This window comes from Sporothrix brasiliensis (assembly GCF_000820605.1).
Source record: "Sporothrix brasiliensis 5110 chromosome Unknown Cont20, whole genome shotgun sequence".
In the NCBI taxonomy this organism is placed as follows: domain Eukaryota; kingdom Fungi; phylum Ascomycota; class Sordariomycetes; order Ophiostomatales; family Ophiostomataceae; genus Sporothrix; species Sporothrix brasiliensis.
The window spans coordinates 1,727,899-1,836,546 of NW_024467139.1; the positions used below are offsets into that span (position 1 = coordinate 1,727,899).

The window sequence follows — 108,648 nt, forward strand, 5'->3', positions numbered from 1 at the left end:
GGCGAGCCGTAAGATACGTGTCGGGGAGTGCTGCTCTAAAATAAATGTCGACTTGAACAGATTTGTTGTGTTTTTTTTTCTTTCTTTTCTTTCCTTTGACTTCGCGCGAGCTTGTTTATGTATCTCGGTTGCTCTTGCTGGTTATTGCTCAGAATGCACTGTTCAAGACAGGAGCGACGCCAGCGTATATCAGTTCCTGCCATGTTTGTCGTATCTTCCAAAGTCCACCAGCACATCCAGCTATGAGCTAAAGGGAAGTCGCTGCCAAACCGTTTCTCGCTTAGGTAATCGCGACTAGGCCCGGCCGTACTTTGCGTGACGGTGTCTCTGTTTGGGGGCGCGCCAGTGCTCGTAATTTCCTTTTTTTTTTTGTTCTGGCTTGTCAGGCAGGTTGGAAGGTGGGTGTCTGTTACTCTCTCCAGTCTTTGCTCCGGTGTCCACCTTCCCAACCTTGCCACTGGGGCCGAACACTCCTTCCTCCTCTGGGATACTTCGAAATACGTCGTGTATTTTGACGTCTGCCTTTTCAGCCTCCTTGATGCCTCAAATCTTTTCTCTGCCACATCACGACCAGCCCTAATTACCACGCAGCGGCCACACTCTGGTGCCGCCCATATACCAACGCACGATACTCCCACCGCACTACCGCCTGGTCATCGATTCTTTTGCTTGGCTGGCGCGAAGTGGTGCATAGCCAATACCCCAGCCGAGCCAATCCGGCAGTCTGTAAGCCGGCGGTTCCACGTCCTTTGACCAATTTTCGGGGGCGATTTTTCTTAACCTGATCTGGCCTGCCTTGTCGTTTGTCCAGTCAATTTGTCAATTGCTCCGACTCAAAAACTTTATGTTCTTGTCACTTGGCCCGCTTTGCACGGCCTTACCGTTCACAAGAATCCTCGCGCCGCATCCCCCCCCCCGTCAATTATTGCAGCAATACCTTCGCTGCTACCGCCTGCCGTCCCACTGCTACTGAGTACTGAGTATATGCGACGTCAATCAGGGTTATCCAGGCATCTCGAAACCTCCTGTGAGGCTGCCCTGTGGTTCGCCGAGCACTGACCCTCGCTGGGTCCACGATTGTCGCCCACTGCCCTGGCTTTGTTTCTTGTCTCGCACAGTGGCTACCCTGTTACTCCTCACACCCCGTCCTCTTGTCCTCAGTCCTCTTTCTCTCTCGTCGTTTCGCCCATTGGCTGTCACTCGACGTCTCCCGCCCGCTTCCATCCCAACCCGACCTTTCCCTCCCACTCCTCCCACGCCTCCCACCTCGTGGTGAAGACACCCCTTCCGGCCTCCAGTCTCTGACTGGGTTGTTCTCCTGCATCGTCTCAGGCCGCCTCTCTGCCCGCGTGCGCTTTGGAAACCATGTCGCAGTTTCCACCCGACAATGGCCCTGGGCCGATAGGTTCTGCAGACTACCACGAGCACCAGTATGAGTATCAACAACGGCAGCCACAGCAGCCGTCACTCCAACAGCAGAAGCAACACCAATATCAGCGCCAGCATCAACAGCCACCGCACATATTGCCTACCCTCCAGTCTCCAGTCCAGCGACAGGATCGTTCATACTATCCGCAACATCAACATCAACAGCACTACGGCAGCCTGCCCGCCTCGCCCTCCTCGCCGACGCTCTCTTCCTCCTCGTCGTTCCCTGTCTCTGTGTCCCCTTCTCCGTCGCCCTCTTTTACATCCTCGCCCACCTCCTACTCGCGACCTTCCTCGGATAACAACAACAGCAACAGCTCACCTGGCTCGAGCAGAGCGCAGACACAACGCCCCTCCTCTTCCGGTGCCGGGCGTTCGGCTCTCCTTCAGACGAGCGTCAATGCCAACTCCTCTATCTCGTCGAGGTAAGTTGGTTCACACATTCTGGTTTCCGCCCCTGCCATTTCTCCTCCCTTCACTCTTCCCCCCTTATTCTCCTCCTGTCGCCGGCACAACCCTGTCCGTGTCTGCGTATCTATGTGACTGCTTTTCTTTTTCGGGTCTGCTTTACCTTTGCTTCTGCGACAGGCCTGTGCTCTCTGTTGTTTCTGTGGATGGCACAAATCTTCCGCTCGCGTGCCCTTGATTCCTCTCCGCCTGTTCTGCCCGCGTGCCTCAACCACTCGAAGGACTCTTTAGGCACTACTTGATGCTTGCTACTTTGTGATTGGGAATTGTTCTCGAAGGAAGATAAGTCTGGCGGTCCATATACTTCTCTGTGCGGAAGGCTGTGCAACCCCAGGCGCAACGTCTCACAGAGAAACCATTGGAGAGCCCTGGCACTGTTTCCACCACCCCCTGCCCATTTCTCTACGTCTCTTGCCAGGCCATCCTGCCGCGGCTGCCCCCATCTGCCACACTGTAGCACCACTGGACAACTCAATTGCTAATTAATCATCCATCTCTACTTTCTTGTTCTTCATCTTCATCGAATACAGGTCTCAAAGAAAACCAGCTCCAAGCCCGCTCCATACGAGCACTGCTATATCGCCCCCGATCACATCGACGCCGTCGGGCTTCAGCTTTCCTTTCCCCGATTCACAGCAGCCGAACGGCAGTCCGCGAGACACCACCAGTACCAGCTCACAAGAGCCCCTCGACATTCCTCAGATCGTGACTACCGGCCCAGAATCCCCTCAACTTCAACGTGATCAGAGTTTGGGTGCCGAGAAAACGTATTTCAACAGCGACTCCTCCGGAGCGTCTACGCCCGTGGAAGAGATATCAAATCCCATGTTCGTACAGTGCGCATCCGAGTCGCTCCCCTTCGTTCTTTCCCTCTATATCTCTTTATTTTTACCTTGCGAAAATAACCCATCTGCATTCGCTCCTTAACTTGGACCAATGAGACGAACTGCTAGATAGATGTTGTGCTCACGTTGGGCAATCAATCTGCCAGTCTCTCGTCTTCACTGTGTTGCTCTTTTGGTCTTTGTTTGTTCTTATAATTACAAGCGTTTTCTTTTTTTTTTTTCGATTCCAATTTCTAACAGCCATACTTCTAGACCTGCGGTTTCTCCCCGTTTCCCGAATGACAATCGAAGCGTTTCTGACTCCGCTGTGACCCCAAAGCCTCTCGCAGGTGGAACAATCTCATCACGGGCAGTCATGGCAGGCCCTTCCACAGCGACTCGTGCCGAGGCAAATGGAGCGCCCCGAAACGCTTCAATCGACTCCGGCGTGTCAGCATTATCGACTGGTTCGTCCGCGCGGAAAAACTCAACCGACAGCGTCACGACACACGACATTCCCTCCATCATCAAGGCTGCCGGCAGCGCAGAGGCTGTGATTGAGCACCTACTTAAAGAGAAGCAAGCCCAGTCTCAGCAGAATGCACAGCTATGGCGTCTGGTCGATAAACAGCGGGCTATGATTCTTGGCCTCAACAAGGATCTGGAGCGAGCTCTCAAGGACAAGGAAAAGTACCGAAAGAAAGTCAAAGAGATTTTGCCAGATCATGTCCGCCCGTCAGTTCTCTCTGCCCCGGAAAGCTCTTCATCTAAGCTGCCGCAGCAACAACAGCAGAACGACAGGCAGGATGGTAGCGCACCGACTGCAACCCTCCCCGCGTTGAGTGCCGGGGCAATCAATAGAGTAACGTCGGAAGATGTCCCCTCATCGCCCGTGAGCGTCAAGGACTCGCCGCTGCAATCTCCTCTGCACTCGCCGGTGGATATGGCCTTGGCTCCTTACCCAATAACACCACCAGCTGACCAACCATCCGTCGCGGCTGCGTCTGTTGTCGGTGACATTTTGGACCCCGTTGAGTCGATGCCCCGGCCGCAAGATCATGCATTGGACAATTATGACCACGATGCTGAGGAGCGTGCAGCCGATAATGCTCGTCACACGGCCAATGCTGCCAACGACATTCCCATCAACCTCTCTATTCCGCCATCGCGTAGCCTACCTAGCAAACCGCCACAAGTTCCACCCCCCCAAATTCCTGCTGCCTCGTCCGACGAAAGCGTCTCGCAGTTCCCACCGCCGCCGGCGCCACCACCGCGCAAGCCTCCACCGGCTCCATTAATGCTACGGGACCCCCGCCCTAACCCCACCATTCCCATCGACGACGAGGTCCTCGAGTCGGACTCTGACTACGACTCGCTGCTGGAAGTGACCGAGACTTCCGAGAAGGAGAAGAGAGGTCGGCGGAGAACTAGAGAGGAAGACGACCGTGAGCGGGAGATTCTTGCAATTCAAGAGGCTGAGGTGCGGAGTTTGTCCAAGAAGAGTAAAAAGAGCAACAGCGCTCACAACACACCCAAGTCGGCTGGTCAACCGACTGCTGCCCCTGATACTGTACCGCCAAGCTTGATGCTCTCCCAGGCCGCCCTCCAGCAGCCAAACTCTCTGGATGGCATGTTGAGCGATGATGGCGACATCACCAACAATATCGTCACTGTGCAGAGAAGCTTAGCAGCTCCTTTGCTCAGCCCCGGCTTGCCGTCGAGCCCCCGGCCTATGGCGGGCAACGCCATACCCCGCTCGCCAATGCATTCCCCTCCTCTTTCACCGAGAATGGTTGGTAACTTTGGTACGGCTGCTGGCGCAGCTCCGTTATCGCCCCGTCCTCCTCGTCAGCCGATCCCTCTGCCGCCGAACACTCCACTTCAGACGCCCTCTCCTGCGCCCGGAGAACCTCTGACGCTTTCGTCCCCGAAACCTCTCAATATCATTAAGAAGTCGAGTGACACTGCATCTTCAGGAGCACCATCGAGCCCGTCAGTCAAGTCGGTCAACAGCCATGAGGGCCCGACAGAGCGTACTCGTATCTTCAAGGGTTTTGTGACCGAGCAATTCCCCGATTTGCTGCTCCCGCCAAACGCTCTGCCTTCGATCGATATCAAGGTGGCCTCGTCCCGTATGAAGCCGTCTCGGGCTAGCCTGATTTCGCTCACACAGCTGGAGGAAGACCCGGTCTTCACCTTGGCCGTCTTCTCTCGCGCAGATGGTGGAGAGCTGTGGCGTGTTGAAAAGGACTCTGCTTCCCTTGCAAAACTGGACCAACGCCTAAAGCAGTGCCCAGCTTTCACAGCTAGAACACCGGACCGCTCTCTCTTCAGTGGCCATGCGCCAGCTAAGCTCGACGCCCGTCGTCAAGCACTGGACCACTACCTGGACGAGCTTCTCAACACTCAGCTGGACAACAGCACGGCAATGGATCTTTGCCGCTACTTGTCAACCAATACGCTACCTCCCAACGCAGATGAGACAGGCTCGACATCGGCTGAGGTCCGGAAGGAGGCACAAGCTAACAAGGCCAAAATCAAATTTGGTGATCGGCCGATCAAGACCGGCTATCTGACGAAGCGGGGCAAGAACTTTGGCGGCTGGAAGGCGCGCTTCTTTGTCCTTGACGGCCCGCATCTGAAGTACTACGAGACACCCGGTGGCGCCCACTTGGGTACCATCAAGCTGCAGAACGCACAGATTGGAAAGCAATCCCAACACGGCGACGCCTCATCGCCTGCTCGTGGCGGTGTGAGCAGTAATGCTTCCGACGAACTTGACAACCAGTACCGCCATGCCTTTTTGATCCTGGAACCCAAGAAGAAGGACCCTACAGCACTCACGAAGCACGTTCTTTGCGCCGAAAGTGACCACGAGCGTGATATATGGGTGGACTCTCTTCTTCGTTGGATCGACTATCGCGATGAAGGCGATGAGGACGATGCACCGTCTGTCTCAGGCGTCCCTGGTACTCTTGACCCGGACCGGCCACAATCCTCCAACGACTCAAGCCGGCCGAATGGCTCATCCGCGACGAAGAAAAAGCTTACCCAGAACAAGAAGCAGCTGCAAAAGCAGCAGCAAGCGTCGGCTCAGCAGTCACAACCGCAGCAATCCTTTGGAAAAGATGGTCTTATCGGTGTCAGTTACGACGCGACGCAAGCGGGCGAGATTCCCCACGGCGTGCCCGGGGGCCGGCAGCGGCGCAATTCGCAAGACTCGGACGCTCCTCAGACCATGTCGTCCCAGTCTCCGTACGCAATCTCTGCACCTCGGGACCCCCAGGTCATTTCGGACTCATCTGCTTGGGTTGGCCGCTCGATGCTCGGCACGGGCCTGGCGCCACCGACTGTGGACGAGAAGAAAGCGAGGAAGCGGAGTTTCTTCGGGTTTGGAGCGAAGAACCGGACATCTACTGACGGACCATCTGACTCTCTCTTCGGTGACGGCAACTCTGGCGGTCCTGCAGGTTCTGGTAGTGGTGGCGGCAACAGCCCCCACCGCCAGGTCTTCGGTGCTCCGTTGGCGGAGGCTGTTCGCTACAATTCACCTGTCGATGTCAATGTGCCTCTTCCTGCTGTTGTGTACCGCTGCATTCAGTACTTGGAAGCTCGCAATGCAGTGTACGAGGAGGGTATTTTCCGTCTCAGCGGATCGAACGTGCTGATCAAGCAGCTTCGCGAACGGTTCAACAATGAAAGCGACGTTGACTTGCTCAACGACAAGACCTACCACGACATCCACGCTGTTGCTTCGCTGCTGAAGATGTATCTACGTGAACTGCCGACGACCATCTTGACGCGGGACCTGCACATGCAGTTCTTGTCTGTGACAGAAATGCCCAACCATGAAGAGAAGCTTTCGGCTCTGGCCGAGCTTGCCACGCATTTGCCACAGCCCAATGCCACGCTTCTCAAGTATCTCATTGCTTTCTTGATCCGGATCATCAACAACTCGGACCGCAACAAGATGACGGTGCGCAACGTGGGCATTGTCTTCTCACCGACGCTGAACATCCCGGCGCCCGTCTTTGCTTTACTACTGCAGAACTACGAGGCTATTTTCGGCATCGAGCCCGAGGAATACGAGCTGCCATCGCCTGTATCAGATGAGCCCCACGACCGGCGCCCGTCTTTGTCATCAATGTCAACCGGGACAACGATCGACCCGCTCCCCCAGCGACCGTCGACCTCTCATGCCGGTGAATCTCCCCACCGACAGCGTCTGCTGGATGCCATTAAGAACGGCGGCAACGGCGGCCGGAACACGCAAACGCCGCCTCCAGTCTTGATGAGCTCCGCTGGATCACAGGTGCAGTTGCGGTCGACGCCCACGCCACCGCCGATGCAGCCGCCTCCGAGTTTTCCGCTTCCAAAATCGGCGCAACAGCAGCAGCAGCGCATGACAACCTACGAGCCTCAGTACCTGTCTCAGCAACAGGGCAACTCTCAAGTGTCTCTTCGGCCGGCGTACGAAAGTGGCTTCGTGGTACCGGCTGGGTATGACCCGATGCAAGTTCCGGCGCCCAACCCAGTTCGCAACAATCCTGGTTACGACCGGCCGCTGTATGAAGGGAATAACAATGGTGGACTAGCTGCGTATGAGCGCAACAGCCGGCGCGAGAGTGCGATCCTTCCCAGCAGTCCGGCGATGAACCTCAACCAGCAGCAGGGTACCAGGCGCCCTGGGCCAGGCAACCGGTATTAGAGATACTGGCCTTCGGCATTGCGACCCAGCTACACGACCCCTCGCTTTTGACAAGCCAAACCTGATACTTCAGTGTGTTGCACAAATGCCAGCCATTTGCACCTACCGAGCCTACTCCACCCCACCAATGCAATGATACCAGGCGTGGGTATGGGAGTGTGTGCATGTGTGCGTGAATCGCCGGGCCCGCCCTAACTGTTTTGCTGCCGGGATACCCCTGGGCGGCCCGGCGCATGTTGCTTTTTTCTGGTTTTCTTTCTCATTTTTTGTCGTGCTGCATTTTACGTTCTCATTTTGTGTTCTTATATTTCTTTTGGGGCTCTATACCGGATTGATTTTGTACTCCTACGCCATTCAGTTTGCGGAAAAGAGTCACGTTTCTGCAACTCTTATCAAAGTGTATATTATCTAATATGACGAGTGGACGAGAGAGCTCGGCATTGCGCGGCCAGGTGGACGGGCAGCATGCTGCCACGGGTTGTTTGTCCACCCATCCTTTTCAGCATGGCGTTAAACGGAACGATCCGAGTTCACATTTGGGTGGCAGAAGATGTGTTTGCAATTTCTTTATGTCTTTGTTTTGTATTTCGAAGTCGCCCATACAGATTGGACACGATGAGGTGGCACGGCGCCTTTGAAGCAGATGCATATAACCAATAAAAGACGATTGACAGATGATTGACCCGAATTGTGTAGAAACTCAAGTATCCCAGAATCGATGGCCGCGCGTGAGGATAATGGAGCACCCAAGGGCGTGAAAGCGAGAGCAAATAGAGTATTCTGTACTCTGTGTCCTTATGGATGGAGCGTCATACATTATGAATACTCTGCCCGTCGTACCTCGTGGTCAAAGAGTGGCGCTTTCCATATTAAACACAACATGGCTGTTTCTCATATGACTCTGTTCTCCGTTGGAGGCATTGTCCCTGGGAAAGTGCGCTTGGCCTTGTCCGTTTTCATTCTTCGCCGGCTCTTGCCTACAGGCGCACCTGCCATGCTGGAAAGTTCCGACACTGCCCTGCTCCACTTGCAAAAAATAACCAATCACGATCCCATGGCAGGTGGACTATTCGTTGTAAATCTGACTCTTAGTGGACTTGTCCATTGCCCGAAGAGTCAGCTAGTCCTCTTCTGGGTCTAGGTCCTTCCTGGACTTCTCTTCCGGGTCCGCCCTTTCCATTCGTAAGATACATGTACATTTGGCCCAGCGCCGGCCTATTTGGCATTCCTGGTCGCTCTTTCTCCGTGCTATGTTACTCGCGCGTAAAAAGGTCCTTCCCTCTCTGTAATCACACAACAGGGGACAATTTGGAAAGTGCCGCCCAGCGTACCTTCCGTAGTTCTCCACGCTGACCCAACTGTCCGCAGCCACACTGTCCTCACCACCAGCCAGTAGCCCCATCTCTCCACCCGCATAATACATCGGCACTTCGGACGCTGTCACCTCCGCCAAAACACCATCGCAAGTCGAGGCAGATTATGCTACACGATGCCAACCCACTTTGAACCTCACACAAACGTTACTGACACCACACCATTCTGATGACCTACCTCTGTGCCCGACGACATCACACAACAAGGCACGTGTGACAGCATCCCTTGACGACGCATTTTGTTTTGCGCATGCGCTTCTGCCCGCGGCTGGGAACCCCTTAATTCAACCCAATTTGAGCTTAATTTGAGTCCGGGACGTCTTGCGTACATACCGTCCTCGCTGCTCAGGCTGCCACGCGGCGACCAGTTCATTGGGCCTCTTTCCGATCTTCGCGTTGCTTGGTAGTGGGCGGCCGTTGCTCGTCCAGGGCGGTCCTCGCTTTACCCATTTTTGCCGACGAACGCCTCGTCTGTTTTCGACCATCTTGCCTTTGATTAACGAACTTCCCGCGGCGACAGGACTTGTCGTATTCGACTCGCTCTCTCGACTCTCTTCCGCATCTTTCCCCTCCCTCCTCCTGCTCTTGATCCCGTATGGTGGGTGGCGCTGCCTCCGCCCTGGGCAGTCTCCGGCCACAGGCGCCGGGTGCATCAACAACCTCGCCAACAACAGGCAACAACGGCAGCCAAGCCAGCCCCTCCTCCACCTCCACCTCAATCCTCCCTCCTTTGTCTTCGATGGATTCATCGGAAGCGGCAGCGGCGCCAAGCACGGCGTCACGACTGCAGCAACCCTCGTATCCGAATCCGGCCGAGGGCTACTCTCCCGCGACAACCGATTCACCAAGCCTGTCGCCCTCCGATGAGGACGGAGAGGATGGTGATGGCGACGGCGACGAAGACGCCGATGCGCAGGCAGAAGGGGACCGCAATGCCAACGGCAGCGGTGGTACACAGGCTGCCAAAGGGACCTCGCACTTGCCCGCCGTCTCCCGCCCTGGCTATGCACAGCAGAGCCAAAGCCGTGCTGCTGGTACTAGTGCCGGCGGTGCTGGCGGCGGCAATGCAGCTGATGCCAAGAAACCCCGTGCCTGTGAAGCCTGCCGCGGCCTCAAGGTCCGCTGTGATATGGATCCGAACGCTCCGCCCGAGACACCGTGTCGCCGGTGCGCGAAGGCGGGTCGCCAGTGCATCGTAACGCAACCGACACGCCGACGACAAAAGAAGACAGACAGCCGCGTTGCCGAGCTGGAGAAGAAGATTGACGCGTTGACCGCCAGTCTGCAGATGACAAGGCAGACAGGTCCTGGGCCGGCCGGGAGCGGCACCTCTGGTCCTGGCCGTGACGATGGCGGCAACAGCGGCAACGGCCGGATGTCGATCAGCGCCAGCGGTGGCAACGGCATCCTGCGCGAATGGCCACCGCACCTGGACCCTCCACAACTACCGCCAGTCGGCCCACGAAGCACGTCGACGACATCGATCGGAGGTGTCAGCGGCCGCGACCTGCCACCTATACATGGGCTGTCAGGGCCGGCACCACCCCACAGCCCCTATTCGACGAGCACAGTGGGACGGAGCCCGTTCTCCAATGGACCACCTCCCATGGTTATGGCCGGGCAGAAGCGCAAGTTCTCCGAGATCCGCGAGGCGACTGGTGTTGTTGGTGCCGGGGGCAATGGCCCGGGTTCGCGGGGTGGCTCGGGCTCTCGAGCAGGATCAACCGCCAGCGATGAGTCGCCGTCGATGCGTGAGAATCCCTACCAGAGCTACCACACCCACCACAGCCTCGGCCACAACCCGCCGCACGGCCACGCATCCCAGCATGCGCGGCCATCCCAACGGCATAACGTGCAAGAACCACGGCACCCGCCGCCACAGCCGCAGGCCTCGCCAGCATATGGCATGGCACGCAGCCCGGCTGGTGGCGTGGGCGGCACATCCCGGTTTGGCACCGAGTACGCGGACATCATCGACCGCGGCCTGCTGACGATGGAAAAGGCGGTGGAGCTGTTCCAGCGGTATACCGATCAGATGACACGTCATATGCCAGCCGTTGTATTTCCGCCCGGCACGACCGCCGCCGACATTCGCAAGACGAAGCCCGTCCTGTTCCTGTCCATCATGGCCGCGTCGACAACCGAGATGTCGGACATCCAGCGCGCCATTGTCAAGGAGCTGATGCAGATCTTTGCCGAGAAGGTTTTCGTCGTGGGCGAGAAGAGCCTGGAACTCGTACAGGCGCTGCAGGTGGCCGTCATCTGGTACTGGCCCCCTGAACACTTTGAAGAGCTCAAGTTCTACCAGCTGGTCCACACTGCTGCCGTCATGGCCATCGAAATTGGCCTTGGCAAGCGGCGACAGGGTAACGGGCCAGGCGGTGCTGGTGGCGGGCGTGGCGCGGGGGGCGCCGTTGTGGGCGGCCCTGGCTCGGGGTTCGCCAGCTCGAGCATACTCCGCGGCGGCTTTCGTGCCGCTCCAGGTGCACGTATTGGCCCTCCTTTTGGTGGCTGGCGCGACAATCCGTTCAAAAAGTACCCGCTGCCCGACCCGTGCAGCATCGAAGGCCGGCGGACGTGGCTGGCGTGCTACTTTATGACGTCCAACACGGCCATGGCTCTGCACCGACCAAACCTGGTTCGCTGGACCTCGTTTATGACCGAGTGCGTCGAAGTGCTCGAGTCGTCGCCCGACGCCGCCCCGTCGGACAAGTACCTGTGCCACCTCGTCTGGACACACCGCATGGCCGAAGAGGTAGGACAGCAGTTTTCCATGGACGACCCGGCCACCGTGATCAATATTGCGGATCCACGAACACAGTACGCCTTGCGTGGCTTTGAGCGCGAGCTGGAGCGGTACAAATCGACCATCCCGCGCAACCTGCTACAACGTACGTCGAGCGAATACACTGCGCTCAATATTCTTTGTGGTCTGTCTGTAATGCCCAATGCTGACGTTTGACTCTAGCCTCCCTGCGACTGAGTTTCGAGGTGCTGAGCCTCTACATGCATGAAATTGCACTTCAGACCGAGAACGGCAACGACGACTTCAAGACGCCGTACACGGCCGAGTCGACGAAAGAGGCGCTCATTGGCGATGCGACGCTGACACCTGCGCACATCCGTGCGCTGACGGCATGTCTCCTTGCTATCGACGGTATCTTTGACGCATTTCTTGGCATGGACATCCAGTCCCTGCGGTGCATCCCCATCTTCAATTTTGTGCGCGTGGCCTACGCCACCGTGGTCATGATCAAGCTCTATCTCTTTGCATCGTCCCCCAACTCGGAGCTCGGCAAGGTGATCAACAAGGAGCACATGAAGGTCGAGCAGCACCTCAATGCTCTGCTTGACAAGTTCCGCGCGACAGCCGCCGGCAACCGGTCGCGGCCAGCGGGCAAGTTTATGATTGTTCTGGCCATGATCCGGTCGTGGTTCCTCAAGCAGCAGGCCCACAATCCCTTCGAGGCTCGTGAAGGCGGCGCCGGCCAGCAGGAGAACGGCGAGTCCTCGAGCAGCCAAGGGGCGGCGGACCAGGAGCAGTCTCAACCGCCGCAGCAGCCGCAGCCGCAGCCGCAGCAAGACCGTGTTGCTTCACCCGCTGCGGCCGGGACGCCAGGCGGTTCTGCGTCGCAATCCTATGTGCCCTCGTCGGCGTTCTTGTCGACCATTAATAATAACACGAACAGCAGCACTGGCACCTCCAACGGTAACCACCCTCGAGCAGCCTCCACATCATCGGCAACAGCCACGCCTTCCCCGTCAGTGACGTCGGGCACCACCCCCAATGCGAACAACATCGGTATCAACAACAACAGCAGCAGCAGCAGCCAGGTCCAGCAACAACCGCAACCGCAGACCCAGCACCAGATGCAGGCCCCATCGGGCATCTACTCTTCGGCGAACACGCCACTCCAGCTACTTTCCGAGATTGCCGCCAACGACTACGCCGCCAATGCAGCGACAACAGCAGCTGCGTCAGGCATGCCGCAGCACCAGCAGCAACAGCAAGGGGTTGGCCCCGCTGCCGCCGTCAACACCATCCCGCCCTGGCCACCATTCTATAGCAGTCTCAGCAATGGCGCCCACAACGGCAATGCCGCTACCACTGGCGCCGGCACTGGCAACAGCGGCCAGACGTCCGATCCACAGCAGCAGCAACAAGTGTCCTCACTCATGCCGCCACCGCCGTCCACGGCCGACTACATGGCCCAGTACCCGGACCTCAATCTGGGTGACAACTTCGAGTACGCCGTGGACCTGACGCTCGTGGGCCTGTCCGACGGCGCCGACAACATGAACTTGAGTGATGGCCTCAACTACATTCTGGCCGACCCGTGGTTTGGTGGTGGCGAAGCCTTTCAATTTTAGTCCCGGATAAGCCGAATGTTGGCTTCTGTATACGCCTTTTTATGACACTATTTGCTGGGTTTTTGATTTTATTTGTTTTGACACAATACCCTGGCGTTTATTGTATTATTGGCATGTTTACGACTTTAGCGGACAACTTGGGTCGATATCTAATGACAGGCTTCACAACTCTACATCGAACGGTCCAGTGATATAATGTTGTCACATTTTTATTCGTTGAAGAAAATAAAGTGCCCAAAGGTCAACAAAAGTTATTAATAAGGACAAGCCTCACTTGGTCCATTTGTTATCATACAATGAGCCTTCGGTGCATAAACCCTAGTCTTCCATCCTGTACATGGTTCCAATTTAGTGCCGATACCGTCCATTCCATCTCTTGAAACAAGGGAAATCAAATGACATAAATGGCAAGAAGAAAATATCGAAAAACGGAGCACCTCCGTTTTCGGTCAGCTATTTTTGGCATTTTCTTTCCAGCTCGAACGCCACAGCGGCGGAGAACCCAGGAAAACAATACATAACAATTTGCGTCAAAGTTGAATAAACGGCGGAGAAGTCGTGCCCCAGAAGAAATGGAATGAAGGTTTGAAACAAGCCAAAAAAAAGAAATAAAATGTCAACAAGAAGGCACCTCGAGACATACCGCCATAAGAAACAATGAAGAATACGAAAACATGGTTTCCTGCCAGGGCTGCTTTGCCCAGGACCAAATAAAGGGTTCATTTAAAATGAGACAGGTTGCAGAAGTGAAGAGCAGAGAAACAAAAGACAAAATGAAAAAAAAAAAAACAATAACGCCGTGCAACGAAATAAAAATCATCCTATGTGGTCCACACATTTCTCGTTTCGTTTAATGCGTTGCATCCCATGTCCTCGTCGCCGGGCCAGCTACACAACTCTTAAATGTTCCCCGAGGAGCGTGTAAGCTTGACTAAACGCCTGGTGAGTATAAACACCCAAAAAATCCGTTCTCGCATAACTTGAAATTTGGGTTGAGCTCGAAAGTTCGACAGGTAAAATGAAACAAAGTCGAAAACAGTAGGAGTAAAAAGCCAGGCGCCATATAATATATCCCGCGCTGCTGCTCAGTCGGCGTAGGATTTTTCGTTCGGTTGTGATGCAGCTGGTCGTAATAAAAAAACAAAAACAGGTAAAAAGAGTCGTGAAAGAGAGGGATAGAGATCGCTGCTCCCTTGTCTAATCCATATAGAAGTCACCCTTGAGGATTCTCTCTTGGAAGTGATCTGGCTTCGGCCGAGCCTGGCGGGGCTGCTGCGGAGCAGGACGCTGTGCGGGTGCCGGTGTGGGTATGTCCGATACAGACTTGGCACGGTCGTGGCGCAGGCCGACACCGCCGCCGCTGCCGACGCCTCCGCTGATACCACCCGGAAGGCCAGAGCTGCCACCTGGGGCATAGCTCGACATAGAGCCAAAGCCGCTTCCGCGCGGCGGGGAATTGCCCATTCCCGAGGCAAAGGAGAACGAGGGCCGGGCGCCGGACGCCACACTGCTCTCGGCACGAGACCTAAGCTGCTCAGGCCAGTTGTATCCTTGGTCTGCACGAGCAGCGGGGAAAAACATTTTGTCAGAAGCAGTTCTAGGACTGAGTACTGGTGCATGGGAATTTGCTTGGCTCGCCGCCGTATAGGAAAAAGAAGCCCCTCGGGGTGCATTCCGTTGTGTTGGTATCGTGATGGGAGGACGGGGTGAGACATAAGAAGAGGACAATGAAGGGGAGCGAGGTGAGGAAGAACCAGGCGAGAGCGAACCAGAGGCAGAGGACTGCTGCTGCTGCTGCTGCTGTGATTGCCTCCCTCCACCAGATGCAACAGTAGTAGCGGTGCTGGAAAAGTTGGAGCGCAGCCTACCGTTAGAGGAGGCGCCGCCAGGACTGGTACCACCGGGGCCACGGAGGTTACGCATGGCCTGGGCACCAAAACTCATGCGGCGTGCAAAGGGAGAATTGGGCGAGTTGCGCGACCCGCTACCCGGAGGCGCGTCGTCGTCTTCAATGGCGTTCTCGTCAAAGGCCGTGTCCGATGTCGACGAGTTGGTGGACATGCTTGCGCGGCGCGCTGCAAACGATGACGCACCAATCCCGCCGTTGGGGCCCGCACTGACGCTACCGCTGCCTGCTGTAGCGCCGGATAGGCCAAGGGCGGCCGTTGTGGACACAGAGAGGCGCCGCCGCCGTGTCTGGTCAAGGGCAGCCGAGCCAACGGGGCCCGGGAAGGCAGGGGTGCCATTGTTGGCGTTCGAGGTCGAGTTGCTGCGAAAGATGCTGGAGAGGGCCGCCGAAGTAACGGAGCTACGTCGGTTACGAGACGTGTTGTCGGTCGAGTTTGGTGGGTAGCTGCTGTCGTTATTTGAGGCCATTGTGAAAGGAAAAGCAGGGCAGAAAGAGGCGCCCGATATAAACAGCGTCGAGGGAAAACCGGGAATATAAGAAACGAAAGATCGAGATGGAGATGTATCGGAAACTGAGGGCTGAAATGTCGTAGATGGTTGAGTGACAGGGGTGCTGTGACGGGTTCGAGAGTAAACGAAAGCGAAGAGGGCGTGGCTCGTGGGCTATCTTGGTCGGGAGTGGCGCAAAAGAGTAGTTCGAGGCGGGAGCTGGCTATGCACGGGAATGATGTATGATGCTGCTTGGGTTTCGAAACCCTTGAGATGGTGGCCTGCAGAACGAGTCTGCAGCCGGATCGAAATGGGAGCTTTCTTTGCCCAGGCTGCGAGACAGAGACACCGGAAGCTGAGGGATGAATGGTCTGAAAGTGGTATGTGTTCTTATCTGTGTTTTGTGACAGGAGGAGAGGAGAAGCGATCAGGGTGTGACAGAAATAAGGCAAGGGATGGCAGAGGGCGGCGACGGAGGAGGATATATAACAGGCCAGGTTCCTGGGTCAGGCCAGTGAACAGCCAGTACTTACAGGGTGCCAGCAAGCAAACGGATTTGGAAGACAGGGAGGACAAGGAAGCGGGGAGTGAAAGGAGAGCTGGTTCTCTCTTCGTCTTGCCACTGTCTTTGCAATGACAGGGCCAGAGGGCCAAAGAGAAGAGGGCAGAGAGGGGACGTGAGGAGGTGAGCTGGTGAGGTCGTTTCTGGACTAATTTAGTGTTGCCGATCCAAGGGAAAGGCCCTTGTAATAATATGCCGTAAGTACGCTGGCAGGCTGGCTGCTGGTACGTCGTAAAGGAGCTGGTCTATTCTGTGGGGTGCTAGCGCTGCATCAGATCAGGCAATTGGAGTCCAAGTCCACAAGGATAATTTGGGGGCCGGTGCTATCGGAGAGACGGTACGGAGTGCAGTGTGACACTATGCGCTGCGTTTGTGTTTTGAGGAGATGAATGTGTTTCTGGTGATATGAAGCAATTGTACGGTTGATTTGGGGGCAGTGACGTCGTTTTTTGTCAGATGCGGTGGCGAAACAAGGGCCTCAGGGGAAAGAGCTGGTAGCCTGGAGATCAGGTCAAGCCAAGAAATGCAGCTACGTGCTATTGCAAAACGGTCAACAGCCGGTACAGGAAAGAACGAAGCGTCTTTGAAGGCAAGCAATAAAAGGAAAGAGCGAGGGTTGATGTCCACAAAGAAGACTCGCCATCGGGCCATCTGAGGAAGGAAAGAGCGACCCGTAGTACGAATCCCGTATCTCGCTAGTATCTCTACGGTGGGGAATCGCCTGCTGTATCACACCCAGAAGCGGCCGCGGGACAGCTGCGACACCAGACAGGGTGCGAGGGTCAAACGCCACCTTGCAAAAGGACTCGGGATACAATCACAATCCTGTGTCGGGTGATTTTTGAGGGACAATCCCCAGCAACTCTGGCGCTAGCTAAAATATTCGCTCGAGATTCCACTGGCATCGACGATGGTGGAAGGAGCGAATGAACGTGGCTCTCCAGCATATGGCCTCCCCTTTCTAAGAACTCCGTAACACCATTTGTATTAGTGTCAGACACCAGTGCATCGCAGGAAACAAATGAAAGAAAGTAACAGGACGAGAAAAAGAAAGGACAGACTTGACAAGAGCCAATAGGAGAAGAGACCGGTACATCCTGGTCAAGCATGCTCGAAGCTTCACTGGGGGCTATTGCGGGTGCTGCTCCTTCCAGGGCAGGGCCACTGAGGGAGGTGCGCAGGTGCGCGACGCTGATGGTGGGTGGGGGTTGCTGTTCCGTGTCGGGGGCCATTTCCACAAGGTTCAAAAGGGAAAGCGCGGCGCGAAAGCCAAAGAGGAAGCAAGCAGGCAAGAGGCAAGCCAAGGTCTTGACTGGGTGGAAGAACAGCGGGAAAGAAGACAATAGGACGAACTTCGCCACATTTTTTCCCCTTTTTGTCGCTGTCTCGACAGGAAAGGGCGCTAGCATGAGCTTGCCGACGTCACCGGCGACAGGGTTGCAGAATTGCACATGCCCAGCAAGTCCAGTAAGTCTCCACCTCGACGCGATCAACCAGTTAGGCGGTTTGCGGGGTAAATATTGCTGATTGACGTGGGCCTGGCCTGGCCAGGTCTGCCTGAGCCTGGTTCAACCAGCGGCAGAGCGGGAGGTTTCTTTTATCGTGGGCCTTGGTTTGCATGTAGAGCTTGGCTGCACCTTCCCTGTCTCACTACGCATGTTCTAACTCTGTTTTTCTTTGTTTTGCATCAGTCGTGTTCGCTCTTTCCCCGTGAACGGCATGATTGCGACGTAGCCGTCGGGGTTTTTGTACAGGGTAGGAGCGTTGTACTCTCGTATATACTCCTGCCTTTGATCTCAGCACGCTTCATCAGCATCCGACGAGGTCAAACCATGAAATGCCGTTTCAAAATGTATCGCTACCCTGGTCGGGCCTCGCTCCCGCCATCCCCTCCGTCTACATCGTCAACGCACCATAGGAAATGCGCACTGGAGAGTCCTCGATTTGATCCATACCCAACAGCGGGTTTCGACCCGACGTTTTCGCTTCATTTGGTCCTTCGTCCTCGGCTCCTTTCATTCCCTTCGATGTCGCTTTGATGTCCTTTCACGCGTGCCCTCTTCCTCTTCTCCTCTTTCCACCCTCCATTACAAGCACACCGCGTGCCATTAACGCTGTGGTACCTCATTGATATCCTCATTGCCATTGGCTGGCCATCTCTCGCCGTCTCGTCAATATACACCCAACCATCCAGAAGAGTGCTGAAGCATGCGACTGGCCCGCAGTTGCAATGCAGCTCGAATGCAGCTCGAATGCAGCTCGAATGCAGCTTTCCTGCACTTGCTGCATGCTGACCGCGCACACATTGTTTCGACTAGACAGAAAACACCGTTTTGAGCTGTGGCAGCCACGAAGATACGACCAGATGGCCTGTTCCATGGCTAGAGCATGCAATGCGACGCGGATAATCCTCATTGCCTGCCCGCTGCCCGCTAAGGACGGAGATTGGCGAGATAAGAAGTGCCTTTTATCCCCAGCCTTTCTCAGATCCCTAAAGGAGCGGATCTTGGCCCAAAAGTCTATATATTGCTCAACCGCTTTTGTTGTCAATACCTCCCTGCCATATACACTGGAGACGCGAATTAATATGCACAGATTGATGGTGTATTGGCGATGGAGGGGGGATACAAGTAACGCAGAAGCGACACATCCGGGGAAGTCTACTTTGAAGATGGGCTGTTGACAACTCATACTTGCAGTATCCCCTCTCCCTTAACAGTCTTTTTTTCCTCCCCACATAGCCCAGTGTGTGAGGGTAGGAAAAGGTATCTTTCTCTAGTCATCGTCTTACTTGACAAGACGAGAGACGGACTGAGCTCGAGACTTAGTTGACTTTCAACTACCTTGCCACCTTCCCCAGACACTCCAAGAAAACTAGCGCCAACACCCATCGCAACATGTGTCTTTGAACCTGCTCGGACTAGATGGTCGATAAATTACGTGCCGTGCGCCGAGCTTTCTTGCCCAGGGATAAGATCAGGGTACAAAGAGGAGAAAGTGAATAAATACGAAGCAAAGTGCCTGCTCCCCCGCAGTTTCGAAAGTTTGCGCTGCCGGCTTTGGATGGTCCCGGTTTGTGACCCCCAACAGCATTCTCCCAAAAAGTATCCAAAAGAAATACCAGCTTGAACGCCGTCGTCCACTGGCACCACCAAAGAGGGCATGTGGCCAGGGCGCTGACTTGGGGCATCGCACACGAAAGTCTGGCCTTTCATGGCCTTTTACGGCCGGAATTCGCTTCCACGTCCGCAAGTCGAAGGCCTAGCTCCAGGGATTTACCCCAGATTGCCCAGATCCACTCAGTTTAAGCCCACTCTTCGGTCCTTGTGGATCACGAGTACGTCGGTTTTATGTTTAGTCCAAGAGTCGTTATACTCTAAAAATCATCGACACCCAGGTAAGCACGCCCTGGTTGTCATTGCCATGGAGGGCCATTAGAAGGCCAAGATCTTCATCGCAGAGATAAACTCAAGTGATGGATGAGGTAGAAGCTCGCGGTTTCTACGTTCTTCGTATGTCTTTGTGATCGACCAGTCGGTTTTCTAATCTGGGGCCAAGCATGAAAAGTAACGACTTGAAGGGGCATCATAGATAACCCAACCTTTGTTGCCACAGCAGCAATTCTTCATATCTGCGCTATCAAGAGAGTGCCTTGTCCAACGAGATTCGTATCAGAGCCATCGTCGTTAATCAGAAAGACAGCCCATGTTTCTGATCGAGATTGCGCAATGGCCAATCGTATGGTCTTTTAACTTCGTTTTGGCCAGTATCTGCTCCCACACCAGGTCTAAAGTCTGCGATTGTTTGCTCATATGACTACTCAACAAAGAATGATAACCTTCGATTTAGAGAAGACCGAAAGATAACGCTTGTCTCGCGATTTTATATATGTTCTTTATCCCTCATCTCACATATCGATGCTCCGGTTATCACACACCCCTGCCATCCATGAGCATGCCCGCAATGTTGGCGCTGGTCAGGGTGGCGACGATGCCCGTGATAAGCGCTGATAGGGCTACACGTGCCACATCGCCAGATCGACTCGGTGCAAGCTGCGTCAAGGCACCAATCTGGATGCCCACAGCGCTGAAGTTGCCAAAGCCACACAGCGCATACATGGCGATGATGCGCGATCGCAACGACAGCGTGCTGTACTGCGGGTCCGACGTCAGGTCGCCGTAGGCGACAAACTCGTTGGCCACAATCTTGATGCCCAGCAACTCGGCGACTTTGCGCAGGTCGCTGCCGCCATCGTTGTTGCGGTCAACACCGAGCAGGAATGCCACAGGATACAGCACGTAGCCCAAGATTAGCTGGATGCTCAGCTGTGGAACGTTGACGTAGCTTCCCCACCAGCCGAGCAGACCATCGGCAAGACCGATCAGTGCCATAATGCAGAGCACACTGGCAACGATCATGCCCGCGATTTTGAGTCCCAGCCAAGAACCACGGCCGACAGCATGCAGTGAATTGTAGGTCCGCTCTTCCTCGACAACCTGCTCCCCTGCATAAGAGCCCTCCCGTTGACGGAACTCTGGGTGTCCTTCCTCCATATTGACCTGTACTTGTTCGTCGTGTGTCTCATTTCGCGACGGTGCCTGTCCCCGTGTGACAGGCTCTTCCGTCTCCGGATAGCGTAGCTTTGACAGTGCAATCGATGCGGGGATGCTCATGACGCAGGACGACACAATAGCCACAGGACTGATGCCCATCTGCATGTAGGCTGACATGACGCTGCCGGCAATTGTGGCGAATCCAGAGGTCATGATCTGGTGGAGCTCGGCGTCCGTCAGGCGCGGCATAAATTGGCGGATCAGGACGGCAGACTCGCCTTGGCCGATAAAAGGCGAAGCGGCTGCCACGACAGCTTCTACTCCCGAGATGCCAAGCAGGTAGGTAAATACCGTGGCAAAATGACCGACCAGCCAACCAATCCAGCCCCAGTACTGCAGGAGCTGTACAAAGGCCACGAAGAAGATGACTGCGGGCGCGACGGCGACCAAGAACCAGCCCGCCGACAAGACCGACTTGCTTGTCAAGAAGACGGTACCTTCTGCCGAGTATCCCAGCAGCTTCTTGGCCATCTCTCCAATAAAGTCAAAGACATCGTACCCGACCTTTGTCTTTAAAACCAGTAGACCAAGGATAAACTGCGCTGCTACGCCACCAAATACGGCGAGGTAGTTGATCTCTCCACGGTTCCGCGATGTGAGATAGAATGCACCGAGGAACACAATCATTCCCAATAAGCTGATGGTCCTGTCAGCACGCGTATTGTTGTCCGATGCAGCTGGCACATAGGTGCCGAGAATAACAATGACCACCGTTGCAATGGCAAGTGGGACGTTCGGGTATCGTTGTGAGAATTGCCGAATGCGTTCCGGCTCGGCTTCGTGTACAACAGATTGGCATGCGGATAACTGTGATCCCATATACTGGAACATCCCTGCCACGCGTCGACTTGTCCCATGATGCAAGGCAACTATTCGTGAGACGATTGCAAGCCACACCAAGAATGGGACCACCCATCCGAGATCGTGGCGGTGGAGAATAAGGCCAGCAATCCACCAGCCGGTCATGACAAGGACAACAGTGACAAGTACGAAAACCCGGATAAACTCGGGGGTGCAGTAAACTCGCCATGTCCAGCGTTTGTTCTCGTCTTCCGTCGGAGGGTCGGCCGCCGACGGCAGCATCGCGGCCTCGCATGTGGTATTGACTCCCACCTCTCGAAACTCCTTCGCTTCGCCTGCAGTCGATGGCACTCCAGTAGCACTGCAGTCTTGAGATCGGGCTCGTGTTTCTATGACCGACGTGTCCTTCGCATACCGATTTTCTGAATCGTCCGACGATGCCGTGTTTGAGCCCATTTCGGGGCATGCCTTAGCTTTGTCCATTGGTTGTTCGACGGTGGATATCTAGGATGGACGACGAACTTGGGATTTATTTGGTTATCTTCTAACATTGATGTCGATAATGCCGTGGATGCCGAGGAGGAAGAGCAACAGTGCCCGATGGATGAAAATAAAGACTGTGAAGATGAGAAGCCTGCGAAAAATGCATACCAGAACACTGTTGTGTGCGTTATCGTACAAGACACTGCCACTCAACACACAGAAAATAGCATCCAGAAGAAAGCAGCAAGTCCACATCTTTTACCGCTTTCTGGAGGCTCATTGTTGTGTGCGAATGGCGGTAGGCCAATAGTAATGTGTGGCCGGGCCTGTGGACGGTTGCTGACCGCTCGTCTCGCTCATCGATACTTGTACATTGATACCTGGGATGAGTATACTGTGTGGCCTATTTTGGGCGTTGTTGATGGGCTATCTATTAGTTTTCGCTAGTCGTACGAGGTATTTCGAGTACGTACGTTTTACCCTCGCCGTCGTCACGCGTATCGTGTCTTAGGTAATTACCCGATTTGGCAGTTTCCCGTACAACATCACGACCAGGGCAGCCGCTGACTAACCAGGTCGCAGTCGGCATCAAGAAAGAAGAGAAACACAGCCCTTAGTTACTGCCTCTCTTATTCGCCCGACCGCTATCGTCGCCACTATAAGCAGGCCTGGTGTCGTACACAGAGGGCCAGAGCGTGGTAATTGATAACCGCATGTGCGGCGCCTTGTCCAACAAGTAAAAACCTAACTGTCCTATTGAATTTTCCAATTGCCTGTACTGTCTTATCTAGACGTAATAAAAAGGGCGCTGAGATGGCCCCATTCATATTGTGTCTTGTATCGGTCACTTGTGGAAGGTGAGGCAAGCACGGGGGTCATGACAATAATAGGCAGGAGCAAATATACCTCGTTACACCATCGCAGTTTCCCTTGGTAGCAAGTAAATTTAAACAATTGTAAAAGGAAGGAGCTCTGCATGCCTGGCGAGGCAAGTGCGATACAGAGAAGGCTGTCGCGACTGCAGACGTCACATTGTGTCATCTCTAGATTCGGCCGAGTACATCAATCTTCACAATGGCACAGGAGTGACATCTATAGATGACAGCTATTTTGATGATACTATACATGTCATTTCAGGTCAGTGTACTTCAACATGCCGCTGTTGTTGACTGACGTTGACTGACTTCGTTGTTTGATACGTGAATACACAAACACGTCGGTTGCCACATCCTCCGGCCAGCAAAACGAAACAAACAGTCACTACAAGCACCGTCTCTCAACAACTGTGACTATGCCGACTACTCGGATAAGAAAGATTGCCTCTCAAAGCAACACGCCCTGTGGGTGGGCTGCAACAACAAACGGGGTCGGTCATCCATCCACCACGGCTCCCGTTTTCACTGCAGGTCTGGTTGTGAAAGGAAAGTCAGAGGAAAGTGAAATCAGAACACACTGGACCGAAAAAGCCAACACGTGAACTACCAGACACAATCAGACACGAAAAATAGATGGCCCGCTTTGCCCTACACTACAAGCCTTTACAAACGCACGATGCACAAAGGTGTTAGCTAAAAAGTCGGCATAGCGACGAGGACTCCCACCGACATGGGAAATGCAGGAAATTACAAGCAGAGGCTCGAGAAAAGGACCTTCCGGTCGCAACTTTTGGAACTCACGAGGACGAGGCCGAAAATCCAATACTTGGCGGGAGGCACAAGGCGATGGTGTTGCTGGAACGGGTGTCACGAGCGACCCAAACAAGGTTGACAAGGCCAACGATGAATGGACACCGAACCCGAATCCTTCTCCATTGCGCCAACCTCAGCCAGTCCAACAACGACCTGACGCGCAAGCTGTGGATTCAGAGTTTGAGTCAACTGAAGGGGTGCTCGCCAATGACGATCAAAGTCAAGAGCGGCCCGTTGACGACGAAAGGACACGTGCAGGCACCCAACTCGTGTACAATGAAATGCGACGCAACGAAAAGTTGAATCCCCGGTGAGTTGACCAATCTTGTTTCGCGGTCACCCTTTGGAAATGTCGCGCTGACTGACAAAACGTCTAGACGTCAATACACAGCCGATGGCTGGAACGTCAAGATTGTCTGCAACTCAGTCGAGTGGTACCTCCACAAATATATCCTGCGAAAGTGCCAGTACTTCTCGGCTTTTCTTCCCGTTTCGGAGCTGGACGACGGCTCGGTGAGCGTGATAGAGCTGCACAATCATTGTGCGGGCCAGCTAGCCAACGTTCTCCGATTCATGTACTTTTTTGAATACCCCGGCGCCGAATACGATCCCCGCCAACCACTCTATGCCGATAGTCTCCTTACCAACACGGCCATGTACGTGGCTGGTGCGTCAGTCGGTCACCAGGGAATGATGCAGTACGCCAAAAAGCATATTATAAAGTGGTCCAATGCGGTTCTTCCAGGCTCAACGTCGATGGACGAGTCAGATGGAGATGACCGCATGTCCGCTTCCATACCCAGCCGGTCGGAGTCGCCTTTGGGTTTGGCTGTTCGAAGCTCGGGCCAGATGGACTACGCCATCCTACGCCTGGCTGACCCGCTACTCCGCTCGCTGACAATTGTCTACGAGCAGCCTCTGACAGTCCGCGCAGGCCACTTGTATAATCTCCGCTTAGTCCTCGTTCGCTTTGTTGCGGCTGCGTTGTCGTTTCTCGCCATTAACGCCGCGTTCCGGGCGCACTTTCGAAACGAATGGGAGCGGCCACTGTCCCTGCCACCCTCAGACGATCGGCCCCAAGGAAGGACGGTCATCGACGACATCATTGTGGACTATGCTATGTTTTCTGATCTAGGCCGGATCGGTTGGCAGAAAGTCACCCTAGGAGGTGGAGTGACTGCCCACGTGAAGAAACGATGGCAGCCTTCTCTGGCTCGAACGTTTGCCCTCCTCAAGAGGCTATCCAGGAATGAGAGATCGTGGACGAACAATGGCCTAGGCCCCTACAGGGATGACGTTAATGACTATGACGACGATGACGACGATGGCGACGATGACAACGACGACAGTAAGCCCGAAGAGCAGACCGTTATGCCTGAAACGAATACAAAACCAGAGTCTGGATCCGAACTGTGGTGCGAGTCCGAGGCCGTTCAAAAAGGCCAGGAAAAGTACTTGGAGGCGAGTATGCTAGACCACGAAAAAACCATGCGAGAGCTCTTACAGGGGCTCGACAGTCTTCTGGCAAGTGAAATGTTCACATCATGATGCGAGGTAGAGGAGGTCCATTTAGTGTTTGATCCAATGCCATGTCAATGATATGCCGGCAATACATGCGGCATTGGCAGGTGCTAAAACTTTGCAATATACCGTCCAAAAATTAAACCAAAAGAAGCCATGCTAAATTGCCAGAGAAAATTGAAAGAAAAGATATGCCAGTAAACGCCGTTTTCCTATCGCTTGTAGCCGTTTATGCTTTTATCATAAAAATCTGGACACACGTTAGTTTCCTGTCCTCGGATCCCTGTCCATTGAGCATGGTGTAATGGTTTGCTTACCTGCTTCAGTGCTTGGGGGTCAGCCACGGCTGCCCGCTTCTGGTTGATGTACCGCCTCCGTGCAAGGTTACGGCTAGACACCGTAAATGTTGATGGCACACCGCCAGCCGTTTTCTCCGACTCAGACGGCGTGGCAGTCCCGGTGTCCATCTCCTCGCCCGTCTCCGTCGTAGCCGGGGTTGATTCACCAGACTCCTCGCCGCGCCTCCGCTTCTTCTCCTTCTTCTCCTTCGTATCACTCTTATCCTTCTTTACCTTCATGTCTTTCTTCTCCTTTTTCTCCTTTTTCTCCTTCTTTTCTTTCTTCTCCTTCTTGGTCTTCTTCGTCTTCGCGGCTTTCTCGACCTCATCGACGTCATCCTTGCTCCGCTTTCGTTTCTTGTCCTTCCGGCCACTGTCGTCTGCCTCAAGTGTCTGATTGCTGCTGTCGGCCTCGTCAGAATCGCTGGTCGCTTTCCGTTTTCGTGACTTTTCCTTCTTCTCCACTTTGCGCCCCGTCTTTGCCTTTCTCCGCGCTTCCTTGGAATCATCGGTATCAGCCTCGGATTCGGACGAGAAAGGAGTTGCTTCGGACGTGGAAGCGGTCTCTTCTGTCGCAGCTGCTGGCTCTTTTTTGTTTTCGGACGTTTCGTCGTCACCGATCAAAAAGCCGCCGCGCACGAACCGCATCGGGCCAAACCGGCGCTCAATGTAGAGCGTCATCTTGACGTTCTCGCGCGCCTGGCGCTGCTGTTCAATCACAGCCTCTGATTTTCCGTTGAGTCGCCCCAGAAGGTCTTTGAAGATGTCGAGACCCGTACATTCGTTGGCCGTGTTCGCACCAGGGCCGGATGCGCCGATGCCCAAGTTGTCTTCACGCAGAATGGCCCGGATGTGCGATGAGCTGGCAGCAGTGTACGACATGGTATGTGCGGCATCCTTCTGGCCGAGGTATTGGCCCGGCTCCCATCCATGCGAACGAAGGATCTTATGGCCGTAGTTTTGGGTGTTGCGAGCCCATTTCGTGTTGTTCGGATCGTCGCCAATCTTGCGTTTGCTGCAAAGATAAGAGAAAATGTCAGTCATGTTGGGGAAAGATTAATCAATAGTAACCATACAACCCACTTCTTTACTCCTGCGAGCCCCATGGTGACTGTGCGGAACAGAGAGCGAGGTCCCTGGTTGTCCCGGTCGGTGTTGATAAGTATGTTGACAGAGGCCGAGTACAAAGGAGGGTCGAGAAATTCGAACAAAGCCGCCCTATTGAACTTTTTTCTGCCTGAGATAATTTTAAGTGGGGCCTATCAGAACTTTAGAACACTGATAAGTCGCAACCCCAGACCGCTTCCATAGACGTGACTTATCACGTGATAATCATTATATGTGCTTGAACGTTGGTACATATTTCGTGATGTATTCCACTGAGGAATCATTCATGCGATGGTGCTTAGGAATTGTACCGTCAAATAAGGCAGCGTCTATATGGTTGGTGCTGATGATTGACATAGAACGGAATTCATCATGCTTGGCTTATACTGAGGCAGAGGCAACCGAATTTTAAGTAACTAATTCACAATTGCATAGAACCAAAACAAAATCATTGTGACTTACAAAATAGGAAGGTCAGATAAGAATTGCTTGGAAATGCGATGGGTGTTGTAGATGTAAGGAAGTCGTGAGCGGCAGAGCCGGGTCGCTCCTTCCATTGTCAACAACGATGAAGATATTTGGCATCCATCTAGGGAAGGGGCCTCATGGTTCCCTGAGCGGCTCCTGAAACTCTCGTTTTTTCTTCTCCTTCTTTCAAATAACTCAAAAGTGATTATTCAACATTACGCACATTTCGAATATCAAAAACACCACGATGCCTCCCAGAAAATTGAGCACATCGCGCCGCCAACCCAGCGTTGACCTGACCGGCTTGAGCTCAGACCTGGGCGTCGATAGTGATGCCGACGTCGATTTCGACCCTGTTCTAGCTGCTACAGAGCTGAAGAAAGTCATTGACGAGGTAGAGTCTGACCTTCCAAGGAGAGGCGGAGAGAGTATCAAATACTGAAGTAGTACAGCACAAAAAACATCGGTTTGCGGCCCGCAAGAAGATTGAGAAAAAGTACCAGAACAAGGTGGCCGAGATCGTCAAGAGAACAGAGGCACGCATGGCCGAGCGTGACATGGCTAAGTAGGTCAACCAACAGCAATTTTGACTTATGCTGAAGACATGCTGACAGTGCAGAGCACGCACGCGGCAGGAGAAAATGGGCCGGCTGGTGGCTGCCATGGAAGCCCGCGATGTCAAGCAGCGCACCGTGGCCGACAAGGTGGGCCGGTTCTACAACAGCTGCATGAACCTGACGAGCGTGTTGCAGATGGTGTATAGCGGACTGGCCGAGGACGCGCAGAAGGCAGTCCTTGACGACGGGACCATGGGGATTGATACGATTCAAGGTTGAGAGTCGAGGTCGAGAGCTGGCCCGGATCACAGGACAGCATGTTCAACATAGACAGCGGCAATAACACTCGGTGTGGCTGAGAAGAGGCAACTGAACTGGGAGGATCCGAGAGAAACTGGGAAGAACTGACGGTAATCAAAGGTGTATAAAATCGTGGGGAATCTGTTATTCGTCATGGTGAATCTAAAACGTAGGCCATGGCCTTTTTCTAACCGTTATAGTGCCTTTCAATGAACATGATATCGTACAATTAGGCTGACCGCCGCGTTCGTGCGCTGCAGGTACACCGCCTCTCTGTTTCACTCCGTTTCTTTTTTCTTCATATCTTTTTGTCTCCACTTTCGTTTCTGTTGTCGATTCTGCCCGTTTATACCTTAAAGCCAAAGCCAGCCATGCAGGTGCGGTATTGGTCGATGGTGGATTTGCAGTCGACGGACGGGTTCGCGGCGTTGGAGAAGAGCATGCACTCGTCGCGCTTGGACTTTTCCTGTGTGCAAACGCAGCAGGGCTGGCGAGTGTTAGTTGGCCAATTCGATCTGGTTGGGGACGGTTCGCAAATTGGAATCGGTACGAACCTTGGGCTTCGAGGCAGCTTCGCTGGTCGCAATGGAGGGTGCCGGGCACGATTCGGCCGCTGGTGAGGAGAGAAGATGTTAGCATGGGTTCCGAGTCGTAATCTTTGCCATGACGTAGGAGCCGGATGGGTCTCGTACCAATTGATGATTTCTGTTGTGAAGACGACATTGTGTGTGGTACGGGGAGATTTGAGAGGCGTAGGATAAGGCCGAAAGACTGCGAGAAGGGACGGTATACGAAGTCGTCGTTTGAGAAGAAGAAAACTTCGTGAGACTTGTCGGAGAGGAAATAAACTTGAGCAGGTTTTTTTTTGGAGTTTGGTTGCTTTGCATTTGTCAGTCCAGAATTGCGACAGCCTTCTGGTGGAGCGATGCATTTCCGGCGTCAGCCGAAGGGGGTCACGTGCGGCACAGGCGATAGTGGCGATGGGCAGCACGCCTGAAGCATAGCGCATTGTAGACCGTTGCCACCTGAAAATAGACCGCTGGATAACTGCCCCGTTTTCATGATCCTATTTACTTTTCCGGCGCATCGTTTTCTTATTCAGCCAATCATCTCGCCCAGGAGCAGATTTTTGTAGCTCTCCATGCCCTCGGTCAGCTTGATGTAGGCGCCGGCGGCCAGCATTTGTATTTCGCTTTCTTGACTGCTACCACTGGCATCAGTACCTCCGCCGCCGCTACTGCGGATATTGTCCAGTACTTGCAGCGCCCACTCCCGGGTTTGGACAACCTCGCGCGGCAGATCGCGACATAGTTCGCGGACGCGGTTTTCGTTGACGTCAAGCAGTGCCATGAGGGCAAAGAGCACAGCATGCGTCACAAGCACGTCGCCGGCGCAGCGGGCCTGCACACTACTGCTAAGCAGAAGGCGCCACAGCTCGGCTGTCATGTCGGGCAGAGCGAGCAAACCAGGACCAGCGGCATGCAGGATTACAGCGAGTGTCTTGAGGTAGAGCGAGAGCAGCGAAGGGTCAAAGAGGACGCGGCGCATACGCGTCGAAGACGACGTCTGGAGCGCGAGCCGGAACCGAGCAGCGAGTGGGAAGAAGAATGCCGACGAGAGGAGCGGTCCAGACGTGTTGACGGCGGCTGCTGGTTGTGCGGCCGTGCGTTTTCCTTTTGCTGTGTTTACAGCCTTGTTATCGCCGGCGCTCTTCGACAAGCGTGACTTGAACGAGGTCAGCTTGAGAGCGTCTGGGCCTGTCGCATCGTCTGCCGCCTGAGCAGCGATTGGACGGAGGAATGTGGCTGTGAGCGAGTCTGTAATGGAGTCGAGAACGCCCGGGCCGAGCGCCTTGAGAGCCGAGGCGCTGCCCGGCCCAATTCCTGGTTGGGACGCTTCTGGGGCCACGTAGAGGCGCTCCATGCGGTTGGGCAGCTGCTTCGAGGGAAACGCGGCCGCCGATGCGTATTCCGAGATGTCAAAGCCGGCCAGTTCGCGGGCTCCCAGACCCATCGCCGTCAAGACGGATGCCCGCTGAGCGAGAGAGTAGTCACCATCGAAGAAAGTGTGGGCGTACCACGGCCCGACGAGCTGGGGCTGGGCCACAACGAGGGCCACCATACCCTGCAGTCGTAGCTGGTCAAAATCGGCCATCTCGAAGGCGTCCTGGAGGCCGACGAGAATCGAGGCGAGGTCTTGAGCATGCTGCTGCACCTCTGTGCCGAACGTGGCTTTGCGACGGATGAGGACAGGCGCAGTGGCCAGAGCCAGTTTCTGCTTGTCGTAGTTCTCAATGTCACGAAAGTAAGAAATCAGGTCGCGGATGTACACGGGCGCCTTGGGCTTGTCGCGGCGAATCATGGTCGGGTCGTCGTCCGAGTCTTCGGCATCCGAGTCTGGTTTGCCGTACGCAACAATATCGTCCTCCACAGCGCCTGTTATGCCCTCATCGTAGTCCGAATCGAGCTCCTCAATGACAAAGCCTGATTTTCTTGGTTGGACTGGTGGCCGGTGGACCGGCTTCGCAGCTGTTTTGGATGGCTGCAGTTTATCTGTTTTGGCTGCTTTGGTTGTCTTTGCCGCGGCTGACGTGCCCTTTGTTTCTGGTGTCCGTTTCCTCAGCAACTCAAGCGAGCCCATCGTGTCAGAGACCTGCACAAGGCCCTTATACCAAATGGCCTCGTCCGACTTTGTCTCGTCCATGTGGAAGTCGAGTTTCTTGTTATTGTCGTCAATGAGCCCGGACAGAGCCTCGCCGACTACCATGCCTAAAAACCTGGCCCGGTTTTGTGACGCACCCAAACGATTCGACACCGTCTGGAGATACGTTCGAGACCGTAGCAGAGAAGTGAGCGCTCGTTGTGATCCCCGGCTAACGTACCCAGCGCAGAGAAGTATCACCTGTGCCTTGGCTGTATTTGTCAGTGTTTGTTCTTTCATTTCCTTTTTTGCCTTCAATAATACCATGTGCTCACCTTCTTGCTGTATTATCGGGGCATGCTTGATAAACAATTGGTCTCCGAACTCGGCTATCGACTTCTCCAAAATCTCGGTCAGGCTCTTCGGTGTTTCAGCAACCACAGCAACGACTGCCCGCCGAATGCCGATACCGTTGATAAGTCCCACGGCGGCATTTGTCAAGAGCCACGAAATGAGCTGCTCTCGGAGAGTGGTGCTGCTGTCGGCCACACTCTTTATGAGACTGGCTACGGCAGCCACAGTTGCTGTGTCAACAACCGTAGAATCTGGAGAAGGTGAAAGGAAGGTCTCCGCCGCATATTTCAGTACGCCAAACAGTATCTTCTTTTGTTCGTGAGTTGGAAGATGATCCAGAATATGGCTCAAAGTGCTGTTGTCCAACCCAGCATTGATCAGGATGAGATCAGAGACGAGAGATGAGACCACAGTGTCTGAGAATGTCAGTAGTGCTCCAATCAACGCAGCAAAAATAATTAAATAACAAGATATTAAAAACGTACCAGGATATCCAAGCCGAAGAGCTTTCGCAAGAAGAGAACCCTGCACTTTCTTGTGCTCTGGGTCCGCGTCTTTTACGGCCCACCTCATAATGCCCTTTGCCAGCCACAAACTGTATTCTCTACCATTGGCAACCCAGGTCGCAGGGAGCTTCTCGGCACTGAACTCGGAACGAACAGCCATCTCAGATTCGGCCGCGAGCGAGACAATCCGCCCACCACCAATGATACTCAAGTACTCTTGTGCGAGCGGCCGCCGTTTGGCATCATCATCGGATGCGGCCGTGCTGACGGTCCAGACCTGGCAAACGACCTCGTCGCCGGCCAAGAGCTCAGACAGCAAATCGACCAGGATCCGGAGCTGCCATGCCGGGTTTCCTGGCTGATCGTTTGTGGCAGAGGCAACGCTGCCTGCCGCCGTCTTTGTTTTCGTTTTTACTTCTGCTAAGAGAGCACGGAGTCTCACGACCAAAGCACTTAGGCCGGTCACGCTCCGGAGGCACGCGAGCAACGACGCAAGAGCAGATTGCCCTTTATGATCCTTGGTACCCTCGGCTCGGAGGAGCGGCCAGTAGTTGGGCACAATGGCCGTCACCAGCACCTGGACCACCTGGGCAGACATTGGCGTAGGCTGGCGGACGTCGACTTCGGACTTGCCAGAGAGAAGGTACTGCAGCACTGATACAAGTGAATCGTAGTCGGGTTCGTTCCGCAAAATATCCAGCGCCTCGTCGGCCGATACGGCCGCAAAGTGCAGTCTTTTTGGCGTTGACGTTGGAGCTGTCGTTGGCGACAAAGATGTCGTAGTCTTTTTCACCTCTTGAAGCAACGGCTCGTCGTGTGCAGCCACCATGTTGTAGGATGTGCTGACGGGCGAGAGTAGTGCATCCATGTTTAGCCCACGTGTGCACCAAGACACTGACGATTCGGCTTGTCAACGGAGCGGCATGTGTTTGTTGTTTGATTTGTCGCATGAAGTGAAGGCGGCGGTGCGCAGGTTGGATGAAGCTTTGCTCCACTGGGCGCAAACTTGGCCGTGACCGCTGACGTTATAGCGGAGCGAATGCGCTGTAAAGCTTATCGATAAGTTCCTGCCCTGTTGCAATCGCCTAAAGCTCAGGTAATACAGGCAGCTGTCGAACGCCCCGCGATTTGTAACAGGCCGACACCTTCAATCCAACCTCATCTCGACGACAGACTACGCCGGGAAAGGGCCGCGTTTTGTTCCTTCGCCATGGCTGACACTGTGGTAGAAACACGTTCTGAGCGATGGTATGTCCCGGTCGGCTTTCCGAACGGTTGCGCCAACGGTCCCAACTGTCCCTACCGCCACGGCTTCCTCCGACACTTGCTCGCCTGACCAGTCTTTATGATGCTGACGGATGTTTCTACAGGAAATACCTGGACCGGGTCCGGGCAACCGCTGGGCCGTTCACGCCCGTGGAGGCCGGATACGAGGCGGAGAATGTAATCCCGAGTGTCGATAGAATGAAGATCCTGGTAATCGGCGCGGGCGGCCTCGGCTGCGAGATCCTCAAAGACCTGGCCCTGTCGGGGTTCAAGGACATTCACGTCATCGACATGGACACCATCGACATCTCGAACCTCAACCGACAGTTCTTGTTCCGCAAGTCCGATGTTGGCAAATACAAGGCCGAGGTAGCAGCGCAGTTTGTCATGCGGCGCGTGCGCGGCGTCACCATCACGCCGCACAACAAGCGCATCCAGGACTTTGACGAAGACTTTTACATGCAGTTTCAGATCGTCGTGTGCGGCCTGGACAGCATCGAGGCGCGGCGCTGGATCAACGCGACGCTCGTCAGCATGGCCGAGTCGGACGAGACAAACGACGGCATCAAGCCGCTGATCGACGGCGGCACCGAAGGTTTCAAGGGCCAGGCCCGCGTCATCATCCCGTCCATCACGTCGTGCATCGAGTGCCAGCTCGATATGCATGCGCCCCGTGCTGCTGTGCCGCTGTGCACGATTGCCAGCATTCCGCGGCAGCCCGAACACTGCATCGAATGGGCCCACGTCATCGCCTGGGACAAGGAGAAGCCGTTCCCGGCGCTCGACAAGGACGACCCAGAGCACATTTCGTGGCTCTACCAGAAGGCGCTGATCCGCGCCAGCGAGTTTAACATTGCAGGCGTCACGTACGCGCTGACGCAGGGCGTCGTCAAGAACATTATCCCGGCCATTGCGTCGACCAACGCCGTCATCGCCGCCAGCTGCTGCAACGAGGTCCTCAAATTCGCCACAAGCGTCGTGCCCCCATTCGGCGACGAGGCCAACTACATGATGTACTCGGGCAACGAGAGCATCTACACGTACACATTCAAGCACGAGCGCAAAGAGGACTGCCCCGTGTGCTCCGAGGACCAGAAGGCGCGGCCGTTGCCGACGGATCTCAACATGACGCTCGGCGAGTTCCTCGACTCATTTAGCGACCGCCCCGAGGCGCAGTTGAAGAAGCCGTCGATTCGCGCCGAGGGCAAGACTCTCTACATGCGCAGCCCGCCGAGTTTGGAGCAGCAGACGCGGCCCAACCTCGACAAGACCCTCACAGATCTAAAACTAGAGCACGGCTTTGAAGTGGTCATCACAGACCCAGCGTTCCCCAGCCTGGTTTTTAGTTTTATTTTGACGCCCAAGGCGTGAACTAAAGTCAGACGGCAATTTAATGATGCACGAACGAAGAGTAAATGATACTACACACAGTACATAACAAACCACAGTCTTTCAGCAAAAAGAAAGAGGGACCTTTTGTTTCATCAAACTTTGATTCCATTTCGATATTTGATATGCCAAACGCCATGTTTCCACCCCGTGGGTACTTAGATACAACCTGTCTATGTACGATGCAGCAAACAAATGACACCAGAGAAAGAAGCCCGAACGCATTCCAGGGACTGAATAACGACAAAAATGACACAAAAAAGAAACATGCCGTAAATGCTATGCAAAGCCGCTCCACAATACACACCTTGGGCCACCTCTCAGCGGATCATGTTCTTGACCTGCTTCTCCAGCTTCTGGCACTTGGCCTTGAGCATCTTGACCGACTCCAGGAACAGCTCGTCGCTGTCCCACTGGCCCGTGCTCTCCACCGAGTAGATAAAGTGGTCCTTGCGCCGACCCAGTTTTACCTTGCCCTGGAACTCGGGGTGCCGTAGGCACTCGCGGCTGACCGTGTCGCGCATTGGGTCGACGACAGTCGCGCGCGTCTCGCCCACGTGCTCCGCGTATGCCTTGTCCTGCTCGGCCATCTTTTTTGTGACCTTTTCGAGGCCAATCACACCCTCGGGGAAGCACTTTGCGAATTTGATGGCGTCGGCACCCACAATGGGCTGCGTGATGTGGATGATGGGCAGCAGGCGGTACGACGCCGTGCACACGGGCGAGAACTTGGCGTGGTCGCCGCCGACACCCTTGTGCATGTGCATCTCAATGTCAATGACCTGGCCGGGCCGCAGCTTCGCCACCAGAATGTCCGGGTTGACGGGCACAATGGCGTCGTCGCCCGAAAAGTACTCAGGCTGCCGGCCCTCCGGCACAAACACAATGTCCTTGGCGTAGACGTGCGCGTGGTGGTAGAGCTTCGTGGGGTCGGTCTCGCCGGGCGCGGCGGCGGTGTTGCGCGTGCACTCGACACGCAGGTCCAGCTTGAGTGTGTTGTAGTCAAACGACGTCGGGAACTCGCTCGGGTCGGCGTCGGCCGCCGGGCGCTTCCAGAACTTGATAAAGTTGCGCAGGCCGTCCTTGCCGCCACGGAACGGGATCAGGCCCAGGCGGTGTGCGAGCACCTCGTCCTGGATCACAGAGGTGTTGTTGTCGATGAATGCCGTCTCGATGGCGACCGTCGGGATCTCGGCGATCATGATGCGGCGGAAGGCGTTGGCGATGCTGGCGTCGATGCCTACGATCGAGAATGCCGCATCGTACGGCTCATTTTTGTGGAACACGACCTTCAGACTGTCACGGAACTCGTCGACGTCCCACGCTAGGTCCTCACCGGGGTAGTTGCCGGGGAAATCGGTGGCCGAGACATTTGTGACCGTCTCGAGGTTGACTCCGATCGTCTGCACGAGGTTGATGTTAGTGGGCAAGAAAAAAATGCAAACAAAAATGCCTTCCTGCAAGGATCAGCTCACCCTCCGTCGGTCGACCTCTTCTTGACTAGGTTTCGTTAGCGGTGCCATTGTGTTTGCATGGCGATGCGGTTGTGGTGGTGTCGTCGAAGAGAGAAGGCTGTCGCGCCAAATGCAGGCAAAACTTTTTTTCTTTATCGCCCAAAGCAATGGGCCTTATCGCTCGCCTGCTCTCGCCGGGAAGGAACTCTAGGTGGGGGACGGCTGGCCAGACTGCCCCACTAAATGGACGATTGTCCAATGAAACCTACCAATGTAATTGAAGCTCTGTGACTCGCTCGAAGCGGAAAATAAGCGGGTCTGAACGGATGGCCAGTTGTTCCGGTCGTAGTTTCTTCCTTCCTGGGTGAAGAGCTCGGGTCTTGACGGCGCGAGACATTTTGAGGCACTGAACGGGCGTCTGTTTTCGCACGTACGGCTGTCCCCTCCCTCTCCCCGACCGATCTCCGCAATCCTACACCGGCTCCGAACGTGCAATTCGCATCGGGGACGCGAATTGTCTACCTCGTCAATCTTTTCCGGGACGCGTGCGCTGCATTCGCCCCTCGACGGCTGTCGATCCAATCTCCCCTCCTCAAATATCTCGACTCGTTTTTCTGTGATTGCGATCCTTCGCCAACTTGTCACCCATCAGTAGTCATATAACCCGTCTGTTCGACCTAGGCAGGCCATCACAGCCATGTCGAGCCTCTACCGGTTAGCCGGCCGTGGCACCGCTAAGCGGCTGTGCCTGCGGCCAATCACCTCCACCTCCCCTAAAGTCCAGGCCGCCGCCGCCCTGGCACGACGGACACCAGCTCTCCGGGCTGCGTTCTCGACCGCCACGCAACGCCGGTATGCGTCGCCGTACGAGGGCCAGGGCACGCGCATTGTGCCCGTCGGCGAAGACTTCCAGGTGCCGAGCCCCGAGGACCTGCTGGGGCGCCAGGTGCCGAGTGAGGAGTACAGCAAGGCGCCTGTGACGGACAACACGGTCGAGGGCCGCAAGATGCGGCACTACACAGTCAACTTTGGTCCGCAGCATCCGGCTGCTCACGGTGTGTTGCGGCTGATTTTGGAGATCAACGGCGAGGAGATTATCCGTGCGGACCCGCACATTGGCCTGCTGCACCGTGGCACGGAGAAGCTGTGCGAGTACAAGACGTACCTGCAGGCATTGCCGTACTTTGACCGGCTCGACTACGTGTCCATGATGACGAACGAGCAGTGCTTCTCGTTGGCCGTGGAGAAGCTGCTGAACATTGAGATCCCGCAGCGGGCCAAGTTCATCCGCACGTTGTTTGGCGAGATTACGCGCGTGCTGAACCACCTGATGTCTGTGCTGTCGCACGCCATGGATGTCGGTGCCCTAACACCCTTCCTGTGGGGTTTCGAGGAGCGCGAAAAGCTGATGGTACGCCCTCTTTTTTAAGTTTCGTCGGGTTGAGGGTCGATGGGGCCGAGACTGAAAACTGACGACGCTGACGGCATATAGGAATTTTACGAGCGTGTTTCTGGTGCGCGTATGCACGCCGCCTATGTCCGCCCTGGCGGTGTCCACCAGGACATCCCGATTGGCCTACTTGACGACATTTACCAGTGGGCGACGCAGTTTGGCGATCGCATTGACGAGACGGAGGAGATGCTGACGGACAACCGCATCTGGATCAACCGTCTGCAGGGCGTCGGCGTTGTGTCCGCCGAGGAGGCGCTGAACCTGTCGTTCACGGGTGTCATGCTGCGCGGCTCGGGTGTTCCCTTTGACGTGCGCAAAAACCAGCCGTACGACGCGTACGACCAGGTCGAGTTTGATGTTCCTGTGGGCATCAACGGCGACTGCTACGACCGGTACCTGTGCCGCATGGAGGAGTTCCGCCAGTCGCTGCGCATCATCCACCAGTGCCTGAACAAGATGCCCGCGGGTCCCGTACGCGTCGAGGACTACAAGGTGTCGCCGCCGCCGCGTGCGGCCATGAAGGAGAACATGGAGGCGCTGATCCACCATTTCCTGCTGTACACCAAGGGCTATGCGGTGCCGCCCGGTGACACCTACAGCGCGATCGAGGCGCCCAAGGGCGAGATGGCTGTGTACGTGGTCAGCGACGGCAGCGAACGGCCGTACCGGGTACACATCCGTGCGCCTGGCTTTGCCCATCTGGCGGGCTTCGACCATGTGTCCCGTGGCCATCTGCTGGCTGATGCTGTGGCCGTGATTGGCACAATGGATTTGGTGTTTGGTAAGTCTTGCCAGTTTTCCTGTTGACCAGCGTCTCTTATTTTCTAGCTCCCCCTACTAATTCGTGTTCTCTTCAAGGTGAGGTCGATCGGTAATATGAGAAATGAATCGTTTGGAGAGCGTTGGACCAGCGCGCAGTGGAGGAATCGTGTGTATATATGCAAAGCAATTATCATCATTTACTTTTTCATTTTTTTATGTTTCATTTTGTTTTACTTTTTTCACTTTTACTACGTTCTTATCATGCTCTTTTCTGGGGAGAGACGGGCAAGACGAGCGACAACGAGGCTCACAAAACTGCTTGTTCCCGGTTATGAAGAAGCCCACAACAACAGCAGAAACAATACAAAACAAAAGAATGCCCCCAATTCGTATTCTCTTGAGCTAATCATAAATCATTTTCGTCTAGGTCGTTTGTCATCAACATAAAATAAATCATCGCTTAAATCCCGGAAACAGCATCAAACCAACCAAACCAAACGTCTTTACTAAGGTTTTCAAGCCCCTTGGGCAACATTCTGCAACAACAGCACCCCCAGGTCTGCAGCGTTTGCCAACCCATCAATAATCTAATCGGGTCATAGCATGTCGTCTTCGCCCCCCCTAATTTCCCCGCCCCAACTTCGTTCTTGCTTCAGGAGCGTCTCCAACACGAAGGTCGATTGCGCCACGGGATTCCGTGGGAGACACCTTCCGGGCCTGCTCCAATGGGAAAACCGACAAGTGGAACTCTCATGCGGGCTTGCTGCTCGTGGTGCTCTTTCATATTGGCCATCGTCCGGGCCCGGGGCCGTCCGCTTGACTGTCTGGACTGGTTCTGGACGAGGTCGGCTCCCCTGCTAAATCCTTCATTCCTGTGCCCTTCGACCAGGGTCAACTCCCCACCAGTCTCGTCGAGAACACAATCGAGCATCATCGCCTGGTCGCTGCTACCGGGGGCGTATGGAGATGGCTGGGATAAGAAAGGCCCCATAAGCCGGAGATACTCGGGCACCTCGGCAAAGACAGCGCCTCCGTAGCGCACGCTCTTGCTGGGGAGTGGTGTAATTGGTGTGTGGGCTACGACAAATCCGTCCTCCTGCACGACGTGGTCCTGGCTGCCCTGGGCGTCGTACAGTGCATCTTGCAATGCGCCCGCAGCGGTCACAAGGCCCTTGGAGGCATTGGCCTGCTGACCGTCTCCAGCCAAGAAGTACGAAAAGTCGTCGTGCGAGCTGCTGCGTGTGAGTTGCCGCACCGGGGTTGTGATTTCTTCGCTGCCGCTGCTGGAAGATATCACCGACATGGAGACTGCTCGACGGAGAGATCGTGACGCTCCAGTGTCGTTCTCGGCTTGGGTCTCGCCTGTCCCGACCTCGGACCGTTCGATCTCATCACATTTGGCCTCCTTATAGGTTCGAAAGTCGACGCGACACTGACAGAGACCGGTATCATGGCGCGCGCGGTGGTCAGCGACCCACTCGGCCGCGTACAAGCTGGAGAGACGGACGGACACAGTCGTGCGCCCACCGGGATCTATGGCCTCGCAAAGTAACGGCGGCAACTGAATCTCGGTGGTCTCCGGGATTTCGGACGTTTCGGAGGTACTGTCGGCGCCATCGCCCGCCCAGACATCTGTTCTGCCATGAGAGTCGCCGGCATGGTAGCTAGTGACTGCGTGCTCGTTGCCACCACCGTCACAGCTGCCAATCACGCGGGGCCGGATCAGGTACGGGAAGACCGTCTCGCAGCCACAGACGCCGCGCTCGTGCATGAACCGATGTTCATACTCTTCAATTTGTGTCGCGCGGCTGTGGACGATCTTCTGGCAGGCGGAACACATCTCGCCAGCAAAGAAAGTCTTGTCACCACGGCGTGAGCAGGCCGGGAAGGTGTGGCTTGCCGTGGTCAGTGGGCACGGCCGCAGGACAGGCAATGACGTGTGCCCGCACGTGTAGCCAACAAACTCAATGAAACACATGCTTTCGGTATGTGTTTGCCCTGTATTGTTTCGGATTGTGATCCAGCGGGTATGGTCTCTAGAGCAGTCGTTTCCCTGAGTCTGGTCTCGGTTGCTCGTCGGCGCTCTTGGGCGGCAAGGGAAGACAACTGGGTTTTAACTTTCGGTTGTTAAAAACTGATAAATACAAAACAAAATGGGGGCGAAACAGGTGACATACGTCAGTCTTCGCACAGAAAGCAGTGGTATAGTGACTTTGGTCGCTAGAGACACAGACTGAACGCGTGGTTGGCTGCTGGCTGACTAGTAGGCGGCAGGGGTTTGAAAGATGGACGGTTGGCTCAGGCGGCGGCTCGCACGCTCGGATGTTGAATGCCGCTCGATGAGAGCAAGTGAGCTCATCGTACAGAAGAGCAAGGTATGCAGCAGACGAAAGAAGAAAAGAGGAAGAGGTAGACTGGAGGCGACAGACGATACGAGCAAATTTTTTTCCTTAAATAGGCAGACCATCCAAAAATATTCGACCTGGACGTCATAGCGGGACCCAGACGACTTACAGAGGGTGCATTCTGAGAACATACTGACAAGAGAGGCCAGACTTTGAAAGTACCGATTGAAGAGATGAAGCCAACTTTTGAACAACATTAAAGTTGACGTTTTATTTTATTTTTGGCTATTCTAATGCTACATATACAACGTACGGCCTTCTCCAAGTAGTTGGAAGCCGATGCAGCCCGAGGAGAGGCAAAATAAAACGTGCGAACACGACTCTTCCAGGACTCAAAGGGACACAATTTGCGATTTTGATCATCGTATCTTGTCACATACAAACTTTCAAGGCTTAATACCTCCATATCTGAACCCCATTCTCTTTTTTTCTATACAGTTCATCTTCCTATCGTCAAGTGGTTGTTCGTGGATGCGCAGCCTTGCGGGTCTGGCACAAGGCTGAGAGTGGGTCCAAAATGAGGTGCACGTGATGGGCTGCTTTAAATGGCTTATATAATACAGCAATGGCCTGGGACCCACAATAACCATTGGCTGGGCGCGACTTCGATTCTAGAAGCAGCTGTCTTAACTCTCCTCGCTTCTCCAGACTGCTGGACGTGCACCTCTTTCTTCACTACTACGAACCACGACCGAATAGACAATTCGGGCTCGTGTGCGGCACTTTGATCCAGGGTTCTATTTCCTGTGTTCTTGAACGTTTTCCGCCAGCGCATATCTTGGCACGTGGCCACCCGCACGAGCTCCAATTTCTTGTCTTTTTGTCTTTTTATTTTCTTTGTTGTTCCTTTCGACGACCACACTCCTCCAGCCTCGCTGCGTTCAGACGTTCCCTACCCTGTGTCGATCTCCCGTTGCCACGCCCTTGTTTCGCGTGGTACTGTCCGACCTCCAACCTTCTTCTCATAGCATTGTGCGACCGTCGACCTGCACTGGTCGCTCTTCACCTCTTCTTGAGCGTCCTCCGTCCTCGGCTGTTCCCCCGTCCTCTACGCCACAGACCCCTGTTATCGCCACCCGCCTGCTCAACAGCCTTTTCCATATCACGCCCAGCCGGCAGCCAGCCTTGCGACGATCTATCCTTCCGTCTTTATATTCTTTCGAAATTTCTCGAAAACGCCTCAACCTCAACCTTAACCCAACTCTCTTCGCAATACATCGCCCAATATGTCCGACAAATCGATTGAGCGCGAGCTCACCACGCGCATCAAAGCGCTCAACAAGGCCGTGACCTCAAACGAGCCGGTGCCGGGTATCCTAGCCATCATGGAGACGCTAAAGAAGGGCGCCGCGCCTTCGGAGGAGGTGCTGCGGGTACGTGAGGATTTGGCGATTGCACTCCCTGGTTTTGTCTACTGCCTTCGTCCTGAAACTAACGCGCCCTCTCCCTCCACTCTAGTCGACAAAAGCCGGTCATATCGTCGGAAAGCTGCGGACGCACGCCAACGCCGAGGTCAAGTCGATGGCTGCTGAAATCGTGAGCAAATGGCGCAAGGCCGTCGAGGCCAGCAAGAAGAAGGGCAGCATCGGAACCGGCAGCACTGCCGGCAGCACAACAGCGAGCAAGACCGCCTCGCCCTCGGCCAGCACGCCCCAGAGCAAGACAGCGTCGCCTGCGCCTGCCGCGTCCGGCCGCTACAAGGGCGACCCGGAGAAGCGCAAGTTCGACGTGGACGGCGTCGACGTCAACCGCACCGGCATCCAGAGCCGCGACAACTGTATTGGCCTCATGTACAACGGCCTGGCCTACCGCTCGGTCGAGGCCGCCGACGCCATCTTGGTCAAGGCCATCGAGGTCGAAAAGGCCGCCTTTGTCGCCTACAAGGGCGAGACCACCGAGTACCGCGCCAAGCTGCGGTCGCTCTTCCAGAACCTCAAGAACCGGTCGAACCCCGCGCTGGCACGGCGGGTCGTGTCCGGCGAGATTTCCCCCGACGTATTTGTGGTGATGACATCGGACGAGCTCAAGTCTGCGCACCTCAAGCAGCTGGAGTCGGACCTGGCTAAGGAGAACATGAAGAAGGCGCAGGTGCCGATGACGGAGAAGTCCATCAGCGACGCGTTGACGTGCGGCAAGTGCAAGCAAAAGAAGGTCAGCTACACGCAGGCCCAGACGCGGAGTGCTGATGAACCGATGACGACGTTTTGCGAGTGTATGGTGTGCGGACACCGGTGGAAGGTAGGCAACAACGGCTGCGGTCCTTACTATCATCGCAATAAGTCACGTTATGGATTTCATACTAACATTGACCATAGTTCTCGTGACCGCATTGACTACTGTGCGTTTATGTTGGCGTGTACTGATTTATATGTTTTTAATTGTTGGGGCGGCAATGGGTGTAACGGGCCTGGTTTTCGGCTTCTGTTTCTGTTTCTTTTTTTTTCTTCCTTTTTTTTGGAATTGCCTTCTTCTTTTCATCATTTTCTCCATCACTTATCTTCCCTTATGTGTGTCTATCCACTGTCTAATGTCTAAATGCATTACCAGCCGTTGGCATATGTTCCGGGTGGAGAGAATACAGGAGACCGAAAAGCGCATACGGTAGATATTAAGAGATAAAAGTTTTGAGGTTGTGGCAAGACAGCGGCGGTGATGGTAGCACTTTTTGAAGGGGTGTTTTTCTCTTTTTTTCTGCTTCATATATCTAACCCATTTTATTCCCACTGGGCCTATTTAGGCATGTATCAAGAAATCGCCAGTGTAATGTCGTCATGTCTCTTTGCCTTTTTCTCATTTCCATTGTATCGTACATAGACTCATTCTTCGCACATTAACTCACTATTCACCCCCCTGAACTACTCGCTCTTCCGAGATGGTAACCCTAACAGACCCAGCAGGTCATCACCATGTAAGTCTGGCTGCACGGTGCCTGTTTTGTCGTTGGCCTCGTCCCGTGCGCTCATCTCACCCACTTTCTTGTAGAACTTGCTCAGATGGCGGAGTCCGGTGTCGCACAGCACCGTCACAACACGGCTGCCGGGCGGAAGCGTGAGAGCTACAGCCACGGCCGCGACGCAGTTGACCGCGGTTGAGCTGCCTGCAAAAATACCGTCATGTTCGACGAGCCAACGTGCCATCAGACAGGCCTGTGTGTCTGTCACCGACACCGCATCGTCAATCAGGTGCAGACCGGCGTCCAGCGTGGCCGTCATGCGGTTCATGCCGATGCCCTCGACAATGGTGTCCACTTGCGATCGCCGGCGTGTTCCCTCCTTTTCGGTCGCCGCGTATAGCACACCGTTGCGGACAAGGTTGGCGAGACCCGACCCCTGTGGGTCGGCAGCAACGATGCGAATGCCTCTGCGCAGGCCGGCATCCTCTTTGAGGTACCGTGCAACGCCTGTCAGCGTACCGGCTGTGCCAGCACCACAGACAAAAGCAGCCAGTGGGGAATGGACGTGTAAGGGTTGGTTTTGGTGCGGCCCGTGATTCGGGTTTTGCTGAAGCTGGCGGACGTGGAGCTGGTGTTCCCGTGTACCAGAGTAGGCGGCCACTTGACGAAGGATCTCTGGCCCTGTGGCCCGGCGGTGGGACTCGGCATTCGCAGGTGTCTCAAACTGGTCCGAAAAGAAGCCCTTGCTACCGTCGTCGTGCTGGCGTTCGTGCTCGTCTGCCAGTCGCCGCGCCCGGTTGACAAAGTGGCCCGGGTCGACAATGGGCGCAACCGGCACACGCTCCACCACGGCGCCCATCTCGGTCAGCAGCTGCGACTTCTCGAGGCCCATATCGTCGGGCATGCAGATATGCGCCCGGTAGCCCAGTGCGCGGGCCAGAGTCGCAATCGAGATGCCCGTGCTGCCGGATGTGCCCTCGTAGATTGTGTCGCCACGGTATGGGACCAGCAGTCCACGCGCCTCGGCTGCCCGGATGACACCGAGAGCCACACGGTCTTTCGGGCTGCCTCCTGGGTTGAACATCTCGCCCTTGGCCAGGATCTCGCATCCTGTCACCTCGGACAAACTGCGAATGCGGATCAACGGCGTGTTGCCGATGCAGCCAGCAATGCCGTCGGCCACGGGCGGTGTGCCCTGGTGCAGCTCACTGGACGCAGCTAGAAGAGACCAGTCGTCGGCCTCATCGTCAGAGGAGACGGGATGCGACTCGTGGTCCTCGAGAACGACACCGGCCTCGGTGGTGCTACTTTGCCGTCTCTTGGACCGCCTGCTGTTGCCAGTCGTCAGGGTCGACGATGCGGTGTCCGATCGGCGCAGCCAGCCTCCACTGTCGCTCTTTCTGCTCATGCCACGCCGCAGAGCTGCTGCCCGCCGCTGGCTCCTCTTCTCCGCGAGGCTGTCTTGAAACCGGTGCTCCAGATCGGGGTACAGGTCTTTGAAGCCCAGCGTGACGAGAATGCCCGCTGCAAACGCCACCGTGAGAGCGGCCGCGCCGTAGGCCCTCGGGTGGTCTTGCAGAGACATTCTGTGCCGGACACTGCACCTATCGAGTAGCGCTGTTTGTTATTTTGTCTGCCGTGTGCTGTTTGTTGTTGTTCAGTGTAGAGTTGCCCTTTTTATGGCACTCGCTTTCGCCTTTCCATGACGACATATGGTCGCTACTTCCCCTCCCAAAAATAGTGACAGCCTGCTGTACTTCTGGCTTAGGCTAGCCTGAGTCGTGCCTGCCACAAGCTCGGCCAGGCCCGCCGAAACTGGCAGGAAGCTCGAGCCAACCAGCAGTTGCGCTTTCCAGAACCAGAATCCACAGCGGAAGACGACCAAAAAACGAAAGGGAGAAAATCGCCAATCCGCACCTGAATCCGCCTCTGATATTTCCCCTGTTACAAAAGCAAATGTAAACAGCAATTGGGCTCTCCACGTCTGTCTACCGACCGCCTATGGACTCTCCACTCGTCTCGCGCCTGTTCCGACAGCTGTTCCGCCATCCAGCGTGTCAGCCGCGGCGCAACTTTGCCCGTCTCGCATCGTCTCTCCAGGCGGCGAGATCTTCCCAAGCTTCACGACCGCCTTCACGGCCAAGACCTCACGCCCCAAAGCATGACCATTGCCAGATTCGGGGCTATGCAGCTGCACCACGCAGCGGCCGGATCAGCCGCTCCAACGAGAGTGACTGGCAGCAGCGCACGGACATGTACCCGGAAGACATGTCCGCCGAGTACGCAGAGTACCCGATGGTGACGGCACAAGAGCTGCGGCAACGTCGAGAACGTCCAAGGCGTGTCAAGATGCTGATGCGCGACTTTATTGAGGGTGCGCGCGTCCGGTTCATTTGAGACTTGGGAAGGCCATCCACCGACTAACGTTCGTCTAGACAGTCTTTACAACCCACACTACGGCTACTTCTCCAAACAAGTTGTCATTTTCTCGCCCGGCCAGGAGCCCTTCCCTTTCCGCGAAATGCGCGATGAGCCTGCCTTCCATGACATCCTGGGTCAGCGATACACAGACTTTGAGGACAGGCTGGACGCCGAGGCCGTAGCACAGGGTGGCGAGCCGTCCGATACGCGCCAGCTGTGGTACACGCCAACCGAGCTGTTCCGTCCGTACTACGGCGAGGCCGTTGCGCGCTATCTCGTCGCTAACTATATGCTGACGAGCTTCCCGTACCACGACCTGATTATCTACGAGATGGGTGCCGGCCGCGGCACGCTGATGCTCAACATCCTCGACTACCTGCGCGCCAATGAGCCGGCCATCTACGAGCGCACACGCTACAAGATCATTGAGATCTCGTCCAACCTGGCCGCGCTGCAGAAGCGGCAGCTGTATATTGGCAGCGGCGGTAGCGCCAGCAGCCAACAGAAAAGCAGCAGCGCCACCGCAGCCGCAGCCGCAGCCGATGGCTCCTCCGAGGCGGCGTCGGCGGCTGCCGCGCGGGGCCACGCCGGCCGCGTCGAGATCATCAACCAGTCCATCTTTGACTGGACTGCCCGCGAGCCGTCGCCGTGCTTCTTCCTGGCCTTTGAGGTGTTTGACAACTTTGCGCACGACTGCCTGCGCTACAACGTCACGACCGAGCAACCGCTGCAGGGCGTCGTGCTGCTCGCGGCCAATGGCGACATGTACGAGTTTTACGAACCGCAGCTCGACCCAGAGGTGGCGCGGTTCCTGCGCGTGCGCAACGCCGCCACCGAGGGCCGCTTCCCGCTGCCGTACTCGTCGAGCCGCCTGCTGCGCTCGCTGAAGCACAACTTCATGCCCTTTGCGCCCAATCTGAGTCCGCCCGAGTACGTGCCGACGAGGCTGCTGGCCTTTTTCGATGTGCTCGAAAAGTACTTCCCTGCACACCGCCTGGTGACGAGTGATTTCCACTCGCTACCGGACACGATTGCCGGGCTCAACGCACCCATTGTGCAGACGCGCTTCCAGCGGCGGCCCGTGCCCGTGTCGACGCCGCTTGTGCACCAGGGCTACTTTGACATCATGTTTCCCACCGACTTCCGCGTCGTCGAGGCCATATACCGCGCCATCACTGGCAAGCTGTCACGTGTCCAGTCGCACGAGCAGTTTATGCGTCACTGGGCACAGATCGAGAACACCACGACCCGCAGTGGCGAGAACCCTCTGCTCAGCTGGTACGCAAACGCCAGTGTGCTGTCGACGGTGTGAAGAACGCAAAACGAACATATATAATGCAGCCATGAAACTTTAATATATTCCATATATTTGGTACATGAGAAGTTAACTACATATTCTCTCCCAATTGCAACCTATGTCCCACGATCCAAAAAAAAAAAGTCAAAAACAATATGACAAAGATGAAGACAAATGAAAAGGCGATATGATAGACGAGGGCAGACCCTTATTCGCTAAGAAAATAGAAATGATTTTTATTTGATTTTCACTTCCACCACTCACAGCTTCAGTTCCTTGAGCTTCTCCGACAGCCACTCCTCCGCGCGCGAAACTGCGTTGGTGAGATTCTCGGGCTTCGTCCCTGAACCCTGGCGTGCAGGCTCCTTGCCGCCAGCCTTGCCGCCAATAACGTCGCTGACAGCAGTCGACCACTGCTCGGCAGTGACACCCTTGGATGCGAGGTCCTACTTCTTGTCAGTAAAGAAACACAGTCAACTAAATATGGGGGTGACAGGAGCCGCGTGGTGATAAGACATACCGTGCCAACATAGACACCATGAACGACACCGTCATCCGGGCTGCCGCCAAAGACGTACACGGACCGCTCCTTGTCCTTGTTGCGGAAGTGGTTCATGACCTCCGAAATGGCCTTGGCATTGGCCGAGATGGGCAGGTGGCCGACGTACCACTTGGCGTCCTTGTTCTCTGGCTTTGCAAAGTGGTCTGTGACCGTCGTGACGGCCGTCTTGAGCTCCACCTTCTGGCGCTTCTTCTGCTCGTCAACCACAGACTTCTGCACCTTGGCGAACCGCGTGCGCAGCTCGTCCTTGGTCAAGGCCGAGATTGCCAGCTGGTTCAGCTCCAGGGCGAACGTCTTGACGCCCGCCTCCTTCTCAGAGCCAAACGGCAGCGCCTCGAGTGCGTCCAGACGCTCTCCAATCTGCGCGGCCTCGCGCTGGGCCTGGTGTGCAGCGTCACCCGTGTAGGCCACGATGCGCCGGATGCCCTTAGCAATGCCACTCTCCTCAACAATGATTAAGTCCTTGATCTGGCCCGTCTGCTCGACGTGCGTGCCACCGCAGAACTCGACGCTGTACTTGCGCCACTCCGGGTTCTTGGGCGTCTTCAGCATCTCATCAATATCCTTGCCGACCGACACAACGCGCACAGGGTCGGGGTAGGTCTCGCCAAAGACGGCGCGCAGGCCCTCAATCTCGCGCGCGCTGGCCAGGTCCACATCCTTGTAGTAGACCTTGAGGTTGCTGCGGATGTCGTCGTTCGACATGTCCTCAATCTTCTTGATCTCGGCGAGCGACACGGCGGCTTTGTGCGAGAAATCGAAGCGCAACTTGTCCTGGTCGACGAGCGAGCCCTTCTGGTTGATCTCGTCGCCGAGGACTTCACGCAGCGCATGGTTCAGCACGTGCGTGCCCGTGTGGTTGTTACGGATGGGTTGCCGCCGCAGCTCGTCGAACTCGCAGATGACACTGTCACCCGCGCTCAGCGCGCCGTACTCGACGTAGCCGTTGTGCACAATGTAGCCACCAAATTCCTGCACATCCAACACCTTGAACTCAGCAACATCGTCAATGACAATACGGCCGGTATCGGCAACCTGGCCACCAGACTCAGCGTAGAAGTTGGTCTTGTCGAGCAGGATACCAATGGGCGTGTTGAGAGGGATGTCCTTGGTACTCTTGGCGAAACCCGTGCCCGTGTAGATGAGTTCAATCTTGCTGACAAGGTCGCCACGGAGGTACTTGGCATCGGAGTTGGGGCGCTCCAGGTTATGCTCGCTCTCGAGCTCGGCAATCTGGTGCACGTTGAGCTTGGCAAATGTCTGGACGGCCTCCTTGACCGACTTGCTAGCCTCGCGGGCCTTTTCCCGCGCCACGTCGACCTCCTCCTTGTTGATGGTGAGGCCGCGCTCTTCGGCCATCAGCTGTGTCAGATCCTCGGGGAAACCAAAGGTGTCATACAGGCGCCAGACGTCGGCGCCAGAGAGCGCACCGCCGCCGTTCTTAACCGCGACAGAGGCGTACTTCTCAAACTGGCGCTCGCCGCGGTCCAGCGTCCGCGAAAAGGCTTCTTCCTCCTCGTCCAGGATCTCCTTGATGTCCTCCTGCTTCTTGATTATCTCCGGGAACTGGTGGCCCATCTGCTCAACTAGCGCAGGCAGGATCTTGGAGAAGAAGGAGCCGATCTCGGCGTTGAAATACTTGCGGGCGTAGCGAGAGCCTCTCCGAAGCACACGGCGCACGACATAGCCACGGCCCTCATTGTTGGGCACGGCGCCGTCGGCCATGGAAAAGGTCAGTAGACGGATGTGGTCGGCGACGACACGGTACGCGGTATCAATGCCGTCAACGTCGTCCTTGCCGTACTTGTCAGTGTACGGCCGGGCACCCGTGACCTCCTGGATGCGGTCGAAAAGCGGGGTGAAGATATCCGTGGCGTAATTAGAGCTCTTATTCTGCAGAGCCGAGACGAGACGCTCGTAGCCCATGCCGGTGTCGACGTGCTTTGCCGGCAGCGGCTTCAGCGACTTGTCGGCCTGGCGATCAAATTGGATAAACACGTTGTTCCAGATCTCGACGACGAGCGGGTCGTCCATGTTGACGAGATCGGCGGCGTTACGGCCGCCAACCTTGTCGTAGTGGACTTCACTGCAAGGGCCGCACGGGCCCTGGTCGCCCATCTCCCAGAAGTTGTCCTTCATGTTGCCAGGCAGGATGTGGTCGTCAGGAACACCAACAGACTTCCAAAGATCTCTGGCCTCCAAATCGGGCTCGAGGCCCATGTCCGGGTTGCCCTCGAAGTAGGTGACATAGAGGCGGCTGGGGTCGAGGCCGAAGACCTTTGTGAGCAGGTCCCAGGACATCTCGATGGCGTCCTTCTTAAAGTAGTCGCCGAAAGACCAGTTTCCCAGCATCTCGAAGAAGGTGTGGTGGTAGCTGTCCTTGCCGACGTCATCGAGATCGTTGTGCTTGCCGCCTGCGCGGATGCACTGGTTGAGAATAGTTTAGTCATAGTTCGAGGGTGCGGCACGAAGCGACGAGAATAAGATATTCCACTCACCTTCTGGCTGTCCACAGCACGCTTCAGTCCCGCAAGAGGGTCCGTCTTGGCCACTGTGCCGAGGAAGATGGGCTTGAACTGGTTCATGCCGGCATTGGTGAAAAGAAGGGTTGGGTCATTGTGCGGCACGACAGACGATGAGGGGACTGTCAAGGAGTCAGGTCAGCAAATACGTCCAGAGAACGCATACCATGTGGTCCACAGCCACCACGCACCAATTGTGTGTCCGCGCTTCTCGAAATACTCCAGAAACGTCTGGCGGACCTTGGTGCCCGTCCACTTCTGCGTCTCGGCCATGGCTGCGGCGGGGGCGGACGAGAGAAAGCGTCTGGGGCGCGCGGCGGGGCGAGAGGCAGTCGAGAGGGTCGCAAACAGCGTTCCGAGACGGGGACGCAAAGAAAACGTGGTGGCGGTGGTCGGGAAGTGTTCGTGGGAGTGGTGGTCTGGGGTAGAGATTTGCAAAGAGGTGCCGTGGTAGAGCGCAAAGGTTTTGCTGTGGTTTTAACTCCTGCCGGTTTTGTAGTTTTCGTAGTCTTAAAAAAAAAAACGAAGAATCGCAAGTGCAACTTGTAGTGTGTGGTTGCTAGTCGCCGATAGGGAAGGAGTGCCACTTGTACCTTCTCGAGCTTCTCCACCAGCGTTCTGGCCATTGGAGAGGGAAGGAACATTCTCGATAGCAGGTCGCGGGGCAAAATGGCCTGAGGGGCAACTACCGTCGCAGAACCGTTGTGCAGGTGGATGAGTCAACGCCAATACCGAACTAGGGCGCACCTGCCGCACTGCCAGCCATGCCATGAGCCCTGGAAAGCAGTGCCTTGTTGCCCATACAAAAGGAAAGCGCGACCACCATGTCCATCGCTTGCCATCTGACAACCAATTCGACCAAACGAGTAACCGCGACCGTCGCATCTCAGGCCAAGAAGATAAGAAGCTGCAACACAACGAATGCAGCCTTCAATCCAAACATCTTCAAAACACCAGCACCTGTGACTCATCCACAGCAATCGCCCGCACGACCGTGCAGCGACCCGTTCCGACGCCTGCTTGAAACACCTACCTCATCCCTCAGCCACGCGACCTCCAGGTCCAGCCGCCTCGTCTCGTCTCCTCACCAACCCGGATGCAATCTAGGACATTTGCTTGCCTGCTATCCGATTGTGCGCCGAGAAACCAGGTCCAGTGGCGCCTATTGGCAGTACACGTTGTTCGAGATAAGGGCTCGGCCTGCAGGCGGTTCTAGAGCTCAGATAAACAAGCGGCTCAAGTGGCCCGATAGATAAATCAGAGCTGCGAGGCACCAAGGGAGCAAGCTGAGACAGTTACGGACGGGGACCTCAAAGGCCGCTAGAAGTCGGCAACATAGACGCAAATACGGCGGTGGGGAAGGGCGACAGGACGCGATTTGTGCAATGAGGAGGAGCGAGTGAAAAGGACGAGACCGGAGGAACAACGACGCACCCAATTGACTGGTCTGGCAGCTGCAAGCTGTCCCCGCGATACTGATACTCTCCAGCATTTCAGCAGCCCCTGCCAGCTTCCCTATCAAAGGAACGATGATGCTGCATCCAAACAGCAACGGCACCCGTCGCAATAATACCACCAATGGGTCGACTCCGGTCGGCGCCGGCTTAGCCCGGCACGGTAAACGGAAGGCTGTGGAAACACCAGAGAGTAACGAGCGACTGTCCAAGCGGCTGAGTCTTCTTAACTTGGGTGAGTAGTCTTGCAGTACTTTGTGGATCGAAGCCGCAACTGCTCGGAACCGATGCTGACGGAACCAGAAGCCTCGGGCCCGAAGCTATACGTTCCCGTTGAGAGCTCGCGGGAAGCACCTGCCGTTCAGCCACCGCCCGTGGTGGCCCTTCAAGATGCGCCCAATGTGCCGCCATCAATCCCAGAAGAGGTGGCCCTGACCGATGCCTCTATGTCTCCAGTACACAGTGCACCGCCGTCTCCTCCGTTACCGCTTTTATCTAGCGCCAGACGACGTTCACAACGATCTTCTGTCCGAAGCTTTAACGGCGTTGGCGCAGACGATGACATGCGGGTTGATGACACAAAGTACAAGGTCTACATCTATAATATTGACGACGAGTTGGCCGACGATGAGCGCTCGGCGTCGGATACGGATACGGCAGCCGGTGAGGACGATGTAGACGGTGACGGCAAACTCGTGCTCCTCCCCGATATTGACAAGCATCTTCGCTTGGCAGCACGGACGGCCGCGTTGTCGGGCAGCTCCACCAAGGGGAAGCTGGCCGTCCCACGTCCCATCCTGCCCAACAAAGATGGCGAACTAGCCGGCATGCAGCTGGTTTTGTATAACGATCCAAGCTCGCTGTCTGTGCCGCGGGAGAGCGACAGCGTACGCAAAGCCATCCTAGACGCACGCGCACGAATTCGCGAGCGGCAGCAGGAGGACAAGGCGGAGCAGGAGCTGCCACTGCAACCCGAGACGGACGCCTCCATGGCGAGCACACCTGCAGACACGCCGCGGCCGTTCGAAGCCGACGGTGACTCGGACGCCATGGACATTGACTAGAGAACAGCCACGACTGTTGTGTATTCTTCCACAATCTCGGAGCCCATATTCCTTTGCATCTTCCTACTTTTTTCCAGCGTCTGCAAGCGGTTTTTTTTGTTGTTATACCCGGCTTTATTATTCTTTTACTTTCTTTCTACACCTATCTTGCCAACGTCAAGAGACGACGACGGCTGCTTCACAAGCAGACATTCTACATGGGCCTGCTCACTTGCTCATAGATTCAATGTAAATATGACGTTTTATTTTTATAAGTCGTGATATATGCTACAAGTCAGCATAATATACCATACCGGTTATCTAGCGTTTAAGTTACCGCCTTCCCCCCCATCTATCTGTCCATCACGCCTCAATCTTGTAGTAGCCGCTCGAGCTATCAAGTTTTCCTTCGTATTGACCATGTCGTCTGTTTGTTGGCGACGGCCTTTGTTAGCGGCCGATCGTGCATCTTCAATCATTGTGTCGCTGGCGTCCAGATCAACACAGACTTGGTCCATAAGATTGTCTATTGTAAACTTAAAAGGATCTATGCGCCTTTGAAAACCATAATTAACGACACCACACCCTGGGTATTGATATTGTCCTTTCCGTTCGCCTATCCGATAAGAAAAATAAAGAGAAAGCAAGAAGATATTAAAGTTGTTTTCGAAACAAGACCAAAAAGAAAAAAAGGAAAGGAAAAGTGAACAAATACCAAATAACAAGGAACGTAAATAAAACATCACCAACGTTATCATAATGTTCTATCCAGGACACCTGTAAAAGTTGGAATCAAAACGACAAAAAGGAGACAAAAGAAAACAAAGGAATGAGAACAGAAGAATACAAAAAATAACAAAATGATCATGTGCATAGAAACCACTACGCAATTTCGACCTCTGAAGCGACAAGACCAAAAACCCAGCTGGCCACGGCGGCGCTGGAGAACTGGAAGCACCACTTGCGGACACGCCCACTGACGGCGCCCGTAGATGGTACAGAGCCCACGCGGTTCTGTTCGTCGCGGATCTCCTCCCACACATTGAGGACGATGCCTCTTGCAGCCAGTCTCGAGAAACACGCGCTGCCGACGACAACGTCGACCACCACTAGCGGCTTTTCGTTTGCCTTTTTGGGAATCGACACGACCAATACACGCTTCTCGAGGCCGTGGTAAATGGTCAACTCTTGACGCACGCCGGGAGGCGGTCTTGCAATTGTCAAGAAACAGTTTCCGCGGTCTTCCCATTTGTTTGCAGATGTTTGCAAGTGGCAGCGCATCTTGATGTTTGATGACCCAAGCGCTTGGATACCACGGCTGCTGCTCTCTGCAAGGCTGACAGACGGCGACCGAGGGGCCGTGAACGAGAAGCCTCCACCGCCAGCGGAAGAGGATCCCGATGAGGTGTAGAAGCTGGCTCCGCCACTGCCAGCCCGGCTTTGCCGGTCTACTGAAGAGCCGTTGATATTGAAGGCCGTGTTGCCACCGCCTGTCAGTCTCCGCAAGAAGCTGGTCGCCGAGACACTGGACGAGCTACCCTGAGACTGCGACGGTGCTCGTGTCGATGCGCGGTAGCTGTTCTTGCGGCCAAACCAACTCCGGCGACGGTGGCTGCTTGTATCGTCGCCTGCGTCGCCCGTCGGCTGGGGCTGGCCGAAGGAGCGGAAACGCGCTTCCTCTTCGAGGGCCTTGAATTTGGCGTTGTTCATCCGCGATTCATGCACTGCTGCATAAAGGTTGCCAAGTTCGGCAGGCGACTGTGTTCGGAATCGGAAAATGTTTGCGTCCAGGTGGCAGTACTTTGCAAATGACCGAACGGGGGACCGAATCTCTAGATCTACGACTGTGCTTTGTCTGATCATGACGAGGGGAGTGAGATCCAGGGCGATGAGCGGCCGTGGCGCTCCAGCCTCCAGCTCTAGTGTGGCTTGACTGCCGAACCCGGGGCTATGCTTGGTGCTTGTCATATGTGTCCCGGGTACGTAGGCTTCGATCAGGCCGGGCGAAATAACAATGGCGCTGAAAGGCTCGCCGAGATCCTTCCACTGGCCCTTTCTGTTGGACCAGTAGGAAATAGAGGCCATAAGTTGCAGATTGGACTCGGATGGGTACGATGCTTGGAGTCCAGGAAGGCCAGCTTGCGAGGCAGAATTGGAGGGTGTGATACTACTCTCCGAAACAACCGACTCTGCGGCGCTGAGGTCCGGTTGCTTAATGCTGATGCCAGGAAGTGTGTCGGGCACATCGTCCTCCTCAAGCTCGTCCGATGACGAGTCAGACTCAGAGCCAGAGCTGTCAGATGTCGAATCGCTCCCTGACGAAATGTCAGACGGGTGGTATTCGTGCTTTAGGGGCGATGATGTGCGACGGCGGACTCGTGCTGCCGGGGGATTGAGGTCGACTGGAGGTTCGATGATCGGGGTCGCTTTTGTAACCGGCTCACGGTGAGCAGGCGGGGGAGGGGCGCCATCATCACGGATAGACGGCGCACTTGCCGAAGTCTTTAGCTGTGATGGATCCGGGCGCATGTCCTCACGCAGCGGGTGGCTCGATGAGCCGCTGCGAGCAGGATGCCCCGGGGCAGACGGTCTTCGTTTGTGGTACCGAGTAGGCGTCGTCGGAGATCTTAGGCTGTCAACTTGCGCCTCATCCTCGAGGACACCCTTGAACTTGCGTTCGCCGACAGGTACATCTGCTTCCTCGGTGTTTCGGGGAGTCAGGGACATGCGGTTTGATGCTGGCGGTGGTATGGGGCTCGTTCCTAGTATGTCCAGCCAGTCTGCAGCTGTCTCATCGAGCTCAGCGACGACGGTAATGAGCTCGTACCACTCACGCCCCTTGTAGGTATCACGGATCATCACCGTGAGCGAAAGATTATCCTGGCCCTTACATGCTGAGATTTGCGACCGGGGAATCGGAGGGAAGAGGAGCCAAGACTGGCCGCCACCACCAGTCTCCCGGATCAGGACATCGCCGTGATCCGTCGCGTCACTGATCTTGTCACGGAAAATAAGTTCGACTTGGCAGTCAAGTCTCTGGCCATTGGAGTGCGAGAGGCTCAAGTCAAACCAATCCTTGGCGCTCACTTGCCGTGTTTGGTCGATGTTGACATTGTCTAGGACGGCAAGGGTGCGGAGGTCGCGCACCCGTGTCGTATCGGTACTGCTTGCATCTTCGTCCACTTTGCGAGCAATTTCTTCCCGGTTGCGTCGTCTTGCCTTTTCAAGAAGGTTTTCGAGCTTGTAGACAATATCGCCAGCCACGCCTCTGCCGAGGATAATGTTGACTCCCTGTACAGACATGTTAGCGAAACGAGAATAAAACAAAAACTCAAGACTATTTTGTTGGAAGTTACCTTTGCAAATTTTAACATCCATTTGATTCGCACAAGAGGGCGTCTCAGCAAATATGCGACGTCCACCCTCTCGCCATTTTCGTCGAGGACATCGCCCTCCTCGTTGCGCTCCATGCCGTTGACCATCGAGTCTTCTTCGACCGACTTGCCAGCCGCTGGTGCTAGGTTGACAATGACACCCTGGAAACCCAGTCGCCAGACATCGAGGTAGTTGTCATAGAAGGGATAGACTTTCTCAAGCCAGTCCACCATGCGGGGCGCATCAGTGACGGGAACGAACTGGTGCAGCAGACTTAGTTTCTCAAGTATTACGCCCATGTTCACGACAGCTCGAGACATAATGTCGGCCTTATGATCGGAGAGGTCGACACGGAAAACGTCTGCGGCCCTGCCGTCGCCCTTTTCGTCGACAAACTGCGTCAACAGAACGGGAATCACTCCACTGGCAAGCGTCTTGAGTTCTCGTCGGTAAATGTTCTCGTCTTCTTGGAACTCCAACAGCAGGTCGTCCAGGTTCGCGTTGTCGAGCTTGCTTGTTTTTCTGTGTAGGCTGCGAGCGAGGCGAATGCTTCTTGTACGTGCCGGCAGCTGGGAGTCTTCTGGCAGTGACAAGACGGATACAAGGTCGGAGTGCTTGGTTAGGCGCCTTTTGAGGCCCGTGGACGACTTTTGGCTCTTTTGTCGCGAAAGATCCCCGGAACCCTTCGTAAGGATGGTATCTTGCGTCACAGTGGATTCAGAGATTGTGGACATTGTGTCGGATGGCTGTGTGCTATACGACTCGACCGAGACAATCGTTGACAACTCATGATCACCGCTTGTTGGCGGGGGCCGACGCTTGGGTAGGCCCGATGAAGGCGTGGCAGAGCTGACAAAGCTGCTGCTTCCATCACTGCTCTCAGTGATTCCAGAATCAACAGCCGATTCTGTAAAAGCAGTGAGCGTGCCGCTCTTGGAGGATGCACCAGATGAGCGACGGCGCGGCTTACGCTCGTCAGTGGTGCCTTCATAGCTATCCTCAGATTCCGTTCCCAAGTACCGGTTGCGGTCTCGTACGGTCTCGTAGCTGGGGATTGGCGTTGTTGGCTTGTATACCACACCAGACTCGCCTCGGAAGGCGTCGCGGAGGAGTTCTCTGAAAGGTTTCTTGGCGCTTCCCGACTTCAGAGGAGACGATGCACTTCTAGTAGCTCCGCTCCGCTTGAGACCGCTCACAGGCTCCGTTTTCGATTTCGGGGTTTCTGGAACTGGTTCCGGCGTCGTTGCGGGGGAGTAGCGGGTTTTAACAGGCGTCGTTTTTGTCGCAGTTGTCACAGTGTCCGTGGCAGTAAGCTCCGTCTCGGACTGAATCGTGGACTTGAACTCCGAGTCCTTCTGGCTGCTCACTCTGCGGGTTTCATTTGGTGAATGTGTGGGGGACCGCCCGATGTCGCGTTTCCGAGTCTCTGAGGTCGACCTTCTCTGTACATCCTTCTTCCACTGCGTCTCGGTCGACTGGCGGGCCTGCGCTGATGAGACCTTACGTGCCGGAGTCGGCTCAACAAAAGGATCGACTGTGCCGTGCAGCCAGTTTTCGATGCTCGGAGGCTGGTTCACCACAGGTTTGGGTGGGTCAACTTTGTCGTGGAGAATCTTTTTGCCCTCGCTGACGACCTTCTTCAGGACACTGGGAACACCCTTGAAGCTCTCTTTCCGTACGGTTCGGGGCCTTCCTCTGCCGCCTCCTCCGCGAATAGGTAAATCAAGTTCGCTAAAGGCGGAGTATCCCACGGGAATGTCAGCCAGGGACTTTGGCGGTACGGTGGACGGTCCGTAGGAGTCAGCAATTGAGTTGCTGTCATCGTCATTGTCAGACCAGGATCCCACTGAGCCTTCGTGGAAAGACCCATTCCTTGTCGTCGTTTCGTCACCTCGAGTCTCAGTCAGACTTGGTCTGCGCCTCCGCTGCAATGGCTCTTTCACCTTTGGCCTTGGGCGAGGTCTTGGAACGGGCTTCTTTGTCGGGGTACGGAGGACCGACTCGGGCTCTTCGGTGATGGATTCAACCGAAATTAGGGACGATTCTTCAAATTGTGTGCTCTCTGTCGGTGCACTATGTGTAGTGGATGTGCCAAGAGATCCGGTCCTGGCACGTTCTTGCGAGGATGCTGGAACAGGCGCGTTCTTTTTTGTTGCCGAGACTCTGCGCTTGGTGATGTTCTCTTTTGCATCGCCGTTTGGAGTCGTAGCCCTGCCGGGATGGACTCGGATGCCGTCGTTGGGCATAAATTTCTTTTTGCGGGGGGTGACCTGTTCTTCCTCAGAGAGAATCACCTCGATGATGTCCTCAGTCGACTCATTGGGAAGCATTGGCCTGATGCGGATGCCATCATCGTTTTGCGTCTTCTTCCATCGAGTGGTATTGTCTTTCACTGCACGCTGTTGTTCCTGAGCCCGGCTGTCTTCTGCAGATCTCGTGGAGCGGATAGGCCGAACGCGGATCCCGTCGTCAGGCGCACTACGCCAGCTCGTCGGTCCCGGTCCTTTGGTCACATCGCTCTCGTCGCCTTCGCCGACGGGACTTTCTTTCCGGTAGTCGTGGCGTGGCGATTTCGGGGGACTGTGCGGCTCGACCCTATTTGCCCAGTCTTTGATCTTGTTTTTGACGGTCGGATTTTGTGCTGTCCGCTGAAGAAAATCTTTCGGGATTGGCATCGAGGATCCAATTCCAGCGGCAGCTCCTGCTTTTGTTTTAGGGCGCGTCTTCGGCGAGGTTCGGGTTCTCCGCTTCATCCAGTGTTCGTCACTAACAATCCTCTTTTTCGGCGGACTACCTTCCCCAGCATTGATCACCCCGTTTAGACCCTTTCTTCCTTTCGGAGTCTTCACCGTGTGGAACTTGGGTCCAGGATCTTCAAAAATGTCATAGCCAGGATCACTTTCGTTGTCGCCTTCTGATTTGCCAGACCGGTCATTGAGACCGGCCTTGCCTTGTTTTCTCAACCCGCTGCCAGGACCGTTATCCTCGCCGTCGGTTTTGGGATACTCCTTCTTAATCGTCGGTTGTTTGGGGGCTCGTAGTTTCTGGCGGGCGCGTATGCGAATGCGGTCTTCTTCCGTGACGCTTTGTTCGTCAGTACCGGCTGCGACATCCGTGGGCTCACTTGGTTCGGCTTCGGGGTTGCCTCCGGCCATGGCAGAAGCGTTTGCTTTCTGCCAGTTCTTGACGCGGTCCCGGACACCGCCAGGTTGCTGCAGTCTCATGACAGATGACTGGCGCATAGCTGTGCGCATTTCTGCCTTAACTGCGGCGACATCGTTCATCTTCTTACGTTGCGCTTGGACACGAGCTTGGGACGGGCGGCCGAGAAAGAAGTCAGTAAGGAGAGTAGGCTGGACTTTTTGGGACTGTGAGAGGCGGCGTGGCCGGTTGGTACCGGCGGCCACGGCACCAAGTCCTGCGGCAGCAGCGGCAGGCGCACTCCTAGGAGTCTGACCAGCAGAGGCATTTCGATGTTTCGGAGTGGTAGGCGCGTCATTGCCAGGTTTCTGTTTCTGTTTCTGTGGCGTGGCAGCCCGGTATGTCGATGTGGAAGGATTTGAGGAAGGCGACGAGGAGGACGAAGCGTCGTCGTCGTCGCTGGCGACTTGACTAGCAGAAGGCATGGTCTACTAGCTGTGGAGGAATGCTGGACTAGAAAGCGAAAAAGAGCCCGGGGAAATTGACAAAAAGGTTAGTTGCATTCCTTAGTTGGTTACGCGAAGATTCATGACAGCCCTCCTCGTTCTGGGCATGAGGCTTTCTTTCTCGAGTACTGGAATGGACGCGCACATGGGGTACACAGAGAGGGCGGAGAGATGGAACGCGGAAGAGAAAACAAGGGTGATGAGCGACGGCAGATCAGCGCAGCCGTTAAAGGGCAGTGATCCAGATCGATCCGAACCATCAGTTCGCGCAACGTCTATGCTCGTGCTCTTGTTATACTGTCCTCGTGCCTCTGCTTCCTTCCTTCTCCGTGACCGATTTGCACCGCTTTCCGACTAGGCCTGAACAAAACAACAGATGGAGGAAACGGGGTGAAACGAGGGAACAAGAGGCAATGGGAGCTATGGGAGGACAGCAGGTAACACATACCGGAGTGCTGCAGGGCATACTTGTTCTACTGTTGTGATCCAGAGTACATCGACAGCAAAAGAGCTACACAACAGAACGGGCCAAGTTGGTCAGAGCTGAGCCCGGGACTCTGAGCACATGGTAGCCAGTGACGTCGAGAAGTTGTAGTCTCCAAGAAACTGCCGCGAAAACTAATCTGCAGAAACCCGTGTGGAGGTGTTGGTGGAAAGATTGTATTTGGAGATGGTTGAGGCCAGAGTCGAGTTCGCGGGGACAGAAATGCGGATGGAGGAAGATGGGTAAATAATCGGCAGAGCGGGAGTCGAGCAAGAAGGAAACCGAAGATGATTGTCTGTAGGAGGTCGTCGAAGTCGATAACAGAGGCCGTATATCGTGTGCGGAAGTTTTTTATTCTTAAAAAAATGAAGGTTTGCTGACGCAGATGGCAGGGAAGGGACGATGGGATGAAAATGACGAAAGAGGTCACAGATGGGAAGAAAAGCTTCAATCCGGAAAGGCAGGCGTGTTGGAATCCTGTCAAATGTGGCGGCAAGAGCGACCGGCTAGCCTTACAAGGTAGCTTGTGCCCTCATTCTCTTCGTGATTGCTCGGTTGTCGTATTTCTCTCTCTATTTTGCAACAGGGACGAAAACAAAACAAAATCTACAAGAGACAAACAATGGAGTGTTGACTCGACAAGATACGGCCAATCTGGTAGGGGGCCCTCAGTCCTCGACAAGGTGAGTGTGCCAAAGGGGTGGTCCGGACCAATGACGTGCCGAGGAGCAGCCAGGAGTAAACATTGAGCGCTGGTGGCGTTTTCGGCATGGGCTGGCCCCTCCCAAGACAGAAGGTACGATGGAGCAGGTTTGTCGATGGCGCTAACGCAGCAGCTGCGACTCTGGAAATTGACCAAAGTACGGAATAAAACCAGAATATCAAACAGGCAGGAGCAAGGTCCTATTCATTTAGCAAAACAGTAATAATACGTCGTCATTATCCTGTAGCCGTAATATGGCCTGTCTTGCAAGAGTCAGCTGCGATCTTCAAGGCGCATTGGCATGTTCCACTCGGCTGTTGCGAAAGTAGTCTACTGCAGCATAATAAATACGAGGTTGCCATACATGCATTTCGGCGAGGGATACAACATACGTGCCCACTCTTTCGAGAGAGCTTTGGGTCTAGCTTCATGAGCCTCTCCGAAAGCCCGATCCTTTTACGACGTGCGCCAATACAGGAAGGCAAGGGGTGGGTCCAGCCCATAATACTACATGCAGGTGAGGAAAGATCGAAAGGGCCCCGCAGCTCAAGTGCGGCTGCCCAGCAACGGACAATTTTGACAGGCCTGAAACAGACCACTGTTGGGTGACAGGCTGAGAGGATGGTCGTTTGCGCTGATGAACATGTCCCGCCAAGTCGGAATCGAGTCCTGTCGAGGTCTGTCGTTGGCTGGAATCAGGCCAAGCCTTTTCGAATTACTTCTGCGCTTCCGCTTCAGCTGGTCATAGGCTACCCGCATCATCGGCCTTGATGCATTCCATTTCTCACTCGTGGACAGTACCATCGCAAGGCCACTCACTGTTTCAAGCGATGCTCCTTGTATATTTTGGAGTGGTCTGATCAGGCGCTTCAAGTGCCATGGAACGAATATATTAAGACGTCTTGGCCCGTGGCGAGCGACTGACATGGCAAACACGACAAAAATTAACTGTCCAAGCGGATAAGTCGGGAGTTGCCCTGTTTTCGACACACCCAGACACTGCCTGCAGCTCCCACATGATTTCCCGGTATTTGACGGGTGCCAATCTGTCCCCTGTCACTATCACATTGTGCACAAATATGTAGTCCCATAGTTATCCGCGTCATTGTGGATGTGCACAAAGCGATCGTCGATGGCCCGTTGTATCCTGATGAGATTCGGTGTGTGTAAGATATTCGATTATTACGATGTACTTCGTACAAGATCTAGATTTCGTCATGGCAAACCCGCGGGTATCACAGTAAGTTTTTAGTTTTTTTTTTAGAATTTAGAATTTAGAATTTAGAATTTAGAAAAATAGATTGAGAGACTGAAGTGTGCTAATATTTATTGTCTGCGCAAAGGGTATAAACGTACAATGGTATTACTCAAATGAACTATGAAGAAACGCAAGTGTGACGCAGTCCAAGGAACAGAAACCCAAAAGCTTATGACAAGGAACTGGAGCAGAAACAGCGAGGAAGAAAAATGAAGCCAAAATAGCAGCAAAATAAAACACGGTACCCTAGCCAGAGGAACCTCCAACACCGCCGGATGCAGATACAAGACAAACATGCCACAAGCTAAATGCGTGTAGAGCTTGGGTAACGAAAATAAAAGAACAAAAAAAAAAAAAAAAAAAAAAAAAAAAAAAACAAACGACGGTAGATAAAGGTCGGGCTTCTGGTGTGAAAGAGATTTAAGATCCTTGTGCAACCTCCTCGCCGGGCAGCACGAAACGAACCCGCTTCTTCAAGGGCGGCTTTGCAGCCTCTACGTGTAGATGTCTTTCAGAGGTGTGGCGGTCGTGATGAGGACGCCCTGGGCGGCCATGTGAGGCGGCGACACCAGACGATAGCTCCTCTGCCGTCTCTTCCTCAATGGAAAACACGTCTGGGCTCGGCACGCGCCAGGACCGCGGCGACCTGCGCCGAACAATCATGGCACCAGCGACAGTGAGGTGTGTTTGGGAGTTGTTGAGGCGGTGGTGTGTGTATAGGTCGTGGATGTCCGGTAGCGACCGCGGTTCGCCCGGTGACGATGATAAGGGTGGAGGCGACAGGGCGTGGCTCGAGGAGCGAGGAGACGTGCGGTCATTGGTCGGCGAGGACGACGAGCTGTGATGGGCTGAGTAGTCTCCGTCACCAAAGTGGATGTAGTGCTCCCCGTCTTCGTAGACAACGGCGGTGTCAATGTTATCAAACATTGAGGGATCGGCTCCAGTAAGGTTGGTGTTGCCGGATTGACGGCTGGGATGGCGAGCTGTCGCCGAGTACGGAGGCGTGGGCGGCCGCATGGCTGTGTGGGAAGTGCGCCCGCCGCTGCCAAGGGTCCCGCTCAGGGACGACGGGCTGACGCTGCGGATAATGGGCTGCGGGTGCGTGTCATCCTCGATGCCGGCATCAAACTCGAGGTCCATGCTGGTGCCGGCATAGAAACCGGTGTCGTCATCGCGCTCGTTGTCATAAAAAATGGAAGACGAATCTGAGTCGTCTACAAAGTAGCTTTCGCCGTCATCGTCGACGGAGAGCAGAGGTGTCGGGGTGAGAAAGTACACAAGCGGGTTGTCGTCGGTGAGCTGCATGTCATCGTTGTGGAGGTCGCCTCCGGTCTCCTCCTTAATCGTGGCGGTGTCGTCCCCTCTGCGGTCGCCAGTCGTCGCGGCTGGCTGTAGATGTATCTGCGCAGGCGGCCACGACTCGCGCCATCCATACGCGGCTGACGTGTGTGACGATGCAGGCATGTTTGTAAATATGACCAGGGTGTACTTGGATTTCTTTCGCTCTGTTTTTTTGTGCGAGTTTGGCCTCTTTATCGGGCCTGGCCGACGAAGTTTTGATGCCGGTACACTTATGTCTCTTACGACTCAGCGAGGCCGTTCACCATGGTGTGTATGGGAGGCAAGAAGACGGATAGGCAGGCAATGAGTTTGCACCGAACTAGACAGGCGGCCAAAAAAGAACAAAGCAGACAAAGACGATAAAGAAGACAAAGAAGACAAGAGATAGAAGCAGGGAAGGAATAAAAGTGCGAGAAAATTGGCCGTCTATATGAAGCGAGTGATGGGTATATCATGCGGGAGCGACAGTAAGGAGGGGGTAAGAAATATGAGATAGGAAGGAAACAATGTTTCGCCACAGCCTCGTATTGCCCGTCTCACGCAATATTGAAGAATCAAAGAGTTAGGAGGCTGTCCGTCGCTTGACGTTGTTTCGTCGGTTTTCAGACCTCAAATTTGAAATTCTGTTTTGTGCATCGCTCCTTGGTTGTCCCTTTGTCTGTCCTCTTTGTCAGATGAAGTTGTAGAAGGCTGTAACAAGAGACGGTCCAGTAAGCGTCGACGAGTGATATCGAAGGAGGTTGCGAGGCATATGCAGTGTAACCGAATGAAAAGGGAAGGACATCCGTCAACAGACGAGCTGTTGACTGAAAATGTGGAGGAGCCTCGTATATTTATATGTTTGCAGGTCTTGCCCTTGACATAAGAGGAGAGGAGTGACAGATGACGGAAGAAATCAGAAGAAGAAGGAAGAAGGTAGAAAGACGACGAGAGAAGAAAAATAGGATGAAGTGTAAGTGCAGGAAATGGGTGAATTGGACTAGAAGTAGGACGAGAGGATGTCGTGAATAACACAAAGAGAAGGGCCAGTAGAAAACAAACGACATCTAGGATCAAAAGACGGAGAACCAAAATACAGAAGAGGAGAAGATAAAAGGCTGGTGAAAATGGAAGTGGCAATGACCAGCCGGATCAGCAAAGCCATGAAAAGCCCGGTGGGGGACTCTTGTGTGGCCCAGTGCACACCATCACGACGATGCAAAGCGAGCGAGGAGGGGCAGGCGGCGGAGTGAGAGACAGAGGGGGCAAAGGGGCACACCTGCCCACCCTCATCTCGCTGCCTGTCCTTGATAGAGAGGAGAGGCGTGAAGATGTGGGCGCTGGATGGGCATTGGGAGCCTCATTATGGGCTAGGATGCAGACGAAGCCGGCACTATCAAGAGAGCCCAATGTGCCAATCGTAACCCCGACCAGTCAGAGTGGTCACCGGCCGTCGCAGAAAATGCAGATTAGAGTGGGAGTGTCTCACTTCTTTCCTTGCTGAAGAAGACCAGCCCATGCGCGACCGGCGTGCTGTCATTCGATCTGTCGTCCTCAGCTTGCCCCAGCTGGCCTAACACACCATCTAGGACTCTGTGGAAAATGGAATCTTGAGGATCCCTACGACTATTGGTGGCCCAAGATTCTTTGGAGTAAGATCCATGTAGGATGAGTGGGAGGTCGAGGGAGGCATCTCGTAAAGGGCGCCAAACAGCATGTGTGCCTGTGGCAGCGGCGCAGTCATTTAGTGCGCGAAACCCCGGGAGTCGCAAGGCCAAATAATAGTTGTTCGATTGCTCTAAAAGAGGAGAGAGTGTATCAAGACATCGAAAACTCGAAAAGTTCGAAAAGCCTCCTAAACGGCCAGAGAAGGTCGGCAAGAAGGCTACACATGCCAGATGGAAGGCGCCATGATGGGGTTGTCGTGCCTATCGACCGCGCCTTCCCTCCATCGCCTTGCACTGACGTATCGGGCTGCCCACTCATCTGCAGCCCTCTCCTTATCGTGGTTTTAGAGGGCCTTTTAGCGCACTGGCTCAGTACTAGCAGCCTCTTAGCGTGACCTTAGACCCGAGCGAGCCGCTGGAAGCACCCGTGACCACTACTGTCCGCTCCGGTTAGGGTCCACTAGGGCCTAAAACAGCTAGAAACCGCCTGTAAATAGCATGAAGACTACGACGACGAGGCTGTGACCGTAGTAGTCTACCAGCCCCTTAGCCCGTGTTTCTTACAGCGCTTTGAGTGATCTAATACCTGGTATTCTTGCCGACCTAATCTTACACCTTTTTCTTCGCAGCTTACGCCAGCCACAGCAAAACTCGTAAGCTGAGACACAGCACGACACCACCTTGGCACAGCGGCCACACCCCTTTTCCAGGAAATATTGAGAGTGCCTTTCCCCTTTAAGCTTCATCGGCGTTGGCGTTACCCTTTATTTCCACGTTAATGTTTGGCCATCTGACTGTTGTTGACGTTCTCTTCATCGTTGATTGTCTTGCTTCTGAGACACAGGTCGTTGCCCTGAGACCCAGAAACTGGATTCTGTTCTCGTAACCGTCTTTGTTTAACATCTTCTAGGCCGTTGTATTTTGTGCTTTCGAAGCCGAGTTTTATATCACGTTCGGTTGTCTTCACCCTCTCCCCTTTTCGTTAACTCGTGTTCACGTCTGCTCTCAAGCAGTCCGGGGTCTCCCACATTTCCACTTCGATCGTGCCAAGAGCCCTTAATGGAACACTGATGGCGTGGCGAGCATGGCGCGCCCGGCAACTTGAGTCAGTCGACTCACATGGTGGCCATCTCAGGCAATGTGCATGTGCAGGTTCTGAACGAGAATACTCCGTCAGCCGACTCCGACGACTCACAGAGATGTGCCTTGCATGATGCCATCATTACCAAAGGAGCCGGGTTCTGTATTACTATTATTATTATTAATAGTTTTTCGAATGCCGAAAAATGTGGGAAGTAGCCAGAATCTGGCGTGTCTGTTGATCATAGTCAAGGGAATCGACTGGTCGCCTCGTTCGGCTACCGCGGAACACGAATTTTTGTGAAAGATATGCACCGTATATTTGGAGAAGACCACGCGCGAACTGCAGTCTGAGAGTGGAGGTGTAACGAGACTGGTCGGCCAAAGAGGCTGCCGCTTTCAGCTCGTCCCCGAACCAGCCTCGCAAGGCAACCACTCTTAGCAAGTCTCTTGACAGCAGTTTTATTCGCGGCCTAAGGCAACATGAATTTAGCATTTTGCATCAAGTACAAAGAATATTAGTAATAAGAGTTTAAAATAGAGAATTGAAGAAGAGCGAAAAGGCACGGCATGGAAGCGGTAGCAAGGTATTGTCTCTTGTTAACTATCTTGCGGTAAGACAATGGCTGAGAACGTCTGACAAAGGCCAAGAGAAAATAAAGTAAACTGGGGGGGGGGGGGGGGGGATATAACATGAAGGATACTGTAAAACCGTCATTTATATACTGCTTGAAGTCGTCGTTCCAGTAAAATGAGAGAGAGAGAGAGAAGTATTGTCGGCACAAGCGATGCTATGCCTCGTGGATGCAGTATTGTCGATTGTCTGGTAATCCTGGGCTCAACGAGGAATGGCTAAGCTATGGAAAGTAGACGGCCAAGTCGACATTGAGGACCGTTTACCTGTGCATCATAGGATACACGCATCGCGACTTCTGTTTTGGGATTGAGACTGCCCATAATTTGAAGAAAGAGCAACTATTGCTCATGCCTAGCTGGGTCGAGGACCAAAGAGGAAAGAACTGAAGCGTGATGGCTACTTCCTCATTAACCATTACCCATCGCTTGACCATCAAGTGCTTTCCTTCCCTTCACCTTTCCGAGGACATCCAAACTTCAGAACAAATGAGCTCATTCGCATGCCTCATAAGTACCTTGCATCTACTACATGTCACGGCCACTACAACTACAAAACAACCTTTACTCCTCTTCTCCGCATACATCCGACTCAAGCAGTCGTGTCCTCTCTGTCTCGTTTCAGGCCTTTGCAGCAGATCTTCGGTCAAATCCACTCATACCGACGACGGCCACATTCGCCTCTATTCATCGTGCCTCAAGGTATCCCGACGACGTCGAGCCCTCATGAATGGAACGCTGCAACTGCGTCATCGCCCAGATACTTGGCCACGAGAGAAAATGACACGGCCTTTGTTTACAAGATATTCTGGAACGACGGCTATAAGACATCTTTTTGGTATCTTGGCCTAATGGACACCTGCCATACATGGAGCGGCATGGGGATGGAGCATGATCACGCCATCCAAAGAGGAGGTTATTCGCCTATCCTCTTCCGTTCGGACGTGTGTGCTCCAACAGTCTCATTGATAAAGCTTTCCTTTTTCGCAAGACACCTCGTTGCACTCGCCCAATTTCTGGGACATGAAATCGCGACGTTTGGCCTGTTCCGGCGTGCCCACGAGCCCACCTACATCGCCGTAGTGAATACATACCTGACGGTGCCTTGCTGTTCTTGGTGCTTATTGTCGTGCTGCTGCCCATCTTCTTGCCGCCACCGTTCTGAACGACTGCGGCCACCTGCCGCGTGGCCGCCTCCCAGTAAGACACATCGGCCTCCTCAACCTTGTACTGACCGAGGGGCTGGACCCCTTGTCTGAAAGTGCCCGACCGGGAAACTGCCTACGGTATAGACAGGGCCGTCCAACTATTCCGAACATACATCGCCGATATTGCACCCATGAGCGAGGCCCTTGCTCTGGGACACCGCTGATTTGTTCCTATCTGCCTACCAGGCAGCCTCGACTCCGACCACAACTGCATTGCCTACACAGAGTTTACCGCGCCCGGTACCATGACGGATTTAGGCACCGACCTGAAGCCAGAATACATGTACGGGAACCCCAACGTTACCTGCATGTCCTTTCGCCATATTCCACTCCGTCCTGTGTCCACAAACAATGGCACGACCAAGCTGGCCGCCAAGGCCAAACGCATGGACATCTCGGCAACAGATCTCGCTCGGCCTGTGGTCTGCCGGCGATCCGTCGGCGTCGTCGTCTTCGCCTCCTGACCCTTTTATACACTTTCGCCAACTTGTGTAGACTTGCCTTTTGCTGAGAGAGTAGATTAGCGGCAACTGTTAACGTACAGAGCTGGCCGGCACAGGTTTTTCTACAAGGGGTCTTCTTTTGCTGCCTTCTGACATGTCTCCTTATCCATCTAAACAGAGGACCTAGCTTGGTATACGAATATCGGATCAAGAACGTTAAAGAAAAGCAAAGCCAACAAAGTTTGTTTAGTGCGGTCGACAAGCTAATCTGTTGGCTGAGTTGTCCCAGCACGTGAGAGTCTGCAGAGCACCAATGGCGACAACTGTCGGAAAGGGGCGTCCATCATGTTCTCCGTCTTACTTGCAGCCGAACAAGAGTGCACCCGATCTGGCCTGGCCTGTCCTGGCCTTCCATTATGTCACGAGCATGGGCCAAGAGTGGACGGAGACTGGAGACGGAAACCCGAAGACTCGAGACAGATCCGTATTCTCAGTGGAAGCAAGCATAAAATTGCCAGTTTATCCGACGAGCTAGAATATTATTGGATAAAGGTAGAGGGCAAAGGGAAAGGAAAACGAATGTGGGAGGAGAGAGGGTGGAAGGAGAAAGTTAGAAAAGGCGGTGAGCACCTCGCTGCTCTAAGACGCGCAGCCTCCTCCTCCTCGGCGGGCAGGAAAAAGAAAAAGCAATCTATCCTGTACTCACTTTCGTGCACTAGCGCCGGTCTTTGAGTGGTGCCGGTGTCGTGATTGTAAAAGTAAGAAAGTGGTTGTGCTGGGCGATGCGTGGTGGAAGCCGAATGGCCTTGTTCTGGTCTTTGTACGTTGCGCTTGGTCTTCCATCCACATGGTCGACGAGTTTTGCGTAGATCGCCAGTCAATATTGCTCGATTCAACCTGGTGTGTTATCGTAGCTTTGGGGCCGACTTTGCCGTCTTGCCTCGAATTTTTTTATTTTTCCTTTCTTTGTAGTTATTTGCGTGCTTCTGTATAGAAGTTCAGTCGCAGGGGACAAGCTACCCCAAACCTCAAAGGACGCACATGGCCCCATTCTGACGTCTTTGCTCTGCTTTCTTGGCATGGATGAAGTACGAAGTGAAGAGAATCGCCACGCAATGCATTGTAACTGGCGTTCTGTTTCGAATGATCGTCATTTCTTTTATCTTCGTGTGCGTCTTTTTTCGTCGTTTTTTGTCGTTGATAACGTCGTCCGACTGTACTTGTATAGGTATTTTCCTTTAGATTCGTGCATATGATTGCGTTCAAATGACCTGTGCCTTGGAACAACTCGCAAACCTCATTTGCATCTGGTAGCCTTTTTTACTGTATTGCTCTGTTTTGACTTTGCGTCGTCGAACAGAATAGTCAGAAGATTTAGTCCCCGATGTTACCCTCTCGCCGACCTTCTCGTTTATCACGTTTGAACTTTAGTTGCCACCCATCCGTCTCAGCACCGGCGAAGCGAGATCGACCGTCTAGCTGGCCTCCGCAGTTATCCCGGTCTCTTTTGGCCCGTTGCCAACTTTGTCCTACTACGTACTATTATATTGTAGTATACGTTTTGACACAGCCCAGTGAGAATGGAGTTTTCTTTTACACTTGTTTGTTCACATCTCAAATTCGTTGTCTTTGTATATGTTTGTCCCTGTGCATGTCTTAAAACCTTGTGATACTTCGTCTCAAGTTCCTGATTGTTGCTGACGAGCATATCTATCCGCTACGTTTTGTTCTACTTTTTTTGTTGTTTGCCAAGGGTCCCCCTTTCCGTTTACAAGGACGCCGTTGAAATATACATTGCCACAGTTAGAGGTCATCGGGCACGATAGCCGGAGAACGGTGATGCGACGTCAAAGTTTATATGACTCAGAGAGAATGGCCGGGAGCAAAACTGGGGGGAAAAAAAAGCCGTGCAGAGACAGTTGTTGGTTCACGTTGCCTAAGTTGAGAGCGACAAGAGGCTGTTTCTTGGAAATAAGACCTGATGTTTGGGCGGATCGGCGATTTTGTTTCGCGTTTGTTTACATTCGTCTCTTGCTTTCGCCACTTCCGCCTTTTCTTTGCTTCTTTTCTTGAGTATGGGTGAAGAAAACCGCTACGACGCACAATCATCTCCGCTCCCCCTTCATCTACACATATGATGCAGCCGGCAATTTACTGCCTTATGCTTTTTATGCAGGCCATGCTTTGCCCCAGCCTAGCAAATGGGTATGCATCCGGTTACTGTACATGTACACAAGAATCCTTCCATACCACCTTACGCCCACTTTTTCGTGCTGACGCCCTCGAGGCCGTCCAATTTTGAGAGTGGTGGTTGGCGAATGAGCGATGCATTAAGAAAAACAGTCATTTGTAGCAAGCAGTTTCCAATCGCAACGCGTTGTTTTGCTTGCGTGTTTGGGGTTGTTAAGTTTTGGTGTGTTTACTGTTATTGTTTTGCCCTGCAACTCTGTGTGGCTGGCTCTGCGTCTTTTTTTGTGTTTGTCTTCTATTCTTGTCTTTTTATATACATATAGTTTTATTCCTCAGTGCATCTTTCCATGCATTGTGGCGACTGTGAGCTGCAGATTCGATGCAGAAAACATATCCCGTGAACAGGGCATGTGCAAAGGCCTTTTCTACGTCTCATGGCACCTGTCGAGCCATAGATCACGCCAGATGCGTCTGGGGGAACACAAACACGATGGGCATTGACAAGAGAATGACACAACAGCGAAGCGAAGGTTTTCTTGTGAGAAAACGAGGATATTGTGTGACGCTTCGTGGATTGGCGGATAACCGGGTGTTGGGGCAAAGATGATAAGGTTAAGACGGTTGACCACCACCCGGAGGCGAACCCGTGTTGTTGATAACAAGTTCAGACAACGATAACTTACCACCGTTACCGAACTTGTAGGAAGCATGGAAACAGATTTTCGTTATTAAATCGCCGTGAGACGCAAAAGCAGACGACCGAAAATGGATGACAAGGCGACAGGCGACACCGAAAAGAAAACACGATGGAGGGTATATCAGCACGTCATAAGATGCCCAGTTAGATTTGTGCCGCGGGACAGGACCAATGAGGAAAACGCAGGCCAGTCGAAACACGGGAAACGGCGAAACGATGGTAACTCTGAGCGGGACAAACAAGGAGCCAAGTCGATGCTTTCTTTTAGCTTGGGAAACTTTCTGTGTCCCCGCTCGTTGTCCCGATCCTTACCACCCTGCATTCATTGCCGCAACGCACAACTGAAGCCTTTTGTGCTTGTTGCGTGGTGTCGGACTACGAGAACGGGCCACACGTTCACTCTCCCATCCGCCTGTTTCACAGAAATGGATAGAACAGAACACAGGATCACAGGATATAGGGCAAATAATAGGCGTGTTGTTTGAATGGATACAGCACACCGGCCGGTAGGGCATGTGCGTCTGTCACTGTACGATGCGTCCTCTGTGTAATGCGGTTGATGGTAATGAGATAGCGACAGAGAAGAGTATACGATATCTTGTCGATCCCGCATGATACCGCTGTGTTTGTTGTCGTTGTCATGCTGTTCGTTGAGGGGGGGGGGGGGGTGCGAACAGTTCGACGTGTGCTGGAAAAGACTCATCGCTGCCTGGCAGATCGTTGGCGCGATTAGAATTCCTTTGACTTCTGTAGCCGAGATGTATCTGCGCAGGTAGAGGCAGAGCGCCCCGTGACATGCTGGACGATATTGCCTTGCGTCTAGCTGTCTGAAACGGACCCTTCGTCGTGCCATCTGGGGTCAGTTGGCCCGTCATCCAAGAACGAAAAGGCGCACAGACAACCGACAGACGAGTGGCGCGGCGACGACCTGCAGCTGAGTGCAAAACCAAAACGCACCTGGTAAATAACTGGGCAAGGTCGAAAGAGGCGCAAACGAGCAATACGGCCACTTGGGGCGACCGCCTTCCCAACAGAATGACCGATTGGAATTTTGTCACCCTTTCCGAGGACTGCAATCCGTGCCTTCCATATTCGTGACTGCCTGCTCCGTTGCCCCACCCCCCACATTCGGCGTTGAGGCCGGTCCCGTGAGCCGGCCGCTGTTGCCTATCCACCACAAGGCAAAGTCATCCGGCCCGGCATTGGTGTGAATGGATCCTTTGCACTACATATTCAGCTTTCAACGTCCAACTTATCGAAGTATCTCTCGACATCTGTGTACCCACTGGTGCTCTGGGCGTTATGGGCATTCTGCATTATGGCTCCTTCAGCATTGGTAATACAGGATGATTAACAGCGTATTTGGAAGACTGTCGTCAGCGCGTCGTCGATGGTGCAGGATGTCCGTGCATAAACATTGTTTGCAGTCACTCACTTGCTACGACTTTGATGCAGGACAACAAACGAGGGCACGATTGCTAAGAAAATCAGCAGATAGCCTCAACGGCCAGTCAACGTGTCGAGAAAACGGACGGCTAATCCTATTGGGCGGGAAGAAAAAGAAACAGAGAGAATCCAAAAACCTGCTGCCAGCGGCACAGTGGATCTCTTCTTGGCCCTCGTCGCTTTTATGACGATGTTGAGCCTCCAGTCCCACTTTTTCGTGTCTTCAGATGCTTCCAGTTGCTCGCACAGCACAGCCCAACCTCCGCCAGTTCGCCCTGCTTGTATCGCTGGCTCTGTGTGACTTTGAGGCTCGTTTGGCGGACGCTTGAGTGCCAGAGTGCTTGCAGGGACTGCATCTAGCGGAGCACTGTGCAGCAGGGGGTGCTGAGCGTGCATCAAAAGCGCGCAGCTCCGCATGCACCATGCAGTCGCCTTGCCCTGCCTCACTGCCTCATTCTAACTCGTCCTGGCCGCCGTGCTGAGGCAGTGTCCTGCGAGTGGTTGGCTTTTTTTGTGTTCGTTGTCTAATCGATGCCAATTGGCAGCACCGTGTTCTCGTCATCCACTACGACCAGCAGCTCTGGAAAACGGACCTCGATCTGCCAAGTGGCTGCTGGCTCTTCTGACCTAATGCCCAATGCTGCCGTACAAAACGGGGCGACGGAGAGAGTATCCGGCAGTCCCATCTTGCCCGTTTTGAGATCGTACATCGTATAGAATCGGTCGTCCGTCTTCTGGGTCCTTCTCACTCCGTTCACCCACTTGCTCGCCCGTATCTCGAAACCCGGTTGACCTCGCGCCAGCCGCATTCCAAGGCCAAGTACCGTTATGCTACGACCTTCTGCACTTGTCGGTAGTCCCTTGCAGCCGGATGGCATGTGCAAACTGCAGAAGCAATTCCGTACTCACAACATGGAGGCGGCAGGATGTGCTTCTGTTTTTGGTCAGCATTTGGCCGGAGGTCTTTTGACTTGGCACCGCGTGTTGTTATCGAGCCCGGATGCACAAAAAAAAGAAGAAGAAAAAAATGAACCACCACTTGCCAAGTGGTGTGTGCACTCGCGCAGTAGCGTCCATTTGGAGCTCCTTTCTGCCTGTTCTGAGTCCAACCAAACACCCCTCGCTGTGAATATTGAGCTCACTCCGTACGTCGTGTCCCGCTAAAAAGGTTAGCGCAGCAACATCCCGTGTCTCGCGCCGGCACAGTCTCCTCCTCTTTGCGTCGACTGTCACCACCTTGCCAACGCTCCCCCTCATTCGCCCTTCCTGTCTCTCCTCCCCACACACGCCCCTGCCCATTCCAGCCGGCTTTGGGTTGTGCTCTTTCTTACACAGTAGTTACGATGTAGGCAGCCCAAATGCCAACCCACCAGGACAAGCCAGGACGGGACGTCTTCGCCACCACGGCCGTTGCCATTCGCTCGCTCCCGCGTCTTGCCCTCAGACGTGGCCCTGTCTGTCCCTCTCCGTTCTTGTCGATACCACTGATAACAAGCCAGAACGGAGGGTCAGAAACGGCTTGGCGTCGTTCGTACAGCGGTTCAGCACCTTCCGGTTTAATTGAAATTGTGAGGGTCGGTCGGCCCTGCCATCTTGCTCTCCTCTGTGTGTAATTACGAGAACGGAAGGAACGATCACAACCACCACACATGCAATTGACACCCCTGTCTTCCTGTTCGTGCCTTCTCGTCCTCTCGCAGTGTCTCCACCCATTTGCGCCTTACTTATGGAATTGCAGTGTTTCGCTGCGAAGAAGACAGCGACATAATCACAAGAAGACAGCGGCATAATCACACCTCATTTCCCCACAGCATATGTCCTCACGCTCTTTCTCGAGTTAGACAGGCTGACCCCTAATTCATGAAAAAACACAAGTCCGTTGGGTTTGGACGAAGCCATACCGTCATCCTCGTCCATTCCATCGTCTTTACAAGCAATTCGGCCTATTCATATCTGGCAAATGGACCATGTGTCTGGCACTCTACGGCATACAGCCATTCTTTCCTAGTCTCAAGGTCTCATAACTTCATATCCTCGCAGTCGCATAGCCTCATGTTCCCACAAATCTACACAACACCACGTCTCCTGCCGCTCTCCGTTTATAAAGTGGGTACCCTATTTCTTGCACACCCCCTCCTTCCTCGTCGGCCGTCCCCCCCTCGCACCCCTTCCGAAAAGGCGACAATGGAAAGAAGGGAGAGTAGCGTAAAGACAAACCTCATACCTTCCTCATGAGACAGCAAACACAAACAGAAACGGCAACCACCACCGCGGCCATAAGAAACGCCATCTTGTCCCTGTGGCTGCCACAGTGATTTGTGACTCTACATAAACAAATTGACATTCCCAGAACGCAACCGACCACCGACTTTCGTTCTTGTTTCCTGCACTCTACACTCTCTTGCGTCGGTTTTTTCTTTTTTCCTCGTTCTCTTCATTTCTGACTCATGTGTGGCTGTTCGTTTGCCAGAATCCGTCAACCTACCACCGTCGTCCACATATTCGCTGCTGGGTCGTCACGAGGAAGAAGGACGAGGTCCGAACGAATAACGGACCTCGAACGAAACGGATACAGCGAATAGGCCCCTGCTCGCCCACAAGTGACCTGGCTTGCCAGGAAACCCCATACTCCATCCTGCCCATACCCAAACAAAAATCCATAAAACCACCCGATCCCCACTCAACTTTTTTGGCTCGTCTCTTCCCGACTGGCGAAACCCTGCAAACATCACCCTACCATCCAAGCTGCCCAAGGCATCCGGGAGAGAACTGGTTCTCCTTCGTGGCTGTTCTTCTCCTGCTCTCGACGAACGAGATCGAGATCCTTCTTCTCACGACTGCCTATTGAGCACCACGTCCGATCCACGCGCCCCTGCTTCACTCGCTGCCTGTGAAGCTGCCGACGTCCGCGCCCAACACACTCCATCCATCTAATCAAGGTCACACAATCTCAAGCGGGGATAGACACCTACGACTGGGAGACGAAAAGCGACCGTCGCTGCCTCACGGGCTGCACGCGCGCCCCGATACTTCCTTTCTCCTCGTGTCCTCTTTCCTTCATTCTTTATCCTTTTTTTCTTCCTTGTCCTCGTTTCTCTCTTTTCCCTTTTCATCCCCCCAACGCCCTCGGTTTTTCTCGTGTTGTTCTTTGCCCTGTTCCCCTGCCCATCTTCATCGCGCCTTACCGCTCTCCGTTGTCTCTGCTCCGCACTGCCCACTCGCCCACTCGCCCACTCGCCCACTCTTGACCTCGACGACTCAACTTTTCACAAAACGCTCAGTGCTCTTTTGATACGAGTGTAGCACCTCCACGATGTCTGTCAAGAGTTCAAAATCGTCAAAGGTTGCCTACATGCAGGAGGAGGACGACCTGGGAAATGTCCATGGAGATGTCACATACGCCGCATCAGCTGCGCCCAGTCCCTCCAAAGAACGCATGAACATCAGTAGAAAAAAGTCCCGCCGCGACGTGTCCCCATCGGCCGCCAACCACTTCACGGACTCCGACTCGACTGCCCATCCGAGGCGTCGCGAGTCAAGATCTAGCAAGTCCTCAAGACCACGCGGCGACAGAGACAGGTCCGTCCCGCCCGAGAAACAAGCCCTCACCCGCCCGGCAACGCGGCATTCGAAGAGCTCCCCGGTCATCGAGACCGCATCTCAACGCCGCCGATCGCGCGACAACCCAGAAGCGGTGTACTATGGGGCCGATCCTGCCTCCATCGCATCCGCCCAGGCTCGCCCGCGGTCAAAGACGGCTGCGCCGCGGCCTAATTCCGCCTACCACGCGTCCTCTCGCCCTCCTCTCTCGAACTCGCGATACCACTCGCTGCATCCGTCACAACCGCCACAACCGTCCGGCATGCTGCCCCCATCCGCTTTTATGACCCCGCCGCCACCACCGCAGCAGTGGCAGCCACATCCCCTGCCCCCGCACGGCTACGGCATGATGCCACCACCCCAGCCACCAATGCACCCGCTTGGGCCGCCTGGGCCGCCTGGGCCAGCGTTCCACCACGAGACTTTCTCACCTCCGGCACCTCCTAGCAATGGCGGCATGCGGGGACTTCAACAGCGCTTTGCTCACGGTCGCCCACAGACATCAATGGGACACCGCCCGCCGCCGACTGTCGAGTATGGCAATCCAGACGGATTCGAGCCAGAATCTGACTTGAGCCGCGATATGCGTCGCCTTTCCATGAGCCACGGCCTAGGTATGGAGGATGAACGCTCACGCCCTCCGTCGATGCGTCCCATGTCTGCTCGGCCGATGCTGTCCTCGCCCTTTGCACCTCCCATGCTTCCTCCTTCCGGACCCATCTCGATCCGAGGACAACCTTTCCAACCTTTGAGTGATGAGCCATTTGAACCCCTCGAACCCCTTGAAGGCTCTCACCTTGAGTATGGCATGATGCATATACCGCGGACGCGCCGCGAAAGCATCGATCCTTACCAGTTGGAACCGCGACATTATGTAACCGAGGTAGCGGGCACAATGGGCAGTCGTCGGAACTCATACTACGGGGAGCAGCCCATTTTGCCTGGCAATGCGTTGGATGAGAAGCTTCGGTTTGCCAGCTCATACCAGGATAAAACGACCGGTATGGCGACGGCAGGCATGCGCCTCACAGAAGAAATGCTGTACGAAGCTAGCCGGCGCGGCGGTCCCAAGAGCCGGTCAACCCGCAGCTCTGGCAGCCGCGACGAAAGCGACTGGCGGCAGTCAGCCACGACGAGAACAACGCGGTCCAGCAATGAAGAAGACCTGACCATCCGGGTCAGGGGCAATGCTGTCTTCAAGTATGGCGAAACAGAAATGCATTGCCAGGACGGCACCGAGATCAACATCCGTGGCCCACCACTAGGTAGACGGATCGGTAGCAGCGACAAGGCCAGCTTCGCGGAAATAGATGACCGCAGAGGGCGCCATGACTACCCTGCTCTGCGCAGCCGTGCGGCCTCCCAGTCTAGGTCCGTCTATGCACCGACAGCTGCACCATATGAGTACAACTACGACGGGGCCCTGGACTACACAGGTGCTCCCTTTGATCCACTTCCAGCACCCGGGTCCTGGATATGATAAAAAAGAATGAAAACGTCAACTATAAAGTACGACCAAAAGAAAATGACAAGAGGTCCAAAGATTGAGGCCGCCTCGCTAAACGCAAGATGACGTACTTCTTCTTTTTCTTCTTTTCTTTTTCTTTTCCTCTTTTCTTCCTTTAATTGTTCGAAACGACGATACGATATGTTCTGATTTTTTTTCTATTTCTTTTTATTTGACCTGCGGCCAGTATTTCTACTTTTTTTTTTTTTTTTTTTTTCTTTTCCTTATGAGGCATACTTGCAAAATGCCTTTTATTAGCGAAAGCAAGCGAGCGAGCGTTTCTATGTTTTGCTGCTTTATTCTCTTTGCCCTTTCTTTCACGTCTCTTGCACAGTTGCCAATGGACTTGTCGTCCTGTCGTCCTGGGGACGCAACATGATGTCCTTTTCGGGTACGATTTACGACTTTTTTCAGCTAATCTTGTCACAATTTGCCCACCCTTTTCTACGATGGGCCCTGGCCACCCCCAGATTATCAAATTGTCTTTTGTCTTCAAGCTTGTGTCATTACTATACATACGTGCTCTACCGACTGATGTCGACCGGCCCGTTTGTTTCCACGGCGGCATTCGTACTGGATTAAAAAGTTTTTGATACCCTCTTTGTCATGAAGGCCATATATTACCCCAACACAGTTTGTTTTAAAACACAGATTATTTGAACGAAAATGGGAATATATCACTTTAGTTTCTGGACTCTCTAAACGATCAATACAATGTCTTGTTTCCTTCTTAGCCCTTGTGTTTTTTGTTTTAGCAATCCCGACTTTGCCAGGCTTTCAAGCCAAAGTCACATTTAACATGCCGACAGCGCATAATGACATGCCTAAAGTATGATTCGCAACCGCCAACAACAAAAACAGACGTCCCTTTCCCATCATCGACGCGATCCTTTATCGAATCATGGAACAATGGAACAGAACTCTAAATCAACCTGTTCGGATTGACTAGGCCGGCCTTGGGGATGAATAGGGGAGTCCGCATCATTTCACACGGCATTGACAACGAACTGTCTTCGACGGCGATCCCCCCTCCTTCTACGGTTATACTAGAGGTCACATATACGTCTATTCGTGGTAGATTTGCGCTCCGCCAATAGGGCCTATCCCTCTTAGTTTGTTTTCTCCGGCTGGCACATTTGCCCGTCTGGATACCCCAACATGTCCGGCCAACTGTAAATATGAGCGATGATGGAATGCTGGCTCCGCACTGCTTCCTACTTTGGACCTTATGTTCAAATTTCACGTCGCCGGGGATGTTCCTTCGCCCTACGAACACGCCAACCGTACCACATGCTAAATATAGGGGCTTCATATGTTCCTTTGCATAAAAAAGGAGGGTCGAAGCAGGTCCGTACGCCTTCCTTCCAATACCTGCACTTCTACAGCTTCATCCTAGCGCTTGGTGAAGCATGAATTGTTCCTAAGCCCGTCCAATTGGCACCGATGTAGCTGGACAGGGAAGCTCGCCTTCTTATCCCCCTTTCTTCGGCAATGGACGTTGGTCGTGAGACACATTGCATGGACGTTTCCCCCGTTGGCCTTGTGTTGATCATGCTAATGCCACGCCCCCTCAACTCCTGTTCGTGGGGAGACAAAACGGAGCAATCGAGTGGCTTGTTCATAGTCAGTGGGCAATCAAAGTCCAGAACGGAGCGATCATGGGCGACGCGTTTCTTTCCCACCATGCAAGGCACATGGCACATGCCCATGAGAAATGCTGGGACATTGTGTGATCAAGGCGCTGTAACATCAGCATTGGTAGAAACACGCCAGCAACCAGGCCAGCGGCAGCAAGCAACGTTGATATGAGGCAGACATGGCGTTAGCAACGTCCTATTGGTGTTCTGTCCCATTGTTTGAGTATCCTCAATCTCCTCACAAAGGCTGTGGAGAAATCGCAGCGTCTCCGCAGTTGATACGGAGGTGAAACGTCGTCTGGGTGACAGAGATACGGAGATAGGGGCCGCAATGTGGGTGTCGGCGCTTAGTAGCAGGCGGCGGTCGTTCAATAACTTTTGGGCGTTTTTCGTCAGATTTTGATTGTAATCTTACAACTCAACCTGCATGCATTCAAGAATCACTGGAATAAGAGAGACTGGCAACGGACGCTCCTTGAACTTGGGACGGCAAGTGCACGCGAGTTGTGTACTCATGCTCTGCCTGTGGCTGAGATATGTGTGGCGGACGAAAAGTGGGTCACGTGTGTAAGACGTGTGGTTGCTGGGATACCGTCTATTTACATCCCAAGATTCACCAATTCGTGAGGCACACTCCGCATATGCCGATGAATGTCTTTTACAAGGTATTCCGACTTAAATGTTGCGATAACATCTGTATGAAGTAAAACGTTGCACATTAATTAACATTCTTTTTGTTCGCAATGTCTTTTTATTTTATTTTTTTATTTTTCTGTGAATTCTTTGCTCAAGAACGTGGCGTCGCCATAATTTCTCGTTTTGGAAAGCATCGCGTCATTGGCGCCTGCCACTTTAAATGGGACAGCCCCTCGCACCTGCCCCAGCACTGCCCAATCTCGCCTTCCGGTTTCTAGGGGAACCAAACAAAGATAGGCCTACCACCCAATTCCGTCCCTCCTCCCATTATCTCTTTGCATTCAGCGCAGATCTTGATCCTCTCTCCATTCCACAAAGTCGACATTCAATTCGAATCTGTGTCGCGACACGTCTCCATCTATCAATCGACTCTACATCCCAACTCATTGCCAGTGAACGGAACCCTGACAACGGTTCGTTCTTTGCTCGTGGCTACGGCCGTTTGTTTCGCATCGCCCCTGTCGGCTGGCATTCAATCTGCTTTACAATCCCTCACAATCCAGCGCAAATCGAGGCCTCACTTTACGTACCTTTTGACCGGCTGCCTTGCCGGTCCATTCCAGCCAGAAACCAAAGAAACGAACAAAAAACACCCGCCCAATGGCGCCCACCGTTTTCCGCGGCCTAGTGTCGAGGCTCTCGACGTCGCGGAATGCGGTGAGCTCGACAAAGGTGTTTGACCACGGCCCGCTGGCGGCTCGGGCGATTCTCTTGGCTCGTGATGCAGCGACTACGACACCCGACCCACACGTGGGCGTAACTGCGCCGCAATCGATCAACAACAATGCTATCTTTGCGCTCTTTGGCATTCTAGGAGCCGCCATCTGCGTGGCCATGATTTGGTTCTTCTTCTGGGCTAAGAACGGCGGCTTCCACTTTACCAACAACGACTGGGAGGATTACAAGACGACGGTGCTGCGCCGTCGGGGGCCCAACGGAACGATCCTGTCAAACGCCACACCCAGCACCGACCTGGGTGGCGGCAGCATCTACAAGGATGTCGACGACAACTCGACTGAAGATGCTTCCACGGTGATCACCGGCGTGACCGGCATAACGGAGTCGACTGCGATGTCAGGTATCACGGCCGGCGTCAGTGACATTATGGGCCGCGAGAAGCGCCGCAAGAAGAAGGAGCATCGTGACCGCGAAAAGGAACGGCGCCGCGAGGAAAAACACAACGAGAAACTCCGCAAGAAGAACGACGGCAAGTCGCGGTCCAGCCGCAAGGTCAACGAGGACGGTGTGGTCGACGAGATGGCCGAGGCCAACGCCCAGGCCCACCTGCGCGACTACCGTCACGAGAAGGTTGCCCGCGTGGGCGGCATCAACAAGGCCAGTGACAGCTCGCAGTGGGACGGCTCCAACCCGAGTGCGTCGTCGGCCGCGACCGAGAGCACGGTGACGTCGGAGCTCATTTCGAACCGCGAACACACGCCGACCAACACGCCAACCAAGAAGGGCATCCGCAAGGTGTACAGCACAGCTGACCGCAATGCTGCCCGTGAGCAGGAGCGTGTCCGCGCGGAGGGCCGGCGCCTACAAGAGCGGGGCCAGCGCGCCTCTCACTCATACGCGGCGTCTGCCGCGGCGAGCAGCAACCGTCGCGACTTTAGCTGGCAGTACGGCGAGGATGCAAGCACACCGCTGCGCCAGATTGACGAGGGCGAGGGCACACAGGCCGGCGGCGACGGCCGGTCGCAAGTTCCCGGTGCGTGGACGGATGCTGGCCAGTCGGAGAGCGACCTAGGCACCAAATCGTACCGCCACGTCATTCCCGGCCTGTCGGCACCCAGTGCGTACTCGGGCAGCTCGAGCGTTGTTTCCGAGACACAGGACTTTGCCTATGCCGAGGAGAAGAGAAAGCGTCGCCAAGAGCGCAACGGGGGCTACCGCCGCGGTTGAGTGGTGCTCGCTTTCGCCGTCTGCCCTTGATTCGTCATGGCCTCGACCAATCCTATCTTCTTTGATCTGAACTCTGCGTTTGTCCCTCAGTTTCTCCCCGGCTTAGCAATTCTGGCGTTGTATGTTTTGTTACTTGTGTCTCCTTTTTTTCCCCTTTGCATTTGAGTCTCCTCGTGGTTTGAATCAGTCGGAGGGTATGAACGGCCAGGGACCATGGGCGCCAACATTATGTGCTACATCTATGAAGCTTGCATTTTTGTTCTTTTTTACCTTTTGCTTGTTTTGTGTCGCTACTTTCACCCCATCTTCCTAGTATGTAGACCACACAAAGATAGTTACGAAATACGACCGGTTATAAGTAGCCGAAGCACACCATGAACCTGATGCATAGCCGAGCGCATTGGATTTCCAATGCGCTGTGCTGCCCGTGTTTATAGCGCTGTTTTAGCGCTATGAGATTCCACATCATATGCCGAAAACGGCGCTGTCGTAAAGTCCGCTCTAGTGTGGGCACGTTGTGCGGAGTATTTTCGGACGCGTTGTCATGCAGGCCCTCCAGCGAAGTCAACGCCGGCTGGCTCGTTGATGCCATAGTGATGTATCCCGACACATAATTGCGCTCTGTCCCAAGTGGGAATGCAGGCTTAAACGGCCGAGAGCAGCTACTTGTATGTATCTTGCGGGGAAACTGCAATGAACCAGCTCGGCCAGACGCTGATTAGCCAGTTCACAAGGTAACTGTGCAAATCCGTACGACATACGGGAGTTTCCAACAGTCCGATGCCTAAGTAATCTTGAGCACACAGCACCTGGGCGGCCGATTGTTGGGTTCTGGCGCTTTAGTGTTGTACATAGCAAGCCTGTACCAGGTTCGTCTGCAAGAACCCCGCCGGTACACCTTCCGTGATTTCTAAGCCATGGTAGTTGAACTGATGCCCGCTTCAAAAAACGAGGAGATGCCGTCAACAGCACAAAAGGAGCTCATGACAAGGTATTTATAAGACGGCGGTCAATATCAAGGAAACAAGAATAGTCGTGCATCGCCCAATGACAGACAGACTGAACCACATAGCATCGCACCTTGCATCGCAACAAGCACAAGCATCACAATCAAAATCAGAATCGCCAGCTCCCCAACTGCAGAAGCCAAAGATCAGAACGGCAATACGCAACACAATGGCCACTCCCACCGACATCCACCTCTACACGTCTCAGACGCCCAATGGCATCAAGATCTCGCTTCTTCTTGAGGAACTGGGCCTGCAATACAAGGTCACCGCGATCGAACTCACCAAGAACGTGCAGAAGGAGCCCTGGTACCTCGAGATCAACCCCAACGGCCGCATTCCGGCGCTCACGGACACGCATACCGATGGCAAGCCCATCCGCTTGTTTGAGAGCGGCTCCATCCTGCTTTACTTGACGGATCGCTACGACACGGAGCACAAGTTGTCGTACCCCTTCGGCACGCGCGAGTACTACGAAGTCAACAACTGGGTATGCTCTGTCTCCGTACACACCTGGTTCAGCTTGCACGCCTCGCAGTCGCTAACAAGTTGTAGCTCTTCTTCCAGATGGCCGGAGTGGGTCCGATGCAGGGCCAGGCCAACCACTTTTTACGTGAGTCGCTAGCTACGTTCACCAGGAACGTCGCGTCGCTGGATTGCTAACAGAAGCACAGGCTACGCTCCCGAGAGAATCGAATACGGTGTCAAGCGGTACGGCAACGAGACCGGCCGCCTCTACCACGTCCTCGACGACCATCTAGCCAAGTCCACGTCCGGCTTCCTTGTTGGCGACCGTCTAACCATTGCCGACATTGCTACCTGGCCTTGAATTGCCTCGCATCGTAGGTTTCCGTCTTGGCCGTATTGTTTGACCTGCCAACAAAACACTCACAGACAACATAGGCTGGGCTGGCCAGACCCTCGACGACACTCCCCACCTCAAGGCCTGGTTCGACAAGATCCTCGCCCGTCCCGGTGTCGAAAAGGGCCGCAACATCCCGTCGCGCCACACGGCCCTCGACAATCTCTCGGCGGCCGACCTCGAGAAGCGCGCCGCGTCGGGTCGCGCCTGGGTGCAGCAGGGCATGGCCGACGATGCAGAGAAACTGAAGAAATAGAGAAAAACAAAACGGTACGGTAAGGCGGCAGGTCAGCCTTGCACTAAGGGCGGAACATGGTCAGATTGTCGACGACCAATGTGTATTGTAGCACTGCGTTCGAGCCGACTGCTACGGATAATATATGCAAGTAAGCAGCAGCACAGCATGGGGGGATGTCAGCACGGTAAATACAGTGGGGGGCTGCCAAGAGATTGATGTATGGTACAGAGTATTTCGTACTCCGTACTTGGATATGTATTCGGACTGTCCTCATGTTTCAAAGTGATGAAAGTTACGAGTAATAAATCTGACGAAAAAATAAATAAACAGAAAAGAGAGGTATAACATACTTTCTGCACTGTCCTAGCAAAGTACTGTTAAGTTTTTAATCCTCATTCTGGCAAATCGTTTGAGTTTCGGTCGAAGTCAATGAGACACAATGTTTTCCAAGAGGTGCCTAGAGCTCCACAGTGCTATGGCGTTCCACGTGACAGCGGGATCTTGTCCAATCAGCATTCGTTATAGCAGGCGGCGGCAAATGAACTTTTGCCCCTTCTTCTCAAGAACCTGTTGTCGATGCTTCGGAAGCCTTAAACTTCCAACTCAGTGCAAAACTGACGCTCTATCGTCAGTATTGCCCCAAACCATCGACACAACCCTTACCGGCATCATAGCCCATCTGCAGCGACAACTCCGCCAAGATGTCTTGGAGAAATCAGGGCATCACCGGCTCGAACAACATTCCGCTCGGGAAAGTGCGTCGCTTTGGAGGCGACTCTGAGCCCAGCAGCAACGGCGGCGGCGGCGACTACGATCGCGGCGACCGTCATGACCGCAGCGACTATCGTAGTGACCGGGGCGACCGTGATGACCGCGACCGCAATGGTGGAGGCTACGACCGGGATCGCGATCTGAAGCGCGGGCGTAGCCCAGAGCCCCGTGGACCGCCGGCAACCGATGGCGGCCTTGATGGCGGCGTCCGTCGCCGCAAGAAGCGCAACCGGTGGGGCGAAGCGTCCGACAACAAGGCGGCTGGTCTCATGGGTCTGCCCACGGCGATCCTGGCCAACATGACCAGCGAACAGCTTGAGGCGTACACGTTGCACTTGCGCATCGAGGAGATCACGCAGAAGCTCAAGATCGACGACGTCGTCCCAGCCGATGGCGACCGCTCGCCATCGCCCGCACCCCAGTACGACAACCACGGCCGGCGTATCAACACGCGGGAGTACCGCTACAGAAAAAAGCTGGAGGAGGAGCGCCACAAGCTAGTTGAGAAGGCCATTAAGACCTTCCCCAACTACCATCCGCCCCAGGACTATCGCCGGCCGACCAAGACCCAGGAGAAGGTCTACGTGCCCGTCAACGACTACCCTGAAATTAATTTTAGTATGATTGCTAACCCTTCTAACGCCTCTAACTGCTTCCACCCTGCTCCCCTCCCCCCGTCAGCCTCCCCGTTCCTTCCATTCCTGTTCCTCTTTTTTTCCTTGCCATGGAGCCGGATCTTTTCTCTCTGGTGGCACTACCAGGCTCAACGACGCGTGCACGGTGTCTTTTGTGTCTTGGCCTCGTTGTGCAGGCCGTCCCCTTGAAGCCATCATGGGAACTAAACCTAACTTGAAAATATTCGGCGACTGTCACTCCTTTCTCCCCCTTCTCTAACCAAGTCTAACCCTTGAAATCTGTCGACGCGATACAAACCGCGTTGGAGCCTATTAATTTGATACTAACACTTAGCTTTCTTCTCCTACTCAAGTTGGTTTACTTATTGGTCCCAGAGGCAACACCTTGAAGAAAATGGAGACAGAATCTGGCGCCAAGATTGCCATTCGCGGCAAGGGTTCCGTCAAAGAAGGCAAAGGTATGTAGTTTCCACCCTCTTACACTACGCCTCGCTTTTTTTTCTTTGTTTTCTTTTGCCGCTTTTCTTTTGAACCACACTAACCAATTCACAGGCCGCTCTGATGCCGCACACTCCAGCAACCAGGAAGAAGATCTTCACTGTCTGATCATGGCAGACACTGAGGAGAAGGTGGAAAAGGCCAAGCGCCTGATCCATAATGTGATCGAAACTGTATGCGCCCACTACGAACGCCTCAAGCAGCTGATCCAGCAGCTGTTCCCCCATGCGACTCCCCGAGCTAACAGGTTTCTTCTCCAACAGGCCGCTTCCATTCCCGAAGGGCAGAATGAGCTCAAGCGCAACCAGCTGCGTGAGCTGGCTGCCCTCAACGGTACCCTCCGCGACGACGAGAACCAGGCCTGCCAGAACTGCGGTCAGATCGGCCACCGCAAGTACGACTGCCCAGAAAAGCAGAACTACACTGCCAACATCATCTGCCGTGTCTGTGGCAACGCAGGCCACATGGCTCGCGACTGTCCTGACAGACAAAGAGGCGCCAACTGGCGGAACGATGGACCCGTGCGGTCCTCGGCTGGTCGTCTGGGTCCCTCGGGCAGTGGCGATGCGGTGGACCGCGAGTACGAGGTAAGCTACGCCGCAACCATCATTCCATCGTTCTGCCCATCTGTCTCTCTTTTCTTCTTCTTTTTTAATTTTTTTTTACGTTTCTGTCTTAAAACAATACTGACTCCCCTAGCAACTCATGCAAGAACTCGGTGGTGGCTCTGGCCCGCCGCTGCGCATCGAAGCTGGTCCTGGTGGTCCCTCTGGCCCCGGTGGTGGCAATAGCGAGCCCAAGCCGTGGCAACGTGGCCCGACAGGAGGACCTGCGCCCTGGCGGCGTGCTAACAACGACCGTGATAACGACGGTCCTCCCAAAGATGCTCCAGGTGGTCCCTCGGGCGGTCCCGCACCCTGGGCGCGTGATCGTAACTATCGCAACAACGACAGCTACAACGGTGGTGGAGGTGGTTACGACAATGGTGGTGGTGACTTCTACAACGCTGGCAGTGGCGCCCATGGTGGCTACAATGGGCAAAATGGGACAGCCGCACCCCCAGCCCCGCCGGGCATGGCCCCATGGCACCAAGCGCCTGGCGCGCAGGCAATTCCGCCTCCGCCGTCGTACCATGGCTCTCCGGGCTACGGAGCGCCGCCAGGCATGGGCGGAGCGCCTCCCGGTCTTCACCCGCCCCCGCCCCCTCCTGGTGCCGGTGCCGGTGCTGGTCTGGGTGCGCCCCCGGGCATGGACTCTGGTCTCAGCGCTCTGATCCAGCAGTACTCTGGTGCGGTGCAACCTCCACCGCCGCCGCCGCCTCCGGGTGATGCGCCTCCCCCTCCGCCGCCAAGCGACCAGCCGCCTCCACCTCCACCTCCGGGAGCGTAAAATTCACATTGCTTAACCATGACAGCCGACAGGAGCGAGTGAGCGATGATACACGATTTTCGACAACCGCAATCGCAGGCATGGGAAAGTAGTGCGGAACTGACGAAGTCGCCGCGTCTTTTGCTGTTGTTCTTTCACCCGACGACCAGACAACCGCACACGACCGACAGTTGGTGTCGGTGTTGCTTTGCTAACTGACTTTGTTCCACAATCTGTGGTGTATTTTGCTGTACCTTTTACCGCTTATGAGCTTCGAAGAAGACCGTTTTGGTGTCTTCAACCTAACTGTAGCGCAGCCTTAAGTATGGATGTACTAACGTACTAACTTATTGCGAGCCTTTCTTCACGGATGAGAGTAGATACATAATAACAAGGAGAAAAAATAAATTAAAATTGATGCCTGTCTTGCAAAAGTCAATGAAGTGAACGCAGTAACAAATTTAACAAATCGCTCCGAGAAGCGGCATAATTTATTGCCATTTGATCATGTGACTTCCCAGCCTGATGCATATTGAGCGAGTGGCTGTTTTCAGGGAAGTCGCGAATAGAGCGGGGCCCCGTGGTTAACTAAGCGCACCCAAAGAGGAAGGAAGCTTGGGGGAAGAAGTGGTAAGGTGCTGTCTCTGCCCAGCGTCGCTTATGGTGTCATTGGTTGGCCCGCTGCCGGCCAAGCTTCGGCGGATACGCTGAAGCTGGTGGTTTGCTCCTGCCTTCAATAGGTGCGGGCGCGCGGCTGCAGCCTTTTGCCTCTAAAGCTTCCTCCCTTGCTTCCCCTCTTTCACCCCATGTCGTTGGTATTCCCCAACCACCCATTCCCTTCATTCGACTTTGCATTTCAGAGCATTTGGCGAGGATCGCTTGTCTTTGCATTAGTCGTTTCTGGTGTCATCTTCTCGGTCGCTCGAAGAAAACGCCTCGGCACGGATGACAGCACCATTTTGAACGGCGGCACTACCCTGCCTCGTCTTCTCTTTTCTCTCCCTCCCCGTCTGTCTTTTCCTTTCTTTTCGGCTTCTCCTCGCTAGACATGACGGTCCTAAATCCCTTTGCCTTCCGGCCGCTCCAGGTCACCTTCTGGGCGGTTGTAGTCTACCTTGCGACTGTCATCCCCGTCATCCACATCCATGAAACCGTGCCCAGTCCGCCGGCTGAGTCAGCCCTAACGCGTGGCATCAGCATCGTCGAAGCATGGGCCGACCTTGCCAATCTGACGCAGTACATGCACCCGGCAAATAGCCACGCTAACGATGACGTGAGGGTCTTTTTGCTGCAGCGCATCTATCAGATCCTCGACCGCAATGGTGTCTCCTATAAGACGCAGGCCGACCGTTCGGACGGCACGTCGTCCGTACTTACAACGCCCAGGAATGCCCCTGAAAGCATTGCAGACACGGCTGCGGTCGTCTTCGACGATCTGCTGACCAATGTGTCGTTCACCACGAGGTACTCCGAGGGACGCCGCTCTGGCCTGTACTTCGAAGGCACCAACATCTACGTCTACATTCGCGGCACGCGGGACGAGGCCGGTGACTGGTGGCGGGCACCCGCTGATTCGCCGCAGGCCAAGGCTATGCAAAAGCAGATCGTGTTGGTCAACGCGCACTTTGACTCCGTATCCTCGAGCTTCGGCGCCACGGACGATGGCGTCGGTGTCGTCTCATGTCTGCAGGTCGTCCGCTACTTCAGCACGCCGGGCAACCAGCCGGAGCGTGGCGTCGTTGTCCTGCTGAACAACGCCGAGGAAGAGTTTTTGCTGGGTGCCACTGCTTTTGCGAACAGCCCGCTGGTCCCTTTCATCGGCACCTTTGTGAATCTTGAGGGAGCTGGTGCTGGTGGACGTGCGGTGCTGTTCCGCGCCACGGACCTTGAAGTCGTCAAGGCATACCGCGAGGCACCGCACCCGCACGGCACGGTGATTGCCAGTGATGGCTTCAAACAGAACTGGATCCAAAGCGAGACGGACTATCGCGTGTGGGTGAACGCGCTGGGCTACCGCGGACTTGACATGGCCTTCATGAAGCCACGCCTGCGGTACCACACGCAGCAGGACGACCGCCGGCACACGTCCACGGCCAGCGTCTGGCACATGCTGTCCGGCGCCCTCGCCTCGACCAAGACCTTGACCGGCTCGGCGGGCGATGCCGTAGAGGATGGCGAGACCGACGCCGTATGGTTCGACTTGTTTGGCGACAGCCTGATTCTGCTCGCGCTCCGCAGCCTCTTTGCGTGGTCGCTGACCATCCTCATCGTTTCGCCGCTCCTCGTGGCCCTTATCCTATTCCTGCTGCACAAGTTCGACAAGGACTACCTCTTCCGCGCCTCCGTCGAGCAACCCGAAAGCGCCGATGCCGACAGCAAGGTCGACATTGGCGGCTGGAAGGGCTTTTTTCGATTCCCGGCGGCGCTGGCTGTGGCTGGCTCGGCTGTTTATGGGACGGCTCTCCTTGTTTGCAAGGTCCAGCCGTTTGCCATCTACAGCCATCTTTACGCCGTGTAAGTTCGTTTCTTACCCCCTTTCTTTGCACCGCATACTGACATGTTGATCGGCGTAGGGTCACGCTTATGGTGACGGTATTCGTCTTCGTCTTTTGGGTCGTTATGCGCGTCGCCGACTTTGTCCGGCCATCCGCATTCCACCGGACACATGCTCTTTTCTGGCTCTTCGGCATTTTCTGGGTGCTACTCGTGGTCGCCGCCGTCGGCGAAGACCGCGGACACATTGCCTCTGGCTATGTCATCGTCTATCTGGCGACGAGCGTGTTTGCGTCTCTTTTGATCTCTCTCTTGGAGCTCTTTGCCCTAAAGACCAAGAGCGCCTACATTGAGGAGCTGGATAGCAGAATGAGCGCCCTGGCCAACGGCAACGAAGGCGACGCTCTGATCTCGCCGACCCCTGGCGAGGGCGTTTCCAACAATGAGAGCACCATTGAGAATGAGCCAAACGATGCCGGCGAGGCCACGAGCGGCGGCCTTGACGAAGTGCCGACCGAGACAAGTCCCCTGATCGGTGGCAACATTCGCAATAACCGGCCCACCACGTTTGCCACGGGCTACCGGCGGTCCTTGTCTGCCCTTCTGGATGAACGCAGGCGGGAAGAGGCGGCGGCCGAAGTTCCGAGCAGCGGCCTATGGGCGGTCCAGTCGCAACCGTTTGGAGTTGAGCAGGGCTGGTCCAAGTATATGCCCACCTGGACGTGGTTCCTTCAGTTTCTTATTCTTGGCCCATTCAACATTATCGTTGCGGCCCAGCTGCTGCTCCTCCTCGGTTCCGCCGTACAGCAGACGGGCACAGACGGCTCAGACGTACTGATGCCATATCTTCTCGTTGGCGCACTCTCGGTTCTGGCCCTGCTTCCCTTGACCCCCTTCGTTCACCGGGTGTCGAGGCACATTCCACTCTTTTTTGCCGTCGCGTTCATCGGCACGCTCATCTACAGCTTTGCCGTATTTCCTTTTTCTGCTACGAATCCCTTCAAGTTCACTCTCCGGCAGGACTTCTCGGTGGATCATGGCAACTCGTCTGTCACGCTGACCGGCTATGAGGGCTACATTCACGACATCATCAACAACCTTCCTGCCGCCGCAGGTCGTCGGTTGGCATGCACTGCCACCGGTGGCGGGAAAACTGGGCTGCTCGACTGCACCTTTGACGGTACCGGTCTGGAGCCGCGCGTCGACGGTGACACTACATCGCCCTTCTCGGGCAGTTACGAAGGCCTTATCTCTGTGAACGTGACACGGGTGCCTGGCAAGTTGGCCGCTTCGTTCGACATTACTGCCGTCAACACCAAGGTCTGCGGCTTGCGCTTCGACCGACCAGTCAAGGCTGTCTCTGTGCGCGGGAGCAGCAGTGCCCTGGATACGCGCTTCGGCTTTGATAAAGAGCCCGCCCCGCTGGACGGCAACTGGGAAATTGGCGACTTTACGCTCTGGCGTCGGGACTGGAAGACGCCGTGGACGGTCGACGTGGAATGGGCCGGCGACGGCAATACCGACGCCAACACGGCCGGCAGCCTGACAGGCCACGTCATCTGTCGCTGGGTCGATGCCAACACGCCGGGAACTGCACCGGCTGCAGACGAGGCGTGGAAGTACGCGCCGACGTGGTCGATAATGACCATTCGGCAGAGTCCTGGCCTTGTTCAGGGCAGCAAGGCATTTGCAGTGTAAAGTGTGGCTGCATATTGTTTTCTCTTGGCGTACCATTTCTCGTATCTTTTGGTACTCTGTATTTGTATTTGATGAGCTGGCAAGTGCTTTCAACTCTTGGGTCATATTTATACTTCCATTTTGGTGGTTCGTATGCATTTATCAAACTTAACATATTCCTTCTCACAAGGCGTCTCTTTGTTCCCTGCAAGACCCATCTGCAATAGCGGCCGTCCGCGCTCCGGGTGCGCTAAATTAAGAACACTGGGGCAAGGCTCTGTCCACTAGGAGCTGCTGCTGGTCACATGCTTGGCCAACAGTTTAAGCACCTTGTAAGTTGCGCTGATGTAATTCTTCGTATCAACGTTGTAAGATACGTCGTACGAATTACTGTAGACATGTAATGGTCATTGTCGAATATCCCATGGCCACCCATCATTGGACATGCAGAGCGGAAGACTGTCAGCAAAATGCACTTGATACTGGACGAGGTAATTCGTACGAATTACTGCTAGGATGTAGCCAAAAGTCCTACAAAGCAATACCGAATTATTAGTCATGAATAAGCGAGGTCGTGTGCCCGGTGCCTCTTTCCTCCATAGCGCCGGTTAGTGCTCTGGAGTGGCATCGCTGCCTCTTTTTTTGGCAACAAGGCAGACCAGGTCGCTCTTGCTTTTTGCCCCCTCCACTCCACTCCACTTTCCCGCCCTCGCCTTGTTCCACTGGGAAGGCGCTACCTCACAACTGCCCACAATCTAATCAGCTGCTCGTTGAAACCGCTATTGTTGTGCATCGCATCCCGCCACCACAACCACAGCCGAACGTTGCCTTTGTCAAGCATCTCCTCTTGGACATCACTCTTGTGTTCTCTGCGTAGACTTTGGTATTAAGAAAGACCAGAACGACAAACGACCGATCTAGCTTAGCCCGCCGCGCGTCCTGATATCGTACACCGACTACCGGTCTCCATCGCCCTCGACATTCTCCACCATTCTCCTCTACTTGATTATCGCTTTATCTTCCAGTCTCCCCTGGGCTCCATCACCGAACACTTCGGCGTGCCGTCCCGCCGAACGTCGATTCTCGACTCCCTCCTGCCAGCTCCCACACCGCGCAGACACTGCAGATAACCAGTCTACTCTGGGACACATGTTGCAAGATGGCGTCCCGTCACGGTGACGACGATGGGACGGCGAGTACGAGCCCAAACACGACGATCGACCACATCGACAAAACCTCAAGTGACTTCAACAGCGGCGGTAGCAGTGTATCTGCAGCTGGCAGACCGTCCGCCTTGGAGGAGGAGTTCCATGATGCTGTAGAGGCAGCAAATGGCCCCACAGCTACAAGAGCCGAACCGGTCACGACCTCATCGATCACAGCGCCTTCCCGTCCAGCCCTTGAGCATCCTGGTCGTCCCGCCTCGCCTGTTGCGTCTGCTGCTCCGACAGCTCCGGCTGTTCCTTTTCCCCCCGTGCCTTCTGCTGCTCCTGCCGCCTCGATGACTTCTACCCTACCTGTTGCTCCTGGTCGTACTGCCCAGCCCAACACAGCTACGCCAGCGGCAGCCGCACCCTCCGATCCAGCTGTGTCCTCCAGTATCCCAATAAGACAGCCGACCACGGAAGCCTACAGGCCACCGTCGCCACCACTCCCTCCCGTTCCTTTCGAGTGGCAGAGTCCGGTGGAGCGGCGGCGCAATCAAGAGCCCGCTCCGCTGCCGCCTTTTCCTCCTGAATGGACCTACGCTGCTTCACGCTCCAATGCAACTCGCTCGCAACAACGACAACCATCCGCGGCCAGCCAGACACGAACAAGGTCATCTACATCTACTGCGAGTAGTTCGGCTGCGCGTCGGACCTCGACCGCTGGTGCTGAGAGCTCCGAGGCACCACTTCCTCCTGCTCCTGCTCCTGCCCCTGCTCCTGCTGCACCGCCTTCACTGCAGCCGACACCACAAGAACAGCGACAGCAGCGCCAACAGCGGCAGGACATCACTCTGCCCAGGTGGCAGCCTGACGCTGAAGTCACTTACTGTCCCATTTGCTTCCAGCACTTCAACATCTTTGTCCGAAAACACCACTGCAGGTACGTACATACCGATTTGTCGCATGGATGCCTGGCCGCATTCGCCATGCCCGCTGTCTTGTCACAATGCTAATAAACCGTCCATAGAAAATGCGGAAGGGTTGTTTGCAACAGCTGTTCCCCGCACCGCATTACCATTCCCTACCAGTACATTGTCTTGCCTCCTGGAGCGCAGCCCTATCCAAGACAAGATGCTAACCAGTGGGCCAACCCGACGGATGATGTGAGGTATCTTGGTGGCGGTGAACGTGTCCGCCTTTGCAATCCGTGTGTGCCAGATCCCAACACTACACCGCCAGCAGCCCATACTTCTTCTCTCGCTACCACTGGTGGCTCGTCCAGCCGGTATCATTCACGGTCGTACAGTAGCGTCCAGAGCAGCTCTACGCAGCAAAGTCCTGCGTCAGGTAGTGCGACGGGTGGCAATGAATATACGCCTCCTCCTCCTCCCTATGGTTTGTCCGTTCCAGAGGCAGGATCTTCACTATCTCCTCAACTCGCTCAGGGATATCGTACAATCCACGGCACAAATTCGACTGCTGGCAACGCTCTTGCATCCGCTCCTTCGGGCGCTTCCTCATCCTCGGCTCAAAATCGGTACCGTCACAACCGGCTTAGCTTGCCTCCGTTGACTGCCGTCATGGCCTCTGCTCAGGAGCAACAGCTGCAGCTGCAGCTGCAATTGCATCAAAATCAACAGCAACAGCTACAGCACCAGCACCTTTCACATCATCGTCATAGCCAAGGCCACAGACACAGGCCCCCGCCAACACCACAAATTGCCGAGGAAGACGAGTGCCCAGTGTGCCACAACGAGCTGCCTAAGCGTTCGCTGCCCAACTTTGAAACCCTGCGTGAGGCCCACATCACCGAGTGCCTTGAAACGCAGAGTCGGTACATGGGAGGCAGCTCCAGCAGGTCGCCGACGAACGGGGTCACCGACGCGTCAACAAATTCCACCTCACTACCCGCAAACACTGCAGAGGCTTCTTCGTCGACAGCGTCACCACCCCCGCCGCGGATGACGGGCATGTTTCCCTACCGCGCGACGGAGAAGGACTGCGTCGATGCAGCTGAGTGCACCATCTGTCTCGAGGACCTGGAAGTGGGCGTGCCAATGGCCCGGCTCGAATGCTTCTGCCGCTTCCACGAGCGGTGCATCCGCGCCTGGTTTAAGAATCATCCAGGACGGTGCCCTGTTCACCAACACGACAACTTCGGGTACTGATCTCGGCCATCCCACTGTCCTCACTTTTCTTTTCATTCTCTTTTTTTTAAAAAAAAAAAAATTGCGTTGCTTTACGCTATTGGTCCCTTGAATATACGCAGCCTTCTTAGGGTTTTTCATACTCTCAGCGCTCACAACATTTTTCTTTTTATTTTCGTCTGTCGTTGCACTTGTACGTAGCTTCTCGTTTCTGTTATCTCGCACCATACCCTATTTTGTTATTTTTTCAGCTTGTTTTTTGCAAGTTTTGTCTCCAACTCTCAGCGCTTTTTTGTTCCAGCTGTAATGCGGTTCTCATTAGACATTCTCATCTGGCTTTATACAACTGCGTATTATGGTGTAATCGGGAGGTTACTCAAAACTAAATCTTATGTTTTCTCGTGCCGGGAACCACTGCTTTGCTTTTGATATTATGTCTTTAGCTAGTCCACTTTTCGCGGTGTTGTTAAATTCATGAACACTATACGTAAACTCTTTTTGTGGCGATCTATGGAACATTCATTTTGCAATAAAGTATATCACGGTCAAAGTCCTCTTTTACTGCAAGCCATAAAACTGGCCTCTCAAATTGCAAATAGAACCAAATTCGTATTAAAAGCAGCGAAGCATATAAAACTATAAAAATAAAAACCCAAAAAGGTGGAAAGAAGGTAAAGGGAAATCGTTACAATAAAATAAAAAACAAGCGCAAAAAGATATATTGGCAAAACCATCAGACCACAGACATTACAATTTTTTTCTCTTGTCCATTTATTTCGTCCAAATTACACCATTCCTAAAGCCAAAACCCAATTTACGGCATATTTGGGAATCAAAACTACCAACTACGCCGGAGTACCCTCGCGGCTAGAAGGAGGGCGAGCCTCGCGCTTGCTCAAGAAGCTGCGGCGGAACGACTTGGGGCTGTCCGTGGTGCCATTGGATTCGTGCGACGTGAAGGTGCTCTTAACCACAACCGAGCCGTCGCCAACACTGATCTCTTTCTCAGCGTTTGTGCCGGACTCGTCCACGACGTACAGAGACTCGCCCAGGACGTCGTCGCTGCCGAAGAGGTGCTGCTCGCGGACCTGGACCTGGAACTGCGCGTCGGCTGTGCACGTGGTTTTAAATGACTCATCGAACTTGGCCACGCCGCTTTGCGGTTTGTGGTGCTTGGTCTTGCCAATCGTCTTGGATTTCGAGCCAATCTGGTTGAGGATGACGTACACGTCCGAGGACGGTGGGTAGCCCGACGCAGAGACGATCGTGAATACGGCCGTGCCAGCACCCGGCGAGCCGGGTGCCACACTGTAGATGGACGCTGCCCCACTTGCAGTGCGGTTGTGGCCCAGGCTTCTCGACGCAGCCAGAGCTGGGCCTGGAGGTACGTCCAAAGCCGGTTCGTCATGCTGGCTGACAACCGCCGGATCGGTGAGACCCGAGGCACGCTTGACCATGGTGTTGGGGACCGCAGAGTCGCCGTTCGTTGTGATGGCAGTGCCGGGAGCGGCCGTGTCAGCAGCGGTAATGTGAGCAGCAACTACCTCCTCGTCCTTCTTGCCCCCGCGGAAACCGCGACGCAAGAAGGAAGCACCCTTGCCGACACCGTGGCCCACCACACCGACAACAGCCGCGCCACCCTTAATGGGAGCACCAGCCACGCCAGTAACGATTCTTGTCGGGGCGGCAAACGTTGACGTGCCCTGTCTTTGGCGGGTAACGTAATCAGGGCGGAACAAAAGGCGTATGCGAGCCGTTCCAGACTTGCCATCGAGTGGCAACCGCATTTCTGAAGCCTTAAACGGCTCTAGCTGGTCGAGCTGGATTGGCGAACCGCCCAGGAAGTCCGGCTTGTCCGCAAAGTCGTAGTCGTACACGTTGAGGTTGAATGCAGCACCGATTCTGGATGGTACAGGAATCTCGAAGAACTCGTTCCATGTCGGGTTGAGGGTTTTTTTCTGCACCTTGGTTTTGAACACTTCGACTCCGTTGAGCTCGAACTTGCAGTACGGGTCACTCTTGCCGTTCGAGTCGGCTGCGGGAAGATTCTCCGCATCAAGAACGTCAACGCGAAGGTTGCCCATGTTGTTGATGCTCTCTCTGGGGTCCAGCTCCATCTGCACGGGAATGTACTTGAGACTAACACGAACAGAGCTGACTCTGCCTTCCTCGTCCTTCAGCTTCAGTGTAGTGGGGTTGTTCTATGAAAAGTGTTAGTGAACGAAAACGGCGCTGCGAACTAGCCTTTCTCCCGTGAAGATGAGGCAGGTATAAGTAACTTACCAAGCACTGCTTTAGCGTATCGAGCGTATTGCCAGTAAGGCGGGCCAAAGGACGATCTTTCTCATCCTCCTTCTTCTCGCCGCCACGGTCACGAATCTTGAGGGTGAGGCGGGAGAAGTCAAGCTCGCGAATGAAGCAGTCACCCATCTCATCGAACGTAAAGGACCGGGAGCGCGCGCTGGACGAGACGTAGGAAGGAAAGGCCATATCATCGACGAAAATCTCGAGCTGGGTATCGGGGCGCGGCAGCTCAGCCTCCATCAACTTGAAGATGATGAGACCGGACTCGTACTTGAGGAGTTCTTCTGGGGTCAGGTGAACCTTGGGCGGGCCTTTGGGCTCGTCCGCCTTGGTGGACAGAACGTCGCTGCCCGGCTTGGATGTGGCTGGACTTCCTGGAGCCGCTGCAGGGACAGTCTGGCTTGCCTGGGTCTTGGACGTCGTGGGAGAAGTGGGAGGGGAGGGGATGGTGGCCGACGTGGGTGACGTTGGGACGGAGCCGCTGACGGATGCTTCCTTGCCGTTCTGCGCCTTGGCCGCCTCCTTCTCCTTCTCACGCTCCTCCTCTTCGGGATCGGCGACATTCAAGCAGGGGAAGAACGAAATCGTGTAGGACAGAACACCCTTGGCCATACCTTTGCCGTGCAGCTTGAGGCCTTCCTCGCGCTGAGTCTTCTTGTCGTTGACCAGGTAAGCACCGTCTTCATCCTGGGCAATGAAGTCACCGGCGAAAATATCCAACAGACCCAAGCTGCGGTCGCGGCCCATGGTCTCGGCGTCCATGACCTCGAGCTGAAGGCGCTCACGGGTGCTGTGAACAGGAACGTATAGAACCTCGTCCCATTCGGGGTTGAGGTTGTTTTTGAAAGTGACAGTGCGGGCTTTCTCGATACCAGACAGCAGGACACGGGCGTAGGGGTCGGACTTGCCGACAGTCTCGAAGTTGCGAAGAGCAGTCGCCTTGATAAAGTGGACGCGCATGACACCAATGGGGGTTTGGTAGCCGCCTGTGCCGGCAATGACACCAGACAGAGCGACAGGCTTCCACTGGGCTTGCATCTTGACGCGACCGGTCTTGGCGCCAGCCAGGTTGTACCAGTCCTGGCCCTTCTCCATGAGGTCGAGCATATCGTCAAGCTTGATCTGATAGTTGCCAATCAGCTGGTCGCCGGCGATGTCGCGTTCGTCCTTGACAACGACACCGAGCTTGGCCTTGGCGCGGTCCGTGATGAGGATTTCCTTGGAGCCGTTGTCCCAGATGGGGTTGTTTGTCCGCTTGAGCTTCTTGGTAGCGTGAATTTCCTTGCCGTTGAGCAGAAGGACCGAATAGGGGTTAAGCATGCCGACAAGACTCTTAGTGCCGTCCAGATCCTTGGCCTGCTCGACCGTGAAACGCAGAATACCAGTGTTCGAAGGCGGGGCAGGCTCAACTGTGCCATCGGGCAGCTTCTCATCAGTTAGAACGGGGAAAAAGCGGATGTCGCATGACACTTGACCGTGGGCTTTGCCATCGGCGATGACCTCGAGAGTCTCGTTCTCAGCCTCGTTGACCTCTTCGAGGTTCTCGAGCTGGAACGAGGCGACACCCAGCTCCTTGTCCTTGCGGTAGTCATTGAAATCGTTGACAATGAGGTCGAGCGAATCGTTGAAAGAGGTGACAATGATGTAGTGAGTTTCGTTCCAGCGCGGCGTGTTCGTGTCGCGAATAATCTTGGTCTGGGCCAGGGGCGAGCGGCGGTTAAGGGTGATGACCGCATAGGGGTCGATGGTTCCAGAAAACTTGTCGGGGTTCTTGAGGCCCTGGGCACCGTGCAGCGTAACAGCAACAACGCCAATGGCCTGGTCGACGGTGGAACCAGACAACATCTTGGCGACTTCGATGGGGAAGACGTTGGGGGCGTACATCATAGGGGCCAGGTTGCCGTGAATCTGCTCAAGAATGAACGATTCGAGACCAGGAATGAAGTTGATATCGAACCCGAAAGTCTCGCCACCGAGCGGCTTACAAACGTAGTCAATGGTCGGCTTCTCCAGGAAGCACATCTCAATCTTTTCGACGTGAGGGAAGGGGATCTGCAGCTTGATCTTCAGACGCATGAGACCAGAGAAGGCCATGTCCTCGACAATAACGTCCAGACCCTTGCTGATCATGGCCTTGCCGACACGGATCTCAAGCACGACCTTGGGGTTGATCTTGTTCTTGACCTGCTGGGTGGTCATGTCGGCAATGTCGTTGGGAGAGAAGCTGAACTTCCAGTCCATCATGACAATGTCATCCTCAGCCTTGGGGTAGGTCTTGACGTGCTCCATGCGGGGCGGCTTGGAGCCGAGTGTAAAGGTACGGAGCTTGAGGCTGTCCAAGAAAGCTGGGGTGGCTGAGCTAAGCACCTGGTCGACGGAGTTGATGATGGTCTGGGCCAGAACGGGCTGGTAGATTGGCCAGAACTTGAACAGGAACGAGTTCATCCACTCAAGTGATTCAGAATCGGTTTCGAGGCGCTTCATCGAGAGCTCGCGGTTGAGATCGTCACGGAAGTTGCGGCGCACACGGCGTATAGAGGTGCGGTAGTAAGTGCCGCACGTGGCAATGATAATAAAGACCCAGCCAAGGCCGCCACCGAGGACGGCAATGAACCAGGAAGTCAGGCAAGCGAAGATGATGATACCCGTGTTGTGGTACCAGTCACCGTACAAATTGGAAGGCAGGCGGCCTTCGAGCCACGTAGAATGCTCGAGCAGACTCGGGGCATCGCGAATGGACTCGACGGGCCAGCCGAAGCGGGGTGCCCAGCCCGTGGTTTCCGGGCCCATTTCGGTCTCACCAGGAGCAGCTGTGCCGTTGCCCGCTGCCTTTCCATCGCCTGCAGGCGGCGCGGTAATTGCGCCGGCCTTGGTGGGAGACGGGAGATCGTATTGAGCCGCGGATCCGTCGTCAATGTCAGTTGCGATTGCGACGCCCTTGACGCGCTTGGGATTGTGGAAGTTGTCGGGAATGGCCTAGTAATCAGATGTGAGAACAACGCATGGGTAATATGGGGGGGGGTCGGGGTACGGAGCGTAGGAGAACACATACAGCCCGGGCTTGCGCCTTCTTCTCCTCGGGGCTGGCATCGGGATTGAAAGTGAAGGCGGGGATGCCAGCCTTCTTGCTCTCCTGGACCATCTTTGCCTGGGCATCTTGAGAGCTCACGGCGCTGTTCGGGTCACGAGCAGCCTCAATCACAGCGCTCTGCTTGGCCTCCGGCGCACTTGGTTGGGTGGTCGCCATGTTGGCCGTTGCCGCGCTGGTCGTCCTCTGGACTTGGGAAAGCAGTTTCGTCGTTCAGTGTCGTCGGTTTGCGGGGACGGGAGCTATGTCGTTCGCAGTCGCAAAGACAGAAGCCACGACAGAGCTCTGACTTGGGTTCCGTTGCCTGATCGATCTGCGACGATGCCGTGGTAGCGATGGGAGTGGATACGGTAGTGAGAGTCGACTCAGGCTTGTTGTTGTCGACCCGTGAAACACAGTTAAATTGCTCGAAGCAGCTCTGGTCGACACTTTCGAGGAAAGACGCCTGGATGACAAAATGGAAAGCTCCCAAAACGTAGGGAGAGCTATGCGCGGGCCGGATCACTTAAAGAAGTCTTGGCAAAGGGGGCAGGGATTCCAAACGAGAAGTTTATCGACCGGGTGTGGGACAGCTGGGAAGAGGGGAAGCCAGGCGAAAAAAGAACAGCTGGCCGGAGGGGAACAGAAAACGAGAACAAAAAACACACAGAAGAAAACAAAAAGGAAGGGAAATTTCACGGAGAAGAAAGGCAAAAGAAGAAAAGAAAAGCAAGTAAAAATGCAGTTCGGGCGAGACAGGGCAGGGCTTGGTAGATAAGACAGACAGGCACTCAGTGCCAAGAGAAAAAGGAACGACAGGACACTACCGGGAGACAAAACATAGCTGCGTACACACACAGAGAAGCAGACGAGGCAACTCAGGTGAACGAACGCAGAGGAGGCGGGGCGGGGAATTGAAAATGGAAAATGGATTGGTTTTAGTCCCGACGTACAACAGTAGTGCAGGTCGAGCTAGCCAGCTAGCTTAGCAGAGCTGGTTGCCAGCTAGGGGCTGATCTGAAGACGTGGGTGGGTCTGCTCCAGTACGATGTGTGATGGGATAGATGCGACTAGGCTGGCTGAGCTGTGAGAGAATTCCGGTGGCTGAAGAGTGAGGAGACAGTTGACGACGGAAAGTCGAGGAGGTGACTGAGAATGACAGATGCAAGTAGGAAAATCGGGCGGGGATAAAAGGGGGATGCCACAAAGGAAGTACGGAAGCAGGGAAAGAGCTACACTACACAGTGGGAAGGTGCAATTGGCAAAAAACGAAGGAAAGATCGAAACAAGGAAGGAGGTGTGTGAGTAAGAGTATGAGACAACCCAAGACGACACAAAAGGCACTTCCATGCCGTGAACCTGCCGGCGGGCATTGAGCGAGGAAACAACGGCAAAAGAACAAAAATTTACAAAAATCAATTGATACGAATTCAGACAAACACGACGAGGTGCATTGTGTGGTCTGTAGATGGCCTCATGGCCCACTGGTGGTCGAGTTGGCCTCCGCAGAGCAAGGAATCAATTGCCTCTTGGAAGGAAAGGTCGGATTGCGACGTACGACCTACGTCAGAAGTGGGTGAAAAGGGAAATAACCGAAACGAACCCACTGGCAGAAGGCACGGATGGGTCCATCGAAAAGAAGGAAGGGATGACGGGACTCTGGTGACAAGCCAGCCTCCCAGCCCATCCAATTGGGGGAGCCGGAAGCTGCGACAGCTACGAGTCCCAGCCACTTGCGGACACTACGACGAACGAGTCGACCCAAGTTGCGCAAAGTACGACGGCCGCCGCAGTAGCTAAATGGGGAGAGAAGCAGTACTTCGTACATATTGCAGAATGCCAGAATTCAGGCGCTTCTGCGATGCATCTTATCCTAGTGCGGCGGACCAGGGCCGCAATATCGCATTTTTCCAAGATCGAACAGAAACTAGTTTTCTACGTCGTATTGTGCTTTTTGGCTCAGGCGGCTCGACGGCTGGGCCGCACACGAACGCTTTCGCACGCGAAGTGACGCTGCCTCCCACGGGCTTGGATACGCCGCAAAGTAAAAGAGCGATCCCAGAGCAAGTGTTAAGATACCCATATTCTGTACAGCCGGACCACCTAGCCTGGCGCGGCCAGCGAGGGGAGTAGGCTTTAGCGCTCAATGTGGATTGCAAGTCGCCCAAGCTGGGCCAAGCAGCAGTCTAGCTCGTCGTCGTGCGGCAAAAGGAGCTGGGCACGAACCCTGTCAGGCTGTGCCTAGATGGTGTTTTTGCAGGGGTGGCAGGGATTGGATGCCCAGTACAGCTGAACGAAGAAAGAGCAGGGAAATGCAGAGAAAAAAACAGACGGTCATAAAAGAGAAAACGTGTTCATCAGGCGAGAATTTCGGCTTTGGTGCATAGCAAGCAACAAGGGTCGTTGATGGTGACGCCGAGGCGCTTACGTCTCGCAAGGTAGTAGAGACAGGTTTACGATATGTACGACGCGCACGGCCGAGGATGAAGCAATCTGACTCCAAGCAGGTGTGAGAGCGGGAGTCGACCCCATTATCACATCTCGATCTAGCGTAGCATTGTGAAAATGTACTTCGTAGTTGGTCACCACATGTGCCTTGTTCACGAACGATATCTTCTGGGTGCAGATCACGGGGCGAGCAGGTGCACGGCAAGATGAATTTGTCTTACCGCGTCGACACTGAACCCGATCTCAATATGTACGACATTTTCGCGACATGTATTGATAACAGAAATGGGATGCCTCGTGCTGGTTTTGTAGCGGGGCCGATGGGGAGGCTGGAACCAAACACAACATTACGCAAAAGTTGCGACACTCGAAATGGTAGGACAAATTAGCACTTTCGGCATCGCTCTTCCTTGCCTAGCTTGGTACACATGACGGGCTGCGTGTTGCACTGAGAAAATGGAGAGTTTACACGCGACGGAATGCGCTATCTCCAAGACGCCAAAGCGGACGCCGCGTGAAATCAAGCAAAAGTATCAAAAGTCATGGTGTAGTACGTACTTTTTGTCGATGGTGCATATCCGGATGGCCAAGAGGCCAAGTGCTTTGACAGGTCTCTTAAGTCCCATATTCTCCGAACACCGCGATGGCGAGAAACGGTCCTTTGAGCACCGATGTGTGTTTTGAAAAGCGCTTGACATTCAATTTGTGACGGCTCTCCCGGCGTGCAAAAGACCCGGATTGGTGTGCAAGTTCCGCTTGCATGGTGTATGTCTCTGGATGGGCCGTTCCCGCATGAGCTGAAAAGGTACCGCGAACCCGGCCCAAGAAAGCGGAGTTGGGTGGTTGGGGTGGATTCGCATATCGCGCACTATTACAACGTGCTGAGGAGTATACGCAGAACCAGCAAGGACCAGGACGGTCTGGCGGTGGCGACGGCGTTGGCGACGGCGTTGGAGGACCGAGGGGAAAAGGGTCTCGTTGCCTTTGGGACGAATTGGAGCTTTGCTACTCAAGCTCTCAAGGTAATTACCGATCCCCCAACCCCTCTCATTCAGATCGCCGCACCGGAGGATCATGCAAAACCACCGTCTCGGTGCCTAACATCTTTGGGTCGAAATCAGCCGGGGCGAAACAGAAAAGGCAATGCTAGTACGATTTACTTCTCTAGCTAAAGTACGTTTTGCCTTTGCTTGTTCCCTGTTCGTTTGTCGACAAGAAAAGGCGACATGATGGGAGCGTTGAGAATAAAAAAAGAGTCGCCAAACTGCCAACCACTCTACCCCAGCACAGCCTGTATCGTCTTCACATGTACGCTACTGCATTGACAACGTTCTTCCCATGCGAAGCCCATTTGTCATGTGCCAATAGTGTTCGGTAATTACGAGAGTGACACGCAAGCGTTTCCAATACCAATTGCTGTAGAATGGACGATGCGGCATGCACAAAAAGCAAGCTTGTCACTCGCCTTATGTGAATACACGTAGAGCGCTTCGCTACTCTGAGCCAGTGGTTGTTTGTAGCACGCATGGACGTCATTTTGACAGGGGTAATCGCAAGGAAACAGTCGAAAGATACATCGTAGACAGGGGTTTCATTGGAGCTTGAAGCTTGGGACGATTCCGCTTTTTGCAGCACAATAGTGCCAAGATTGCCGTGCCTTTGTGGTATCTGGTGTCTTGTCGAGGTCGTGATGCAAATGGTACCAAAGGCTAATGTTGCCAGTCACTGTCGTTGTCTTCCGATATAACAAGCCTTACAACTTGTTAACTTGGATGGTCAGTTTGTTTACAACTTACTTTGCCCTTATTGAGTTGTAAAACGTTGAGCACAGAATACCCTGCTAGCATATTAAGTTGAAACATGTGATATATCACGTGAAATTAGCGGGGGCGACTGTGGCGTAGTCTGTGGCGTTCTTCAGCCTTCTTCACTTTAGTCATCATTATCGTCGTTTTTATGGTATAGCCTCCTCCAACGCGCAGAAGCACTTCTCAACCTCACGACACATAAAACGAATAGGTCCCCGCCCCTATCATACCCAGCTCTCCGCACAAAAATCCACCGAGGACATCACAGATTACAATGGCGAACTTTTTGGCTTCCATTTTTGGCACAGAACAGGACAAGGTAAACTCCGTTCCCTCATCGCACGACTCTCCTCGCTTCTTTTTTGGCTTCCCTTGCTAACCACGTCTCCCTGAATAGGTCAATTGCTCCTTCTACTACAAGATCGGTGCCTGCCGCCACGGTGACCGGTGCTCTCGCAAACATGTCAAGCCCTCGTACAGCCAGACGATCCTTATGCCCAATCTCTACCAGAACCCAGCCTACGACCCGCAGGCGCGCATGAACGCCTCGCAGCTACAGAACCATTTTGACGCCTTTTACGAGGACATTTGGTGCGAGTTGTGCAAGTACGGCGAGCTCGAGGAGCTCGTCGTCTGCGACAACAACAACGACCACCTCATCGGCAACGTCTACGCGCGCTTTAAATACGAGGAGAGCGCTGCCACCGCATGCGACGCGCTCAACAGCCGCTGGTACGCCGCACGACCCATCTACTGCGAACTATCACCCGTCACCGACTTCCGCGAGGCTTGCTGTCGACTCAATTCCGGCGAGGGCTGCGCGCGAGGCGGGTTCTGTAACTTTATTCACCGCAAAAACCCAAGCGAGGAGCTGGACCGGGATCTGTCGCTGTCGACCAAGAAGTGGCTGAAGGAGCGCGGGCGCGATGAGCGCAGTGTGACCCGGTCGCCATCACCAGAGCCGACACGTCGGCGTTACTAGAAAGTCTGTTTGGGTACAGGCTTTGAACGTGCGTTTTGCCTTTCCTACATCGGTCATGGACAAATAGTTGTCTGCATTGGCGTTTCGGTTCAAAAATACTAGGAGCCTGTTTTTCATAGTGTACAAATTTAATAGTTTGCCAACGTACTTCAAAACAACAGACACTGCCATTTGAGTACCAAAAGTTTGCGTCTGGCGGGATCCGTGAGGAGATTTAACTTTCGAGATTGGCTACGCTACATTACTACAATGTGCGAACATGCAGCGTAGTGGTCTCAACGAACAGTGAAAAGCAGTAGTGGCGAAAGTTACCAGAAAGCATTAATCATTAGTAAAAATGAAAAGAAAGCAAAGAAAATAAGAACGGGAGAATACTTAGGACGATTCTTCTAGTTATTCCCGTTTCCATCCCTTCCCAACCTACCCATAGGAGGACGTTTCCGTATCATGTATGTTTGCACCGCTGCTAATATTTCTAAATATAAACTCCCTTCTCATGGACTAAAACTTCGTCTAGTTTCCGGCATCATGGAATATGTCTTGCGACCCGCTCGTGTCAGAACGCTTAATTGTAGGTAGGTGCTTGTCCAGGTCTTTGTTGAAGTCCATGAGCGGGCCTGCGGGCGCCGGCTTGCCCGTCGAAGACAGCAGCTCTGAGATCTTGTCGGCGCCATCGCTGGCCAGTGGCGCCGCAGAAGGCTTGGAAGATTCGCCATCCCCGACATCAATCAGGTCGCCGCTCTTTACTGCAGGGGTTGAGGCAGCACCGGCGGCATTGGCAGCACCGGCAGCACCAGCAGCACCTGATGCACCTGCAGCGCCGGTATTGCTGGCGGTCGCGCCAGGAGACTTTTCGACAGACTTGTGAGCAGGGATGATGGGAATTTTGCTTTCGCGCTTCGACGTCTGGCCGGGCAGCACGGGGTATATGGCAAGGATTTGGTCCGCCTGGGCTTGCGGCGTTTCGCCATCACTGCAAATTGTTAGCGGCCAGTTCGGCGATATTGAAAGACAAATGTGCACATGCGAACGAACGGGGTCACTGTACATTTGCGCATTGATGATCCATTCCAGATCTTCCTCGCCTTCCTCGGAGCCACCGGGGCCGCCGTTGACCCGCCGGAAGAGGCGCGGGGTCCACTCGACGCCGTCTTGGGTCCGAGCAGCAGCCTCCTCACGCTGCATATCCTCGACTTTGGTTTTCTCATCTGTTGCGAGCTCGTGGTTGCGCTCTTTCACGGCAGAGGCCGTCCGTTGCCACAGCCGCTGCGACTCTCTGGCCTCTTGTTCTTCGATGGGGCGGACCGAGGGCGGTGAAGGCTTGGACTTCAGCGCGTTGAAAAACATGTCTTTGTGGCCAGTCTTGACGTTCTTAATCGTCATCTCCTCGCTCCAGAGCCCGGAGAGCTCGTACAGGACTTCGCCGGTGTTTTCGTTCTTGACCGTGCCCCCAATAGCATTGTAGGTGCCGCCAACCCAACCTTTGGTCTTGAACTCAATGTCGGCGGTCAGGCCGAGCTCTGGGCAGCGGACGAAGCTGTGATCGCCAAGCTCGTACTTCATCTTGCCGAAAAGAATGCCCCGGGCATACATGTTGGGCTGTGTCAGGATGCTGCAGGTGGAGGTCAGTTACCATTCATAGAAAAAATAAAGACCAAAAGAGCGTACGGCAGACTGTAGACATACTATCTCTCCGGCTTGCCATCCTTGCCGCGGTTCAGAAGGCTCAGGATCGCGGTACCCTCCATCAGACTGGCGGCCGAGTTGCCCAGGAAGCGACTGCGGGGTTTGAGCGTGCCATCGACGCGAATGTTGTATTCCGGGACCATGTAGAAGTAGCTCGACTTAGGAGGGTGGTGAGAGGTCTGCTCAGAGATATAATAGGCGCGCGTGTTGTCGGGGAAGTCCCAGTAGCAAGAGAAGATTTCACCCAAAATAGGGTTGAGAGGCTTCTTTACGCCTCTGCCAACAAAAAACACATTAAATTAGTTTTGAAGAACATGGCAATGTAAACGCATATACGGGTAGATGGGGCAGTACGTACGGAGGACGGATGTGCCAGCCACTCAGGTAGAACTTGACGACGGATACGAAGCGCTCGGTTGGGTCCTCAATATTGGGGATGGGTAGGAGCATCTCAGGGTGGCACATGAAGCTGGACACAACGTCAGCGGGGCTCTTTCTGTCTCTCACATGGCACGATATGTAGCTCTCTCAACATACTTTGTTATCCTTTCCAGCATGCTGCGTGGCTCCAGAATGAAGGTTGGGAGGACGACTCGGCTCAAGTCGGCACCGGGACGCAGCTGGGAGATAATGTGCATGAGGACTAGGTGTGGGGTTTAGCTGAGTCCAAGGAAAGACAGTATGGGAGCTAAGGGCGACCTGGGTATTGTCGTAGAGCGTCCTTACCGTTGCCCTGATCGGGCTCGACAACGAGGGTATCATCGTCGCCTTGTCCGTTGTTTTCGTCAGACGATCGGTTGGAGTGGGCACCTAAACGAGGAGGAAAAAACGACAGAGCTTCTGTTAGCTACCTGAACTTTGATGATGATGGCCATGAGTTCCGGAGCCTCCGGAGGCTCCGAGTCGGCGTCCACCAAGCTTGCATGAGCGGGGATAAACACTCGTTCCGTCTCTTGGCCAGAGGCAAGAAGCACAAACTTGGAATGGAGCTAGATACATACTTGCGCTTGACGTCGCCCTGCGGCGAGAGCCAGATACCAAATTGAGCATTTTGGAGAGATCTGGAGCACTCTATCTAAAGCGCCCTTTCCAACGGTGGGCTTTTGACGACGCAGTCGAGAGCCGTTGGCAGTAAAGAGCGTGCTCTGCACTAAGGCGGGAGTGAGACGGAGGAGAGCGAAATCGACTGGGAGAAACGAGCCGAAGATGATACTCGAATTGGAGGATGAAGGCCACGAAAATGGAGAGAGGCCAAGATGGATTGCTAAAAGAAGTCTGCAAAGGAGCAAGAGATACAGAGCAAACTAAAGATTCGGAAGGACGAAATAGAGAAGCGGTAGAAGCGATAGAAGCGTTAGGAGCGTTGGGAGTGCCAAGGCAGAAGGGAAAACAGAGCGTCTAGTCAGCAAAGAACGCTGGGGTAGTGGGAAAAGGTGATGACGGAGGAATGTGAATCGCAAAAGATCCACGCTCCACTCTGCATAAAGCAGCTATAACGGACGGAAAGCGCAGCCCAAGCACGTTTATTTTCTTCTTTCGTCTCTCACGCAGTTGCCTGGCGGGGCCCCTCACGGTGGTTCTTTCC

At 54.5% G+C, this 108,648-nt stretch overlaps 29 protein-coding genes across 29 annotated transcripts; 17 read left to right on the forward strand and 12 right to left on the reverse strand.

Moving 5' to 3' along the window:
- Nucleotides 1-3,096: 3,096 nt before the first annotated feature.
- On the forward strand, nt 3,097-7,428 carry SPBR_06378 (RalA-binding protein 1; the record flags this gene model as incomplete). The annotated part of the gene is made up of 1 exon (XM_040764635.1): nt 3,097-7,428. One exon carries the CDS (start codon nt 3,097-3,099, stop codon nt 7,426-7,428), a length of 4,332 nt encoding a protein of 1,443 aa, XP_040616457.1.
- Nucleotides 7,429-9,396: 1,968 nt separating this feature from the next.
- Nucleotides 9,397-13,172, forward strand: SPBR_06420 (c6 zinc finger domain containing protein; the record flags this gene model as incomplete). The annotated part of the gene is made up of 2 exons (XM_040764676.1): nt 9,397-11,692; nt 11,770-13,172. The coding sequence occupies 2 exons, from the start codon at nt 9,397-9,399 to the stop codon at nt 13,170-13,172; spliced, it is 3,699 nt and encodes a 1,232-aa protein (XP_040616458.1).
- A 1,197-nt stretch (nt 13,173-14,369) lies between these two features.
- Nucleotides 14,370-15,548, reverse strand: SPBR_07429 (uncharacterized protein; the record flags this gene model as incomplete). The annotated part of the gene is made up of 2 exons (XM_040765683.1): nt 14,370-14,728; nt 15,041-15,548. 2 exons carry the CDS (start codon nt 15,546-15,548, stop codon nt 14,370-14,372), a joined length of 867 nt encoding a protein of 288 aa, XP_040616459.1.
- Nucleotides 15,549-20,060: 4,512 nt separating this feature from the next.
- Nucleotides 20,061-21,371, reverse strand: SPBR_07324 (concentrative nucleoside transporter, CNT family; the record flags this gene model as incomplete). The annotated part of the gene is made up of 1 exon (XM_040765578.1): nt 20,061-21,371. One exon carries the CDS (start codon nt 21,369-21,371, stop codon nt 20,061-20,063), a length of 1,311 nt encoding a protein of 436 aa, XP_040616460.1.
- Nucleotides 21,372-23,640: 2,269 nt separating this feature from the next.
- SPBR_07082 (uncharacterized protein) lies at nt 23,641-25,264 on the forward strand (the record flags this gene model as incomplete). The annotated part of the gene is made up of 2 exons (XM_040765336.1): nt 23,641-24,026; nt 24,094-25,264. The coding sequence occupies 2 exons, from the start codon at nt 23,641-23,643 to the stop codon at nt 25,262-25,264; spliced, it is 1,557 nt and encodes a 518-aa protein (XP_040616461.1).
- A 202-nt stretch (nt 25,265-25,466) lies between these two features.
- Nucleotides 25,467-26,681, reverse strand: SPBR_07395 (g-patch domain containing protein; the record flags this gene model as incomplete). The annotated part of the gene is made up of 3 exons (XM_040765649.1): nt 25,467-25,487; nt 25,555-26,590; nt 26,659-26,681. The coding sequence occupies 3 exons, from the start codon at nt 26,679-26,681 to the stop codon at nt 25,467-25,469; spliced, it is 1,080 nt and encodes a 359-aa protein (XP_040616462.1).
- A 716-nt stretch (nt 26,682-27,397) lies between these two features.
- Nucleotides 27,398-27,986, forward strand: SPBR_07891 (uncharacterized protein; the record flags this gene model as incomplete). Its single annotated transcript, XM_040766145.1, has 3 exons — nt 27,398-27,544; nt 27,603-27,715; nt 27,770-27,986. The coding sequence occupies 3 exons, from the start codon at nt 27,398-27,400 to the stop codon at nt 27,984-27,986; spliced, it is 477 nt and encodes a 158-aa protein (XP_040616463.1).
- A 367-nt stretch (nt 27,987-28,353) lies between these two features.
- Nucleotides 28,354-28,730, reverse strand: SPBR_07993 (cytochrome c oxidase assembly protein subunit 17; the record flags this gene model as incomplete). Its single annotated transcript, XM_040766244.1, has 3 exons — nt 28,354-28,473; nt 28,562-28,620; nt 28,700-28,730. The coding sequence occupies 3 exons, from the start codon at nt 28,728-28,730 to the stop codon at nt 28,354-28,356; spliced, it is 210 nt and encodes a 69-aa protein (XP_040616464.1).
- A 375-nt stretch (nt 28,731-29,105) lies between these two features.
- Nucleotides 29,106-32,336, reverse strand: SPBR_06497 (telomere length regulation protein; the record flags this gene model as incomplete). Its single annotated transcript, XM_040764753.1, has 3 exons — nt 29,106-30,775; nt 30,983-31,417; nt 31,487-32,336. The coding sequence occupies 3 exons, from the start codon at nt 32,334-32,336 to the stop codon at nt 29,106-29,108; spliced, it is 2,955 nt and encodes a 984-aa protein (XP_040616465.1).
- Nucleotides 32,337-32,717: 381 nt separating this feature from the next.
- Nucleotides 32,718-34,144, forward strand: SPBR_07233 (ubiquitin-activating enzyme E1 C; the record flags this gene model as incomplete). The annotated part of the gene is made up of 2 exons (XM_040765487.1): nt 32,718-32,755; nt 32,878-34,144. The coding sequence occupies 2 exons, from the start codon at nt 32,718-32,720 to the stop codon at nt 34,142-34,144; spliced, it is 1,305 nt and encodes a 434-aa protein (XP_040616466.1).
- A 338-nt stretch (nt 34,145-34,482) lies between these two features.
- SPBR_07405 (DNA-directed RNA polymerases I and III subunit RPAC1) lies at nt 34,483-35,685 on the reverse strand (the record flags this gene model as incomplete). Its single annotated transcript, XM_040765659.1, has 2 exons — nt 34,483-35,565; nt 35,638-35,685. The coding sequence occupies 2 exons, from the start codon at nt 35,683-35,685 to the stop codon at nt 34,483-34,485; spliced, it is 1,131 nt and encodes a 376-aa protein (XP_040616467.1).
- Nucleotides 35,686-36,313: 628 nt separating this feature from the next.
- Nucleotides 36,314-37,944, forward strand: SPBR_07077 (NADH dehydrogenase (ubiquinone) Fe-S protein 2; the record flags this gene model as incomplete). Its single annotated transcript, XM_040765331.1, has 3 exons — nt 36,314-37,027; nt 37,109-37,850; nt 37,928-37,944. 3 exons carry the CDS (start codon nt 36,314-36,316, stop codon nt 37,942-37,944), a joined length of 1,473 nt encoding a protein of 490 aa, XP_040616468.1.
- Nucleotides 37,945-38,483: 539 nt separating this feature from the next.
- SPBR_07316 (uncharacterized protein) lies at nt 38,484-39,809 on the reverse strand (the record flags this gene model as incomplete). Its single annotated transcript, XM_040765570.1, has 1 exon — nt 38,484-39,809. One exon carries the CDS (start codon nt 39,807-39,809, stop codon nt 38,484-38,486), a length of 1,326 nt encoding a protein of 441 aa, XP_040616469.1.
- A 1,653-nt stretch (nt 39,810-41,462) lies between these two features.
- Nucleotides 41,463-43,328, forward strand: SPBR_06942 (transcription elongation factor S-II; the record flags this gene model as incomplete). Its single annotated transcript, XM_040765198.1, has 3 exons — nt 41,463-41,609; nt 41,695-42,453; nt 43,230-43,328. The coding sequence occupies 3 exons, from the start codon at nt 41,463-41,465 to the stop codon at nt 43,326-43,328; spliced, it is 1,005 nt and encodes a 334-aa protein (XP_040616470.1).
- Nucleotides 43,329-45,130: 1,802 nt separating this feature from the next.
- Nucleotides 45,131-46,862, forward strand: SPBR_07015 (uncharacterized protein; the record flags this gene model as incomplete). The annotated part of the gene is made up of 2 exons (XM_040765270.1): nt 45,131-45,503; nt 45,565-46,862. The coding sequence occupies 2 exons, from the start codon at nt 45,131-45,133 to the stop codon at nt 46,860-46,862; spliced, it is 1,671 nt and encodes a 556-aa protein (XP_040616471.1).
- A 245-nt stretch (nt 46,863-47,107) lies between these two features.
- On the reverse strand, nt 47,108-50,204 carry SPBR_06523 (alanyl-tRNA synthetase; the record flags this gene model as incomplete). The annotated part of the gene is made up of 4 exons (XM_040764779.1): nt 47,108-47,293; nt 47,368-49,836; nt 49,908-50,053; nt 50,123-50,204. 4 exons carry the CDS (start codon nt 50,202-50,204, stop codon nt 47,108-47,110), a joined length of 2,883 nt encoding a protein of 960 aa, XP_040616472.1.
- A 1,256-nt stretch (nt 50,205-51,460) lies between these two features.
- On the forward strand, nt 51,461-52,449 carry SPBR_08996 (uncharacterized protein; the record flags this gene model as incomplete). Its single annotated transcript, XM_040767122.1, has 2 exons — nt 51,461-51,620; nt 51,689-52,449. 2 exons carry the CDS (start codon nt 51,461-51,463, stop codon nt 52,447-52,449), a joined length of 921 nt encoding a protein of 306 aa, XP_040616473.1.
- An 861-nt stretch (nt 52,450-53,310) lies between these two features.
- Nucleotides 53,311-59,429, reverse strand: SPBR_06318 (uncharacterized protein; the record flags this gene model as incomplete). Its single annotated transcript, XM_040764575.1, has 2 exons — nt 53,311-55,719; nt 55,785-59,429. The coding sequence occupies 2 exons, from the start codon at nt 59,427-59,429 to the stop codon at nt 53,311-53,313; spliced, it is 6,054 nt and encodes a 2,017-aa protein (XP_040616474.1).
- Nucleotides 59,430-62,315: 2,886 nt separating this feature from the next.
- On the reverse strand, nt 62,316-63,359 carry SPBR_07561 (uncharacterized protein; the record flags this gene model as incomplete). The annotated part of the gene is made up of 1 exon (XM_040765815.1): nt 62,316-63,359. The coding sequence occupies one exon, from the start codon at nt 63,357-63,359 to the stop codon at nt 62,316-62,318; it is 1,044 nt and encodes a 347-aa protein (XP_040616475.1).
- A 4,689-nt stretch (nt 63,360-68,048) lies between these two features.
- On the forward strand, nt 68,049-68,267 carry SPBR_08040 (uncharacterized protein; the record flags this gene model as incomplete). Its single annotated transcript, XM_040766289.1, has 1 exon — nt 68,049-68,267. The coding sequence occupies one exon, from the start codon at nt 68,049-68,051 to the stop codon at nt 68,265-68,267; it is 219 nt and encodes a 72-aa protein (XP_040616476.1).
- A 7,625-nt stretch (nt 68,268-75,892) lies between these two features.
- On the forward strand, nt 75,893-77,659 carry SPBR_06993 (uncharacterized protein; the record flags this gene model as incomplete). The annotated part of the gene is made up of 2 exons (XM_040765248.1): nt 75,893-76,793; nt 76,968-77,659. The coding sequence occupies 2 exons, from the start codon at nt 75,893-75,895 to the stop codon at nt 77,657-77,659; spliced, it is 1,593 nt and encodes a 530-aa protein (XP_040616477.1).
- Nucleotides 77,660-80,619: 2,960 nt separating this feature from the next.
- On the forward strand, nt 80,620-81,924 carry SPBR_07326 (uncharacterized protein; the record flags this gene model as incomplete). The annotated part of the gene is made up of 1 exon (XM_040765580.1): nt 80,620-81,924. The coding sequence occupies one exon, from the start codon at nt 80,620-80,622 to the stop codon at nt 81,922-81,924; it is 1,305 nt and encodes a 434-aa protein (XP_040616478.1).
- Nucleotides 81,925-83,100: 1,176 nt separating this feature from the next.
- Nucleotides 83,101-84,049, forward strand: SPBR_07638 (glutathione S-transferase; the record flags this gene model as incomplete). The annotated part of the gene is made up of 4 exons (XM_040765892.1): nt 83,101-83,421; nt 83,487-83,544; nt 83,606-83,725; nt 83,826-84,049. The coding sequence occupies 4 exons, from the start codon at nt 83,101-83,103 to the stop codon at nt 84,047-84,049; spliced, it is 723 nt and encodes a 240-aa protein (XP_040616479.1).
- A 683-nt stretch (nt 84,050-84,732) lies between these two features.
- SPBR_06636 (splicing factor 1) lies at nt 84,733-87,324 on the forward strand (the record flags this gene model as incomplete). The annotated part of the gene is made up of 4 exons (XM_040764892.1): nt 84,733-85,420; nt 85,842-85,895; nt 85,990-86,522; nt 86,635-87,324. 4 exons carry the CDS (start codon nt 84,733-84,735, stop codon nt 87,322-87,324), a joined length of 1,965 nt encoding a protein of 654 aa, XP_040616480.1.
- Nucleotides 87,325-88,351: 1,027 nt separating this feature from the next.
- SPBR_06513 (peptidase family m28 family) lies at nt 88,352-91,494 on the forward strand (the record flags this gene model as incomplete). Its single annotated transcript, XM_040764769.1, has 2 exons — nt 88,352-89,817; nt 89,877-91,494. 2 exons carry the CDS (start codon nt 88,352-88,354, stop codon nt 91,492-91,494), a joined length of 3,084 nt encoding a protein of 1,027 aa, XP_040616481.1.
- A 1,138-nt stretch (nt 91,495-92,632) lies between these two features.
- Nucleotides 92,633-94,789, forward strand: SPBR_06786 (uncharacterized protein; the record flags this gene model as incomplete). The annotated part of the gene is made up of 2 exons (XM_040765042.1): nt 92,633-93,561; nt 94,321-94,789. The coding sequence occupies 2 exons, from the start codon at nt 92,633-92,635 to the stop codon at nt 94,787-94,789; spliced, it is 1,398 nt and encodes a 465-aa protein (XP_040616482.1).
- An 824-nt stretch (nt 94,790-95,613) lies between these two features.
- Nucleotides 95,614-100,319, reverse strand: SPBR_06349 (uncharacterized protein; the record flags this gene model as incomplete). Its single annotated transcript, XM_040764606.1, has 3 exons — nt 95,614-96,969; nt 97,052-100,048; nt 100,125-100,319. 3 exons carry the CDS (start codon nt 100,317-100,319, stop codon nt 95,614-95,616), a joined length of 4,548 nt encoding a protein of 1,515 aa, XP_040616483.1.
- A 4,350-nt stretch (nt 100,320-104,669) lies between these two features.
- Nucleotides 104,670-105,377, forward strand: SPBR_07827 (splicing factor U2AF 35 kDa subunit; the record flags this gene model as incomplete). Its single annotated transcript, XM_040766081.1, has 2 exons — nt 104,670-104,714; nt 104,793-105,377. 2 exons carry the CDS (start codon nt 104,670-104,672, stop codon nt 105,375-105,377), a joined length of 630 nt encoding a protein of 209 aa, XP_040616484.1.
- Nucleotides 105,378-105,890: 513 nt separating this feature from the next.
- On the reverse strand, nt 105,891-108,113 carry SPBR_06753 (uncharacterized protein; the record flags this gene model as incomplete). Its single annotated transcript, XM_040765009.1, has 7 exons — nt 105,891-106,350; nt 106,426-106,989; nt 107,064-107,339; nt 107,422-107,532; nt 107,601-107,706; nt 107,790-107,873; nt 108,065-108,113. 7 exons carry the CDS (start codon nt 108,111-108,113, stop codon nt 105,891-105,893), a joined length of 1,650 nt encoding a protein of 549 aa, XP_040616485.1.
- Between the last annotated feature and the right edge of the window lie 535 nt (nt 108,114-108,648).